The sequence below is a fragment of the Bos taurus genome, chromosome 4 (genome assembly GCF_002263795.3).
Source record: "Bos taurus isolate L1 Dominette 01449 registration number 42190680 breed Hereford chromosome 4, ARS-UCD2.0, whole genome shotgun sequence".
NCBI lineage: Eukaryota > Metazoa > Chordata > Mammalia > Artiodactyla > Bovidae > Bos > Bos taurus.
Window position 1 is genome coordinate 33,210,735 of NC_037331.1, and position 140,816 is coordinate 33,351,550.

At 40.6% G+C, this 140,816-nt stretch overlaps 3 protein-coding genes, 1 long non-coding RNA gene and 2 pseudogenes across 12 annotated transcripts; 2 read left to right on the plus strand and 4 right to left on the minus strand.

The window, feature by feature from the left end:
* The first annotated feature begins 1,639 nt into the window (after positions 1–1,639).
* LOC511386 (nucleophosmin) lies at positions 1,640–2,832 on the plus strand. Its single transcript, XM_010804133.4, is given in 2 exon segments — positions 1,640–2,477; positions 2,480–2,832. Coding segments are annotated over 2 exon segments (855 nt in total). The 5' UTR covers positions 1,640–1,654; the 3' UTR covers positions 2,512–2,832.
* Positions 2,833–16,296: 13,464 nt separating this feature from the next.
* Positions 16,297–37,891, plus strand: TMEM243 (transmembrane protein 243). Of its 2 annotated transcripts, none has more exons than XM_005205278.5 (5): positions 16,297–16,483; positions 17,007–17,299; positions 34,894–34,944; positions 35,952–36,056; positions 37,299–37,891. In XM_005205278.5, the coding sequence occupies exons 2-5, from the start codon at positions 17,222–17,224 to the stop codon at positions 37,419–37,421; spliced, it is 357 nt and encodes a 118-aa protein (XP_005205335.1). In that variant the 5' UTR covers positions 16,297–16,483; positions 17,007–17,221; the 3' UTR covers positions 37,422–37,891. The 2 variants fall into 2 exon arrangements, with proteins under 2 accessions (XP_005205335.1, NP_001071512.1); NM_001078044.1 differs by having other exon boundaries at positions 16,325–16,483; positions 17,011–17,299; positions 37,299–37,886.
* DMTF1 (cyclin D binding myb like transcription factor 1) lies at positions 37,715–87,836 on the minus strand. 8 transcript variants are annotated; one of them, XM_005205307.5, is made up of 19 exons: positions 87,716–87,836; positions 85,841–85,980; positions 77,477–77,599; positions 76,015–76,131; positions 74,301–74,423; positions 69,094–69,188; positions 64,666–64,780; positions 62,952–63,028; positions 57,312–57,469; positions 56,137–56,169; positions 55,140–55,249; positions 52,676–52,904; positions 51,051–51,202; positions 49,573–49,782; positions 42,974–43,059; positions 40,475–40,630; positions 39,592–39,966; positions 39,149–39,296; positions 37,715–39,012 (listed from the first exon to the last, which is right to left on the minus strand). In XM_005205307.5, the coding sequence occupies exons 4-19, from the start codon at positions 76,121–76,123 to the stop codon at positions 38,903–38,905; spliced, it is 2,286 nt and encodes a 761-aa protein (XP_005205364.1). In that variant the 5' UTR covers positions 76,124–76,131; positions 77,477–77,599; positions 85,841–85,980; positions 87,716–87,836; the 3' UTR covers positions 37,715–38,902. The 8 variants fall into 8 exon arrangements, with proteins under 8 accessions (XP_005205364.1, XP_059741817.1, XP_059741816.1 ...); XM_059885834.1 differs by lacking the exon at positions 87,716–87,836 and adding an exon at positions 87,474–87,564; XM_059885833.1 differs by lacking the exon at positions 87,716–87,836 and adding an exon at positions 87,331–87,425.
* On the minus strand, positions 43,066–48,710 carry LOC101902991 (U4/U6 small nuclear ribonucleoprotein Prp4-like; annotated as a pseudogene).
* LOC132345076 (uncharacterized) lies at positions 67,669–69,087 on the minus strand. The gene is made up of 2 exons (XR_009494203.1): positions 68,821–69,087; positions 67,669–67,882 (listed from the first exon to the last, which is right to left on the minus strand). It is a non-coding gene; the product is annotated as an uncharacterized lncRNA (long non-coding RNA).
* Positions 87,837–130,512: 42,676 nt separating the features above from the next.
* On the minus strand, positions 130,513–131,513 carry LOC781303 (methylosome protein WDR77-like; annotated as a pseudogene).
* Positions 131,514–140,816: the final 9,303 nt, after the last annotated feature.

Consider the following 140,816-nt stretch of genomic DNA (forward strand, 5'->3'; position numbering starts at 1 on the left):
GGACAGTTGTGTCATGAGCACGTATCCAAATCACTTAGGGCCTCTCTTAGTGGTGGGGCTGTTTCATATTCCTTGGGATTAGAGAGGAGATGGAAAAAGGGAGAGGGCCACTAGGTTGCATGAACTATAGCACATCTGTACAAATAGGATGATCATTAAAATTCTGATATATAACTATACTGAGTCCTAGAACAGTGTCTTTCAAGTTCTTTTGATGTGACCGATATCAATAAATAAGCATGTTTATCACATCCATGCCCATCCATAATAGGTTGAGGAGCAGCTGTCTCTCACCAGTTCAACTGTACTAGTTATTTATGATGAATGTTTATTCCTATGTCATGCCAGTTTTCAGAGTTTTTGAATATCACATACATTGTTTTACACACACACACACACACACACATGAAATAAGTTTTCATGAAACAGTACTCAGTCATAGGAAGTGTGATACACTCATTTATCCTGTTCTGTTCTTTTCTGTGCTACACCATTCTGTTTTGTTCCATTCTGTTCAGTTCCAGTCTATTCTGTTCCATTTCCTTCCACTCTATTCCATTCTTAAAATTCTAGTTGTCAGTCTCTAGTTGATTTTATGACCCTAAATTCATGTACCCATAATTTGAAAACAATTTTAGAAGAAAATGATGGTACTTTTAATACCTAAAAGCTTCCCTGGTGGCCCAGATGGTAAAGAATCTGCCTGCAATGTGGGAGAACTGTGGGTTCGATTCCTGGGTCACGAAGATCCCCTGGAGAAGGGAATGGCAATGTACTCCAGTATCCTTGCCTGGAGAATTCCATGGACAAAGGAGCCTGGGGTTGCAGAGTTGGACAAGAATGAGTGAATACTTTCTTTCACTTAATACCTAGAGCTTCCACAAGAGGGCACCACAACTCTAGCCAGACACATTTTCTAGGCAAGAATAAAGGAGGGGCATGGGGGCAGGGGAAGGACACGACCAAGGAGACCAGCAGTGACCACCTGGCTCGAGGACAGCCAGTCTCTTGACCACTGACTCACCTCAAGTCCTGAGACGGAAGTCCTGCCCCTAAGGAGACTGTCAGGGTCTATCAGAATCTGAGTCTTGTGAGCCTGAAATAGAAACTGCCGAGAGATTTAGGTGATTGGCAGAGTGAGGCTAAAGGTGAAACTCCACAAGATAAAGAGATACTAAAAGGGTAATAATGGGTCACAAAAAAGCCAAAGGTTTCAATAAGTTGAAGTCACGAGAAAGAAGAAATTGAAAAAGCAGAAGCTTTAAGGACCTAAAAAAATAATACCTAGGGCAAGAAAGCCTGTCAATACAGAGAAGAGAACGCCCGGATACACAGCGACATGTAATCATTTTAATGGTGGAGCCCTAGAGGGGCTTCTCAAACTCCTGCTGCCTTTCATACGTGCATTTCCTTCTAGGGTCTCGTGGATCCTGTGTTCCTTAGCGCCAGGCATCCTTACAGTAAACTCTGCCTCTTTTCTGTTGACTAAGCAGCCGTTGAATCTCTTCTGTTTATTCCTGCAATGAAATCTTCTCAAAAAAAAAAAAAAATCACACAGCCCTGGTGTGATTCCATCCTGTGCGGCTGCTGGTTCGAATAGTAGTTGTTTAATTCCGTCCGGCTTCTCTCCCATGTTAGTGCGTGCCGCCAACCCATGGAGGAGTCAATGGACATGGACATGAGCCCCTTGAGGCCCCAGAACTATCTTTTCAGTTGTGAACTAAAGGCTGACAAAGATTATCACTTCAAGGTGGATAATGATGAAAATGAGCACCAGTTATATTTAAGAACGGTCAGTTTAGGGGCTGGAGCAAAGGATGAGTTATACATTGTTGAAGCAGAGGCCATGAATTATGAAGGCAGTCCAATTAAAGTAACACTGGCAACTTTGAAAATGTCTGTACAGCCAACAGTTTCTCTTGGGGACTTTGAAATTACAGCACCTGTGGTCTTACGGTTCAAGTGTGGTTCAGGGCCTGTGCATATCAGTGGACAGCACTTAGTAGCTGTGGAGGAAGATGCAGAGTCAGAAGAAGAAGAGGAGGAGGAGGTGAAACTCCTAAGTATATCTGGAAAGGGTTCTGCCCCTGGGAGTGGTAGCAAGTTTCCCCAGAAAAAAGTAAAGCTTGCTGCTGATGAAGATGAAGATGATGACGATGACGATGCTGAGGAGGAAGTTGAAGAAAAAGCTCCAGTAAAGAAATCTGTATGAGATACTCCAGCCAAAAATGCCCCAAAATCGAACCAAAATGGAAAAGACTCAAAACCGTCAACACCAAGATCAAAAGGTCAAGAATCCTTCAAAAAACAGGAAAAAACACCTGAAACACCGAAAGGACCTAGCTCTGTAGAAGACACTAAAGCAAAAATGCAAGCAAGTATAGAAAAAGGTGGTTCCCTTCCCAAAGTGGAAGCCAAGTTTATCAATTATGTGAAGAATTGTTTCCGGATGACTGACCAGGAGGCTATTCAAGATCTCTGGCAGTGGAGGAAGTCTCTTTAAGAAAATAGTTTAAACAGTTTGTTAAAAAATTTCCGTCTTATTTCATTTCTGTAACAGTTGATATCTGGCTGTCCTTTTTATAATGCAGAGTGAGAACTTTCCCTACCGTGTCTGATAAATGTTGTCCATGTTCCATTGCCAAGAATGTGTTGTCCAAAATGCCTGTTTAGTTTTTAACGATGGAACTCCACCCTTTGCTTGGTTTTAAGTATGTATGGAATATTATGATAGGAATAGTAGTATTGGTGGTCAGACAGATGGAAATGGTGGGGAGACAAAAATATACATGTGAAATAAACTCAGTATTTTAATTAAAAAAAAAAGATGTTTCCAGTATATTAAGTTTTAAAAGGATATCATTTAGTAGCACTACTTTATAATGTAATTTTGTTTTTAAATGTATAATAGAATATAAAGTCCTGAAGGACAGACATCAGGATATTAACAGTGGTTATAGGTGAGTGATGATATTGTGAAAATACCGTTTTCTTTTTTTGCACAAGTATCTTTTTTCTAAAGTAAGCATATGTGTGCATGTGTGTGTGCTGAGTTGCTTCAGTCGTGTCCAACTCTTTGCAACCCCATGAACCATAGCCCGCCAGGCTGCTCTGTCCATGGGATTCTCCAGGCAAGAGTACTGGAGTGGGTTGCCATGCCCTCCTCCAGGGGATCTTCCCAACCCAGGGATCAAACCCAGGTCTCCTGCATTGCAGGCAGATTCTTTACCATCTGAGCCACCAGGGAAGCCCAAAGTAAACATATACTAATTGTTAAATATTTTAAGTGCGATGCTCATTCAAAAGGATAGAATTTTTAAAGTTAAGATATGTTTAAAGATAACAGTACAAGGTTGCTGAGAAACTCCAGGAGGATCATGTGATGTGGGCTGGGCCCAGGGCCTCACAGGGTACAGGTGTCTGGGAAAGTCTCCTGAAAGGGGCCACTCAGGCAAAGTCCGAAAGGTCACTACCTCCAGGGAACGCTTGGAAAGTGGGGAAGGGGCAACCTTAGCTGAAACAGTACCGTGAGATCATAAGAGACACAAATTTGAATATATTTGGAGATTACTTTTTCACCTTTAAAAAATTATGCACTATTTGATAGATATTTTAAAAGACAGTTTACATGTAAGTTATAAAGTGTAATAAAACAACAAAAATATATCCATTACCCAACTTAAAAAAACAGAACTTAACTAGCACCTTTGAGACCCCCATATACCCAGCTCTGAACCTATCAAACTCCTTGCTTTGAAAAGTTACAATGCTTCTGAATATTGTGTTTAAAATTTCCCTTATGGTTTTATTGCAAATGCAGTAGTAATAGCTTGGACTCTTAAGACAGTATTCTAAATTTGTTACGTATTTTAAGTCTAGTCCTCACAACAATCATAAAGGTAAATATCGTTACCATCCCCATTCAGCAGATGGGGAAACTGAGGCACAGAAAGGTTTAGAGATTTGCTCAGAGGCACACAGCTAGTAAGTGGCAGATGCTTCAAACCCAGGCAGTCCACTCTAGCTTCTTTACCCTTAACTACATGCTGCACCTCTTCTTAACAACAGATTGTTATTCTACTTATTTTTGAATCACATACAAATAGAGCCCTACTGCCTTGGTTTTGTTTGCCCAGAAGCACTCTCTGAGATATGAATTCTAATACAAGTAGTTTATCTGAGAGGCGAGCCACTGTATTAGTCAGGGTTATCCAGAGAAATAAAACCAATAGGATATGTATAGATGCATATAAGAGGAGATTTGTATTTATTATAGGAGTTGACTCATGTGGTTGTAGAGGCTTAGAAGTATTGCCATCTGCTGTCTCCAGGCTGGACAACCAGGAAAGCAGGTGGTGTTATTCAGCCCCGAGTCTGACGGCCTGAGAATCAGGGCCCGAGAGTGTAAGTCTGGTCTAAGTCTGACAGCCCACAAACCAGGAGCGCCAGTGTCCAAAGGCAGAGAAGACAGGTGTCTCAGCTCAGCAGAGAAAGCAAATTCACCCTTTATCAGCTTTCTTGTTCTGTTCAGGTCCCCAGTGAGTTGGGTGGTGACCACCTGCATTGGTGGGGGCCACCATCTTTAGTCTTCCCATTCAAATGCTAATGTCTTTCCAAGGCGTGCCCCCCCAAAACACACCCAGAGAGGTTTTACCAGCCATCTGGGCATTGCATAGCTCAACCGACATGTAAAAGTAGCCATCACAGTCACAAAGCCCCAGCAAGGGAGTGGGGACCTGAGACAAGGAAGAAAAAGCAGCCAAGAAAGAAGTTACTACCCCTGTGGACATCTATACCTTAATCGCATGGAGGAGACAGAGTAGAAGATACACGGTGGAACTATTCCTCCCAAGGATTTCTACCCAAGCCCTGTGGATCACTGGTTGAGGGCTGGCTCTTGGATGCTGTGAACTTCCTGGCATTCCCGCTTGCCCCGTGTGCAGCCAGAGTGGGCTTTGCAAACAGAGCAACCCCCCGGCAAAGGGTTTAAGTTACTGACAGTTAAGGGTTAGACTGGCCTGTGCTGCGATGATAAGGCCTAAGGGTTTATGAGCAGGGCACTTCCAGTGTTTGCTATGTACTCATGAGCATTCTTGGAGAAGGCAATGGCACCCCACTCCAGTATTCTTGCCTGGAAAATCCCATGGATGGAGGAGCCTGGCGGGCTACAGTCCATGGGGTCGCTAAGAGTCAGACACAACTGAGCGACTTCACTTTCACTTTTCACTTTCCTGCATTGGAGAAGGAAATGGCAGCCCACTCCAGTGTTCTTGCCTGGAGAATCCCAGGGACGGGGGAGCCTGGTGGGCTGCCGTCTATGGGGTCGCACAGAGTCGGACACGACTGAAGCGACTTAGCAGCAGCAGCAGCATCATGAGCATTCTGCAACTTACTTTTTTCGGTTACTGTTCATCCTTACGGTTGTGAGATTCGTCCATGTTGGCATGTTGAAACGTTCACTCACTTTCCTTGTTGTATGCCACCATATAGATCTGGTCCACTGACTTCATCGGTTCTTTTGTTGATGGACATTTGTGCTGCTTCCACTCTTTTGTTATCTCAAGTAATGTTACCTTGAAACTCCCAAGTCTCTTACTGTGTTGGTTTAGAGCTGCCTCTACAATCCTAGGTTTAGAATTACTGGGGTGAGAAGTATTGTCTCCTGCACCTTTATGACCTAACAAGTATAGCAGTTCTTCTGACAGAAATGCCAGCAGTAGAGGTGGAGATATCCTAATATTTTACATCTTTGCTTAAAAGTGCTGTTGTCGGACTTCACTGGAGGTCCAGGGGCTAAGGCTTCACACTTCCACTGCAGGGGGTGCCACCTCCATCCCTGGTCATGGAACTAAGATCCTACAGCCCATGTGGTAAAGTAAAAAAAAAACAAACAAAAAAACTGTAAGTGAAGGTAGCAGTTTGAAGCAGGCGTAGCGTGTAAGGATGACATTGTAGGATGATCCTAAAGTTCTGCGTGTCTGTTCAAAACTCAGGTCCTTATTTGATAGGTAAGTGTCATACTCTACGGGCAATAGGTTTCCTTTTCTGTACATCTACTTAATGGTTCTCTTAGGATCCTCTTCACTGTGGAACAAGTGGTTCTTCTAGGGGACTTACCTCAGGAGAAAACTTGGCCAACCTTATTAACTTCTTGCAACATCTCTAGTGAGAGAGGGAGCAACTCCCAGAAGTGCCCAGTATTCATTTTGCAAGACTGTTTAACAAATAACCACAAACCGAGTGGCTGACGACAACACAAATTTATGCTCTCACAACTCTGGAGCCCAGAAGTCCAAAGTCAGGGCGTCAGCAGGGTTATCTGGAGGCTCTGAGGGCGATCTGTTTCTCACCTCTGTCCTAGCTTCGGGCAGCTGCCAGCAACCCTTGGCGCTGCAGCCTCAGGCTGTCTTGCCCTGGCCTTCGTCTCTTGCAAGGACCCTTGTTATTGCATGTAGGGCCATGCTATTCCAGGCTGATCTCATCTCGAGATTCTTACCTTGATTATGCCTGCAAAGATCCTTTTTTCAAATAAGGTTGCAGTCACAGGTGTTTGGTAAACATCTTTCGGGAATCCACAATGCAACCCGCCACAGTGGGGAATGGAAGGCGCTGTTGGTTAATTATATCAGACATTCAGAGGCTCTGCTCAGATCACTCTTTCAGGGGATGGGGTTGAAAAAATACACTGGGTGTTCTAGATGAGATTTCTTCCTATGTGGATTCTGAGTGTTAATATCTTTTCCCAAAATAGAGGCTCAGTATCAGATGTCTGCTCTCACTGTAGGGAGTGTCAGGGAACCCAGCCAAAGGGGAAGTGGTGCTAATATTCTCACGAGGGAGAATATAAATGACTCTTGAAGAAGGAAAAATGCGTGTGTTGTTGGATGGACAGGTTGCATGAGAATTTCTTTACCTTGGTTGTTATTTATTTAATTATTTTATTCTACATCTTAACATGCTTCTTAAAAAAAAAAAAAAAAAAAAACTTCCCCAAATTCTTCCCTGGAAAAGAAATCTGTTATGTAATGTCCTATTTATTTTATTTAACAAGTCAGAAGTAAGAATGATGAATGCTTAGCTTTTTCATTTTTGGAAACTTTTCTGTATTTTTACACTTAAAAAGTTAATTTGATAAATTCCCCATAATTAGCAAGAGACATCATAGTTTGTTAAGTGATACCATTTACTTCTTTAGATGTTTTTCACTATGAATGTGGATTCCTAAGCAATGAAACAGCTGGATTCCTGTCTTGTCTCCCTTAAAATAATTAAAGTGACATTATTCTAAGAAAAGAAGGGTGATTACCCCGTTGTTAGGTCTATGTAGAGGACAACTGAAGCCACAGGGGAAGGACCCCCTCAGCAAGGCGAGCAGGTTAGGGCTTGAGTGTGTGATGCTGTGGTGATGGCTTTAAAAATATCTGTCATAAAGCAAACACCTTTGTGAGAAAGATCTTAAGCCTGCCCTCCCCGCCCCCCAGAACAAGACCCAAAATATCCAGTGCCATTGCACAAATTGCTAGTACAGCTACACTGCATCTGTAAACTACGTATATATTTAGATTTTCCTTTCTTTCTCCTCTTTAACTTCAGTCTTTCCTCTCTTAGGGCCAAAGAGTCACCTGATGTTAGTGCCACAAATCTTTAAAAGGCAATCTCTCCCATTGTTCTCATTTACAATGAGGAAATGAAGCTCTTAGGGTTACATACATAACTAAACGTGACGCAATTAGTGACAAAGCCAAGACCTAGTACACACTACTCCTAAAGCTAAATGCCTGAATTTTAATTAATTTACTCAAAATCATTTTCAGGGATATTCTAAATCTTGAATGACATGGTAACAAAAGATAACTGCCTACTGTCATTCCCATCATTTGTTTCTAAGCTTTCTTAAGAAATGTATTATAGGGACTTCCCTGGTGGTCCAGTGGCTAAGACTCTGGGCTCCCACTGCAGGGGGCCTGGGTTCAATTCCTGGTCTGGGAACTAGATCTCACATGCTAAAACTAAAGATCTGTGTGCTGCAACTAAGACCCAGCAACCAAATAAATAAATAAAATAAAATAAAATAATGTATTATAGTTCAAAACCTAAAAAAATTCTTTACCTTGTCCATGAAACTAATTTCAGATTTCTAAATTAAGAATTAATTAAAAGCAATACACACACACTTTAAAATTCACAATTTATTGTAAGAACTTCAGTGAATTGTTCCTCAGCTAAAAAATCTATTTGATCCTATTCAAGAGGATTGGCTTAAATTAGCATATTTATTTCATTGCTCTAATTTCTCTGTGCAAATTTTGCACTTTCAAATAGAGAACTATGCTCCAGCCATGGGCAATAGACCACTGTTTCATATTTTATCCACTTTAGTAGCAATGCCAAATCAATTATAAAAACATCTAAAAATGACTCTTTATCATTTGTGATTCATTCCAGTGAACAGCACTTTAGAGTATAAAAATCAGCTTCACCTACCATATCTCATTTCATTTTCACATCCTCTGGGGAAATTTATTTTCCTTTAGCTTTTAATGGATATAAAACTGAGCCTCTGACACGTGCTCAGTACCACAGTTCTCTACTACACATCAGCCTTATTTCAAACTAGGAAACTCCAAAATAAAGTGTGTAATTCGATTAATAGTATCAGAGTGACATTATCAGAGTACCACAGTTCTCTACTACACATCAGCCTTATTTCAAACTAGGAAACTCCAAAATAAAGTGTGTAATTCAATTAATAGTATCAGAGTGACATTATCAGAGTACCACAGTTCTCTACTACACATCAGCCTTATTTCAAACTAGGAAACTCCAAAATAAAGTGTGTAATTCGATTAATAGTATCAGAGTGACATTAATTTCTCAGGTTTGATAAATATGCCATAGTTGTGTAACATGACAACATTGGGGAAAGGTGGGTGGTGAAGGGTATGTACTAGAACTCTCTGTGCTACCCTTAGAAGTTTTCTATAAATCTACACGTATTTCAAAATAGAAAAATATTCAAAAAACAGATCCTCCAGTTATTCTCACAGTTTATTAGCATTTTAGACCTGTCAGGGTAAAAATACTCTTTCCTTTTACAGTTGAGGAAACTGGTGCCCAAGTGAGCTTTCTAAAGCTCAGACCAGACTGGTGATTCCTGATTACTGAGCTAGCTCTTTCACAACACCTGCCTGATTTGCAGGGAGTGTGTAGAAATCTCATTCTTCTGTTGGGTAGGTAGAATAGAGAAAAGGAGTCCAAAATGGTGGTGGCTAAAAGACAAGGAAGGTCAAAGGGAGGTCCAAGGACCAGAGTGAAGACTTCAGGCAGAACAACAGCACTCCTGGCTAAGCCCAATTTGCATAGGGCAGGCCCAGGTGGAGGAAAAAAACATATAAAAGGAGGAGCCAAAGCGCTCTCTCAGGGACTCTCTCTCCCGCGTGTGTGCGCTCTTTTCTCTCTCTCTCACTTTCCTGCTATCTTCTAAATAAAATAGAGCTGTAGCATGGTTTGTCCAAGACCCAAGAGCTGTGACGCGCCGAGGGCTTTAATGTCCGTCGCTTCAAATCTTTGTTGTGACGAGACAAGGAACCGAGGAACATACACTCGCATGACACTTCTATGTAAAAAAAGTGTTAGCAGTAAGGCTACATATCTCATCTGCTCCTGGGAGCATGTTCAGACTGATAGGTGCAATCTGTTTCGATGCCTAAATTCAATATATTTGTGAATCATTTTTCCCATCACATGACTACTCAAACTATATGTTCTTTGTTAAACAACAAAAATTAGACTGACTAAATTTAAGGCTCTGCTGCTACTGCTAAATCACTTCAATCGTGTCCAACTCTGTGCGACCCCATAGACAGCAGCCCATCAGGCTCCACCGTCCCTGGGATTCTCCAGGCAAGAGTACTGGAGTGGGTTGCCATTTTCTTCTCCAATGCATGAAAGTGAAAAGTGAAAGAGAAGTTGCTCAGTCGTGTCCAACTCTGTGCGACCCCATAGACGGCAGCCCACCAGGCTCCCCCATCCCTGGGATTCTCCAGGCAAGAATGCTGGAGTGGGTTGCCATTGCCTTCTCCGATGAGGAGACACATGTGCTGACAAAGCAAGAGATTTTATTGGGAAAGAGTGCGTGGGCGGAGAGCAGTAGGGTAGAACCCAGGAGAACTGCTCTGCCACAGTCTTGGGTTTGGTGACTAATCCCATGGTAGTGAGATTAGTTTGTGTTGTCTTTAGTCAATTTTTCTGACTCAGAGTCCTTCCTGGTGGTGCATGCGTGTTCAGCCAAGACAGATGCCAGCGAGAAGGATTCTGGGAGGTGGTTGGACATGTGGTGTCACTTTCTGATCTTTTCTGAACTCTCCAGGTTGGTGGTGGCTTATTAGTTCTGTGTTCCTTACCAGACCTCCTGTTGTAAAACAGCTCATGCAAATGGTTACTATGGTGCCTAGAGGTGGGCAGTTTCCGTCAGTGTGCTTCTCTAACAGAATAAAGATCCACAGTGAAACTCTAGGCCCAGATTTTGAGCCCAATTCTTTGCCCTTTAACCAGTGATTCTCTACTTAGCTGCATATCAGAATTGTCTGGGGAGTTTTGAAAAAATACTGTTGCTGAGTGTTGTCTCCAGAGATTCTGATATTATTGGCCTGGGGTGTGGCCCCAAGCACCCAGGGTATTCAAAAATCCTAAGTATTTAATGTCCAGTTGGAATGGAGAGGCACTGCTCTCCAGGGAAGCTTTACTGTAGAGACAGCGGAAGGGGAGAAGCATGATTCAATTATATCTGAAATAAAGGAGTTATTTAACTTCACAAGTGACTTTCTTCATAAATTATCTCTCTCCTGGCAAATCGTAGAAGTCCATTTATATAGGTTTGGGAGTCCTTAGCATAGAGATAGAAATTGAAGCCATGGCCCTTGCAAAGCATGTAGTAAGAAGAGAAAAGATGAAGGATGGAGCCCTGGGGAATAATATTTAAGAGACGTGCAGAGGAAGAGCAGAAGACCTATAGTAAAGGTTACTTCCCGCATTTTAAAAGGCAAAGTGCCACGGAAAGGCCAGGTGGGAGGAGACCTGAAAGGGGTCCAGTGGATTCAGCAAAAAAGTTCTCATGAGAACCTTCCTGAGAGAACACCCAGGAAGTAGTGCTGCTAAACCAGATTTCAGTGATTGAGGCAAATGTGGGAAGGGAGGAAGAGGATACGATCTCTGTGGAGCTTTTTACAGAAAGTTTGGCTTTAAAAATGCGTCAATACACTTTCAGCTATGAGCATGGGAATACCCAGATAAAAATGATTCAGACCATAGAGTCACTCCCATTCAATACACACACACACACACACACACAGAGACCCGCACACAACATGTAAGAAACACACAACTTAAGACTCCAGTTGGTTTCTCTGGGATATTCTTAAGTCACCCTACATGGTCATAAGATGGTAGAAGCATCTCCAAAGGCCACATCATCACATGACAATGTCTAGAGGGAAAGCTCTCTTCATGTACTTCCCTCCTTTTATCAGGGACAAAACCCTCCTAAAAGTCCCCAGCAGACTTGCCTTAATGACTCAGTGACCCTAACACTCACTTTCCACTCCCCCAGCTACGAATGTACATCTGGCATTTTTTCCCCTTTATAATGGGAGGTAAGCTCTGCTTTCCGGGGAGAAGAGGGGAGGATTAAGCTGGCTACCAAGGCAACCAAGAGTTCCAGAGAGGGTGTGGAGGAGTGTGGTAGCCAGAGGGAGACACCGGTTTAATGCAAGGTTTTTGCTTGTTTGTTTTAACATGGTTGAAACTGAGCATGTTTAAATGCTTTTCACAGAAAAACTATAATCATAGCTGTGAGATGCCTGTGATCATGGGGTGCAGCGGAACATAAAACATGAGAGACAGACAGGCATCTCTTCCATTTCCACTGGAGGGAAGGAGGAGTAGAAGAGGGTGGGCAGAGGTGGGTGTGTAGATGTGCTGGGAAGTGGAGGGAATTCCCATGGAATGGCTTTGGTTTTTTCCCTGTGAAGCAGGCAGCTGAGTCCTCTGCTGAGGGTCAGGGAGCGGAGACAACACACAGCTCAGTTGTCCAGGCAACACAGGACTTCCACATGGTTTTAAGGGCATACTTGAGGTTGGCTGCCTTAAATCTAAAATTACTCTAATTAGGGACATTTATGATTTTTTCCCCCTCCAGCTGCACTAGACACTTGGCCACAGGTGTTGAGAAAGCAGAAGGGTTAGCATTTTAGGGGACTTTCTGCCCAGGTGTGGGATAAGAGAACTGAAGATACTATCACAAGAGTGACTACAGCGAGAGAACACAGAATCTAAGCTGGAAGAAAGTGAAAATGAGAGACTAGATCCACTGAGAAGGAGTCAAGAGACCAAAAAATCGGAGACACTGAAGGGACCAAGGGACTGATGTACTGACCAGGAGTGAAAGATGTAAAGGGATTGGAGGAGAAGGCTTAATAAATGGCCCATCTGGGGCTATTTCAAACACAGTGCCATTCTGGGTTTTGCCAAAGTCCAGAATGTTGCACTGGAATGAGTGGCTGAAGCACAATGAAGATCAAGAAATGAGAAGTGATGGTTACTGGCTGGGTCATCTGTATGGCCAATTTGTAAAATGGAGGTGTATGAAAAAAGCACCTTTCTCACTTCAATGGGCTTTTGAGTCCCCTGGGGATCTTATTAAAATGCAGATTGTGATTCAGTAGATCTAGGGTGAGGACTGAAGCTCTGCATATCTAAGAAGTTAGCAGGTAATGTCCTGCTTGTGGTCCAGGAACCACACTCTGAGCAGCAAGACACTGGAAAATCCTACCATTGACCCGATACAGACATAGTTTCTTCTTTATTTAAACAATCTTCTACCCTCCTCAATGACAAACTCTGTGACAAACCTAGACAGCATATTAAAAAGCAGAGACATTACTTTGCCGACAAAAGTCTGTCTTCTCAAAGCTATGGTTTTTCCAGTAGTCATGTATGGATGTGAGAGTTGGACTATAAAGAAAGCTGAGTGCCGAAGAATTGATGCTTTTGAACTGTGGTGTTGGAGAAGACTCTTGAGAGTCCCTTGGACTGCAAGGAAATCCAACCAGTCAATTTTAAAGGAAATCAGTCCTGAATATTCATGGGAAGGACTGATGCTGAAGCTGAAGCTCCAATACTTTAGTCAACTGATTTGAAGAACTGACTCACTGGAAAAGACCTGATGCTGGGAAAGATTGGAGGTGGGAGGAGAAGGGGACAACAGAGGATGAGATGGTTGGATAGCATCACCACCTTGAAGGACATGAGTTTGAGCAAGCTCCAGGAGTTGGTGATGGACAGGGAAGCCTGGTGTACTGCAGTCCATGGGGTCACAAAGAGTCAGACACGACTGAGTGACTGAACTGAACTGAACCATCCTCAAGGGGGTGGTCCCTAGAAAATGTGTTCTGTGTGGTCCCACCTGTTGACTCTTGGGGATGGAGGACTTTATGTAACTAGAAATCAGTCTATAATCTAGATTGAGCCCATTGAAATTTCTCATGAGAATCTGAACTTAAAGACGAGAGACTGAGCCCCCCAAGCAGTGGTGGGCACTGGAGCTATAAGATCCATTTTCCCTGAGTTTAGCACCAAAACCAAACTAAAGCCATTGGTTTATTGAAGTTTTGGGTGAGTAGCAGTCATGAGGAAACTGGGTTTTAGGAAAAGGAATGGAAGAGAGACACAGAAAATTGAAGAGACAGGAGAATAAGCAGCTAAAGAGTCAGAGGGTCACTATTCCTGACTCAACCTTCCTCCTCAAATATACCCTACATGAATATCTAGTCTCTCTGGCCTGTCTTCTTGGCTCTGCTCTTCACCTTGGTTAATGTACGCTCTTCTTTGGGGGTTTTGATTTAAATGGCTCCTTGGGGAAGCTTTCCTTGCCACCAGAATAGGGGGAGTGCATCTCCACAGTGTGGGGTTTTCCTGATGGCTCAGTGGTTAAGAATCCAAATGCCAATGCAGGAGATGCCAGAGACACGGGTTTGATCCTTGGGTCAGGAAGATCCCCTGGAAAAGGAAATGGCAACCCACTCCAGTATTCTTGCTGGGATAATCCTATAGACAGAGGAGCATGCTGCTGCTACTGCTGCTGCTGCTGCTGCTAAGTCGCTTCAGTCTTGTCCGACTCTGTGAGCCCCATCAGGCTCCCCCGCCCCTGGGATTCTCCAGGCAAGAACACTGGGGTGGGTTGCCATTTCCTTCTCCAATGCGTGAAACTCAAAAGTGAAAGTGAAGTCGCTCAGTCGTGTCTGACTCTTAGCGACCCCATGGACTGCAGCCTACCAGGCTCCTCCATCCATGGGATTTTCCAGGCCAGAGTACTGGAGTGGGGTGCCATTGCCTTCTCCGAGACAGAGGAACATGGTGGGCTACAATCCATGGGACTGCAAATGTTGCAGGGAGGAAGCCAATTCTGACTCCAGGTTGGAAACTGTTTCTTTAACTTGCCTTTATTATTATAATCGTACTCAATGGCTTGTTTAGAGGAACCTGCCCCTCTGCTTTAATGTAAATTAATGTGTCTTTGTTCAGTTCGAGGAGAGATTGTTTGTCCCTGCCCACCTGTGAATAGAAGAGATTAACACACCCCTTCTTCTGAAGGCTGGACATCCCTTTGGAGATGTTTTGCAAGACTGAAGAACCTTTCACTTTGCTTCCCCACTGCCTCTCCCTCTCTAGTCTGCCTTTTGACTTTAGTTCCTCATTGCTTCTTTCTCTCTGATCTATAAAAGAACCTGGCATCCAGACCCCAATAAGATGGCTATTTTGAGGCGCTATTCTGCCATCTTCTCAGTCTGCCGGCTCCTGACTAAAGTCTCTTCCTTGCCCCAGTACTTCCTCTCTCGGATTCACTGGCCTATCAGGCCGTGAGCAGAGCAAGCTGGGACTCGGTAACGGAGTCAGACATGACTAAGGAAGCATTCAAGCAAGCAACCATTTGGAAACTTACTTGCCAGGTGTCTTAAATATTCTCTATTCAATTATTTTTTTTAAAGGTTGATCTAGTTCCATTTACTATTATCATCTTCACTTTTTACATCGGAAGGAGCTCAAGAGAGGTTAGACATTAGATAACTTTCCCAAGATTACAAAGCTTGTAGATGGTGGCATCAAGGTTTGAGGGCAGATATAATCAACCTCAAAGCTTGTGCTATTAGTCACTCCACTGTGTCACGTGTCTCTCTTTGCCACTCCAGCCTCAACACTATGACCATGACTCTCTTGATGACTGTATTACTCTATTTGGTGGTTGCCTGGTACTGAGCAGGTTCTCAGAAGTATTGTTGAATAAATGTGACTGCCTGTGAGTGAATAAAATTACTTATTGGGTCAAACGTCTAATAGAACTGGGTGCAAGATTGTGTGCATTCCTCTTAAAACAAAAAGTCCTGACAAAGAGAAGATCCATAAAATACAGAGCTGGTAGATCGATATGCTCCATACCTGATTCCACTGAAGCTTTGTGGTTCTTAGTCCATCCCTTATCCCAATCCCTTGTCCTAAACTCTAGAAGGACTACGTGGAAATTTGTCTTGGATTCTAAGTGTTACAGGGTTACAGTGTTCCAACATGCGCTCTCCCTGCGAACAAACCTAAGTCACAGCTCTCTTCAGTGTAGGAGCTGTAGTGTCCGGGTTACCTAGCGTGGTTGCATTTGTTCCCTAATACTTTCAAAGGCTCCCAAATGCAGAGTGACGCTGGGTTGCCTATGGTGCCTGTCCACCTCAGGTTCTCCAGCTTCACAAACCCGAAGAGGTTGACATACGATGCATTTTTCCTCTGTGGATACACATATGCTTCTCAGAATCATCACCAGCAGAATGAGTGGACAAATCGAAGAAATACCTAAGCACGGATTACCTCTTGACCGTCTCTGTCCAAGACATAGGTTCTCTATCACAGAACAAACCAGACAAACACACAAACATGATAAACAACTAATTTATCAACCACTCCCTTTCCATCCTAGTGGTGCAAAGACTGGGGTGGTTAAAGCAGGCTGGTTGTTTTTAAGAAGCTTTCAGCCCAATGCGAGGCTATCTTCCCGAGAGTGCTCTGCCCACGTGGGTCGCGCAAGCGCTAATTACTAGGAGCCAGAGAAAGCGGGGAGCCGGGAGATCGGCTGCCTCGCGGGGAATAAACTGGCACCTCTAGAAATAAAGCTCCGTAGCCAATGCGGCGCCCCGGCGTGCGGGATTGGTGGCCTCGGCCGTGACGCGGCCTGGGCGGGCCGAGTCGGTTTGCGACAGTGGCCGCGGGTCCCGGCCGTGGGAGGGGACCGGGGACCCGCCGCACAGCACACTCTCGCCGCCCGCGCGGAAGGTCTCTCTCTCCCCGACTCCTGGCACCGCATCCCCGCACCGGCGTGGATCGGGACCCGCGCTCTCCAGTGCAGCCAGGGCTCCCGAGCGTGCGTGCGGCTGGAGACGCCGAGGTTTGGCCTGCGGGCGCGGGGCGGCTCCGGGAAGATGGCCCGTCGGTGCGGGGCCGAGGCAGGATCCCCTTCTTACGCCGCAAGCGCGCGCCGGCCCACGGGTGCCGGCAACACCTGAGCGGGGACCCGAGCTGCTCCGCGCGGTCGCGACCTGATCCCGCAACGCCGCGGGAGGGGCGGGCGGACCGCTGGGCTTTGCTCCCGCAGCTTCACTACTTCGGCCGCTGGCCGCGGGGGCGAGAGGGGCGGAGCGGTGCGGAGGGCTGGTAATGCCTTCTCCCGGGAAAACTTTTCCCCGCCTTCGAGCGTGGAGGGATCCGTGCTCACCAGAACATTTAGAAAGCTCGGGAATGGTCGTGTCACGGAGCGGAGCGGCGAGGGCGGGGAAGCGGGGAGCCCCGGCCAAGCCGATTTGCATCCCAAGCTGCGGAGACAGCCGGGCGGCCCGGGGCGCTGAGATTGGGGGAAGCGGGAGCGACCGGGCGGGACGGCCGAGCGGTGTTGTTTCCTTTCACTTCCTGAGGCAGCTGCTCACGATGAGGAGGGGAGCGAGGCTCCGGCAGAGCGGCCTCGTCCCGCGGGTCTGAGCGCCCACCCCCGCCGCCGGGACTCCGGCCTCTCTGGGCTTCGGCAATGAGCGCCCTGTGACCGGCGGCGCCGCGAGTCGTAGACCCGGGACTCCGGGAGGCAATGCTGGCTCGGCTTGGAGTGGCTCGGGGACAGTGAAGAAACCCTAAAATGGAGGACTTTTCCACTAGGACGTACGGCACAAGTGGCCTGGACAACAGACCTCTGTTTGGAGAGACATCTGCCAAGGTGAGTGCGGCCCCGGACGCGGGGCCTGAGTGGCGCGTCTGTCCAACTCCCCGCCCCTGGGACCCGGAGCCCTGCTGGGTCCTTCTGCGGCCCCTGGAGGGAACTTGCAGCGAGATCCCCCTTCATCCTTCTCAGGATACTTGCCTTGCCCCTCGGCTCCCTGTCTGGGACAGGGTTGGCCAAGAGCCTTTGAAGATTGAGGGTGGAGAAAAGTTCAGAAAGTTCTGGGCTGTTAGGGGCCCTAAACGGGAGTGCGGAAGCCCGCTCTCTGCCTCGCCTCCCAGCCGGGTGGTCAGGGTGTTTGCACATCCGCTTGTCCACCTGGCGTGCTGACTTTCAAGAGGCTTCTGAGGCTTCCGTAAGGGCCCAAGAGTGGTGCTTGTGATTTGTGTTTATCTAGAGCCCTTAAGGGTTTACTGCTGAGGCAACCAAGCAGGGAAAAAGAGTGGAGGCATGAAATTAGGGTTCCTTTGATGGGGCTCCATTCCAGGAAGTGATCAAAGAGTCTCAGACCCATACACGTTCTAGTGCCCTATTTCAGGCTTTTAAAAAGTATAATGTTCTCTTACAAGCTAATCCTGTGATGTCCTGGGCCAGTAGAAGAGAGTTCTTTTCCTGTCCCCAGCATTAAATTTCTGAGTTGTTTGGGCAAGATTAGCCTGTTTTTGTTTGTTTTTTTTTTTTTTTAGTTAGAAAGTGACATGGTGATCTTTGACCCCTGACAAAGTACTCTCAGGCTCTCATAGAAAGTAGGGCACATATGGAGTCCAGAGCTTCCTGGGTTTCTCTGCTCAGGCAGGGACCTCTTTAGCAGAAAGGACAGAAAGCTTGTCCAGCCGACAACCTGGGGCATGACCCTGAATTTGGAAGCTTCCAGTCTGCCAGGAGACCACTACTTGGTTTTTTTTTTTTTACCTCCCTGTGGATTTTGCTTTCTCTTCTCAAAGTGTCTTTACGAGAAAATGTTTTAAGCTTGATGTATAGGAAGATGCTTCGTTTATTGTGTGGCTTTTGTATAATCCCAGAATCCAGTAGATATTCCTATTTCTGCTAATATTGTTTTTCTTTTCTTTTTGGCCGAATGGCTTGTGGGATCTTAGTTCCCTGACCAGGCATTGAACTCAGGCTCTCTCTCATCACTGAGGAGTCAACCATTGGACTGCCATGGAATTCCTATCTGCTAACAGTATTGTGATAGGCCTGGGGGGTGGCGGGGTGGGGTCCAAGGAACCCAAGTAGATGGGGGAAATATGTAAGCACACGTGAGGCAGCTGGATCTGTGCTATGACAGGGCATAGAGGGGCATACTGGGGGACAGGGGAGAAAGTGGTCCCTCTGTGAAGCTTGGGAAGATCTTAGAGGATAGATTCTCCATTCTGAGCATTTGGTAGCCTTCAGCTTTCAAATATGAAGGCTCCTACATTGGGAGTTGACCGGAAGAGGATTTGGGGCCTGGAGAGTAGAGGCAGCTGACTGCTTGAAGGGATCAGATTACCCCCCGCTCCTTTTTATAGAAATATTTGTTTATTTGGCTGTGCAGGGTCTTAGTTGAAGCTCACAGGATCCTTAGTTGTGGCATGTAACTCTTAGTTGGGGCATGTGGGATCCAGTTTCCTGACGAGGGATCAAACCTAGGCTTCCTGCATTGGGAGCACAGAGTCTTAGCCACAAAACCTAGGTCTCCTGCATTGGGAGCGGCAGAGTTTTAGCCACTGGACTACCCAGTGGCTGCCCAGCTGGCCTGAGAATGAAGAGGTTCAGTCTCTCTTCCGCGTACCTTGGTGCACAAGGGATTGAGGGGTTCTGGTGATGCAGACCTCTGACCTCCTTTAGCCCCTTAATACTGATATACGTGAATCGATAAGGGACGTATTGATTTGTAGGGACACTTAGAAATAGTGATGTTTTCTGACTCACTTGGGCCTAAGTAGTCAATGACTATGTTTCTCTATTGCCTATGATCCATTTGAAATCCATCCAAGAATTTGACTATTCCAAATATATCTCTGTTTATCACAGATGTATTCAATCCAAGAGTGTATACTCCCAGCATTACTTAGGCAGTTTTAGACCTCATAACAGTAGAATCAGCTTCTCAGAGAAAAAAAAAATTATGAATAATATATATTTCCAGATCTCTCAGAATTCCTCCCTTTAGCTTCTTCTGTAGGGCTGACAGGGTGATTGGACATACAGAAATTACACAGAATGGAGAAAGGAGAGAGACTTTGGTCTTAGGATAGGAAGAAACATCATGTTTCATATAAATTGTCGTATCTGAGGAAGAAGAGGCATCTGTCTTTAATGACGGCAAATGATTTATTGGGGACGTGAGTGAGCAGGGCACAGGATGGCCTCAGTAGTGAAAGGACAGGACATGTTACAGTGGAGCCATTCCCATGGATGGTGGTCACTGCTGGAGCCGGGTGGCTTCCTGAGGACCTTGGGAAACTGCTGATGGCTGCTGTGTGAGTTTGCTCCCAGCGATTCCCTGGAAACTGGACGCAACAGCCAGTTCATTAATGAACTGTTGCCTTTGAGTGAAAAATCCAGAAAGGGGAAAGCCCACTTCCTGTCCTAGTCTGACAGATCTTCTGAGCTTTTAGTCCTCTTCATTGCCTTTTACTGACTGACCACAGACAGGCTCTTACTTTTAAGTCTAGAAAGGCCCAGAGGTTGAGGTCCAGTCTCTAACTCTATGGCCAAGATGACTGAAGCCCACAGAGCAGAGTCAGGAGGGAAGTGGTGTTTCCTCCATGCCAGGCAGCATGCTTTGCATCCAGCGTCACCCTGTTTGATCCCCCAGTTCCTTTGTGTGATGGATGTTGTCACTCCTTTCACAAGCAGGGAAGCTGAACTACAAAGCAGGCTATGAGTTCAGTCACACAACTGGTTCTCCTCTGGCAATGTTTCACGAGTTGACTAGGACAGTAAATGTTGAGTTTCGCAGTCTGGGTCACATGCTCCAGGAACCACTGTGGGCATTCACGTACTTGGCCCTTTCACAGGAAATAGGTGGATTTATATGCCCAAAGTCATGGAGTAAGTGAAAGATACTAGAATCTGCCGTATTACAAGAAATACACGACCCAGCAGGTCTGGAGCAGTGCCCGCATGGGCAGTCCCTAAAGGAACTTCTGTCTTTACGTACTGTTTTCAGTTACCAAACCCCGGATTTATTCAGTTGTTAGCATGATGTTTAGCAATAACTTTATAGATACAGCCTTGGAGTGAATGGCAAAGCAAAATAGTTCTCTGTTGTTACATAAATGTCTAAGGGATAATAGACAAAAGCTGCGATAGTCATGCCTTGACACCTTTGGAACTTTATATTGCTAGGTGGGCTGTCTTACCCACCCTGGTCTGAATATCCAGGTGCATTTCTCATCTGTTTTTATTTCATCCCCAGTTCTGGGATGCAGTACATCTCTTTCAGGGAACAAACAAATGTGGCACAAATGATATGATAATATGATGTGTCTGAGGTTTCAGAGCATGTGCTGTTGCTTAGCATTTTCTGAATTTTGAGCACTACCCCAATAGAAATATAAGGTGAAGCATGTATGAGATTTTAAATATCCTAATAGCCATATATTTAAAAGTGCAAACAGATGCAGTTAATTTCAGTAATATACTTTATTTCCATACATCTGAAAGACTGTCATTTCAGTACGTACTCAATATGTAAAGTGGAGAGATTTTTACATCATTTTTTTTGTACTAAGCCTTCGTAATCCAGTGTGCATTTTCACTTAGAGCCCATCTCAGTTTGGACTAGCTTCGTTTCAGGTGCTCAGTAATCACACAGAGCTGGTACGTCAGACAGTGCAGTTCTAAAGCAAGTGAATTTTTAGTCCTAGCAGTTCCATAGTCACGTTTGTGAAACATTTTTCTTTACTGCGGGACTTGTCAGAACCTTTAATGTGCTCATTTTCACTGGGAGTCTGGTTGGAGAAGGGGGATGGTACGTGGTGCTCTTTTGGTGGCTGACCTCTGACCACTGGCACAATCAATGCCTTACTCTGGAGTCTTACCCTGCGTGCCTCCACCCGCAGCAGATTTGAACGGAGTGTCTACAGAACTCCCTTCAGGAAATGTCACTCTAGAAATCTATTCCTTGCTCCTCCCTTCCTCGCGTGAACTATACCCTGGAGATATTTGTCCCTCTCTTGTCCACAGCTGCCTGTAAAAGTTTCCTTTGGGCCATCTTTCTGTCTGGGTAATGAAATGCTTTGAGTTATCCTCAGGGCTTGTGAGTTGATGTTGATTTCCTGATTTGCTAGCTGGCTGCAGAATCATCCGAAATCCATTTTAGCCAGTGGATTGGTGACCCTAGGGGAAGAAGGAGGGTGGTTCTGTCTGGGGTGGAAGGTAAACCCGCCTCCCACAGCCAGTGCAGTGGGCCGGGGTGGGAGGGTGGCAGGGGTTCCACCTCCTGGTGGCAGGGAGGGGTAAGTGAAAATACACACTGGATTACAAAGGCTTAGTACAAAAAAAAGGTGTAAAAATCTCTCCACTTTTCATACTGAGTACGTACTGAAATGACAGTATTTTAAATGTATGGAAGTAAAGTATATTACTGAAATTAGCTGCATTCCCTCCATGGAATGCAATGAAAGCCAGTTCCTGGACCAGCCTCTTCTGTTGTTTTTCACTAATAATAATTGATTCATCCTCTAAGAAGGGTGGTGACCATTCTGTCCCTTTGTTCCTACGTGGATGTGATGTAAGAAGAGTGAGCGACACTGGAGGAAGGCGCATACACTGGACTTATAATATGGAGGGTCTCTCCATGGAGGGAGCAAGTTAGTGGGTCCCGAGGCTCAGATCTTTGGTACCAAAGGCAAAAAGTTTCATGTTCTATTGCATATTCCTGAATCCTTACCTCCCCTCCTTACAAAAGAAGTCAAAAAAACAAAAAGTGAAAAACAGGTCTTTTGATGACCTTTAGTTGAATTCAGCCAGTTCAGACTTGGAGCATTTGACTTTGCAAATAATTGTGTTAAGGTTAGAGTGCTACTTCTTGCCTTTTGCGGGGTGGGGGTGAGGGTTGCTGCTTCCTTAAGGACAAAGCTGTGGTTAGGAGTGTTGGGTCTGCCTGCCGCCCCTTCCCCTGCCCAGAGCCCCAGGGCCTCTCGACTCTTGCCTTTGACACAGCCTCCCTCCGGGTGATTCTCTGAGATTCTCTGAGCGCACCCTGATTCTCCCTCAAAGTGGAGCTAGTCTCTCCCAGGACGGATCCGTTGTCCCTGTGGCTGTCTCCCAGCCTGCCAAACCACTTTAGTTGCCATTGCTTGTGTTAGAGAGATGGTTTCAGATGATAGATACCAGGACTGGGAAGTTTCTGAGCAATGGGCTCAGGAGATTGTATGTTGAGAAAGCTCTTCCAAGGATGCTGGTGCGCAAGGAGGCTGACAGCCCTGGTCTTAACTGTGCTCTGCGATGCCCAGTCTGGGCTGAGCCCTCTCCTTGGGCCTCTTTCTGTGCACGAGCTGCCTTCTTGCTCCCGGTAAATGCTCTTCTACTTTCTGTTGCACACTCTCGTCTCCAAATACCTGAATCCTGGTTAGTCTGATTTCCCACCTTAGAGCCTTCCTTTCTGCCCAGCCTACATCCTACGAGCCTAGTGGTCAGAGATGCCTCCTGGTATTCACTGCTTGTGCTGTGAGGGGTTCATATATGTCTTGCCTTCCCGGCCAGAGTCTACACTCCTTGAGGGTAGCAGCCGATTGCTTTATTTCTCCAGCCTTTTTAGCACTTGGCACAATGCCTTACCTAGTCCTGGATTTTATGTATTTTTTTGCTGTTGATGAAGTATAGTTGATGTGCAATATTATGTGAGTTGCAGGTATGCAATAGAGAGATTTACAATTTTTATTTGTTTTTTTAAAAAATATTAACTTATTTGGCTGTGCAAGGTCTTAGTTGCAGCATACAGGATCTAGTTCTGTGATCAGGGTTTGAGCTCCGGCCCCGCTGCATTGGGTGTGCGGAGTCTTAGCCACTGGACCACCAGGGAAGTCCCGAAATTTAGTTTTAAAGGTTATATTCTATTAATAGTAATTGTAAAATATTTGCTATATTCCCCATGTTTTACACTGCATCCCTTATTTTATACCTAATAGTTTGTGCCTCTTCATCCCCTACTCCTGTCGAGCCCCTCCTTCCTTCCCTTTCCCCACTGGTAAGCGCTAGTTTGTTCTCTGTATCTATGTCTGCTTCTTGTTATGTTCTTAGGTATGTTAAGTTTTAAGTGAGGTGAGCATCTAGCATCACCAAAAAGTAACCTACTTTCTTGGGACCTCCTGAACATCAGCAGAAGGTGGGGGCTGGTGTTCAGAAACCTGGGGTGCTGGGTACCAACAGGCTGTTGTGCAGTTAAGGGCATCACTCTCTCCTCTCCTTGCTGAGCTTGAGCAAAGAGCCCATAAACATAATACAATACTGTGTAAAAACTTAAACTGAGGCCTGGTCTCTCAGAAGCTGGTGGTTTGCTTGTGTTTTTCCTTCTGTAGACAAGGTTTTCGCAGCTCTGTGGTAACAGACTGGGTCTACTAAATTAGTCTTTTTTTTTTTTTCCTTAGGTTCAGGCCATAGTTTGTGTGTAGGTATAATGACCATGGGGCTTCCCTGGTGGCTAAGTGGTAAAGAACCCACCTGCCAATGCAGGAGACACACAAGATGTGGGTTTGATTCCTGGGCCTGGAAGATCCCTTGCAGCAGGAAATGGCAACCCATTACAGTATTCTTGCCTGGAAAATTCCATAGACAGAGGAGCCTGTCAGGCTATAGTCCACGGGGTCACAAAGAGTTGGACATGACTGAATGACTAAGCACCCATAATGACCATATTTTTGGGGCTGCCATGGAGACACTTGGGTTGACAAACTTAAGTGTCCCGGTGGGGATGATGGAATGCATTTGAAATTGGGCTGCTCTTGAAAGGGGGGCCAGGCTCTGTGGCCTACTCAACGCCCACTCATCTCTGAGAACCTAATCCCATTGGTGAATGACAGCCCATTAGACGTGGTGGAAATAATACTAATAGCATGTGAGCAGCCGTTTACTGATGCTTGTAAATGTAACTCTGTTCTAGGGCTTTACTGTAATATATCTGAATCTTTATGGGATTCCCCGCATGTTAGACTGTTGTATAAATACGGAAACTTTGGCTTCAGTGTTCCATGATGTACCTGCGATCATAGGCAGGCATGAGGCAGGGGAAAACACAGATATTGGGTCTGTCATGATCCTGACGTCCTAGCCCTTGTTCTTGGTCTCCCAGTTCTGAAGGTCAGAGCACATAAAGACCTGGCATTTCTGGGACTTCCTTGGCGGTCCAGTGGTTTGGACTCCATGCTTCCAATTCTTGGTGGGGTGGGTACAGGTTCCATCAGTGATCTGGGAAATAAGATCCCACATGCTGTGTGGTGAGGCTAAAAAACAGAAGAAGAAGAAGAAGAAAAGAATGGATCTAGCACTAGATAGATAGGAAGTGCTAGATCCTTTTTTTTTTTTCTTCTTCTGTTTTTTAGCACCGAGTCGGACTCGACTGAAACGACTTAGCAGCAGCAGCAGCAGCACTTCCTATGGTACCAGTGCTAGGGATCATTTTGTCCCCTAAACATGTGGAGTAGGTTTGTTTTCTATTTTTACTGTGATCTCATTTCCCTAAGTGATGCTTCAATGAAAATAATATATTTCAAGTATGCCTCACTGTGAGGAGAATCTGGCAGGAAGGATATCACAGAAATATTCACAAGTGAAAGATGCTTCAGAATGTGAGTCTGTGAAATAGGGGACGTGTTTCAAGGCATCCATAATGTCTGCCTTCTCTAGAAGGGCCTGAGGCAGAAGTGGGCGTTCAGAGCTATAGGCAGCTGCAGAGGCCCTGGTGTGTTTGAGACTGGGCTCAGAGCATGAGAGTTGGCGAGTGTGGGTGTGTGTGAGTCTCGTAAGCTTTCCTCACGTGGCCCTGCCCCTGTGGTTTTCTCTGAAGCCTGGGGACAGCAGCCCCTGTGATCGGAGCTCCCCGTTTCCCAGAGTTATCTGGGGAGGCCGTCTAGCCCCTGGCTTCACCCCAGGGATGCTGGTTGCCTCTGGCCACAGCTTTGGGGGACTCTCCTGTCTCCTTAGGACCACGCAGCTCTGGGGGCTCCGAGGAGACCCACCGGCAGTGCCTGACTTTTCTTGCTTCCCCCAAACCCAAACCTCCTCCCACATGTCAGGTCTCTCAGTGTCTCTGTCCCTGCATGTTTGCCCCTGGGGCTTCTGACTGGGACACTGCTACAGCTTTCCTGACGAGATGGTTTCCACTGCGACTTGGAAGAAGAAAAGGAAAATCATTTCTGAGAATTGGCCTTTTGTTTCTGGTATCAGGACTCTGAGCTGTGATGAGAAATGTAAACCTTTGCACGCGGAATTGCAGGATGCGGCCCACGGGCCTCATCAGTGGGAGGAAGTCTGGGCTCCTGGTGTGTTTAATGCATGGTGACTGGATTACCTTTCTCCTCTCTCCCTCACAAGGAAAGATGATCGCTTTTCCAGGACCTGAGGGTCTTGTGAGCTAGGAGGACTGACGTGGGGTGGAGCCCTGTAATGACAGGAGGCATAGAGTTCCGCGGAGCACGGAAGAAGGGGATATTTATTATACTGGGGGCATCAGGACAAGGGACTTTTGATTTTTAGGCCCAGGAACGTGAGTCAGATTTGACAGGAGGAGGTGACTGGGAATCCCAAGCAGGAGGTCCAGCCGCGTTGAAGGGGTGGGAGCAGTAAAATGCCAGAAAGGGGAGGGAGCAGAGTGTCCCATTGTGAGCAGACTCTAGAACTTGGAGTAGCTATATGACGCACACTTTCCTTCTGGAGGCTGTCAGTGGTCGAGAGTGTGCTGTAATGTGTGCTTTGATACAATAGTTGTGTGCATGCTGTGTCCCAGGGAGTGTGCTGTGTGCTACAGTGTATCTTTCCTTTTTTTTTATTTTATCTTTTTGCTGCACAGGGTCTTGGCTGTGGCGCATAGGCTTAGTAGCTGTGGGACGTGGCCTTAGTTGCCCTACGGCACGTGGGATCTTAGTTCCCTGACTAGGATTGAATCTGCGTCCTCTGCATTGGCAGGCGGCTTCTTAACCACTGGGCCGCCAGGGAAGTCCCGAGAGTGTATCTTTGCTTATGGAGCATGTGTGCACGACATGGAGGAGAGAAAGGCGCTACACAAGTCCTTGTTCTTCCCTCTCTTCTCAGCTTCAGTCATCCTGGCCTTCTTTTCCAGTTTCCAAGCTCACACCTGCCTCCGGGCCCTTGCAAGTGCTATACTGCCTTGTTTGCAGTACCCGTCTCCTAGATCCTTGGGTGTCTTGTTCCTTTTTCTTAAAAAGGTCCCTGCTCAGACAGGAGGATTCCTTGACCTCCTTTTTTAAAAATAGCCCCCCAGCTCCACCCTGATCACTCTTCCCTTACCCTGTTTTAATTCCTTCCTGACTTCCTCACACTTAGCATGTAAAAAGGGTGGAGAATGGATGCTGAACATCAGAATGGTGAGCAGGATGGACAGAAGATTCTTCCGATGTTGGAGGAGTTGAGATTTGGGGGCTAGAGGTGGACTCCACAAGCGAGAGATTCAGCCCAGAGAGAAGGATAGAGGTAACTAACAAGACCAGGATTGGCAGAGGAGCCAGCTGCCCCCCAGTCCTCTTCAGGCTGGAGGAAAGGGGGGTCCTCTTTCTCTTGGCGTCTTTTATAAGGATCTCTGCTGATGGGCAGGCTTCAAGAGTGAGATTGTAAACCTGAGATGAGGTGGAGCTTCAAACCGCTTCCTAGAGAGAGGGACAATCAACCCAAAATGAAAGGCCGTGAAAATCAGCGAAGGCCCAGCTGTAAACATGTGAACTTGTAGTAAACCAGTTAGTTTGTTCTTTCAGCTAATATTTGAATATCTCATATATGCTAGGAGTATATAAAAGGGAAATGACCTGCATCCCTGCCCATGGGTGCACTTTTGTAGGTAGAAGAATGTTCTCTCCACCCTGGGTGATGGCAGTTCCAACAGCCACATGGCTTGCCTTGGTCCGAGTTAGACAGAGCTACTCCTGCCTCTGGGTGGGCACTGGCCCACGGAGGGGTGCACAGTTTGGAGAGGGCACCATGGAGCTGGAGGTCAGCCATGGGTAGTGGCCCAGAGCCTGGCCGTGAACAAGGGGGAAGTGGCCCTCAGCCTCCTAGGCCTTACAGCGTGGAGGAGAAGACAGACGAGTAAACAGTTACAGGTAGGATTGTTGAAAGGCTCCACGGCAAGGCTTAGCCCCGGAGCCTGGAAGTGACTGGCGGGGTCTGGGGGTGACTCAGGACTGGATTGTCAAAGCATCGAGAGCAGAGGGGCTCTGGATGCTCAAACTGCTGATTGCATGGTCTGGTCAGGGCTTTGGTGACACAGATTGGGAGTGATCTAGTTGGTGGATGCAGATGAAGACTAAGCTTAGGGGCAGTGGAGGAGAGGGTTGGAGAAGAGGGATTTGGCAGAGCAGGTGCTGAAATAATTGTGAAGAGGAAGGGAAGAAGTTGGCATGAGACTGCCAGGGACATGCATCTTAAAAATAGAGGATGCTTTTGTCTATCCTGCTTCCCAGATGGCTCAGTGGTAAAGAATCCGCCTGCCAATGCACAAGACACAGGACACAGGAGTTCGATCCCTGGGTCAGGAAGACCCACTGGAGGAGGAAATGGCAACCCATTCCAGCATTCTTGCCTGGAAATCCCATGGACAGAGAGGAGTCTGGCTGGCTACAGTCCACAGGGTCGCAAAGAGTCACACACGACTGAAGCGACTTAGGACGTATGCAGTACCCCATCCACGAAGGCTCAACCCTCATGACTTACGGACCTCACAGAGGCCCTGCCTCCTCCTGTTGTCACATTAGCCATTAGGATTTCAACCTATGAATTTTAGGGGGACACAAACATTCAGAACATAGTAGAGGATATTACTGAAATTGCCTTCTCTCTCCAGCTTGGGAAGCAGGACGTGCCCTGTCCCGCCTTCTTCCTGGCCCAGCCAACCTGGGAGGAGTATGTGGGTGGCACAGGCTCTGTTGGGTAGAAAGTTGAAGGGCAGAGGCTGCAAGGGAGATCCGGGGCTCATGAGAACTTTCTGTGTCCAGGCTGGCTCACATGGAACAGGTTTCGGTGGGTGTGAGGGGTGAAGATGGAGCTGGAGCGCACCTGGGGAGGGATGGCGTCTGTAGGGCCACCTGTGGTGATGTCTGAGGAGGACTCGGGTGGAGTCGCAAAGGGGGAAGTGACACAGAAGTGGGATTCTTAGCCTCCCCCTTCCTCCACCCCCTCCCTCCAGAGCATGTCAGGGAATGTTCTCCTGGCATTGTCCATCCAGGGTTTTCCTTGCCCTCAAGGGGCTTTCTGTGGCTTCTCCCTGGGAGTGCGAGGGAGCATGGCGTGTGGAGCAGTTCCTGAGCAGCAGTTGCTGTCGTGCCGGTGAAACCAGGGCCATGCTGCTCTGGCAGAAAATGAGTGACCAGGCTTTTATCCTTAGGCTTAGGAAGCCTGGACCTGGAGGTGCCCGAGGCTCACTCCTGGCATTTCCACAGGGTTGCCGACATCTGGCCCGGGAGTCAGCATGAGGGTTAGGCCCCCGTATTTGGGGAGAGCCTCACCTCGTGGGCTGCAGGGCCAGCCTGTGGCTTCTATGGTGCGGCTGTGTGTCTGTCCTACAGCAGCGACTGGAAGCTGGGGTTTCTGATAAGTCAGGCCCTGGCTGAGTGACCTCTCCTGGTGAGAGGCTGTAAGGAAAATGCCATCAGCCACTTCTATTGATGATTCTGTTCTTTAAGCATCATTCACAGGGAATTGGCCGGCAGTGCGCCAGGCTCGAGGCTACCTTCTCCATGGTTAATAAACTGCCAGTCCTAATGGAGGAGGTGACAGGCAATAAATACAGAAGTGTCACATGTGGACCATGTGACCCGGGAGACCTGAGGCAGGGACAGCTCCCATCCTCAGCGGTGCCCAAGGAAGCTGTCTGGATGGGAGTTACAGTGGAGGCGATGTTTGAGTTGAGCTGTGAAGGAAGAGCAGTTAAATTGGGTGTGTGGCATTTCAGCCGTCCCACTTCTTACCCCGCAGCTCACTCTTCTGGGGACGTTATGCCTTCAGCTATTTATACGTGTCAATAAGAGAACTGATTATGTGTGAAGATGTGCTTTCTGCATCTGGGTACCCCTGCAACACTCCCCTTAGATCCCGGAGAAGCTTGCCTCTTCTCATCCTGCAGTGCGCTTACCGTCATCAGGGAGAGCTTTGAAATCCTCTGGACTTCTTTCTGGGCTGCTTGGAATCTTAGAACTAACATTTGAACTTAGAAAAGTTTTCTTCACTCAGATATATATATATATTTTGGCTGTGCCACTTGACTTGTGGAATCTTAGATCCCCGACCAGGAATTGAACCTGGGCCCTTGGCAGTGAGAGCTTGGAGTCCTAACCACCGGACCACCAGGGAAGTCCCATAGTCAGATTTTTTTTCTCGTAAATCCTTTTGCTCCTCCTTTCTACTCCCCAAATCGCTTTAGAAATTTTGCCTTACTTTTTTATTGTTGCTCGAATGGATTATGAAACGTTTTGCTAAGATAGCACAGGCTTCAGGTCCATTTTGGAATGAGGCAAAGCATAAATTCCTGTGGCAATGGAAGCATGATTTTACCGGTCAGCATTCTGAGCAGGATGTTTTGGGTTGCTGAGGACAAAGGCCGGCTTTTGGTTATTTGGGATGTTCCCAGAACCTTACCACCTGAGCACTTGAAGGGAATTTGGGGTTCTCTGTTTTGTGTCAGGATGCTGGCTGATGACTGAGCAAGGAATCTGGGGGCTCCTGTGCTTTTTGACTGCTGAGGGATGCCTTCTCCTCTGGCCCGGGTGCTGTCTAAAGCTGATAACCCAGAACCATAAATGGTTAACACTGGAAAGGATCAGATATCAGCCCAGTCCTCTCACTTGATAGACCCAAAGGGGTTAAAGGGTCCTTTTGAAGCCATCTGGCTAGTCAGTGAGATGAGAACGTTGGTCTCAACTCTCATTTCAGGGCCACCACATACATGTCTAAGCATTCTTAGACCTTTTGAATTGCTTGTTAGCCTTGCATTTTGCAGAGAGCTTTGGGGAGGAGACTTTCACCACTACCTGGCAGTATGACCTTGGGCAAACAGGTGTGACTGAACCCAGTTCCCCACTGGTAAATGGAGAGAGCATATTCCTTACTGCTGCACAGAGCTACCTTGTCTCACCCCAGGTACAGACGCTGCAGCCACAGCAATCTTTCTCTCCTACATTATTTCAAAGGAAGATGAGCCTCTTTTGGACTTGGGCTGCTGTCTCCACCTGTGCATCGCAGCCCAGCTTCTTCCCCGTCATGACGTTTGCTCTCCCCAGGTCTCTGTGGAGTCCCTTCATCCTGAGCTACAACATAGAAGACACTTTTTTCCCAGCTTTATTGAGATAACTGAGATAATGTTTAAGTGAATAAATAAATGACTTAAGAGGGAATATGGGTTTCCCTGGCGGCTCAGTGGTAAAGAATCCACTTGCTAATGCAGGAGATGCAGGAGACGTGGGTTCAATACCTGGGTTGGGAAGATTCCCTGGAGGAGGGCATGGTGACCTACTCCATTTATTTTTGCCTGGAGAATTCCTTCGGCAGAGGAGCCTGGTGGGCTACAGTTCTTGGGTCTGCAAAGAGTCTGACACGACTGAGCACACAAGAGGTAATATATGCAGATACGCAGTTGTTGTTTAGTCACTAAACTTCATCCGACTCTGGAGCGACCCCAGAGACTGTAATCTGCCAGGCTCCTCTGTCCATGGAATTCTCCAGGCAAGAATACTGGAGTGGGTTGCCATTTCCTTCTCCAAGGGATCCTCCTGACCCAGAGATCGAACCTGTCTCCTGCATTACCACTGAGACACCAGGGAAGCCCAATATATGCAGAGTCCCAGTCAAAACTATACTATGTATGTTTGTATATTGTTATGTTTATGTGCTCATAAATTCATACATATGAGTTAAGACAGTCTCTTGGCCTGTTGCTGAGTAGATGTCTGAGGAAGGGCTGTGCTGGGCTGTGCTTGGTCGCTCAGTTGTGTCTGACTCTGCCTCATGGACTGTAGCCCACCAGACTCCTCTATCCATGGGAATTCTCTAGGCAAAATACTGCAGTAGGTTGCCATGCCCTCCTCCAGGGGATCTTCCCAACAAAGGGATTGAACCCAGTTCTCTGGCATTGCAGGCAGATTCTTCACTGTCTGAGCCATGAGGGGAGCCCCTGAGGGAAGGGAAGACAACCTGTCCTGTCATCTCTGTGGGTAAAGATCAGGGCTGATTCTGATCCTGCTCAACTTTCTTGGGGAGTGAAAATAAGTAACGGTATAAAGTGTAAAGATCTGGTAGGGAGAATGGTTTTGTTAGATGGAAATACAGCAATAATAAAACTGAGGAAGAGACAGAGCTAGTTTTTGTGAGAAATAGAGTAGCTGAGTTAATAGAAACTAGCTTTTGATATGGAGATAACCTGAATTTCAATTAATTCCATAAACAGCAAATTTAAATGTAATACTCCCTTTTCTCCATGCACTCTGTTCTGACTTGGAACATATTAGCCCTAACACTGCCCTTTGAAATGCTAATTAAGGGCAATTTAATTATTCTCTATTATTCTATCTTTGGAGACTGGGAGGGGTGGGGGGAGCTGCTTAAGTCCTGAAAAATCATCTCTGGGCCTAGGGAGGGTCTCTACCCGAAGATTTGAACTTAGCAATGTTCAAAATGGTTTAGATTCTAAATTTTACAGCTGTGCACACAGATCATGTGAGGCTCTTGTTAAAATGTAGATTCTGTTTCAGTAGGTCTGGGGCAAGGCCTGAGATTCCACATTTCTTACAGGCTCTCAAGTGAGATCAGTGCTGCAGAGCCAGAGCACTCTGCATAGCAAGAGTTTAGACTGAAGTGGGAGGTCTTCCAAAGCTAACTCTGTTGTTTCTTTGGCCTGCATTCAAGGTTACTTCAATAGCTGAAGGCCTGAGGCCAAGACCTTGGCTTGGAGAAAGGAGACTGTGAGAAATAGTTGTGCCATATTCTAAATACTTTGTCCCATCTTGGGAGTCCTAGTTGTTCAGTCGGTTGTGTCCGACTCTTTGCGACACCATGGACTGCAGCACACCAGGTTTCCCTGTCCTTCCCCATCTCCCAAGTTTGCTCAAACTCATGTCCATTGAGTCCCAGATAGACTGTATTTTAATGATTGAATACCTGATATTCATGAAGATGAGTTGGGATTCTAGACAGATTGTCTAGAAGGCAAATAGGGAAGTAGTCATTAAAGTTTAGATGTATTTTCATGAATGACTGAAACCAGTTAGGCTTCTATGGTTAAGTTCACTAGTCTAAAACAATCACTTATGAGGGAGTCATGCCTGAAAGATAAACACTTTACTGTAGTACTGTTGTACTTTGCTAATAGGCTTGTACTTTGCAACTTGCTATCTTTATCTAGGAATTCCCTGGTGGCTCAGATGTAAAGAATCTGCCTGCCAGTGCAGTAGATGTGGGCTGGATCCCTGGGTTGGGAAGATCCCCTGGAGAAGGGAATGGCAACCTACTCCAATATTCTTGTCTGGACAATCCCATGGATAGAGGAAACTGGCAGGCTATAGTCCACGAGGTCACAAAGAGTTGGATACAACTGAGTGACTAACCAACAACAACCTTTGTCTAGACCAGCAGTTACATGCTACGCTGCTGTTTCTGTGAAAAGTAGAAATGGAATCTCCTCTGTTGCATTGAATCCTGTTTCCATTACTTATTGGTACTGAGATTTGGAGCAATCTCTTAATTTCCCTGAGCTTGTGTTTCCACTTGTAAAATAGTCATGCTAGCCTTTCATCCCGGGATTTTTTAGGAGATACACAAAAGCTTCTGGCATAGTTGCCATCTGTTCACCATTAGACCCCCTCTTCTCCCTGTTTTGATCCTGGTTGCCAAACTTGCTGTACCATTTGGAGAATAGGGATTCTTGGTGGCTGCCTCTCACCTGAACCTCTTCAGTGGCTTCTGTTGGCAAAAGCTCTTGTGACATATGTAGACCTTTAGGAATCCCTGGAGTTTATAAGGAGATGGGAGCAAATATTCTTTACTTCTTAGAATAGACCAGAGTTTAGTTCAAACTTTTTCACAAGGCAGAAACAGTGGGGTTCTCATACATGGGTTGTCTGTAAACACATTTTATGCTAAGTACACATCTGCCTGTGCAGGACTACTAGTGCTCAGCGCTTTATCCCTGGGTCACTTTCCTGACAAGAGGCTCTAGTTTCACTCTTGCGTGTGCAGTGTGGTCTTCTCTAGCTGGTAAGATCTGTTCGAGTCCTCAGGTTGGGTCAGGGTCCGGCTGGAGTTCCGTTTCCTTTGTTCTGTGTGACATGAAATTGCAGTGGCCTTGGTCTGGAGTGTGAGGTCAGATGCCCTGGAGAGGACACTTGGCTTTGTTCCACGCTTCCCTCCCAGCTTTGCCTGCCCTACTCTTCTTTGGGTTCTTATCTTTAGAAGCAGACAACTCTGTGCAAGTTCCTGTGCCCTTCCTATCTCGGAGCTTTTGTTTATTGGCTGCTCATATTCCATATCCTGCTGATCTTAAAGTGCTCAGACGTTACCAACACAGTCTTTAAAGACTTCAGCTTTGACTTTTCCAAACTAAGGTTACTTGATATTCTCATTGGTCATAAGGTAGTATTTCCTAATCAGGTCTTAAACCCTTACCACTTGGTTCTGTAAGGTCTGTGAATAAGTGCTATCAACCTAATATACATATTAGTACATACTATTTTTATATATTACTTGACTTTTCAGTTCCTTTAACTGAAACCATCTAACCAGTGACCCTGATTTCGATATCCTGTTTCATGTTGATTCTAACTTGCTGTCTGACTTTAGGAAAATAGTTTAACTGTACTCACTGAACCAAAATTTACCTTAACCAGTAAAATGAGGATTGGATTAGATCAGTTTTTCAAAGCATTCTTTGGAGTTGGTTGGGGCAGGGATGGGTATAACAAGAGATCTCGATAGGTAGAAACCCCAAGCTCCTCATTCAGGTGATTCTTAAGATTAATGAACAAGGATACCATCTGTATCACGAATAGGTTGAAACTCATGATGGGAAGAGACATCATCTAAGTCTGGTTCCTGACTGTTTTCACCAAGGGTCTGGGCTGGCCACCCCATGTTCCTGTCCCTTTTGCTTCTGCTCATACTGTTCCCAGCAGCAAAAGTAGATTATTTGTAAGCCTCCCTTTCCCATCTTCAAAAAGCCCTAATGTAAAAATGCCATGTCCCTTTAAGAAATTTTCTCTACACAGCTGTCCAGCTTCCCCAAACCCCTTTCTTTACCCTGGTGGCTCAGTACACTCTGCTTTTCTGGCAGCTGTTTGTCTGAAGCTCAGAGGGGCAGGGTGCTTTCTCCATTCTCAGTGTCCTGCATTGTGTCTTTCTAAAATGCCATGAGTTTATCATATGGCTAAAAAATTCTCTCTCTTTTTCAGGATCGAATCATCAATTTAGTTGTTGGCAGCTTAACATCTTTATTGATCCTAGTAAGTATCTTTGTGTGTCAGCCAGGGTCTTAGCCAAAGTTTTGAAAACCTTAATACTGCAGTGCAATCAACTCTCAAAAAAAAAAAAACCTTAAAGGGCCAGTACATGAACATATGGAACATTCCAATTGTAGTTAAATTAATGCTTTCAATCTTATTCACACTTGAATAAAACTGCATTTGGTATAAATGGAGTAGCTAGTTGATTTCCACTCTCATCCCCTAGTTGAAGGTGAAATAGCACAAGTTAAATAAACTTGGTTTTCTGGGTTTGCCTAATAAATTTGTAGTATGTGAGTGGCTACTAGTAACTCCCTTCTGTATGTAACCCACAGCTCTGCTAGTATCTTTACATTTATTTTGTTCCTAAAGTATGTTCATTATCCTTTGGCTTTTTAATTTCTCATTCTGTATACTACAGCTTGGTGCTGTCAAAATAAAACAAAGCTACATTTCCCAGTCTGAGAACGACCTTTCTTTGGCACATTTTTATTAAATCTAAGAGAATTTTAGTTAAGTCTCTTTCTATGACTTCTTCATAAAAGAATGGGTAACATTATATTTAAGGTAGAAAGAGAACTACAGGGTATTAGAAACCTATATTTTAGTATTTTTCATGTTAAGCAAAAACAGTTTTGGGTATTTTTTTTTTTTTGCTGGTATACTCAAAATAACAAAAAGGTTAGAACTTTGCCCAGTATAGTCATTTATCCTGGGGAATGATGTTTAAATGCTTTCTAATCTTTGTTGATGAAGAGGTTTATTTTGAGGTTAGCTAGTTTTATTGCTTCATGGTGGTTTGTCTCCTTTCATAAAGGAGGAGGTTGGGAAGATTAAGTGGGAGTAATAGAAGGAATAACACAATTGAAAAGATTTTATTAAACATTAACATTCCAGAAGACAAATTTCACCATTTGGAGCATGTTATAATGTTACTTTGCCTAGATGGTAGTCTAACCAAGTCTTGGAATTACTCCTGAGGCCTGACATACTTTCTTTCCATACAGGTAACGCTGATCAGTGCTTTTGTTTTCCCTCAACTACCTCCAAAACCGTTGAATATATTTTTTGCTGTCTGCATCTCTTTGAGTAGTATCACTGCCTGCATACTTGTGAGTACTATTGAAAATTTAAATTCAGTATCCTTGAGGACTGATGGTTGCAGTGCCTGGAAATCTGTATGAAAAGATGTCTCTAATTATACACCACTCCTCTCCCCCAAAGGATGTCACAATTCTCATTGTTAAAATCCCAGGGTATTTTTTTTTTTTTTTTTTAATTTGTCTCCTTTTCTCCTAAATCCCAAAGTTGTAACCTGGTAACCCTAAAAGGCAACTCTGTTCCCTTGATACCAAAAAAAAAAAAAAAGACTTGGGTCACCAAAGATATGATGTGATTTAATTTAATTCATCTTCCTTCAAGGACTACATACAGAGTCCAACAGTCTTTGGGAAATGTTATTACTCCTCTAATAATTACAGAACTAGTCTATTTTAATCTTTTGAGTATTATCTCCCCAAATGAAAGTAATTAACACCAAAACCTCTTGAGAAACCTAAAGCTACAGTTGTATGTTTTTCACAAGAATGTTCAGTTTTTATAATACTAAGAAGCCTTTCTGTTAGGTAAAGAAACAAAGACAATAGCCAATCCTCAGCTGGGTATTTGCCAAGTCATCATTAATTGGCAGCTGTTTCATTTCCCTTCAAAACCCTTAAACATAATTGTTTTGACTCACATAAGATCTGAGTTAAAATTAAACCTGGGGACATTTCCCAGCTTCAGATTCACTGACTGTTTTGTTCCTTTGGCCTGAGGGAAGGAGTGGCCCCTCAGACTTGGAGAGCCTGGGAACAAAGCTCCCAGAACTGTTCTCCCACTCCCAGCCTAGAGCCGGAAGTGGCTGACAGTGATCTATTAACAGCTTAAACTAGAGGCATGCATGTGCAAAGCTCCGGTTTTGGTGGCGATTTGAATCAGTTAAAGGAATTTAAAAGTTGTCCTCCCTTCCAGTACTTTAAAAAGCTGTACCTTTTACTAACATAATAATTAAAATATCTCTAGAAGATAGATATATATTCTTGAATGACTCGCCAAACAATTGGTGGACTCTTGGTTTAAACATTGATCAAAGTTAACTGAGAAAGCAGGAATAAAGTATGATTTTGGATATAAACTCAGCTGGTACACTTGAATTACAAAGAATAAAATTCTGGCTGCCTTAGCCTCATTTAGGGGGAAAAGTATATATGGATGAACCTGGTCACAGTGGAAAAGAATTAGTTGTATTTAAAATTTTTAATATTCAGCCCAATGCTATTACTTAAACTTCTATTTAATTCTTCTTCTTTTAGATCTACTGGTATCGACAAGGAGATTTAGAACCGAAATTTAGAAACCTTATTTACTATATCTTATTTTCTATCATCATGTTATGTATATGTGCGAATCTGTACTTCCATGATGTGGGAAAGTGAGGCTGCCAAGAGATACACTCACCAGGTCTCTTCAAAGCAATATATTTGGACTCGAATAAGAGCTGGATAAGGTATGCTGAAGAGTCTCCTGCAGAAGTCTGATACATGATTTTCATGTTAATTGTAAATCTAAATTCCCTCTTGCAGGGGAGACATATCCTAAATCACTTTGCTTTTTCTTTAAGGAACCGATGTTGCACATAAACATTACCCCTTAAAGCACAAATCATTTTCACTTTTGAAATTTTTTATATAAAGTAATGGCGTGGTGCAAGGCTATGTAACAAACAATCTTGCATTTTAAGACAAATATTCTTTTATTTCTGTTAAACTGAATATACAATTATTGTTCCCTAGGCAACCAACTTTTGCTTATAACTACAATTTCACGTTAACAAAACACAGACGGTGAAAAGACAACTTTGATTGTGTAGATCTAATTACAATAATAAATAAAATAATTTATACAAGTTTTTTTTTTTTTTTTTTTAACTTTTTCTATAGGGGTCATATTCATTAAAGCCCTAGAGGCTAATTTTGGCTTAACCTTCTCTAGTATAGGAATGACTCTTGGTTTGTTTCAAGAAGCAAATTTTGTGTTTTTAAATTGCCTGAGAGGGAGAAGTTACATCAAACCCCCACCAGTTAATGCACTAAGTGAACGGCAAACTCGGATACTCTGCTATTTCCTGGGTAATTTACATAGCAAAACATGTAATAAAAGGTCATGGTACAGGACAGGCAACTTAGTACTTCCTTTCCCATTTAGTTTTACTTCAAAGTGCTAACTTTGTAAACTGGTGACAGTGGGTTCTGAGGGATGAAAATGCTTAGCTTCTGGTGAATTTTGTTTTACTACTCTCATCCATATTCCCTTTAAAAAGTAATTAACAAAAAAAAAAACCTGTAGTGAATTTTCTAAACCCTTTTAATACTCTTCTCATTACCCAGCCCAAATCAGCTCCCACTGCCAGCAATGGGTAAACCCAAATAACCCCCACACAATCACCTCAAGTCTCAAACTACTTAGACGATGTCTCTGTGCAGAAGGTCACTGGGAAGCTCTAGAGCATGTGACTTCTCTGAAATATAAACAGGCCTACTTGAGACCGGACAGAGTGCCATGTCTGATCTGTAGAGATGAATATTACTGCTTTTAAAACAGTAGTTAAGCTTTGGCGATTTCAAAATTCTCTCTGCTAAAGTGAAATTCCCTGCTGATAAGAAACACTAATAACTGGGATCTCTGCAGTTAAGACCCTAGTGCTCCACTCAACTACATACTGTTGTAAGACTAGACCTCAGATGATATATTTAAAGAGGTAAAAAGTCATAGCAGCAACACTGTATGTGGCTTGAGCACTGTAGCTATTCAAAAGCCAGAGGAATGGTAAATTAAGCCTCTTGGGGGATGCTCCTGTTTCTTTGGAGATATAATGAACAGTGTGGCTTTGCCTGAATGGCTTGTTTCTAAGAATTACCTAATGACAGTGTACCAAATCCTCAACATCTTTTGAGTCTTCTGAGACAGGACTGCCCAGAGATGATCCAATGATGTTTGATTCTTCTCGATGATGCTGGAGTATGGGATCTGTAATGAGATATATCATCTAATCCACATCAAAGAATTTAGAATAAGTGTTCTTCTACCAAAGGGAAAATTTAACAGGACTCACTGCCTGATTACCCCCTTAAGATTTATCAGGCACATGTTGGAGTTACACTACCTGTTAGTGTTGTCAAAGGCAAGACGGATTCAGTATCTATAACATCAGATGTCTGGATAAAGCCATGTGGTGAAGGAACAATAAGTATCGTTTCATCATCAATTGTTGTTTGATGAACTTGCTCTTCTATGGTAGGAGACCCTAAATCCTAAGTAATAACAAACAAACAGAAACAGATTCTGTTTCATATTCCTTGTTTCCCTTAAGTTCCCAAACACATTTAGGCTTGAAAGGACTTTCAAATACTATCCTACTTTAAAGTTAGAATATAAAGAAATCAAAGTTAAGGTCTTAAACAGACAAAAATAATAATAACCTCACACTCGGAAGTTTTACATACTAGCAAAAAAATAATTTAAAAGAACCAATTCAGTGACAGGTCCTGCTCTAGGCTTTTCCCAAACTGCAGGTTTGAGGCTTAAGGCTGTTTAAGTGCAACTTACTTCAGTAACATAAGCCCGGGCTAACGGGGAGGGTTCGTCCTCTTGTTTGAGGTGGGTGACAGAGATTTCTTCTTCTGTTCTGACCATAATACTATTCATCAGTTCTGTGCTATTTTGGTCACTGAATTTGGATATATGAGCATCATTAAATGACGGCTCTACTGTAATCTTAGGCTGATGAATTTCGTCTGGGAAAGTGTCTGCTTCTAGGGCATCTGGAGGCTCAGGAAAATCAGATGAGTGAATATCACTATCCACTGTCAGTTCTGCTTGGGATATGGAAGAGGCGATGTCCTCTGTGGCAACTGTCTGAATGATGACTCTTGGTGCGTGACACTGCACTGTGACGTCACTTGTGTTCAACAAATGTTCTGGCTATAGAACGTTAACAAAAACAATCAGTGGCAAGATGAAAAAGTACGTACCAGCCTAAAGTGACAGACAACAAATGACATTTACACGTGGTACCCTGGTGTCCCCTCCATGCCTCTCACCTCTGGATCTGCAGTGTTCTCACCATGTTCCTCTAGAATTCCTGTTTCTTGACCTACCTGGGCCCCTGTGCTCCTGAGAGCCCCGTTCCCCTAATGTATGTCCATCTCATGTACAGGAATGAGGGAAGTACCCCAGTGAAGGTGTAAAACATGCTCCTGGGACAACAGTGGTAGAAGAATAGTTGAAATCCATGGATTACAGTAGTATTGGCTCTTAGTATTATGTATCAACTAATTCTGGTCCCTAACAGATCCTGAAGTCTCAGAGCTCAAAATTTATCTCCCTCCTCCCCCAAGGTATGAGTTCTATCTCTGGTGACACTTATCAGTTTAGCCAGTCTTTTCTACAGAAATTAGAAAAATCAAGCAATTTATGTAAGATGACATACAGATAAAGCATGAACAATGATCTGTTCGGGAGAAGCAGGAGCAGCAGCTGCCAGGGTGACTGTGGGACTAGCAGTCAGAGTGAGGGGAAGGCCTTGGCTTGAGCTTGTCTGAAGCAGGTAGGTGCCTGGAGTGCCAGTGGGCTGTAAATGGAAAGACTAAAGGAAAAAGAAAAATAAGGTCAACACAGGTGCATCATACCACTCAGTAAGCAGACTTAGTGCTCACTATGTCTAGCTTTACATCCAAAATGGGGACTTTACTAGCCACAAATGTACTTGATACCAATCATGAGGGTACAAATAATAAAAAGCTTAGTATTCTGGACTATTTATGTGTTGTAAGTCATTTCTCAGCCTGCAGGTTTAACAGAGAGGCAAGGCCTTGATTCTCCTCTTCACACCCTGTGTGTCTATGGTCTGGTTTCAGCTCAATTTCAGTCCAAGACACTGCCTCATAAACCACTGTTTCCAGCGCAGTAACCCAGCACACCCTCTTTATCCTTTCTCTGCAGCACATAAAACCTAGCAGTCTCCCCCTTAAAAACATCTTTGAAAAGGCACTATGGCAGTGTTTACTTACTTGAATAGATTTTTTTTCATAGTATAATTTTAGAAAATTTTTATGTTAGGAGAAAATGTACAGAAATAGCAATTAGTCTTCTGCTGAAAGAAAAAATTCCTAATTGAAAACTGCTTAACTGATAGTATATTGAGATGTTTTATGGAAGTGTAACAAAACTACCGAACAGCAACACACGTTTCACAACCATAAGCTTCTCCATGGTAATGTGAGTTTGGTTTACCCTAAAACTCTGAAGGAAGAGGATGTGCAGGTCGAGCTGGAGATGAAGGTCCTAAATCCTGGTCTCTAGTCCGACGCGGTCTTGTGGACTTCCTTCACAGCAGCTCTACTGGCTCCTGACTCACTGAGTCTAGGTTTCTTAAACACGAAAGCAGGGATAATAACTACTTCTCACAGAAAGGTTTGTTGAGGATTAGAAATGATTGTGATGGTGCCTGGCACACACAGGGGATTAACTCACTTCTCTCTCTCCCTCTTCATAAAAGTGAAAGCTGACTTTTTCTAAAGGTTGTATTTATTCATATCATCAGGTGGTATAGTAAATACTTTATATGTACATGTATATCATATATGCATATTTTAATATACTTAAATACATTTAATGCTTATACATTTTCAGAGCTGAGGCACTATTATGCTTTATTAATAAATTAGGATAGAAGTCTCTAAATCTTTGAATGTGACCTCATAAGTTAAAACCTGAACACGTACCCCAAATATATGTGTATACATTATTTATTTGGCCAGGGGGAAGGTGGCAAAAAAAGGTAAAACAAATTTCTGTTTTGTACCTGTGACAAATGACTTTCAGCGGAGACCACTGAATTAGGAAACCGAGGCTTAGGTTACGCAAGCAGCCTAGTAGAAGTTCCAAAAGAGAATCTTTTGCTCTGTGGGCCGTTATGAGATTTGGCTGTGTATAGGATATAAATAAACTCATGCACTAATACTCCTTATATTTTTCACAGCAAAGAAATCTTGACATAATTTAAATAAAATATTTTCTTCACGAAAACTGAGCCAATAATTTTGGGTTTACCTATTTTAGAAATCAGGCAAAGAACTGGGGCTGTTTTTAAATTTAACCCCCGCCACAAAGAAATTACTTTTAAATTAGCACACATATCCCCATCTCTTAGTATAGTTAACATCTAATCTATGTTCTGTCTCTACAGGTTTGCCTACTTTTGACGTATCAAATGGGAGCCCTGAACTATATATTTTGTGTCCCATTTCTTTCACTTTGCATAAGGTTCAAGGTTCATCCTGATGGTAGCATATTTTTTACTGCCAAATAATCATTTGTATGTCTCTAGCACATTTTATTTACCCATTTATCAGTGGATGGACATTTGGATTATTTCTACTTTTTAGTTATGAACATTCACGTACATGGATGTAATGTTTTCATTTCTCTTAGGTATACCTGGGGTTAGAATTGGTGGGTCATATGGTAACTATATGTTTAACCTTTTAAGGGACTGCAAGATTCTTTGCCTAAGAGGCTACATCATTTATGACCAGGACTTTCAAATCCTGTATCCTCAATGGCTAGTGCAGTGTTACTCTGTAAAATAATTCATTCCATAAACTTTTCCTCAACCAATATGAACTTGTTTATAACTCGATAAAAATACGTAGTATGTACCCTACGTGTTAGCCTTGTCATTTTCATCTATATAAGAAAAAGATGTTATTAGTTTATATCAGATTGAAAAAGAAAGACTAAAATTAATTATAAAAAGTAGAAGTCTGATTTATGTTGTCTTCTAACCATCTGGCTTCCAAAATCATGGATATAGTTACACTTACTGACAATCAGGTTAATTTTTATATTTCATTTGCTTATGTAATATTTCTAAAACCGATACCAACTGATCTTATACATCATATGGCTTTTTAAAGTAGTTACTCACTGGAAGAATCTCAAATGTCTGTAGTGTTCCACTGTTTAGTGTTATTGTTTCCGAGTCAACAGTAGCAGCAGCGGAGTCTGCTGAAGCTGTGGTAACAACAAGGACAATAGAACACTTTTTAAATTTCAATTTCCTCAGTATATTCAATTAATTAGGAGGGCAATTTCATATTGAATAATTGGCCTGGAAACCCACAATCATTTAATAAGAGATAAGAAATCTAATGGATCTCTCTGGGATGGCATAGATAAGGGTCAGCAAACCATGACTCACGGCCAGATCCAGCTCACTACCAGTTTTTATAAATGAAGTATTATAGGAGCACAGTCAAGCCTACTTGGTTATGCATTTTCTGTAGTTGCTTTTGCACTACAAGGGCAGTTGAGTAGCTATGACAGAGACAAAATTTGCTAACCCTGGCATAGATCATAAGATATTTCTAATGTTAGTAAGAAAGAGGAATACACTAAGGCTAACCTGCAAAGATACAGGAACTTGATAAAATGCCAAGTGTTCCTGTATCTTTTGGTAAGATGGTATAGATGTCTGAAATATAGAGATGTCCGAGAACACTAGGTTTTAGTTCTAGTGACATCACTTCTGGCAGTGTAAATCCAAGCAAGTAACTTACTTTAATCCAAACTAATGTTCAGAGACTTTACTTGCCCTCTCTATCTCATACAGTAGTTGTAAGAATCAAAAACATGAAATACATACAGTATTGTTTCAGATGACTGTACTGGGCGATTGAACAGCACTTTAGAGATCAGACAGGTGTGTCAACTGAAGCTCAGACTAGATCGTGTCTGCTCAAGGTTATACAGAACTACAGCAAACTAGAAGAAATGTGAGCTCTTTTGGTGCTTTGAGTCCCACTTGTAGGTACATCCATGTGGAAAATGATTTGAAATTGACTTCTAATGTATAACATTTATTGTTTATTACATTCTGACTATAATACTTCTCAGTTTAAGAGAAATGCACTTAGTTTCTGTTTTCTTACTAGTTCATGGATTTTTAAGATCATACTTAGAATAATTTGATTTAAAATAAATAACCTAAATCAAAGGTAAGCAAATTATGGCTGTGGACAAATGTGGCTCAAGGCTAAGAATGGTTTTTACATTTTTAGAGGATTGTGTAAAAACAAAAATAGAAAATTCCATAGAGATCTATCTGGCCTTGGCCTGCAAAGCCTAACATATATGTACTGTTCTGAACCTAAATAGTCTGCATCCCTGACCTCCAATAAAGAAAGAAACAATCATGAGATTTTAGCTCAAATGCCAAGAATAATGGGTGTCTTGTAAAACTCTTACCCGTATTTCTTACTGGATGAAATAAAATTATTCTAATACTTAAAAAAGTATGCTGTGAATGAATATTAAAGCACCATTTATAAAATGTTTGCTATTTTCCCAATAAGTATTATCAACCTAGTAGCCAAGGAAAATTATAACTTTCTCCATGCATAAATAATTTTTAGCCAACAGAATCTCTCATATTTATGGTGGATTAGTAATTTCAGTTGCTTTGCAATTCTCAAGACTATAAAATAAAACAAAACAAGCAGGGTTAAAGAAAACAAATTCTTCATGTTTTAAAGCTAAAGCTAATATGCACATTTAAATTAGAACTTTAATAAGCATAATTAATTTAAACATCTGCCATGGAATTCCCAGAAATACAGTGTTAATAATGCCAATTAAGTGGTCCAGAGATTCTCAAATGGGACCATAGAGTACATATGAAAACATGTAAGTTGCCTGTATCTGTCATACTGACTGGAAAGCACTGTTTGGCATTTTATGGCTGACGTCAGGGGACCCTACACATCTTGCAGTGTGTAGGAGGACATCCTGCCAACAGAGAACTGTCCCACTCAAAATGCCAATAATCCCCGGACTGAGAATAACACCCAGTGATTGAAAAACTCTTAGCAATGGCCTTTCCATAGGCAAATAACATTGTGTAGGGGGAAAAAGTGAGATAAAAATGAAATAATAATATGGTTCTGAGATTTTTATCCTCATTCTTTCCTTTTCTGTCCCTCTATAATAGAAAGAAAGGTAGATCAACTTGGCTTAGATCTTAGAAAATAAACTTCTCTCCCTATAACTCACTCATCTCATTAAGCACAAGATGTCAGAGGCTAAGGAAAAGAGAAAGTTGAAAGTCAGTTGTGTCCTACTCTTTGTGACCCCATGACTGTAGCCTGCCAGGCTCCTCGATTCATCGAATTCTCCAGGCCAGAGTACTGGAGTGGGTAGCCATTCCCTTCTCCAGGGGATCTTCCCAACCCAGGAATCAAACCCAGGTCTCCCGAATCGCAGGCAGATTGTTTACCAACTGAGCCACCAGGGAAGCCTCTCTGTTTACACCAAAGAGGTAAACAAAACAATCCCTGTAGGAAACTGGGTCTTTACTCCCTTAAGAGAATCTCTTTTGACCTCACCAAAACCCATTTCTTCTACATTTCACCGCAAATCCATTCCTCATTTGTATGTCTTCTGGAGAATTACTACAAATGATGTGCCATCGTAGGGACTCTATGTTCTTGCTTCAGTTCAGTTCAGTTCAGTTGCTCAGTCATGTCCGACTGTTTGCGACCCCATGAATCGCAGCACGCCAGGCCTCCCTGTCCATCACCAACTCCTGGAATTCACTCAAACTCATGTCCATTGAATCGGTGATGCCATCCAGCCAGCCATCTCATCCTTTGTTGTCCCCTTCTCTTCCTGCCCCCAATCCCTTCCAGCATCAGGGTCTTTTCCAGTGAGTCAACTCTTTGCATGAGGTGGCCAAAGTATTGGAGTTTCAGCTTTAGCATCAGTCCTTCCAATGAACACCCAGGACTGATCTCCTTTAGGATAGACTGGTTGGACCTCCTTGCAGTTCAAGGGACTCTCAAGAGTCCTCTCCAACACCACAGTTCAAAAGCATCAATTCTTTGGTGCTCAGCTTTCTGCACAGTCCAACTCTCACATCCACACATGACCACTGGAAAAACCATCCCCTTGACTAGATGGACCTTTGTTGGCAAAGTAACGTCTCTGCTTTTGAATATGCTATCTAGATTGGTCATAACTTTCCTTCCAAGGAGTAAGCATCTTTTAATTTCATGGCTGCAGTCACCATCTGCAGTGATTTTGGAGCCTCCCAAAATAAAGTCTGACATTGTTTCCCATTTCCCCATCTATTTCCCATGAAGTGATGGGACCAGATGCCATGATCTTAGTTTTCTGAATGTTGAGCTTTAGGCCAACTTTTTCACTCTCCTCTTTTACTTTCATCAAGAGGCTTTTGAGTTCCTCTTCACTTTCTGCCATAAGGGTGGTGTCATCTGCATATCTGAGGCTATTAATATTTCTCCCAGCAATCTTGATTCCAGCTTGTGCTTCCTCCAGCCCAGCGTTTCTAGTGATGTACTCTGCATACAAGTTAAATAAGCAGCGTGACAATATACAGCCTTGACGTACTCCTTTTCCTATTTGGAACCAGTCTGTTGTTCAATGTCCAGTTCTTTTTTTTTTTTTTTTGCTTTCTAAAAATTTCATTGAATCTTGACACAATGGCCTAGCTTTGGGGTAACACAAAGGATACCAAACTTCAAAGCAAAAATGGAAGACATTTTCTGAAGAGGCAGATGCTCAGTTCTGAACTTCCCGATGCAGTTATCGTTCCAAGTGAACTCAACAGAATGAGGTAAAATGTCTACTGAGTCACCCAGGACACAGCTGTGGTCCACGTCTTCGCCTTCCGTTCTCAGGGTTCTCGCTCTGTCAGGTACTGTTCAGCCAGCGCACAGTGAGATGTGTTTCTCTACTTGAGGGCTTCCTGCACAGAGCACGGCCATCTTGCTCTCTGGGTCACATGGAGTTCTGAAACACGTACCAGGTAATGGAAAGCCAGGTTTCAAGAAGTAAAAGTCCTGAGTGCTTTGAGGGAAGCAAGAGGGCATTCAAACAAAAGATTAATAAAAACAATGTCTATAACATTCATGGAGGGGCTTGAAGATGAAAACTAAAATTTTTCAACCATGGAAGGGGTTGACCAACACCCAGGGATTGGGCTGCTTGCCTGAAGTGGGAGCTGAGACAGAAATTCAATTCTTTTGAGGATCTATACACATGGTAATTGGCAAAATACATGACAGAACAAAACACATCAGTTCCTTTCTTTTGAAAATGGCTCTAAAGGGAGAGTGAGGCTTGAATCCTTCCTTCAATGGTCCTGCCTGTTCAGCCATCCAGAGCTTGAAGGTCCTGTCATAGGAACAAGTGGCTATGAGCTGCCCAGCGGAAGAAATGTCTAGGCCCGTCACTCTGCCTTTGTGGCCAGCCAGAGTCTTCAGAGGGGACCAGCCTGGGTGAGTCCAGATCTTGGCTGTGTTATCATAGGCACCAGTGAGTGAGAAATTCCCATGGATAGGCTCAAACTTGACACCTGTCACTAAGTTCTGATGGGCAGGAATGGTATAGACACAACGTCTCTGTTGAAGGCCCTGCACTTTGCAGGTGTTGTCACCACTGACAGTTGCAATGTGGTAGCCATTGGGGGAGAAACTTATTCCATATATTTCCTTCAGCTGACCTTCTAGGAACATGATACGTCCTGTGCGCAGGTCCCAAACTCGGCCAAATGCATCCAGTCTCCCAGTGCCAGCCAAAGAGCCATTTTGATGGAAGGCAATGTCATACGTGTGACACCCATGCTGTGGCCCTCCTAATGCAGGATTTCCTCTTGAGCTTCCAAATCCCATAAGTGCCATGATCGGTCATAGCAGGTGGTACCTAAGAAACGTCCTGATGGATGCCACATTACATGAGCCACATGCATTGTGTGGCCTTCAATATCTGCCACCTTTCATCACTGTCAAGGCTCCACAGCTTCACAGAACTGTCAGCAGCACAAGAGGCCAGATTGACATCTTTTTGGTCCAAGGAGACCGTGGATTTGGGATGGAATATGATCGCTCCCACGTTTGTGTTATGGCCTCGAAGAGTGTGAAGGAGGTTGCAATCAGGAACAGACCAGAGCTTGCAAAGCCCACTCAAACAAGCTGTGGCCAGCATTTTGGAATTGGGACTAAAGTGACAGTAGGAGATAGGCCAATCATCCCCAATCTGACCACAGAAATTATTCAAAGATCAGAGAGATTTGTGCAGCTCTTGCATCTGGGAGGTTCTAGTTGTCTCAGGAACCTCTTTATGAAGATGGGCCTCTTCTAAGTATTTCATTGCCCTGGGCAGTGAATAATTAGCAATCTGCAGTCTAGCAACCTTCAGGCTGTTTGGTCCTTCATGGTACCAGGTCTGCTGATACTCTTCTTTGAACTTCTTTGATTTTTCATAATCTTTTTTGGTCTTTTTTAAGGCATTGGTACCGACCACTGAGAGGATACGTCTTAACCTTTCTCTTCGTTCAGCAGGACCTTCTCCAAAAAGTGTGATGGGTTCCCCCAAAGCTCTAAGGCAAGCCTTGACCTCTGAGTCATCTGTGGAAATGTTGATTTGCCGGGATCGCTTCCTTCTCTCAAACTCTGCTAACACTTCAGCCTGTCTCTCACTGATGTGCTCTTCAATTTCAAACACTTCTCCAGAGGTTATGTTAATGTTTCCTGCTTTGAGTCCTTCTTTTCCCAAAAGCCCAGATTCTCCTTTGGCCAGATGCTCCCTCTCCTTCTCTTCCAAACTTCCATAATAGATGTGTGGTTTCTTCACAACTGCTACTGCTAAGTCACTTCAGTCGTGTCCGACTCTGCGAGACCCCATAGACAGCACCCACCAGGCTCCCCCATCCCTGGGATTCTCCAGGCAAGAACACTGGAGTGGGTTGCCATTTCCTTCTCCAATGGAGGAGCCACTAAGTCATCTGGTGCCTTAGTTTTGGTTGCCGTGGAGGAGGATCGTGAGGAAGCCATGCTGGGCTCCGGAGCCGTGAAGCCCCAGCGAAAGCTGTGCTCTATGTTTCAGACCGTCCACTGCGTGCCCAGCCCATGTCCAGTTCTAACTGTTGCTTCTTGACCTGCATACAGGTTTCTCAAGAGGCAGGTCAGGTGGTCTGGTATTCCCATCTCTTGAAGAATTTTCCAGAGTTTATTGTGATCCACACAAAGGCTTTGGCATAGTCAATAAAGCAGGAATAGATGTTTTTCTGGAACTCTCTTGCTTTTTCCATGATCCAGCGGAGAATGTTGGCAATTTGATCTCTGGTTCCTCTGCCTTTTCTAAAACCAGCTTGAACATTTGGAAGTTCACAGTTCACGTATTGCTGAAGCCTGGCTTGGAGAATTTTGAGCACTACTTTCCTGACAGTACTTTAAGTAGTTTTCTATTAACCATTAATTCTTTATAACATCTAGAAAGTAAGATGATTTAAAATGGTTTATAATGGCTGGGCTGTTGGTTATCAGTCTTTCGTGTTACACATTCATCCTTTGCAAATATTTATCAAGCTAATAAACATAAAATGCCATAGATCTCCTTTAATTCGTCAACTTGGATAAATTTCTGTCAAAATTCTAGAAGACTGAAAGGTGTCAGAGCCATTCACTAAATCGCACAGGTCAAATAGCAAGGAGTCCTGAGGTTACTTACAGACGTGGGTGATCTGGACGGGAATCTGTAGGGCTGTCATGGGGCTTGGAGAGATGGCACCATTGTCTTCCAAGCGGGCAACTCTGATCTGAACATGCTGTACACTGGAATTGGAATTACTGTTTGGAACTCCAGGTCCTGATTTATTCTCCAAAAGCGTTGGGTTGTTTTTTTGATTTTCATGTAACTGTTTAAGACCTTTTATCAAGACTGAAGGGAGATGGGTAGACAAAAAGAACATTGATTCTCCGACAGACCACCATCTAAGCAGCAAGGGAGGTGGGGGGTAAGGAGGGAAAGTATTTGGAATAAATAATTGTATATAGGATGACATCCTACCAAAATAATAATAAAAATATTTAAAAACCACAACCTGTCTGGAAATTTTTGGAAACGTTATCAAAACAGATTTTTAAAAAAATTCACAACCGAATATTGTTCTGCCATCAAAGCCACATTAATAGCCATTGTAAGGAACATGGAAATACAATATTTTCTATGTCTTAGGCCTTCTTGATAAAATTCTTATTTGGGAAGAAAACTAACTAGCTTATTTTTATTCAGTAATGAATCGTGTACCCACCCCCTGCCCTGACTCAAATGGCACTTGACTGCTTTAGCCACTGCAGGCTGTCATCTAACTTACAACCCCAGAGTGGCAGCTGAGCTTTTCCCAACAGCAGTATGCAAACAACCTGAGCTCCTGTAAAGCCAGCTCCTCTACTAATCACGATAAACTACATCAGTCATCCCAGGTGATGCTGGGTTCCTGTTACATTAGTATTCCTTCACTCTCCTGGTTATACTAATTTTTTAAAATGCAAAATAAATTTGTAACTGGGTATTTAGGGGAAAAAAACCACATTTTCATCAAGCCAAATTCCTCAGCATTTAATTTTCCTTTGCAAAAATGAAGCTGGAGCACTATATCAGTGAGAGTGAATTTGATTACCTAAATCGAAGACAGTACTACCTGGTTCAGTGTCTAAGTACAGAATAGACAGTGAAATGGAAAAGTAAGCTATACTTCACCTTTAAGCAAACCTAAGATCTCTGGATTTATACAATAAATGAAATTAGAAACTTACCAGCCTTTGTTCTACAAAATAAATCTCCATAGAATTTCTCTAAATAATGCAGTTAAGTAATTAGAAATTACTCAGTTCATAAAAGTTGATTTAAACGTAATTTCTTACATCTTTGTATGCAGTGAAAACACATGTGAAATTTATTTCCTCTTCACAGTTTATGTGAGAAGAATGTGTATAAATATGTGTAATTCCACCCTTGGTGCTTTGAGAATTACAAATCATATTAACTCTGCTCAAGGAAAGTTTGTTACCCAAAGAAACAGGACAGAGGTTGAAGTAAAATCTACCATGATTCATCTCTCTTCAGCCGAGGCAAAGAACTTCTAACTGCTAATTCCTTGAGTACTTAAGATAAGGTAAGGACTTAAGGAGCAAATAATACATTACCAGGGAATGAAACATCCTTATGGTTTGCGATTTGCCTTTTGATGGTCCACCATTTACTTCGAAGCCACTGTGGTGAACGGACACTGCTCCATCCCTCAGCTAACAGATCCCAGTTTATGTCATTTTCATCAGCTACATCAAGCTCTGCTATCCTACAAAATAAGGTTACAAAATAAGCATCTGTTAGATGTTTGTTTCTCCACAAGGATCCTCCTCTGACTACAGGTGATGGCACCAGCAATAAAGGGAATGGCAGGGTGTGTCACTGAGATGCTAGGTACGGGAAAGGATGGACTGCGGGTGTGCAGGCCTGCTTCCTGAGCTAAGAGCTAAGACGTAGCACAGTGATAGCCTTTCGTTAATGGTACTACCAATGTGCTGAACCATAACTATGGTCAGAACCAGAACTGTGAAGGAAAGGGAAGAGCTAAAGGTTAGAACAGAATAAGGACAGGTTTAGTTGTATAGTGTTCTATAATGTTTTGTAGTGTGTTATATAATGCTATTTTCTAGATCTGAGCTCTTCCACTTGTAAAATAAAATTACTTAGAAAAGAATGGGGCTTCTCTCATAGCTAAACTGGTAAAGAATCTGCCTGCAATGCAGGAGAACCTGGTTTAATTCCTGGGTCGGGAAGATCTGCTGGAGAAGGGATAGGCTACACATTCCAGGTGGCTTGGGTTTCCCTGATGGCTTAGGCTGAAGTAAAAAATCATCCTGCAATGTGGGAGACCTGTGTTTGATCCCTGGATTGGGAAGATCCCGAAGGGAACGGCTACCCACTCCAGTATTCTGGCCTGCAAAATTCTATGGGGTCACAAAGAGTTGGACACGACTGAGCAACTTTCACTTTCAGAAAAGAACTATTTATAAAGATGACTAGCTGGGGAAAAGCTATATTAAAAATAAAACTCAAAAGAAAATGATAAAAAGTTAAAACAGTGCTTGAGCAGCAACCCCAAACCCCACAATTAACACAAAATAGTACAGCTAAATTTGGGGTTTTAATGGTCTATATGTTTTCTAGTTAACTGTCAGGATTTTGATTTTCAGTTGGGAGTAGCCACAAAAATTCTAGCTGGTATTTTTGGCCACTGAGTCTTAAACCAACTAATTTAAAACAATAAGCTTAGGATTATTACCTAAAAGCCATCTTTGGATATGTATGAAATGGAAGCATCTAATTTGGTCCAATTTGAAGGTGGGAGATAACTAACGTGGGTTATCTTATTCGCACAGTAGCCAAAGATTGAAGGGCATGGAGACTGACAGCCCTCTTACCCTCAACATGGCCCCTCTCAGCCAGGACTGAGGCACGGGGCGGGGCACAGTGGGAAGCTGCACTGCCGCGGCCTGTGCCACACCTGATCTGTGGATAGAGAGAGGACTTCAGTCTCCACGCCTTCAATCTGGTACTGTGCACGAGCACTAAATCCACTAAAAGAGGAACAAACACAAACCAAAGAAGAGCTCGATATGAAATAGTTAGGATTTTAAACAGTGGCTCTCTGTGGAAAAGATGCTTTCCCGACATCAGGCATCTATGGAAACCAAAAGAGGACAGTTAATCTAGACAGCCACAGCAGTTCTGCAGCTTTTGTCATGAGAAGATTTAGGACACAAACCTGAGGATGAGATTGATTTCATCTTCCTTGGTCCACTCAGTACCTCCACTCTGCTTCCAGTTCAGGTAGTTGAGCCATTTAGAACGACACTGCTTTTCTGAGCGAGTACCCACTCGTTCTGCCACAGCTGCCCAAGACACACCCTGTGTGACTATGTCACCTGGCTCAGTGCTTGTCAATTCATGCACCACCTCTGCAAGTCTCTTTTCTTCTTCTTCTGTCCACTTCCCTGAAAGGAGAGCATCCAGATGACCACTGCTACCTTTTTCTTATTTTGCAAATCAGACTCAGCACTGTATTTCAAAGGACTGATCGGAAGTATGCAGTAGTTGTCAGAATTATTTCTGAATGACATATGGAAAACCTGTACGTAACTACTAATACAGTTACTAGCCCAGTAAGGTCCTTAGTGGGCTTCCAGGTGGCTCAGCGGTAAAGAGTCTGCCTGCAACACAGGAGATGCGGGGTTGATCCCTGGGTCGGAAAGATCCCCTAGAGTAGAAAATGGCAACCCACTCCAGTATTCTTGGCTGGGAAATCCCAGGGACAGAGGAGACTGGCAGGCTACAGTTCATGGGGTCACAAAGAGTTGGATACGGCTTGGCGACTAAACAACAAAGGTTCTCAGTACTACAAATGGAAATATAGAATCCTAACAGAAAGCACCAACTGACTCTTTAAGGAAAGAAAAACTATCTAAAACATAGCTAGAAAGAATTATATTCTCTCAAGTTATACTGAGTCCTAATTGGGAAGTGTTCCATTGATGGCCTGATGGACACAGAACCTCATACTTTTTTCTTAGTCCCACCAAAGATTCCCTGCTGTGCAGAAGTGAAGTAGTAAGCTCAACAGAGACCTTTACTTACAGGAATGAATGAGGATGGACAAGTAGAACACCACCTATAGCTTCCCATCCATTTCAATAAAAACAAAAACTTGATTTATACCATTTCCTTTCCCAACTCCAAGCTGCTGTGATAAAATAGAAGTCTGAGACTGGTATTCACACATATTATTTCTATTTCAGTATTTTTGAATCCATAAACCCACTAACAATATCACATGTTCTCTTTGGTCTTTTTCTTTTTAGAAAAAAAAACTTAAGCAGAAAAACAGGGCAAAAAAAAAAAAGAGCAAACCTTTAAAAAATGTCTTCCACTCTGTTTCTATTTTCTTACTACTAGTAGCTGCAAATTTCAAAAAGGCTATGTGCTTGCCTTTCCGGGATTCATTCATTCAACTGCTAAGCACATTACTGGATATCAGAGATTCAAGACAAAGTTCCTGCTCTCCTATTTTAGCATGGCAAAAAAGTAAGGGGAAACTCAGACTGTTGTCTCATGGTGTGATCAAAAGACAAAATTCCTGATCCAAAACAATAAATAGCAACAAGGAAAGGTAACAGGCAGAGCATTCCTTCAGGCTGGCAATCAGGGAATGCCATAATGTTTTTCCATTATGCTCATAAAAAGGCTTCTATGCTCAACATCTTACATGAACCTCTGGGGTCCCACTGTAAACCTAAAGCTCCCATTTCTGCTTCATTCACTACACAATAAGAGCTGGTGAAATTTATGTTTTCACTGCCTTAGAGGTAATAGTGCTGGTGGAGTGGTTAAGCAGGAAACATTCCTGATTCCACTTTAGGGGGCGAGGTCAAAAATATATTCCCTGGAAGCCCAAGCCTAGCTTGAGAACTAATTGAACTTATTTCTAATTGAAAGACTGAGCACAGGCTGCGGATCCTTCAGATAATTTGAGGGCTAAAAAGGGAACTATGAGATCATTTATTCTACCCTCATCATTTTACAGAGGAAACAGGTTCAGAGAGGTAAGTGAGAGTTGGTAGTAGAGCCTAAATACTACTGTTGGTCACAAAGGTTAAGTTTAACAGTATCATCAATCAGTAATTTGTATACATGAACTGGGTATCTGTGGTCTGGCCTGGGGACTGAAACACCAATCACAATTTTTTTCTATGTAAAAAGTTCTTCAAGTTTGAAATAGGCAAAATATGTACAGCCTTCAGAACACAGCTTCTTCCTAAGTTGGGACATGCCTGAACTAAAGGTTTTCATAAATATGAGTTGATAAGCTGTTGCCAACATCAGTTCAAGAGTCAGATGGACTTAAAATTACTTCCTGCACATATGCTTTAAAAGTACCTGTATAGGACAAAAATACTTTCCTACCTGCAGCAGTTTTGAATTGCTACAAAACGGAAACATGCGAGACCTAAATAAAACCTTGGAAGCTGAGATGTGTCCCTATGAAAATATCACCTTACTACACAAAGCTCAAAAATAAAGGATTAGTTGGGTCTAGTTGAAAAGAAAGGGCACTAGAAGAAAAAATCTAAACTTTAATGAGTAGTAAAGCTCTTTCCACAACAGAAGAGAAGGAAGTATGTGAAGGGGCAGGAGGGCTGAATGGTGACAAAGAACAGCGGCGCTCACAGTACCTGTGTTGCAAGTGTCCTTCATCAGTCGGCACCGATCTTTGACGGAAGAGGCACTCCTTCCTAGCGCCGCCCCTATTGTTGCCCAGTCATTGCCATGCTTTATCCGGAGCCTAAAACAAGAGTCTGCCAATCAGCATTTGGTTCAACTGTTTTCTCCCTTTTAATTTCATCATTTATTCTTCATTCTTCTTCTTCCCATTTGACTGGTTTGGAAGTGGTGGGCAGCAATACTTTGAGAGCCAAAGTTTGAAAGTGTGGCCTTTTTTGGGGTCCACAGTTGTCTGTGGGTGAAAAAAAACAGGCAGCAATTGCCTTTTTCCTGGGTCAGAGAAGAAATAAGTAACTTGGATATGTGTTCAAAAAAGACCAAATTTCCCCTCAGGTTACTGACACAATATCCCAGGCAATCCCCAGATTTTTCCCTTTTGAGTACTCCTAACAAGCTCTTCTCAGACACCTAAAAAATTTCACAAGTTCTTATTATCACAAATTGGATCAGCCTTTTTTTTTTCCTTTCATGATCAACACAATCAGTTAACCCATACTTATGGTCCCCAAATTATGTGTCCTACAAAATAAGACTGTATAAAGTAGTCAGTCCAGATAGTCGGTGAAAGATCTGCCAACTCTAAATCATTCTAAACTAAGCCATTAGCACAACCTTGGTGTTGGTCCTGGTTATGTAAGTTCCCCAGATTTAGTCTTCAGGTTACCAAGAATGGCCATCTAATCTCTTTTGTAACCCCTTAGTGGTCTAAGGACACAATCAGTGGTCTAAGGAGAACAAGAGAAGACTGAATTTATGGACATGGCTACTCTATGGATTTGACAAGGTCTTTATATGGTCAACTTTGCTTAATAGCAGGATTAAGTTATACCAGTCTATCAATAATCTCTTGACATTTTCAAAGTAAAATTTTAGAAAACACAAAATATTTAAAAAAGAAAATTAAAACTCAACTATAAGAATTAATGGGAAAAAAAAAGTCAAACTTACTCCTTGAGCTTTTCAATTTCTTCAGGGGTATATCTAGAAATTTAAAGAAATTTTTAAAAGATCAATTAAAGAATGCTAAAAGCCTTAATATAAATCAGAATTTCACTTAGGGAGCCAAATGTTAATCACTTGGCATATTCATAATATTTTTAAAGTAATCAATTTCTAAGTAGATTAATACAAACTCATGCTTTTTTTTCCTTAAAAAAAAAACACACACACACAAATATTTTAAGCTATTAGTAAAAGTTAGCACTGTAACAATTTTCTCTAGGAAAATTTAACATTTAAAACGTATTTTCTCCTATGCTGCCTAACACTTGTGTTATTTCCAGTTAGATTCAGATACTCTAATACCATGGCTATTCTGAAAGATGACGACATGGTAAACTGGAGCTAAAAAGAAAATCTATGGTCAACTCTTACAAGTCACTGAAAAATTCAAGTTCTCTTTCTCTACCCACGCATGGACAACTGATATATTCTTGCTCCAAAGTCAAGACTTTTTTTTAGTAGGAAGTACTCAACATAACCAATGCAATGTTCTTTTTAAAAGCAGTATCTAATACGCCACACTACTACCATCTAAAATTCCCAATGAGAAATTTAAAATATGTCAATAACACCATTATTATCATTGCATTGAAGATATGAAGGCTTCCTCTGGATATTATCTATGACAGAAATCCATGCATTATATCCAGAAATTTAGTTATTTTCTGTTCTGCTTTTATTTAAAAAAAAAAAAAAAAAAAGATCACTGACTGCCCTAGGAAATGTTATACTATAAACATGAATAGGAAAAACATTACCAATGAATTTGAGTTTTACATCTCCTAAATCTTTAACTACTTTTATACTACTTTCTTTAATACTACTTTACTCAAAAGCAGATTTTGATGTCTTAATATTAACTGAGCTAAGTCTCAAATCAAACCTATATAAGGTATTTCAGATTCTAATTTCTACAAGAGAAATTACATTCTTATTGTAATGAGATTTCACCATATTTACAACATGCACTTGAAGAATAAAAATACTAACCCATCGCTCAATAGTAATTTGTAACTGTCTCCAATTAGGCTTTGATCATAATTTTAGTTAAAAAATGATAGTTCCTTAAATATTTCCCATCTAAGTTACATGAAAACATGCAGTATTACAAGTTTTCATACTTTCCCACATGGTTTCTGTCATCGTACATGCGAAGCACTCTTCTATAAACTGCAAACAAAGGCCGGTTCAGACCCCATGCTATAGTCCTGTAGAAATCTTTTCTTTCGTCTTTTGACATCTCAAAGATGATTTCTGTAGCATCTTTTATTCCGCGTGCCTAAGTGGGTACATTTCTTTGATTTAGGGATTTCTGATAGAATACATATGGATATACTATACTTTTTAAAAGATTTTTTAATATTAAAACCAATGGCATTCAGAAAAATAACACTGCTAATTTATTAAGTCAAATAAGAAATAATGATACTTAAATACTCCAAAAATAAGTTGTATATAATTCAATAAAGTCCTGCAAACCACTTTTAAAATTATAAAAAATTATATCTAAATAAAGTAGAAAAGGAAGAAGTCTTAAGAACAAAATTAATATAATCAAAAATAGAAAAGATAAGCAATGCTAAAAACTGTTTCTTTGAAAAGATGCACAAGACTAAATAAAAGACAAAAAAAGATAAACTTAACAACAAACCTTAAAAAAAAGAGCCTAGAGCCTAGAGATTGAACCTCATGAAAATTTTATGGCAATAAATCTGAAAACTTACATAAAATTTATAAATTTCTAGAAAAAGTCAACTTACCAACTGACTCAGGAAGAGAAAGAAAATCTAATAAGCACAGACCATGAAGAAAATTTAACCAGTTATTAATAATTTTCCCACAATGAAAACAGTAGGCCAAGATGACTTCACAAGTAAATCCTACTATACAATTAGGAGAAACATAATTCTGATTTTAAACTATCCTATATATAAAAAGGATAGTTTATTAGACTCATTTTATTAGACTGGCATAATCTTAAAAGCAAAACCAGACAGGGAGAATTTCAGAAAAGATTTTTCAGGCCAAGTTCAATCATCAAAATATATCACCTGAATCCTCAAAATCTTTTAGCACACTGAACCCAGTAATATATAAAAAGGTTAATACTCAATGCAAAAAGTAAGCTTACTCTAGGAATGAGTTTGTATTAATGTCACAAAAAGTAGTAATTAATTACACAAGTAGACTTACAGGGAAAGAAGTAAAATCTCAGCACGTATGGAAAGAGCAATCATAAAATCCAACATTCAAAAAGCATAAAGACTGTAATAATCACAAATGGAGTATAACCCTTAAATATTATAAATCGCTATGTATACCTGAAACTTATATAATATTGTACACCAACTACACCCCACTTTTACAAAAAGCATAAAGATTAGAAAAGAATCATTTACAGATGTTATACACGTAGAAACCCAAAAATCCATGAAAAAATTATTTAAGAATACTTGCAAGAATGCTGGTTACAAAATTAACAAAGTCATTTGTATTTCTAGACAAAGCTGATAAAAATCTTTAAAACTGTTCACTAATAATAGCATCAAAATTAGGACTAAATCTTAGTAAATTATGCAATTCCTTTATGAAGGAAACATAAAACTATTAAGTGAAATTAAAGAGGAACTAACTAAAACAAAGAGCTATAAAATGTTCTTCAGTAGGCAGGCAGAATATTAAAAAGATGTTACTTCCTTTCAAACTGATTCAGATTCAATGTTGTATCTGACTCTTTTTGACCCCATGGACTGAATTCTCCAGGCCAGAATATTGGAGTGCATAGTAGCCTTTCTCTTCTAAAAGGGATCTTCCCAACTCAGGGATCGAACCCAGGTCTCCTGTACTGCAAGCAGATTCTCTACCAGCTGAAGAGCCTATCCCTTCTCCAGTGGATCTTCCCGACCCAGGAATCAAACTGGGGTCTCCTGCATTGCCGGTGGATTCTTTACCAACTGAGCTATCAGGGAAGCCCAACTAATAGAGAGAGCTATAAAATGTTCTTCAATATGAAGTCAGAATATTAAAAAAAAGTGTTAATTCCTATTAAACTGATTCAGATTCAATGTAATCCCAATAAAAATTACAGCAGTTTTTCATTCTTTGCAAGCTGAATCTAAATTTATAATGGGAGAGCAAATGGCCAAGAACAGCCAAGACACTGACGAAGAGACCTGCCTCATCAGATAGATACTAAGGCTTCTGAGACAGTGCTGTACTGGTCTAGGTATCAAACAGAACCTAGGAACAAATTAGAAAAGCTAGAAACACATCTTTGTAAGTTTGAGTTAAGACAGAATGGGTACTGTAGACTGGGAAAGGACAGACATTCCCTAATAATGCTGGAACAAGTGTCATCTATACACAAAGAAAGCAAAAACAACCACAATGCAGTAACACTGAAACTCTATCTCATAACCACAGTAAAAAAAACAACATGAAAGGCAAAACTATATGAGAATATCTTTATGCCCCTGAAACAGAGGAGGATTTCTTTAAAAAGCACACAAAAACACAAAAGTAAAAAGATGATAATTTTGACACTGAAATGAATATTTTTTCATCAAATGATACCTAGAGAGAATGAAAAGACAGGTCACTAACTTGGGACAAGATATCTGTAACACAACCAAAAAAACATTAGTATCCAGCATATGATAAGACATCAAGAAAATTATAAAGATGAACAACCCCATAGAAAAAACTGATAAAAGACACAAATAGGAATTTCAGAGGAAACACAAATGGCCAACAAGCATATAACAATACATAATCAGATAAACACAATTTAAACCCATAATAAATACCTTTTACACCCACCCTATTAAACAAATTAACAGAAAAAAACTAAAAAGAACCCAAATGACCATTAACTGTGGAATGGATAACTTATATATTCACATGATGAAACACAGGTTTCAATTAAAAAAAAAACCCAATAGGGGACGAATCTCAAAAATCACAATACTGAACAAAAGAAGCCAGTTACAGAATACCCAGAGAATAAACCTACTGATGTAAATTTTAAAACAGGTAAAATAACACTGAAATGCATTATGTATACTCTTTTGACTGTATTAAACTTTACAGTAAAAAGTTTCTAAATTTTAGAATCTTTTTCAAAATTATTTTATTCAATTTCAAGTCTGGAAACAAGTAAACCTAAATATTTACAAGTACCTAGATGTAAGGCACTGTGATGCAGGATGATAATACAGAGAGATGAAAAGACTTTTCTTTTTCTCAGTTCCTTGTGACAGTATCTTATCTTTTTACCCAAAATATAGATATATGACATCTAATTAATTGCTTTAAAAACAGCTCCATAATGTTCTTGCAAGAGCACCACATAAAAATCATAGTCAAAAATCAAAATCAAACAAATTATCTCTTCCTAAGATCAGTGTATCTTTTTTAGACATTTCTTACTTCTGAAAATTCTATCATCCTCCTCATAAACATCCTCAATTAAAATAAAAAAAACTCTTAAATTATTCCATCTCCTCACTTGCTTTCTTAGCCAATATTCAGTCACCAGGCTTCCTCAGAAGACTACTTGCTTATCTGTCTTTTCTTTGCCAATTCTATTTCAACTACTGTAGTTTAAAGTTTTTACTACTCACAACCTGGTCAAATGAAACGGTCATCTAAAAGGTCTTAATCATAAAGCTGCCCTTTAACCATCAAGTTGGAAGAGTCCTTGGAAATCATCTACTCTGATTTCTTACATAAGAAATCAGCTTCTTTATTTCCCAAATTCAGTGGTTTTTTTTTTTTTTACCAACTGGTTACTAAACCTGTAGCATTTCCCCAATTTTAACTAAAGTGTGTGTGATCAGTGGACAACTTTTAATACACTTTTGGATATACTTCAATAGTCACTGAAGTTCTGTTTCTCTTAAAACAATTAATTAGCTTGGTGGGAAGGATCTTCCTTTTTCTCTTTATAATTTATAAAGTGTAGTTTGGAAGGAGTGTAGCTTAAAATTAAGCTTAAGAATGTGGATGTACTAGGCAGCAATGTATTTAAAATAGTGAAAAATTACACATAAACTATCAAATAATAGGAGAATAATTAAACTTCAAAGCTCAAGTTCTAGCAGCCAATTGTCTTCGGTTCAGGTTAAAGGGGTTATGTTAATGTACTCTGGGTTTGAACTCTAAATCCTCAACACACATCATTAACTCATAATGTTCCCTCCAGCCCTCAGTTCAGTTCAGTCCCACAGTCGTGTCCGACTCTTTGCGACCCCATGGACTGCAGCACGCCAGACCTCCCTGTCTATCACCAACTCCTGGAGTTTGTACTCAAACTCACGTCCATTGAGTTGGTGATACCATCCAGCCATCTCATCCTCTGTCGTCCCCTTCTCCTGCCCTCAATCCCTCCCAGCATCAGGGTCTTTTCCAATGAATCAGCTCTTCGCATCAGGTGGCCAAAGTATTGGAGTTTCACCTTCAACATCAGTCCTTCCAATGAATACTTAGGACTGATCTCCTTTAGGATGGACTGGTTGGATCTTCTTGCAGTCCAAGGGACTCTCAAAAGTCTTCTCTAACACCACAGTTGAAAAGTATCAATTCTTCAGCACTCAGCTTTCTTTTTAGTTCAACTCTCACATCCATACATGACTACTGGAAAAACCACAGCCTTGACTAAGATGGACCTTTGTTGGCAAAATAATGTCTCTGCTTTTTAATATGCTGTCTAGGTTGGCCATAACTTTCCTTCCAAGGAGCAAGCGTCTTTTAATTTCATGGCTGCAGTCACCATCTGCAGTGATTCTGGAGCCCCCAAAATAAAGTCTGACACTGTTGCCCCATCTATTTGCCATGAAGTGATGGGACCAGATGCCATGATCTTGTTTTCTGAATGTTGAGCTTTAAGCCAACTTTTTCACTTTCCTCTTTCACTTTCATCACTTTTTCACTTTTCTTCACTTTCTGCTCTAAGGGTGGTGTCATCTGTATATCTGAGGTTATTGATATTTCTCCCGGCAGTCCTGATTCCAGCTTGTGCTTCCTCCAGCCCAGCATTTCTCATGATGTACTCTGCCCTACTCTACTCCTAAGTCTTACCCCTTTCTTTGAAACTCAGCTCAAATCCTTACTCTTGTAAATATTTTCTGTACCTGTCCTAACCCTGAGAATAAGCTTCTCCTTCTCTGTTCTCATGCATAATTCACAATATGTTATCCCTCACATGGTACAAACAAAGCCTTGTATCATTCTTCACATGTTTTCAGAATTACCACATGGACTGTTGGCATTTGAAAGGCCAACACTATATATTAAGGCAATTTCTATCTCTAGTGCTTTGAAAGTTGTTTTCATCAGTCTTTTAATGAAGAGGATGACTAAGCCTGAATATGAAACAGGATATAAGACTGAATATGAAAATTAACTAATATTTTTTAAGGGAAAGGACTAGTGCAATGTCATAAATTCAAAGAAAACGCATCTCTTAGGCTTTACACAGCATAAACTTAAACTCTAATTTATAGGCTGCTTGAAAAGATAGAGCTTTAAGATTCTGAGAGGCTATTAAAATTCTGTCTTAACTTTGGGGTGTTACCTAAAGCAATAAAGCTATTTTAAACTGAGAATTCAAAATGTATAAATATACTATAATACAACTGAAATTATTAAGATACAACATGTTAGCCAATTCTCCATTACATAATTACTGAAATGTGCTACTTTGGTATTTTTGCAACTGGCAATCAAAAAATTCGTGAAACAAAAAATATGCCATAAGATACCTTCAAATAGCGTTCAATATTGTTCATCAAAATATCAATTTCTTCCTTGGACCACATCCCCTGCTTCCATTTATGTCCTTTAAAAGAAAACAAGTAATGCTATTGATAATGTTATTCTTGAGAAGAAAAGAATATAGCTAATTTAATGTCTTATTCATCTGAAATCTGAAAAATCCCTATGTAAAGTTGCTTCTGTGACCCCTGGTTTTTAAGAAAGAATACAAATGACCCTAGTAAACATGGGTAGTAAGTGTAAGAGTCATAAAAAATACTTTGTCTTAATTACATCTCTTACCCTTTCAGCAGGATAGGACTTACAGAAAGTGTGAAAGCCAAATCACACGATCCAAAAGTCTACAAATAATAAATGCTGGAGAGGGTGTGGAGAAAAGGGAACCCTCTTACACTGTTGGTGGGAATGCAAACTAGTACAGCCACTATGGAGAACAGTGTGGAGATTCCTTAAAAAACTGGAAATAGAACTGCCTTATGATCCAGCAATCCCACTGCTGGGCATACACACTGAGGAAACCAGAAGGGAAAGAGACACGTGTACCCCAATGTTCATCGCAGCACTGTTTATAATAGCCAGGACATGGAAGCAACCTAGATGTCCATCAGCAGATGAATGGATAAGCAAACTGTGGTACATATACACAGTGGAGTATCACTCAGCCATTAAAAAGAATACATTTGAATCAGTTCTAATGAGGTGGATGAAACTGGAGCCTATTATACAGAGTGAAGTAAGCCAGAAGGAAAAACATAAATACAGTATACTAACGCATATATATGAAATTTAGAAAGATGGTAACGATAACCCTGTATACGAGACAGCAAAAGAGACACTGATGTATAGAGTGTATGGACTCTGTGGGAGAGGGAGAGGGTGGGAAGATTTGGGAGAATGGCATTGAAACATGTGAAATGTCATGTATGAAACGAGATGCCAGTCCAGGTTCAGTGCACGATGCTGGATGCTTGGGGCTGGTGCGCCTGGACGGCCCAGGGGGATGGTATGGGGAGGGGGGAGGGAGGAGGGTTCAGGATGGGGAGCACGTGTATACCTGAAATTTTAAAAAAAAAAAAAAATTAAAAAATTAAAAAAAAAAAAAACTTTCTGAAAAATTTCTGCAGTGAAAAATAAGTTTTATGGGAAAAAAAATACATATAAAAGATTCTAGGACAAGGTAAACATAACATTGGAATACCGAGTGAGTAATTCATTCTTAATGAGTAGTTACTGTACCAGGGTTGAAAACAATCTATTTACTTATTTTTTGTTTCCTTTCCTTACTTCAGAGTGGCATATACACAACCCCCACTTTCTTGAAGTAGCTTCCTAGTAATCCTTACAAGTGCGGTAGCACTATAAACACTTACTTTAAACCTCTAAACAACTTATCAGGTCAAAGTTAGTAGTAGAACTTTGAAAAGGTTTGACTTCCTTCTCCCATAAGCAATAACTGTATTGACTTAAACAGTAACACTGTGCATTTGTTTATAACCTACTTCATATGGGACAAGTGATCAATTATTGTAAAATGAATATTGGTTCCCCAGTCCTATTCAGAGCCAAATTTAATTCAATTAGGTTCAAATTACTGTAACTATTCAACCATAATTATGAAGGCCCAAATTAGGATCCTTATGACTACAAGCTTTTTTTGACACTCACTTTTGCCACTGGCCACTGAAATTCAGTATATCTTACCTTTGTTAGTTAGAGAATCCTTATCTTCTTTAGTTGTAAACCATGCTTGGCTAACTGCTGAAACCTCCTCATTACCCAAGGGAGATATTTCATCTAGTTGCTCATTCTGTAGAATCTTCAAAAGGCAAAAAAAAAAAAAAAAAAAAAAGTGGCAGCTTGATTTAACACCCAACCTGATTCATCTTTGTAATGCTAAGCATTATAAAACTCTGCTGTATCTAAAACAAATGAATTTCTAGTAACATGAAATTCATTTGTTTTAGATATAATAAAACTACACTGAATTCATAGAAAGACAAACATTTTCTTGCTTTAAAGACAGCATGAAAACAAAATTATCTTCAACAAGAAAAAAAGCCATTTGAATATTTATATGTATAAAACATGGAGAAGGAAATGGCAACCCACTGCAGTATTCTTGCCTGGAGAATCCCACTGACACAGGAACCTGGAGGGCTGTAGCCCATGCAGTTGCAAGAGCTGGACGTGACTTAGCGACTAAACTACTGCTGCCACTAAATAATGGAAACGCTGGGATCGAGTGTCATGATTATTCATGTTCTCACAGATAGTTTGCTGCCCAAATATTAATACATGGTCATCTGTAATGTAACCTGTTGATCAATCTAAAAGATTAACAGGCTAATTCAAAAAATGTTATTGCAAAATTATAGTCTGCGTGTTGTTTACTGACAACTTTTTACATTTAGGAGGGTAGGTATTTAGAGCTGATACCTACCCTCCTAACGGTATCTTCTTTTCAAAGAACCATATGGTACTAATTTTATTATTATTGCAATAAAATAGCCTGTATTGAGAAATATAGTTAAATAAACTTTATTAAGATACAAGTCACATCATAAAATTCACCCTTTAAAGTATACAATTCAGTGGCTTTCAGTGTATTTATGCAGCTATCAGTAATTAAGGACATATCTAATCTAGAAAATTCTGCAGGAACAAAGCTGTTTTTAAAAGACTTGGCTGTGGGCTAGAGAGAGCTATGGTATAAGTGAGGAAGATATAGCAACAGTGCTACCGTATCAGGTAAGGAGAGCCTGTTATATGCAGACCAGGATAAGAGGAGAGTCATAGGCCTAGACCCACTCCAGTGTTCTTGCCTGGAGAATCCCAGGGATGGGGGAGCCTGGTGGGCTGCCGTCTATGGGGTTGCACAGATTCGGACACGACTGAAGCGACTTAGCAGCAGCAGCAGTATAGGCCTAGTGACCACTCAACCCAGCTGGGTCTTTGGCCTGGATCAACTACTAAGCTATGTCACTTTCTGGAGATAGGTCCTAACAAAGATTGACTGTTTCTTGAGTAGGCAGAAACTGGATTTCTATTTTCAAGAGGAAATGAAACATCTCACTTAGAAAAGAGAGAAGCTGTCAATGAAGAATCAAGGCACAGTGAGGAGAAAAGCCATGCCTATTGTTACCTACTATTTGTATACCTGGTGGTAATATTTTGTATTTATTAAAGTGGTTTTCTTTAAAAAAAAAAAAAAAAAAAAACAACCAAAGACAAAAGCTAGATATCACTCGAACAGACAAGAAAAGGTTTATAACCCGGCATTTATGTGTCATATACTTTAGATTTTTCTTTTAAAGGTTAAGAGAACTTTATAAAGCTGAGAAGTTAAACAGACTAGTCAGACAATATCCAAGGCCTCTTATATTCTGAGGATCACAATTCTGTAAGATTTAATATAGGAGTTACTTATCAAGGACAATATGGAGCGCTATCAAAAGATCTTGATATGTACAATACTTTTAAGAAATGTAGAAAAATCTTCTGAGATGATTTTCTCTTACATTAACTAGTTTGTTGAAAGAATAAAATCACCATTTCCCAAAGTGAGTCTAAATATATATAGCAAAGCCCACTCTGTGAATCTCAGGAATAAACATTTCGTGATTAATTACTGTCTTTGGGTAAATACTTAATGCCTTATGGTGCAAAATTTCCTGAAGACTTACACATTACTTAAACCATGTAATGTTAAACATGACAAAAATCATCAAATGAAGTAAATAACTACTAAATTCTAGCAGTAATATTCAACATTGTCAATCAAATTGAGTATATCAGGAGACTTAGGTACCTAAGAGGCTATCTATCTATACTTAGTTTACAGATAGTGATTAAGTTTTTTGGTATTTTACCCGTTTCTCACTACTTTAGAACTTTCCAGGTTGCACTAGTGGTAAAGAACTCACCTGCCAATGCAGGAGACATGAGACTTGGGTTCATTCCCTGGGTTGGGACGATCCCTAGGGGGAGGGCATGGCAACCTACTCCAGTATTCTTGCCTGGAAAATCCCATGGACAGAAGAGCCTGGTTGGCTATAGTGTATAGTGTTGGACATGGCTGAAGCAACTTAGCACCAGCCACTTTCCTACTTTATATATAAATCTTTTCAAGTTACTCAGGCTTTGTTTAACTTGCTGTTGCTTTTTCTAAATGAAGGCTTTGTGAACTGGTTGTTGGGTTTCTTAATTATCATATATACAGGTTTAAAAATCTGAAAATAAATATTTCACTCACTAAATGCCTCTTGCAACCACAATGTACTACATACATGGGAAGTTTATTTTAGTTCCTAATTGTTTTCCAAGCTAGTCCCACCACTGGAATGGGACAAGGGGGCATTAGCTGCTAAACTAGGTCCAATAACTACACCTAGTTTGCCACAAAGGGTACAGCAAAAAAGCACACTATTTCTGAACTTTAAACTGTGCTTTCACTCCCAACCTAATGTTATTTTAAAAAAACATTAGAAATTAATGGTAATAACAAACCAAGAGGTTAGTATTAGATTGTAACTCATTAACTCTTCAGAAATAATCTAAACAAAACAACCCTAAAACTTGTGTACATTGCTACTGATCAGTCTGATAATAACTAGGCTGTAAACCAAATGAGACATATGTATATAGTTATTTTCAACATGCTAAAAATGGAAGTGAGACAACACTACAAATGAATTTGACAAGAACTGTTTTTAAAATTTTTTATTTCTTTTTGGCTCTCCAGTTGCAGTGCACAGGCTTCTTATTGCAGTGGCTTCTCCTGTTGCAGAGCACAGGCTCAGCAGTTGTGGTGCAATGGCTTATCTGTTCCACTGCATGTGGGATCTTCCTTGACCAGTGATGGAACCCATGTTTACAGCACGGGCAGGTGGATTCTTAACCACTGGGCCACCAGGAAGTCCTGCAAGATCCATTTTGAAGAAAGAATGTGCCCTATTGTTTCTGAGGATTTAGAAAAATTTCTGTCCAAATTCCCCAGCTTGCCTCAAAGACGTCTGAAGCATATTAGAGCATGTCTGAAGCATATTACTTCTCTGGAAATCCTGTTATTCTGGAACTGCTCTCAAGCTCCTCACTGCAATTCACAGTACATCCTCCTGAAACATCCTTAGTCCCTGATATGTATCAACTTGTACGTACTTCGTAATGAAGAAGGGTCATTATGATGCTTCACATAAGAAAAATAATGGTACAATGTCTCTACTGTCTGCTAAAAAAGTATTTTATTAAATGAAGAGACAGAGCAAAAGAACAATCAGCCAGAAATAAACTTACAAGTAAAATAGATTTAAGCTGCTGGCCACTGAAGAGAGCTAAGAATGATGACTACTTTTGGCAGAAATAAACGAGACAATTAAAGAAGTTCATATAGGAAAACAGGCTAATTATTTAACCTCAACACACGGTAAAATCTATCTAGTTGTACAGGTTATCAAAAGGAAATATGACTACCACTGTTATAGTTAAAATGTATTTGAGATGACCAGCTTTCATTCACATTAGGGCAAAGAACACATGGAATCTTTCTAAATCAGTCACTACAGATAACTGCTGGGTAAAGCTTATTTTAAAAAGTTTTATATTCCAATCAATATCTCAAATAACTGGTAGGTAAAATTTAAAGTTATTTAACAGCTCAAAAGAGATCACTCTAGGGAGATAAAGAATGCATATGCATTAGTTCAGCAGATGTGAACCACTCTATAAGGAATCAGCTTTAAAATTCTATCGTTGTTTACAATTCTGAGACTCATATATGTGGGGTCTTACTTCCATCCTGTGATTGCTACTTTTTCAGACTCAGGGCTTCCCAGGTGGAGCTAGAGGAAAAGAACTCACCAGACAACGCTGGAGGCATAAGAGACTGGTTCAATCCCTGGGTCGGGAAGATCCCCTGGAGGAGGGCATGGCAACCTACTCCAGTATTCTTGCCTGCAGAATCCCATGGACAGAAAGCCTGGCAGGTTACAGTCTATGGAACTGCAGTCAGATGTGAATGAAGAGACGTAGCACTCATGCATACTGTCAGACAGAATCTATTCTCATCATTTTATCACCTAAGGTTATGTACAAAGGATAATCTTCTTGCAGCTGTACAAAGGCTTACTATACCTGGATCTGTGTCACAGTTCCCTCCGTAATCTCATCATCTGCCACCTCTGTGGTTGCAGTCATGGTCACCTCAAAGCTCTGATCATTTTCTGAAACTTGAAGAAAAAGAACAGTTCATCTCCAGAGTAATAAAAGCAGGTCCTAATTATTAAAAAAAATACCCAAAGAACTAGGATGTGATCATCTAATTTCTTAACATATTCCTCACCAATATAACCACACACCTAAGTATATGTGATACACATACAAATATATTTGCTTAACAAGTATCCATTGTGCACCTACGGAGAAGGCGATGGCACCCCACTCCAGTATTCTTGCCTGGGAAATCCCATGGACGGAGGAGCCTGGTGGGCTGGAGTCCATGGGGTCACAAAGAGTCGGACACAACTGAGTGACTTCACTTTCACTTCACTTTCCTGCACTGGAGAAGGAAATGGCAACCCACTCCAGTGTTCTTGCCCGGAGAATCCCAGGGACAGGGGAGCCTGGTGGGCTGTTGTCTATGGGGTTTCACAGAGTCGGACACGACTGAAGTGACTTAGCAGCAGCAGCAGCAGCGCACCTAATACATGCGTGGTACTGTTCTGGGCAATGGAGACAACAATAAACGAAAAAACCCCAAAATTCTGCCTTCAAGGCACTTGGAGTCTAGGGGGAAGACAAAATTAACACAGTATTATGTTGGAAAAGTGTTAAGGAGAAAAAATGAAGTATGGGAAATGTGTTGGTAGTAGGGCCAAGTGTTTGAAATTTTAAATAGGATGCCAGGAAAAGTAACCAGAATTTGGAACAAAGCAAGGAAAAGGGCTAGTCATGAAGCTATCTTGAGAGATAGCACTTAAGGCAGATGGAAAGCCAAGTGCAAAAAGGTTCTGAGTGCCTGCTGGAACAGCAAAGACAGTGTGGCCAGAGTAGACCAAACAAGATATTGTTTGGGATTCGAAAGTCACTGTAAATGAAGACTTTGGCTTTAATTCTCTTCCACTAAGGCGACCATAGTAAGATTTAGAGCAGAGGAGTGATATAAACTGAGTTTTTCTTTAACAGGATCTCCCTGGCTGCTAAGGGGAAAATAGCCTGAAGGGCAGCCCTAGCTGGAAGGAGATGAGTGAAGAAACTAAGCCAATAATCTATTACTAGGGAAGAGGTGTTGGTGACTTGGACTAGAGTGAAGGCAAGTGAGGGTGATAAGTAGTTCAAATTGCAGATATATTTTGATGGTAGAGCCAAAAGGGCATGCAGATAAACCAAATAAGAAAGAAAATAAAATGTCAAGAATGGAATTTAAAAAAAAGTTTTTTACCTGAGGTACTGGAACAATGTACCTACCAATAATGAAATGGGGGGAAGGGTTTAGAAAGAAGCAAGTTTAAAAATGTAGCTCAGTTTTAAACATACTAGATGTTTAAACCCACTCAACATTTGGAGTTAAGAGAGGTATGGCCTGGAATAACTCGGGGGATTTAAAAGCATGAATTCTAGAGAGTAAAAACAGAAAACAAAAGCAATTAAGACTGAATCCTGGGTACTCCTCATTTAGAGGCTGGGGAGATATGGACATGTCAGCATAAGAGACTAAGAAGAAATGGACAGAGAGAAAACTAGAGAAATGCATTTCCTGGAAGCCAAGTGACAAGAAGTCTCAGACAGGAGTGATAAAAAATGTGGGGAGATCAAGTAAGACAAAGACTAAAAAAAAAAAATCACCACTGGATTTAGCAACAAGAAAGTCTCTGGAAAAAAAACTTAAAAAAAAAAAGAAGAAAAAAGAAAGTCTCTGGAGACAGCATTTATAGTATAGCATTAAAAGCTGAGAGACTGATTGGAGTAGGCTTATGGAACAAAGGAATTAGAAATGGAGGCAAGTATAGGCAATTCTTTCAAGGTACTTCTGTTCTAAAGGGAAGTAGAGAAACTGAATGGGAGCCCAAAGTGAGCTAACAGGACATTTTATTTTCAAGAAGAAACTGTAGTATTTTCGTAATGCTGATGGGAATGATCCAGAAGACAACAAAAAAAAAAACTGTTGATTCAGAAGAGAAAGGAGAGAATTCCTGCAACTATGTCTTTAGGTAGGCAAAAGGGATGGGATTTGGTATATTGAAGGGTTGGCCTTAGCTGGGTGAAAATACAAGACCACATGGACATAGATACAAGTTGGTTTGTAAATACATTAGTAGTAGTGGAAACTTACAGAAACTATTTTCTGGCCACTTAAATTTCTCAGTAAAGTAGGAAGCAAGGGTATCAGTTAAGAGTTAAAAATGTAGAAGAAATATTGGAGGTTTCAGAATGTATGAAACAGTCATCTTAGAGTGGGAAAAAGAATACCAGATAAGTATGGTATGACTGGGATGCAACATAAGGAACCCATGTAATGATCATAAATTTAAAGCGAGAGCAGTCAGCTTACTTGTGCTTTTTTCCTCCAATCCCTTTCAATTAACTATACTGGTATAGTCATAAATAGGCAGACAAATTGAACCAGGGTTGTGGTTTCATCAAAGAAAGGTGAGGTGAGGGAAAGAAAAAAGGATCTCAGGGTAAATGCAAGACAGAGATTATAATGATTTACCATAAAAACTGAAACTAGGTGAAGGAAACAAGAAAACGAGTAAAGAAGAAATAACTGCAAAGTGCTAAGGTTAATGGGTCCCACTGGGGCAAAGGACTGCAGAAGTATTAGAGAAAGTAAACTGCAAAGACAGGAATTAGTGGCAGGAAAACAAAGTCTGAAGTAGGATACAAACAGACTCCAGTTATATGTACAATAGCAAGAGTGGTATGGGAATGACAAGTAACGCAGCGTGAAGAACAAAAGGAATCAGAGGCGTAAGTAACTCCAACGATCATCTAAATGAATAATCACAAGAGTTGTATTTTTATTTTATTTTTTTAACTTTTTGACCAATTTAATATATAAAGAACTCTTACAATTTAATAAGTCAAATAACATGGCTTTCTAAACAGTCAATGAAAGAATCAAACACTTAATAAGAGATACATAAAAATGGTCAATAAGCACTTGAAGTATGGTCAGCATCATTAGTCATTAGAGAAATGCAAATAAAACTACGATGATGTATTATTTTATATTTACTAGCATGAAGTGAAAGTGAAGTCACTCAGTCGTGTCTGACTCTGTGACCCCATGGACTGTAACCCACCAGGCTCCTCTGCCCATGGGATTCTCCAGGCAAGAATACTGGAGTGGGTTGCCATTTCCTTCTCCAAGGAGTTGTATTTTTAAATAGTTTTATTTATTCATGTATGGCTGAGATGGGACTTCATTGCTGCTCAGGGCTTTTCTCTAGTTGTGGTGTGCAGGCTTCTTATTGCAGTGGTTTCTCCTGTTGGGGAGCACAGACTCCAGGGTACACAGGCTTTAGCAGTTGGTGGCATGTGGGTTCAGTAGTTGTGGTGCACAGGCTTAGATGCTCCATAGTATGTGGGATCTTCCTGGACCAGAGATCAAGCCCGTGTCTCCTGCATTGGCAGGCATGTTACCACTGAGCTACCAGAGAAACTCCAAGAGTTTTAACGATGAATAGGTAATGGAGTAAACGTGTGCAAATGAATGCAAAAAGTAGCAGCAAGTGATCTACACTGATTAACATGAGAGTTAAGAGAACTTTCAAGGCTCAGGCAGATAAATGTTAATCAGTTTTATAAAGTATCTAAAGAAAACCTCAATATTAAAATTAAAGTTAAAATTTTAAAATTAATATTCATCTTCATGAAGTCCAGCATAAATGACTTGCCCATTTAACTGGTCCCAGATGGTGATGGATATAGGACTTCATGCTTTTGGGACTTTTTTAAACGTAAAAACTTTCCTAAGTTGATTTTTATCAACAAAGTTCTTACAAGTCCAGGGAACTTAAAGCCACTCCTCATAAATTCAGTCTTACTATAAATTAGGCTCCAGACTGTCCTCTTTACACAGTGATGCTATGACCCAACATCAAACAGTTCATGGCCTTTCATGTCAACACATTCATATTATTTTATCCAGGTAAGTGAACGAGTGTGTGAAGGATTTAGTCTTACTCCATAAAATAGAACAAAATATCAAGTGCAGATCAAACCTACAATCACATTCAAGGCATTCTAACCAAATCAAGTAACAGGTCAAAATTTACATCAAGATAATCATGCAAAAATTCTGACTTAATTAAATTTATTTTATATCTTGGGGATGTAATGTTCAGCATGGTGACTACAATTAATATGATACTTTTCTGCTCAGTTTAATAAGCAATTAATATCTGCTTATGAAGACATGATTTTTGACAATGAAAACCCAGTCTTAGTTCTCTTCCCCTGGAAGTTCTTGGATATGGCAATACCCTCCTCTGTGCAGAGTGCGTCACCAATAGCCCTGGGCCTCATTATCGGGGACTGAGATATCTACTCCAGCCTTGGAGGGCCACCACGGTTCAACAGATTCCATATTCTTTTCTAAACTAATGAGAAATATACTCTAACATTACAGTTGATGTGCTGTAGTCTTTCACTAACAGTATTTCATCCAAAATACTACACCTGCTTAGAATCCAGTGTATTCTAAATGATCTTGGAATATAAACATTTTAAGAACTTTCTTAGAATAAACTTATCAGGCTTCTACTTTCCATTTATCCATATAACTCATAAAAAGAACATAAACTACAAGAACCAGAATGCCTGGGTAAGACCTTAGACAAGTTATTAACCTCTCCGTACCTTAGTTTTCTCATTTATAACATAAGGATAAAAATACCTCCTCTAGAGAAAGCCTTCTCAATGAGGGTGAATATGCTTCTTAGGAGAGGAGATGAAAAAACCTTACTCTCTTTATTAAGAAAGCAAGGACATACATACATACACACAGTACATTAAAAACAAAACAACAATGATACTGAAATTATAATTTCATGTGGGAGAGCATGATTATGAAAAAAATGCCTAAAAAGACTCTTAGATGGGGGGGTCAATTAAAATAAAAGCTTGAGAGATTAAACTTGGCAATATAGCAAAAGTATGTAGAGCCATGCCTGGCACATAAATAAGCACTCATTAAGAGCCGATTAAAGGAGGTTTTTTGATTAAACGAGGAGAAAAATAATGGGTCCAACTGATGGGTTAAACTGAAATGCAGTTTAATCTCTTGCAATGTGAATTCTGATTCAGAAGGGAAGCTCTATGTTAATACAGTGACTTACGTGGAAGTGCAACAACGGATATGCAAGGAGTGGAATCATCAATACTTTGATCATCCTCAGAAGACAGGCAAAGCCTTTTATGTGGAGGTTCAGTACTATCTTCTGAGTCTATTTCATCAGCTTCTAATGAAATAAAACAAGAACAAAAAATCTCAGAAATCTTCAAATCAAAAAGGAGGAAACAAAATCTTCCACAAGTAATGAATGTAAAATACTCTTATTAATTTGCTAAGTCAGAAAAAGACAGCTGTGCAATGAGACTCACTGCCCTTAACACGCCTACCTCAGTTCCACTTCTTATGACAAGGAACCAGGAACCAAGGTGGCACTTTCTAAAACACCACACTTTTGTGCTGTGATTACCTGGCTTTCCAAATTATTTCACACATAAAGATAAAGACTGGTTATTTAATTACTCACAAATATTTACTGAATACCTACCATCAGAAGTTCTGCTTCTCGAACTGCCTCTCAAGTTCAAGAAGCAGAACAATGAGAGACACCCTGACTGTCAAGGAGCTCGTAGTACAGTGGAGATTAATATAATTTCAAAATAGTTTAATAAGAACGATGAAGGTGGAATGAAGAGGCTGTTATATGAGCAGAGAAGCATTTAATTTCTGGAGGTTAAGGACGGTTTCTAGAAAAGGTGTCTTGAATTTCAAAAAGAAACAGAAGCCAGGGGAAAATGATTATCACTGGCAGTAGGATTATATGTGGAGTGATACTGAGGTATGAAAAGCTTACAGGAAGTTAGGAAAATAACAGTTGTGAACTGCTGGAACACAGATATATGAAATGTGGCAGGAAATGAAGCTGGAAAGAAAGCTGAGATGATGGGAGGCCTATGTGCCAAATTAAAGAACCTGAATTATATTCTAAAAATCCCGGGAAGCTTATTTTTTAAAAAAAAGCTTTCATGTACTATTGAATCATGACCACAATCACCAGCAGTTTGAAGGATAAATTAGAGGTTAGAGATAGGCTAAAAGGCTACTCAGGTGAGAAATGAGAACCTGAACAAAGGAAAGGGGACCTGAAACATAAGAGGCATGTGAAATTTAAGGTACCTATGAGAAACAGAATTCAGAATAAAGAGAGGTTTAAATCACTGTAGTAGCTATGCAGAAATTAAAACCACAGATTTGAATGAAATAACCCAGGGATTAAGTACTAAGTGAAAAAGAACACAGAACCTACGCTGAACAAGGATAAACTTAAAAAGCAAAAATAAATATAAATACGGAACAGGTAGAGAAATAACAAAACCACAAGCCTCAAGTCAACTGAATTTTAGTTCATTACAGATGATATTAAGTCCTATTCAGTCATGTAAAATTCTCTAACACAGGCTCTAGACAAAAAAAAAATTCTTCTATGTTCATTGGCAGGATTATTTCTACATTTTCTAATGTACTATATATACTGCTGGTATCAAATGGTGTCAAAGAGGAAGTGTATTATAGTTAATCCATCATTAGAGATTCAACAAATTCTACTTATAAAATAGCTGTAAGATTCATAAAGATCGAAATTTATGGTATATTAAAAAAATATACAAAGTATACTTTAAAAATATAAACATGAATTAAGGTTATCTAAGAAATAACCTCCTTTTCTACTGTTCTAGACTAAACTGTCTGAGTAATAAGGTTTAAAGGTGACATGAAATCCAGAAATCCAAAAAGATTTATGTGTCTGCAGGTTTTCCTACCATTATGAGGGCAATGAAGAATGAGGTTCCCGTCTGTGTCCCGAGTCAAAGTCACAGAGTCCACAGTTTCTACTGTCACTGTGTCAGAATCCTCTTCAACTGTGCTCATACTCAAATCTGTAAAAGAATAGGTTTCAGATTAAGGTTTAAAAAAATTATTTCCATATATGAACATAAAATAGCCCTCTCCAAATATATCTGCCTACAGTACTCTTTGTGTGAAATTGCAATGATGGTTCAAGTTTCAAAATTTGTTTTTAAAAAGTTTATACCAATTACTTAGAATTAGTTATAATAATCTGCAACAATCTAAAATGCAATGATTAATTAAAAACTTAAAGCATTTACTTTTTTTTTTTAAAGAGCTGTTTCTATAACATCCAATGAAAGATAGTCTATTCCAAGCTGACGTATGAGCAAGAACTCTCACCACTTTAATTGGCAGCTCCGTGATATACTCAGATGTTTAATAACTTCTGATTCTTTAGCAGAAGATCCAGCACAATTTTTCTCTTAATCTAAGAATTAGATTAAGAGAAACATTTTTTACAAGTATTTAAGCTTATTATTATCTGAAAAATATGAACACTAAATAATTCTTTTTTAATAATATTGAACAAGTACATATATCTATCATTGACCAAACTGTTTTCCTAATAGACATGGAGCTAGGCCTTCTTTTGAAATAGAGAACTGAGTCTTTACCTATTATTTTATACTTATTTTTTTTGTTTAGACAAACTGAATGATCAGTGCTTTAATTGCAGTATGTCATGGCTGATAGGTGGAAATGCACTGAGTTGTAATCAGTGGCCTAACTGAAGTCTTCGGGCTTACCTGGTAATGTTCAATGAAGTTCTTGTCTCAACACTCAATTTTGGTCTGGTCCACATAGTCTAGTCTAGTAGTCTAGTATTAGTCGCTCAGCTGTATCCGACTCTTTGCGATCCCATGGACTGCAGCCCGCCAGGCTCCTCTGTCCATGGGATTCTCCAGGCAAGAAAATTGGAGTGGGTTGCCATTCCCTTCTCCAGGGGATCTTCCCGACTCAGGGATCGATCCCTGGTCTCCTGCATTGCAGGCAGATTCTTTACCAGCTGAGCCATCTGGGAAGCCTCCAACTAAATAATACAGAGGACATAAGCCTTGATGTGTTTCAAATTAATCATTCAATATTTATTTGGTTCCTATATGTAAGATATTTGTCTATACATATAATTGCCACTTACACAAGTGCATTTTTCCTTGGCAGAAAAACTTAAGAACTATTAACATTTACTTGGTGAAGATCTAGTGATTTATTCAAGTTTTACTATACAAATTACTGTTTTAGAAGGACATCATTCATTTTACAATGTCAAAGATGTCATTTCCAAATTAAAGTTAAATGGAGACCATGATTTAGTTATGACGAAAATTTGCAAATCATGAGGTGAGGTACCCAGAACAAAGGAATGCTTACCTAGAAAACAGATGGATCAGCTATAGCCCTTCCCACAGAATCCAGATGCTTTCCCTTAGCCACCAGCATCACTTTCATGTTATCCAGATTGTTTCTCCCCCATGTTCCTACCTCTGCAACACTCTGAAAAAGTAATAGCATTACACAATAACACTTACTGAGAACAAACAACTGTCTGCTAGCAGTATGCTGATGACAATTTTGCTTCTAGCCTCTGTGATGTCTCAAGTACAAGAAGAAGGACCAACCCAGAATTCTTTAAGTAGAGCTTTTGGAAATCAGCCTCTAAAACTATTCTCCAGTGAAGAACAGAAATGATAGGATCCTATGCCTACTAAGTCGGTTTACATGTGGTTTCTCAACATAAGTTGTCCCTCATTAGGCAGTCAAGCTTTCTTGGAAAAAACAAGTTGAACTATACCAGTGGTTCTATGAACTGTAGACCTGGGTACATGTAACTCGATCCAGGGTGTATACTAACCACCAGTACCACAAGTATTACCAATAACTGTTATTTTTTTCTTTGTAATAGTCAGCACCTCTCTTCATATGTAGTACTATATTTCATCTTAAAGTATTAAAAAACCATACACTATCTGTTAACTCTGCCTAGGGATTTGTGGGAAAAAAAAATCCTAAACAATCAGGCCAGAAGATGTAAATTATAAACAAACTTTTCAATGCAATGTGAAATTTACAAAATTTGAATTGACTGATTTTTAAAGGATTTTTTAATAGGATTCTCATCTTCACCCCAAAGGATCAACCAAAAACTAAAAAACACAGTAAGATTTTAGGTTTAAGGGGATGCAAAACCAGTAATTAAATTTCTCGTTTTTGCAGTATTCTAATTAGAACTGGTATACATAAATGAGTCTGTAGTGCAACAGGTACAGATCCTGCTAGAGAAACATTCAATCAGTTAATATATTTCGTGTTGTTCTCATTTCTGAATCCATTAAAAACTTCTTAAAATCTGGTTTGTACCTACTCCAGAAGATGGAAAAATGAAATGTTAAAAAAAGTTAAAACCATCCATAAACTTTGCAAAATTATAGTTCACTCTCAACACGTTTATGAGACTATACCATAGAAGCACTTTTATATCCTGCATTGAAAACTGTGAAGGAAGCCAAGCTAGGTATTAAACTGAGGTTTTTCTGTACTCTTTAAAAAGTTATTAGATCAAAGAATATGACAAAATAAACTCTTAAATCATACTGCAGTCTATTTTACCGAAAGGATGTGCAAATTTATATTTCAACCATTTAGATGTAAACTCTACTCCTGGTAACCTTGCCAGGTTAAAAAAGAAACAACAAAGTTTCTTTTTTTATTAAAAAAGAAACAACAAAGTAAAAACAAACAAAAAAGCACAATTTTTCATTTGATAAGTGCAAATTTGTTACTGGCTTAGCATTTTAATGAATGTGATCTCAGGACCCAAGTTAATCTAAAACTCTGAGAAAAAGTGACAATGGTACATGGAAAAGGGAGTCTGAAATAGCTAGATAGGAACTTTATCATTCTTGATAATCTGTATTATCAAAATTGAGGTGATCCCAAAGAGTGTACTAGCTTTAAAGCAGGAATCTAGGTTCATTTTTAAAAGTTTGGTAATTCATGTTGGAGATGAGTAAATGGGTCTACACTGCTTTACAAATTAATTAGCTTATCTGTTCAATCAACAAATATATATCACATTCCCAATGTGTGAGATACTCTCTAGGACAGTCGCTACTTTTTTAAAACCCCAAAATATAAGCTCTTGACTCATTTTCCTGGGGTTTCCCCCTTCTTGTAGTTAGAGCTACACGGTCTGCATTTATTAGTATTTAAGAAACTCCTCTAATTTTCTTTTTTAGGTAACAGATTTACATGGTTCAAAATTCAAAGGTAATGGTGAAGCCTCCTTTCCACTCTAGTTCCCCAGTCACCTAGATCCCTTTCATGGAGGTAAAGAAGGCTGTTGATTTCTCATGCCTCCTTCCAGTTACTTTATGTAAGAAAATATATATATCCCTCCCTGGGGCTTCCCTGGTGGTTCAGACAGTAAAAAATCTGCCTGCAATGCATGAGACCTGGGTTTGATTCCTGAGTTGGGAAGATATACTGGAGGAAGAAATGACAACTGACTCTAGTACTCTTGCCTGGAGAATTCCACAGACAGAGGAGCCTGGAGGGCTACAGTCCATGGAGTTACAGAGTTGAACACAACTGAGTGACTAACACACACATCCCTGCCTGTTACATATACTTAACAGAAATACTATCATACTACAGACACTGAACCTTATCTCAGTGGCTACTTTACATTGCCTCAACAGCAAGATGAAGAGATACCATTTCACTATTTCAAGTGCATGACTGCAAGCCAGCCAACAGATTAATAGCCAAGTCTTCAAGGTGGGACCTGACTTGGACGGGTGGGAGTGGAGTACAAAAGAAAGCCACTATGCAGAGGTTTTTGTGCAAGAGGGAGAGTGGCTGAATTTAAGACTGGAAGAAAAGGCAGGGGCACATTTCACAAGGCCTTACATATTCTTGGACTGTTTTAAATTGGGAAACATAATTTACATTTTAAAAAGATCATTCAGATTGCAACATGGAGGACAGATAAGGGAGTAAGTCAGGAGACAAGCAGTTGTCCAAGAAATGAGTCATTCAGAATAGGTGGCAGAAATGAAAGGAAGGAGTCTGGACAGAGGATTTATTTTGAAGGCAGTGTTGACAAGATTTGCTGAAAGGAGATTAAGAAAGGAGATTTGCTGAAAGGAGCTATTTCAAGATGATTCCTAGGCTTCTGGCTTGAATAGCTGAGTTTTGGGGCACTAAAATATCTTTTATTAAGTATTTTATTACTGTTAATACTAACAAATTAAGATATAAGGCACCCAAACAAAGATGTCAAGTTACCAGTTGGAAGCTGTAATTCAACAGGCAAGAATTATATAATGATAAATGAGTTAGTGGCATGCAAACTGTAAAGATAAGATCAACTAGATAAGTTAGAGAGAAGATAGCCCAGTATTACTGGAAAGTCAAGCAATACACAAACAAGAAAAGAAGACTGAGAAGGACCAGCCAGGATATAGGAGGAAAACAGAGAGATTCAAGAAGCACTAAGTAGTCAGTAGACTGTTAAATACTGCTGAGAGGATAAGATGGAGAAGTGACTACTTGACTGGGCAATGCTACTGAGATACAGAGAACTTTAAGTATAGAAGGTAATGCAAAACAGGTCTACAAGGTTTAGCTTTCAAGTTAAGTAGAGGGAGTAGACACTACCAATGGTAGAGTCAAGATAGCTGTTATTTATATGAAGAATACATCCGTATCTTAGTAGGACTATTAGACTAAATGAAAAATACTGGTGAATAAATCAACTTATGAAAGTAAGGTAACAAAAGTAAGTAATTTAGTGCTTTGTAATTCATTATGCATGAAACTATACCTGAATTGAAAACCCATTTTCCACTTGGTTTATCAGGGAAATGTATCAGCAATATATCTAGTATCAAATTTTGTGGGCAAATACACACACACCGTCATCCCATTTAGATCTTCCCTTCTTTCTCTAAAATGGGTTATACTATATGTACTGTTTTACCAACTGTAAGTGAGAACTTGAAAAAAGTTTTAACATCCATTTTTAATTGGTGACATGGCATTTTGGCACACTTCCAGCATTTGGGGGGCATCTGAAACAATACTTCAGTAAAATCAAGAATACCTGAAATGTGGTACAAAACATTTATAATACTTACATGTACTTACGTTAAAATGAGAAATGCATTTGTTTACATTTATAGCTCCCAATGAACATGAACCTACTCAATGTAAAACCAAAAAACCCCACTACTCTTGGATCTGTTATTTAACACACAATTTAAGGAAATGAGTCCTTCATTCTACTCCATTTTTGTATTGATGTCAGGTTTATTCATTGGATTATCTTAAACTAGTATTTCCATCAATTAAACCTACATAATTGTCCTGATTTTCTAGGCAGTTAAGTATCTTATCACTCTCTTGTGGGGACACACTGCTCCCTTCTCCTGGTGCGCACAAGATTTTGTGCCCTCCAACAATCTGTTTCCCCAGTGCTGTGGAAGCTCTGTAATCTAATCCCACTGGCCTCCGAAGTCAAATTCCCTGGGGAGTTCTTGGATCCCCAGGTTGGGAAATATGTTGTGGGTCCTAGAACTTTCTTAAAGAGTGCAAGCATTTCTTTGGTGTAATTGTTCTGCAGCTTGTGGGTCGTCTGCTCAGTGGCTCTATGGTGCAACGGATGGCGACCTCCTGTAAGAGAACTATGCAACAGGCTGTGACTTGCCTGTGAGTGTCCAGGAGTCCGGGTTGACAGTTTGGCCTTAGGCCAAACAACAGGGAGGGAACACAGCCTGCTCATCAACAGAAAACTGGATTAAAGATTTATTGAGCATGGAAAAAGACCCTCATGCTGGGAAAGACTGAAGGCAGGAGGAGACCGGGATGACAGAGGATGAGATAGGTTGGATGGCATCACCAACTCAATGGACGTGAGTTTGAGCAAGCTCCGGCAGTTAGTGATGGACAGGGAAGCCTGGCGTGCTGCAGTTCATGGGATTGCAAAGAGTTGAACACAACTGAGCAACTTAAAACTAAGTATCAAATCTTCTATAAACTAGATCAAACCAAGAAGTGGCATTTCTTCTTAGTTTTGTAGAAAAATGCCATTGATTCCCAAGCACAGTACTCAAGTTTAAGGTGGGAAGGGTATCAAATATTAGTAGAGATGACGAGAAGCAGAGTTAACACTTGGTGACCCTTGAATCTTGAAGTTGTGATTCCACACTGCAAGATGGGATGAGACTACATGGCATGAAAAACATTACAATAGTTTTATAGCAAGAAATCAGGCAAGCTACAGAACATAAAAGCACCAAAATTTTATTGGATGAGGCTGACTGAGAAACATTAGCTGAGACAAAGTTTCTGGCATAATCCAACTAATAAGGCAGTGAGGACACATTCCGTTTTCAAATGTCTTTTTTCCTGTCCCAACATAAGAAAATCACTCATTTTACTCTTCTCTGTGTGATGATCTTCCAAATTTTTGTGTTTATTGTTTTAAATAATACCTGTATCTTTTGTAACTTTTTTGCACTTACTTTCCAATATTACTAGTTAACTCTTTCATAGTGCTTTATTTGTGTGCATAGTACCCAAACTTATTTAAGCATTAACCTATTACTGAACATTTTTTTTTTTCAAGGTCTTGCTCTTATAGACTGTTTTGGCCACTATGAAACCTGGTGATAGATAACTAACACCTTAGGAAATGCTTATATGGGGATTTTCTTAGTAACACATAATAATTTGAAAAATGTTTTAAAATTTTTATTTTGAAAGAATGAAAAATCTGCTAAATAGAAAGTTTTAGTGGAAGAGAATAGGTAACAAATTCCTACATCCTGAACACGGGTACATAGGATGTCGGAAAACAGACACCACCACAGAATAACATCTTAAATAATGATTTTATTAAAAATAGGAATGGGGAACACTTCATGGTTGATGTTGAGTGCTCTGAACTACGGTCCCAGGCCCCTGGGGATTTGTTCTTTATACTTAGCACAAAGTGTGAGAAGCAGAGCTGTACATGAACATAAGGCATATTGAATTATGGTAGCTAACTAATGTTCATTATGGCTTTGTTTTAAGGTAATGACTGTATACCATAAAATGTCAATAAAGATATTACTGGGATTTATTATAATAGGCTTTGTTTAAGATGTTGACTTCAATTACCAACCACTGGAAACAGTGACATTATTAAAGTAAAAGAAAATTACTTGGTAGTAATTACTTGGTGCACCACTTTATACCTCATTTGGGAATATAATCATACCATTTATTAAAAAGCAAAAACGTCTTTCACCCAGTGCATGATTTAAGAGCTAATATAATGTGTATTTGGCAAATTTTAAGATTTCGTCCATTCAAAACTGAGTCCTTTATGTAAAGCATCATGAGAAGCTCTTTAAAGGGAGTACATTAAATTATCACTCTACAGTGTATCTAAATATAAATATCTAACCCTCCAGGTTTCTCTGTCCATGGGGATTCTCCAGGCAAGAATACTAAATATTGTGGCTCAGCTGGTAAAGAATCCACCTGCAATGCAGGAGACCTGGGTTCAATCCCTGGGTTGGGAAGATCTCCTGGAGAAGGCAAAGGTACCCACTCCAGTATTCTGGCCTGGAGAATTCCATGGGGTCGAAAAGAGTTGGACACGACTTGGCAACTTTCAGACTTCCCTGGTGTCTCAGAAGATAAAAGAGTCTGCCTGCAATGAGGGAGACCTGGGTTTAATCCCTGAGTTGGAAAGATCCCCTGGAGGAGGGCATGGCAACCCACTCCAGCATTTTTGCCTGAAGAATCCCCATGAACAGATGAGCCTGGAATATTAGTCCATGGGGTTGCAGAGTCAGTTTTGGGCTTCCCTTGTGGCTCAACTGGTAAAGAATCTGCATGCAATACGGGAGGACCTAGGTTTGATCCCTCGGTTGGGAAGATCTTCTGGAGAAGAAAACGGCAATCCACTCCAGCACTCTTGCCTGGAAAATCCCATGGACTGAGGAGCCTAAAGTCCATGGGGTCGTAAAGAGTCGGACATGACTGAGCAACTTCACTTTGGGAAGATCCCCTGGAGAAGGGAAAGGCTACCCACTGCAGTATTCTGGCCTAGAGAATTCCACAGACTTTCGCTTTCACTTAGATTAAGTATATCAATACACTGAAGCTGATTTTTAAACCACACTTCAACAGATATAAAACAACATGGATAGTAAGTAAGTCTAATAAGCATTTCATTTGCTGCATTAACACCTAATGGTCAAAAAAGATTCTTTTGACAACCAGGTGCTTGAAAGAATGGCACACAACTAAAACAACAGCTTAAAAAAATGGGATAAGGTTAATATCCCTCCCATATACCCACCAAACAAACAAAAACAAGTTAAATTGCTCATAAAGGGCTATCCAGTGTGCTTTCTCATGACAACTTTCTGCTATTCAGTCATGGAATGGGATCTTTACATAAACTTGAAAAAGAAGACATGATAATCAGGCTCCTTCTTTTATTTAAGTTTACCATTTACCTTTCTGAAATCAAAACAAAAACAAAACATATTTTTGACTTCTATTACAAGCATCCTCTTCACAAAAGGCAAAAAAAAAAAAAAAAAAAAAATGAAGGGAGAAAATGATAGGAAAGCAAACAAATACCACATACATTTCATAACTCTGTATGTTATTAATCATACTTTAAGACTCTTGGCAGTAGGTTTTTCATTTTCTCAGGTCATTGCATATCATTTGAGGACAGAAAAGGCTTTGGAACTCAAAGCATTTAGAAGCATACCAATTCCTAAGGAATTCTTTTATATGAGGGGGGGATAAGTGCTAAAAATGATGATGTTAAGAGAAAACTATTAAAAAAGAAAATACCACTTTGAGAAAGCAGGCTAATGCTGCTGCTGCTAAGTCGCTTCAGTTGTGTCCGACTCTGTGCGACCCCATAGACGGCAGCCCACCAGACTCCCCGACCCTGGGATTTTCCAGGCAGGAGTACTGGAGTGGGTTGCCGTTGCCTTCTCCAAACAGATGCTACATATGATATTAAAAAACTGGAACTCTTTCTAATTACTGTTTTAAAGTTTTGATGTTTTTACAAGAAGACACACTTCCCAACCCCCTCAAAATTTTAACAACAATGTACCAGGCACTGGGTTCACATTAACTGATTCACTGTCACAAATGTTAACTTAAGCCAACGTTTTTGATGGAGCATGAAGAAAACAACTTTAAAACAATATTATTTTCAGGAAACACGTTTATTACAACATTAATAAAAATTAGGGTCTACAGTTGTTAAAGTGAGCAGAAAGGTAAACATGCGGGAAAGTAAGGTCTACTTTTGTTGTTTTTACTTCAATATTAACTACTAAGGTCTAGCTAACCTTACAATTATACTTCTCTCTCCTGCTTCGGTGAGGGTGAAACGAAATAACTTTTCTTCATCTTAGAAGCCTGTAAAAAGAAGAAAACTTGGGGTGGGGTGGGGCAAAGACTAGAAAGAGGACAACTACCTTTTTGGGGGAGGGGATAGAACTCTCTACCAGTAACCATTTCCCAGCCATACTCTGCTTTCAAAGCTCAAATTCTAACCCCAATACTCTTTTGTGATTGCTTTCTCTCAAATAATTCTAAAACCTGAACACTCAGAGAAAAATGTTTATATAGCATATATTTATTTATATAATTGCTTAAACTATGGACTTAAAAGTTCTATATAAATATGCAATGCCCAGTACTTACTGATTAACTGTTGATGAAGACAGGGCAATAGCATTTTGGCTCCACCATCTAGCTCAACTGCAATCAATTAAAGAGATTCACGGAGAATATGCTGGTTCTAGATCAGTCCCAAAAAGCATATTTTGGGGTGAGCCTATCAACTAAAATAGTAAAAAAAAAAAAAAAAAAATTAGCTTGTTTGGTGGCACATAAAAGTAACTTAGTATATGGGAGTTAAAATAATAAGATAACAAAACAAGAAATGCATTTTTTCTTCATAACACGTAATTTCAGAAAGGATCAAGATATTTTTTGTCCCTTGTGAATGAAGGGAAAAAAACTTGATTTTCACACCAAATTTTACAGTCTGACAACTTTTGTAACGACAAGGAACGTAAACAATATTTTCCTGAACCTTAACTAGGTCTCTAAATCTTAACCTAATAAATGAATCTTACCACTACAGCAACAGAGAAAAAAGCTAAAAACTGTGGTGATGTTACACCAAAAACTTAAACGTTTAAGTGATGGTAAACTATTCAGTGAGAAACACAAATTTAAGACTACAGCTAAAAGGAAAAAAATCTGAAGTAATGGGAAAAGACGAAAATCCTTCACTAAAACATTTTTGTTTGTAAAACTTTTAACATAATGCCAAGAATGTTTTATACTTCAACTGGAGTTTAAAAGCTATAAATGGTTGTCTTTCGTGAATTCGAAGCAAAGGTAAAATCAGTGAAGATAAAACATTTTCAAATGGTATTATTGTAAGTTTAAAATACTTAATATTAGAAAGCAATCCTACAGAATTCGCATCTTGTCAAAAGTCCCAACGAGTAGCCTCACCTACTGTCAGAAGGTGCACAAAGATGAATAAAGTTACGAGAAAATAGGCATTGGATTCGAATTTCTAAATTCAATCAGGGAAACGGAGTCCTTTTACATTTCATTGACTTACCACCTCTCCTTATTTACACCAAATTATTTTTATTCTAAAAACATATGCTGTATCATTCAACTGCATAGAACAGCATTTCGTCACTTCTACCCTCAAATCTACGCCGCAGATTCACTTAAGACTCTCAAAGTCTATTTCAAAGGACGAAGATTTCAAATTTTAAGAACTTCCTCGAATTTCGGCAAAACACGATTTCCATTTTGCAGGCGCATATTCCTGCTCTCCGTCGGTTTAGGGTTGTCTCCCCGCAGTCCAGGTCCCATCTTTCCCTTTTCTAAAAGACTCAGGCTGACAACCTGAGTTGTACGGCCAGCAACCCCGATTCCCTCCGCCTTGGGCCATCTCCCAAAAGATGGGAGATGTGAAGACACAAAAAGGTACGAGGAAAAAAAGAGGTGCGGTGGGGTGGGGCGAGACCCGCCCCAATCCTCTCAATCTCATCCAAGCCCACCTCTCCTTCACTGGACCAAAAAACCCCGAAAAGATAACAAAAACATAAGAAAGGAACCCCCACTCCCCATCGCCCCCCAGAAAGCTAGGAAAGCTTCTTTACTTTCCGTGTTCCCGGGCCCGATTCTCTAGCCAAGCTCTCGGCCCACCCCACCCCCAGGGGTCCCGGCGCCATTTAGCTCCTCCGAAGCCGCCATTTTCCGCCCCCGCCGGATCGCTAGCTGTGCCTCGGCGGCAACTCGCTACCCTGTTCTGCAGCCCACGCCACCACCGCAAGCCCGGCCCCGAAAAGGAGGCCCTGGCCTGAGCTTGCGGGAACGGCAGCTTCGGCGTCACGAAGGCCCAGCTCCGACCCCGCCCGCGGTGCCAGAGCGCCTGCAGCTGGCGCCGGCCGGCGGGAGCAGGCGGGCAACAAGGGGGCCGGACAGACTCCACTGGGCGGAGCGGCCCTGGCGGCGGTTGGGACCTGAAGGTTCTATCGCACTTACTTCCTGTTTTGGGTCCGGGCACTTTGGAAGAACCAGGATGGAGGCTCCAAAAAATACCAGGATGGAGGAAGCAGCCACGGGCAAGAGTGGCTGCAGCTGGAGTGAGCGAGCGCTACGAGCCACCGGAAACGGAGCTACGGCCGCACCCCGCCCCCAGTCCCCGCACGCTCCCCCGCCCGGCCTCCTCTCCCTGGGGTTGGCCCTGCGCGCCGGCTGTTGCGTCACTTCCGGCCATGTCGGCGCGCCAAAAAGGGTCTCTGGATATTGGAGGTTCGGTCTTTCTCAGAGTAGGGGTTGTTGTTTGCTGTTTTCCTTACCTCACACTAGGAAATTTAAGTACTGACTTCCCCGTTACTGGTATTGTGTAGGAGGACCGTCTTTTTTCGGCGCAGCTGTGATCCTTTTGGCCCGGGGACCGTTGGCCCTCGCGAGCCGTCTTTCGTAATTACCTAGGGCCACAGAACGGAGGGAGCCGCCGTGTGGAACGGCTTGAAAGCGGGGTCTGGATGCAGAGGAAGGCCGGAAATTGTGTGTGTGGCTCTTCTGACTGGGTCCGCCCTGCTGTAGGCGCGTAGACGTGTTACCTGTTGAGCATGTGATGCAATTCTTGGTGAAATGTATGGTCTGTGAGTGTAGGAAGATGGTAGTCTGCAATACACAGTACGCCTTACAAAGCCCGGCCCTGGCACGCTGGTTGCTCGTTACCCGGGGAGCTCTCAGGAAGGGAAATGCTCGACCCCGCTCCCAAAGTCATCAGCCTGCCAGAGAACCGCCCCGGCAGAAATTTTTGTTTTGAAAGCGTTTCGAAGATGAGTGGTCGGAACCCTGTTACAACTCTTGTGATTCTGACCTCATTTTATCTGTTTATAAAACTGGTTTATTGTGCACTGCTTTTCTCTCACTAGGGGGATGAGAGGAGTTCAGAAATGAGATTTGAGAAATTTCTTGAGTCCAATGAGTATGTGTAGACTCACACTACATGGTCACAGAGGGAATGTGGTCAGCATCAGTTGTAAAGGTCAAACGAAGGCTGTCAAGATGGGAATATATACGTCTTGAACTTAACTAATCAAGTCAATAATGCTTTTCCTCTATATTTTGCTTTACAAAAGTTGTTTTATATAACTGGTTTGAATACAAAATATAGTTGAAAGACTTCGTGGAAGTGACACTAATTCTTTGAAGAAAGGGGAAGAAACTATACACAGAAATGAGTTTGGATAGATAAATATTTACTTAGATTTTAAGCCAAAGGTGCAAAAGTTTTACCAGTAGTCCACATTATTTATTCTTTGGGATAACTTTCTCACTCATAAATGTCGCATTTCATAAAAATGGAAAACGAGATACCGTCACACACCGATTAGAAGTGCTAAAGTCCAGAACACCAAGTGCTGATGAGACTTTGAAACACTACGGAACTCTCATTTATTGATTGAATGCAAAAATGGTACAGCCACTATGGAAATCTTTTTGGTGGCTTCTTACAGAACAAAGCATATTCTTACCCTGTGATCATTAATTACTTCTTGATATTTACCCGGGATAGTTGAAACTTTATGTCCACATAATAACCTGCATATGAATATTTATACTAACTTTGTTGTAATTGCCAAACTTAAAAGCAACCAGGGTATGCTTCAGTAAGTAAGTGGATAAACTGGTACATCCTGTACAATAGAGTATTATTTAGTGCTAGAAAGAAATTAGCTATCCATGAAAAGACAGGAATGAAGAGACATGGGGGAATCGTAAATGTATACCACTAAGTGAAAAAAGTCTTATCTGAAAAAGGCTACATATTGAATGAAACCGACTATCTGATGTTCTGGAAAGGGGGAAACTGTGGAGTTAATAAAAGGATCAGTAGTTGCCAGGATTTGAGGCCAGAGGAAGTGAAATAGGCAGAGCACAAGAGAATTTTTTTAAGGCAGCAAAATTATTCTGTTTAATGCTATCAGATCAGATCAGTCACTCAAGTCGTGTCCGACTCTTTGCGACCCCATGAATCGCAGCACGCCAGGCCTCCCTGTCCCTCACCAACTCCCGGAGTTCACTCAGACTCACGTCCATCGAGTCAGTGATGCCATCCAGCCATCTCATCCTCTGTCGTCCCCTTCTCCTCCTGCCCCCAACCCTTCCCAGCATCAGAGTCTTTTCCAATGAGTCAACTCTTCACATGAGGTGGCCAAAGTACTGGAGTTTCAGCTTTAGCATCATTCCTTCCAAAGAAATCCCAGGGCTGATCTCCTTCAGAATGGACTGGTTGGATCTCCTTGCAGTCCAAGGGACTCTCAAGAGTCTTCTCCAACACCACAGTTCAAAAGCATCAATTCTTCGGCGCTCAGCCTTCTTCACAGTCCAACTCTCACATCCATACATGACCACAGGAAAAACCATAGCCTTGACTAGACGAACCTTTGTTGGCAAAGTAATGTCTCTGCTTTTGAATATGCTATCTAGGTTGGTCGTAACTTTCCTTCCAAGGAGTAAGCATCTTTTAATTTCATGGCTGCAGTCACCATCTGTAGTGATTTTGGAGCCCCCAAAAATAAAGTCTGACACTGTTTCCACTGTTTCCCCATCTATTTCCCATGAAGTGGTGGGACCGGATGCCATGATCTTAGTTTTCTGAATGTTGAGCTTTAAGCCAACTTTTTCATTCTCCACTTTCACTTTCATCAAGAGGCTTTTGAGTTCCTCTTCACCTTCTGCCATAAGGGTGGTGTCATCTGCATATCTGAGGTTATTGATATTTCTCCCGTCAGTCTTGATTCCAGTTTGTGTTTCTTCCAGTCCAGCGTTTCTCATGATGTACTCTGCATATAAGTTAAATAAGCAGGGTGACAATATACAGCCTTGACGAACTCCTTTTCCTATTTGGAACCAGTCTGTTGTTCCATGTCCAGGTCTAACTGTTGCTTCCTGACCTACATACAAATTTCTCAAGAGGCAGATCAGGTGGTCTGGTATTCTCATCTCTTGAAGAATTTTCCACAGTTTATTGTGATCCACACAGTCAAAGGCTTTGGCATAGCTATAGCAATAGATATATTGTGTTATGCATCTATCAAAACCCATAAAATGTATAACACTTAGAATGTAGCAGTAGATACATCGTGTTATACATTTATCAAAACCCATAGAACATAACCTGTGGACTTCGGTTGTTAATGATATGTCAGTGTTGGTTCATCCTTTGCAATAAATGTACCACTCCCTTGGGGGATGTTCATAATGGGGGAGACTATTCATGTATAGGGTAAAGACTATATGGAAAGTGTCTGTACCTTCCCCTCAATTTTGCTTTGAATCTTAAATGGTACCCCACAAAAATAAGGTCTAGTTAAAAATACAAACTGAGTTTGGACAAGGTTAGATAACATTTTTTGAGTGCTTATGTATCATTTAAATGATTTCCATATATTAAATGCATTTAACATTCACAAGTGCCAAAGCTTCTGTATAGTTATTGTAAATGATTCCCATTTTGGACAAGGATCAAATAAGTGAAGGAATGTGTCCAAGGACACACAGCAGATAAGTGGCAGAGTCAGAATAGAAGCCTCAGCTCCAAGCCCATGCTCTGAACTACCCTCTTGCAGCTCATAAAGTAGATTTTGAAAGTCTTTTTATAATGAAAAATTATTACAACCAGTTTCCAGATTCTTTACTAAACTGGAAGAAGGATATGTTTGACCATATTTCAAAAATAAGTGTCAGGAGCAGCATTTTATTGCCTCTAACATTATTACCAATTTGTGGTAATCTCTGCATCCCCTGTGGTTATGGCAGGTATCAGTTTTAAATGAGTACATAATTGTAGATAACCACCACCATGAGGCAGGGTCTTGTGGTACAGATGTTGAAGTCAGACCAAAGTGTGAATCTTGACTATATTGCTTAGCAATGGATATCGTACTACACATCTCTAAGCTTCACTTGCTTTTGAAAAGTGGAGATACTAAAATCTACCAGAATGATGTATGTAGAATGCTTTGCACAGAGCCTATGATATGTTTTAAGCACTTAAAAATGGAAAATAATAAACCTCTGAACCAGAAAAGCAATTAAATTACTAAAAGTAGAGTTCTAATAATTATGTGTATAAAATTGTTAACATTATCATTTAGGAATTGGTTCTTAATTGGCTACATTTTCCACAAAGCATGACCATATCGGATTCTTCTTAGCTGAGGCATAAGACAGTGGTATCTAAATTATAATTGCTGCCCATTCTCTCCTGAAAAATGTTAGGTTAGTCTGCATTCGGCTGTTAAGTCCCTAAAAAAGTCAAGTTCATCCTGGTAATTTTTCCTTTCTGGGCGAGTTTCCTTCATAACTACTTTTCCTCAAGGTCAGTTGGTATTTACTCTGGGAAAACAAGTGTATTTTAGTATCAGTTTAACGCATAACTTTAAAAGTAAATCTGTAGTAGTAACATCTCTTTAACTTGCCTAATCAGTGTAAAATTATCCATAACATAATTTTAAACCTGGAGAAACTTTCTGCAATTAGAATTCTAGGTATTTCATACCTCACTATTTAGTAGTACCTGGAGAATGCATGGGAGAAGGAAATGGCAACCCACTCCAGTGTTCTTGCTTGGAGAATCCCAGGGACGGGGGAGCCTGGTGGGCTGCCATCTATGGGGTCGCACAGAGTTGGACACGACTGAAGCGACTTAGCAGCAGCAGAGAATACATGAGAGTTTTACTATTATCCTAGTATTTACCTAATTAGGAATGAAGTGTTTTGTAGAAAAATCTGGAGAAATAGTTTTTTCACAAACAGATGGTATTATAAAAGTATAGGACACTTACGGTATTTACCGCATTTGCTAGTTATGATTAACTCTGTTGGACCCCAGATTTTTTATAACACTTTCATGAACCTCATCAGCAATAGAATATTGATGAAATGACCTTTCCTTTTTGAAAGGTTGATAGGCTGGTATGTTAATATAAAAGTGGTTCAAATACTGAGAGGCAAATTCTATTGTTTCATGATTATCTTGTGTTCTGGATGTCATGATTCAGGAAAGAGATGTTTGCAATAACTTTTATTTAAAGTAATGAAAAATATTATTACTGAGTAGCCCATCTTCTTTCTACCCAGTCTCTTGAGTTCTGCTAATACAACTGATATGTATACATTGGAAGGCCTTCCAGAATTTCTGGTGAGCTGATGGGAATTCCTATGCTAACAGAGAAATGAGCAAACTGTCACTAGCTAGGCCCACCCATCAGACCCTTCCAAGTCCTCTTGTGTCTCAGATTTTGTCGTCTAGGTCTTTCTGTGGGGCTTAGGGCACTCCGTCTCATAACTCCTTCCTACCCTCCTTGTGTCAGTGTCTCATCTCTATAATTCTTTTAATCTCTCAGCCTGGTTACCACCACTCCATATCCTCTTCACTTCATTTTCTTTTGCAGTAGGTCTTTACTGAGGCCTTTTAATGGAACATTAGCAAAAATTCATTCCTCTTCCACTTAGGAGAATGGAGAACTTCAGATCCTCCCAGGAAATGAGAATAAAAGTTTTCATTCTGTCCTTGAAAATTCTGTGGGCAAAACGAAACAGAAACAGTTAAATTACTTTACTAAAACTAGGAGAGTGTTTGTACCCAGATTCAAATATCTGTTCCTTTATAGTCTGGCTTTGAAGGGAGAGGGACAATATATTGGCAAACCAATCAGCAATTGCCAGTTTGGTAAATTCTAAAAAGGATACAAATGGAGTTCTCTGAAGGTGAACTTCATGTAGGGAGTTCCAGGTTGGCCTTTCTCAGGAGACACTTCAGCAGGGACTGGAAAAGTGAGAAGGGGACAGGAGGGAGGAAGGCATCTGTCCAGTTAGTGTAGGAAAGAATGTATTTGTAAGGAAGCCGCCACCGCCGCCAAGTTGCTTCAGTCATGTCCGACTCTGTGCGACCCCACGGACTGCAGCCTACCAGGCTTCTCCATCCATGGGATTCTCCAATCCCATTTCCTTCCCCAATGCATGAAAGTGGAAAGTGAAAGTGAAGTCACTCAGTCGTGTCTGACTCTTAGGGACCCCATGGACTGCAGCCTACCAGGCTCCTCTGTCCATAGGATTTTCCAGGCAAGAGTACTGGAGTGGGGTGCCATTGCCTTCTCCTGTAAGGAAGCAGCTAGCCTATAATGTATATAATATGGTAAGAGCACAGTGCTGGTAATAGATTCGGTTTCTCACAGATGTTAACTGAGTTTAACCCCCCTTCCTCTGAGGTTCAGACTTCCCTGGTGGCTCAGATGGTAAAGCATCGGTCTACGATGAGGGAGACCCGGGTTCAATCCCTGGGTTGGGAAGATCCTTCGAGAAGGAAATGGCAATCCACTCCAGTACTATTGCCTGGAAAATCCCATGGACAGAGGAGCCTGGTAGGCTACAGTCCATGGACTCACAAAGAGTCGGACGCGACTGAGTGACTTCATGTTCACGTTCACGTTCCTCTGAGGCTGGAACTGGGCATGTGTCCAGAGGTGGCTGGACCATCTGCTGCCTCTGCTTTGTCTTACAGCTTTAGTTTTCCAACACCTGGGACAGTACCTTAACTTAGCAGACACTTAAAATGTTTGATGAGTTCAGAGATATTTCTGTCTTAAACCTGAAGATCAGAAATCAGATCAGAAATCTAGCCATTTCTGTTCTTTGGCACATACTAGCCATGTTATGCTCAAACTTCTTCAAACGAGGCTTCAGTATGTGAACCAAGAACTTCTAGATGTACAAGCTAGATTTAGAAAAGGCAGAGGAATCAGGATCAAATTGCCAACATTTGTTGGTTCATAGGGGCAATGGCAACCCACTCCAGTATTTTTGCCTGGAAAATCCCATGGATGGAGGAACCTAGTAGCCTGTAGTCCATGGGGTCGCTAAGAGTCGGACACAACTGAGCGACTTCACTTTCACTTTTCACTTTCCTGCATTGGAGAAGGAAAGGGCAACCCACTCCCGTGTTCTTGCCTGGAGAATCCCAGGGACGGGGGAGCCTGGTGGGCTGCCGTCTATGGGGTTGCACAGAGTTGGACACGACTAAAGCAACTTAGCAGCAGCAGCAGGGAAAGCAAGGGAAATCCAGAAAAACATTGGGTTCATTGTGCTAAAGCCGTTGACTGTGTGGATCACAACAAACTGGAAAATTCTTAAAGAGATGGGAATACCAGACCATCTCACCTGTATCCTGAGAAACCTGTATGCAGGTCAAGAAGCAATAGTGAGAACCAGGCATAGAACAACAGACTGGTTCCAAATTGGGAAAGAAGTACCATAGGGCTGTATGTTAAGTGAGAGTCACTCAGTTGTATCTGACTCTTTGTGACCCCATGGACTGTACAGTCCACCAAATTCTCCAGGCCACAATACTGGAGTAGATAGCCATTCTCTTCTCCAGGGGATCTTCCCAACCCAGGGTTCAAACCCAGGTCTTCCGCATTGCAGGAAGATTCTTTACCAGCTGAGCCACAAGAGAAACCCAAGAATACTAGAGTGGGTAGCCTATCCCTTCTCCAGCGAATCTTCCCGACCCAGGAATTGAACCAAGGTTTCCTGCATTGCAGACAGATTCTTTACCAACTGAGCTATCAGGGAAGCCTGTCACCCTGCTTATTTAACTTATACGCAGAGTACATCATGTGAAATGGAGGGCTGGATGAATCACAAGCTGGAATCAAGATTGCCTGGAGAAGTAACAACTTCAGTTATGCAGATGATATCACTTTAATGGCAGAAAGTGAAGAACTAAAGAACCTCTTGAGGGTGAAAGGGGAGAGTGAAAAAGCTGGCTTACTCAACATTCAAACAACTAAGATCATGACATCTGGATAGCAAGTAGGTGGGGAAATAGTGGAAGCAGTAACAGATTTTATTTTCTTGGGCTCCAAAATCACTGGCTGGTGACTGCAGCCATGAAGTGAAAAGACACTTTCTCCTTGAAAGGAAAGCTATGATAAACTTAGCACATTAAAAAGCAAAGACATCACTTTGCCAACAAAGGCCTGTATAGTCAAAGCTATGGTTTTTCCAGTAGTCATGTACAGATGTGAGAATTGGACCATGAAGTTCAGTTCAGTTCAGTTGCTCAGTCATGTCCGACTGACTCTTTGCCACCCCGTGGACTACAGCATGCCAGGCTTTCCTGTCCACCACCAACTCCTGGAGTTTACTCAAACTCATGTCCACTGAGTTGGTAATGCTGTCCAGCCATCTCTTCCTCTGTCACCCCCTACTCCTCCTACCTTCAGTCTTTCCCAGCATCAGGGTCTTTTCCAGTGAGTCAGTTCTTCACATCAGGTGGCCAAAGTATTGGAGTTTCAGTTTCAGCATCAATCCTTCCAATGAATATTCAGGACTGATTTCCTTTAGGATGGACTGATTGGATCTCCTTGCTATCCAAGAGACCCTGAAGAGTCTTCTCCAACACCACAGTTCAAAAGCAATAATTCTTCGGCGCTCAGCTTTCTTAATAGTCGAATTCTCAATCCATACATGATGACTAGAAAAACCATAGCTTTGACTAGATGGACTTTTGTTGGCAAAGTAATGTCTCTGCTCTTTAATATTCTGTCTAGGTTGGTCATAACTTTTCTTCCAAGGAGCAAGCGTCTTTTAATTTCATGGCTGTAGTCACCATCTGCAGTGATTTTGGAGCCCAAAAAGATAAAGTCAGTCACTGTTTCCACTGTTTCTCTATTTCCCATAAAGTGATAGGACTGGATGCCATGCTCTTAGCTTTCTGAATGTTGAGCTTTAAGCCAACTTTTTCACTCTCCTCTTTCACTTTCATCAAGAGGCTCTTCAGTTCTTCTTTGCTTTCTGCCTTAAGTGTGGTGTCATCTGCATATCTGAGGTTATTGATATTTCTCCCAGCAATCTTGATTCCAGCTTGTGCTTCCTCCAGCCCAGCGTTTCTAGTGATGTACTCTGCATACAAGTTAAATAAGCAGCGTGACAATATACAGCCTGACATGCTCCTTTCCTGATTTGGAACCAGTCTGTTGTTCCATGTCCAGTTCTAACTGTTGCTTCCTGACCTGCATATAGGTTTCTCAAGAGGCAGGTCAGGTGGTCTGGTATTTCCATCTCTCAGAATTTTCCAGTTTATTGTGATCCACACAGTCAAAGGCTTTGGCGTAGTCAATAAAGCAAAAGTAGATGTTTTTCTGGAATTCTCTTGCTTTTTCAATGATCCATCGGATGTTGGCAATTTGATCTCTGGTTCCTCTGCCTTTTCTAAATCTAGCTTGACCGTGAAGGCTGAGTGCTAAAGAAATGATGCTTTCAAGTTGTGGTGCTGAAGAAGACTCTTGAGAACCCCTTGTACTATAAGGACATCAAACCAGTCAATACTAAAGGAAATCAACCCTGAATATTCACTGAAAGGATTCAGCTGAAGCTGAATCTCCAGTACTTTGGCCATCTGATGCAAAGAGCCCACTTATTGGAAATAAGACCCTAATACTGGGAAAGACTGAAGGCAAAAGAAGGGGGCAGCAGAGGGTGAGATGGTTAGATAGCATCACCATCTCAATGGGCATTAATTTGAGCAAACTCCAGGAGATAGCAAAGGACAGGGAAGCCTGGTGTACTACATTCCAAGGGATCACAGAGTCAGACACTTAGTGACTGAACAACAACAACAATTCTTTGGCGGGAGAGCTCAGTCTTTTTTCACATAGTGTCCCTACTTGGACAACTCTGGAATAAAACAAACAAATGTTACTTTTATAATTACTCTACTTAGAAGGAGGTTATTTGAACAAGATATCACATGTTCGGCATTATTCTAAACTTTATTACCCAAATCTTGTCCATCTAGTTGCAGCATTTCAAGGATAAAGTTCCATTTTAACCAGCAGATGTCCTTATTGTTCAGCAAGATTTTTTTTTCCTTTCCAGACCAGTAGCTACAAGAGTAGATGGGAATTCTGTGGCTTGAATTTGTTAGTGATAAGCTGTGCTAGACAGTTGACAAGCCTCAAGAATATTGAAACCAAAGGGATTATGCTTTGAAATTCAATTGTGAAAGGCCCTCTAGGATTTAATGACTAACTGATTAATTCTTTTCTCTTTTATTCGATGTATATCTAATTCCCTTGCACAGAATGTGCAATGACAGAAAGAAACAGGGAACTTGCGTAACCTTTATAGCTTTCAAGAGTGTGCAGGTTTGTGATACACCCATTCCTTCCTTTCATTGAGCAGACCTTCATGAGCCTGTCCTTTGAGTTGAGCCCTATCCAAGGCATAGGGAACAGGGACGTGGCAGAGATTGAGAGACAAAGTATTAAAGAGCTTACAAAATGCTAGTTTTTTTTTTTTTTTTCAATGTGTCTGTACAAAACAAATTTACTAAATTATTTCAGTTGCTCATGGAACTTGCTCATAATTATCAACTTAATGAAAGATTGAGACAAAATATGAATCAAATCACTTGGTATCCTCAGATTGCTCTCAGTTGCTGCTGCTGCTGCTAAGTCGCTTCAGTCGTGTCCGACTCTGTGCGACCCCATAGATGGCAGCCTGCCAGGCTCCCCCGTCCCTGGGATTCTCCAGGCAAGAACACTGGAGTGGGTTGCCATTTCCTTCTCCAATGCATGAAAGTGAAAAGTGAAAGTGAAGTTGCTCAGTCATGTCCGACTCCTAGTGACCCCATGGACTGCAGCGTACCAGGGTCCTCCGTCCATGGGATTTTCCAGGCAAGAGTACTGGAGTGGGGTGCCATTTGCCTTCTCCTGCTCTAAATGGCAGATATTAGGAAAGATGGACCGTTCTTCATTGGTCTTGCTTAGTCAAAGCACTCTGAAAAATATCTGACCAATAGTAGATTTTCAGAAGTGTCAGATATTATTATTTGTATTTACCCATCATAACAGCCAAGGATAAAAAGCAGGAAAAGAGAACTTTTGCCTTATTTGAATGTTGAGTAGGATTTGTTAGGACAGCAATTCTATTTCAATGAATACCTTTTAAAATTTTGTGTTTCATAATGGCAGTCTATTGCTGAAAGGTATGAAAAGGGATATTTTAAGTTCCATTGTTCTAAGTCTTTTGTTTTTTTAAAATTCCTTGGAAATTGGTCTGTTTTCATGTTTCTGGGCAAAGTGTTTCAAACACTAGAAAAAGTGATATGGCTTCTTACTTAAGGGTTCACTGGATACCCTTAATATACATGTAACAGAAATATATAGATACATGCAAGCTAAAGGTTTTCCTTGACCTGAAATTGTTACAGGCAAAGTCTAAACCCAATAGGAAATACTATTTCTTAAGCCATTTCTTTCCCCAATTACTTGAACTATCAGCCTAGTCTTATAATACATACTTAAAAAAATCTACATTATATATATATTTAAATTTTACTTTATTGAAATACAGTTGATTTACAATGTTGTATTATTTCTGCTGTATTTCTGTTGTGTATTTCAGCAAAATGATTCACACATACTTTTTCATTTTCTTTTCCATTATGGTTTATTGCAAGATGTTGAATATAGTTTCCTGTGTTATATAGTGTCCTACTCTTTGCGACCCTATGGACTGTAGGCTGCCAGGCTCCTCTGTCCATGCTGTACAGTAGAACTTTGTTTATTCATTCAATTAATAATAGTTTGCATTTGCTAATCCCCAAATCTCAATCCTTTCCCCACTTCCCCTGTCCCCTTTGGTGAACTCAAGTCTGTTCTCTATGTCTGTGAATCTGTTTCTGTTTCATAAAGAATGTCTACCTTATATTAAATAAACCATAGTAAATTAAATTCCAGAGCATAATAATGTTTATTATAACAACTGCACCTTAAGAGGACAGACCTGATGAAGACATGTAATATATAATAGTTAATTTAATGAAATTGAGAATAACAGGATTATGTGTTCAGACTTGAGAATATTATTATCATATATAATCATATAGTTGTAGCCTCTACAGCCGTATTATATTTATTTTAGCAAACCTAGGGTAAGAAAGATATGTGGCTGCAGCAGGAGAGTATCACTAAAATCTTTTTCCTGTGTCTATGTTTCTTACCAGAAGTTTACATTTATGCTGAATTTTGGTCTGTGTTGGTTCAACCTGGTGTAGCAAGACATAAGGTTCTTACAGCCATTGTCCAGAGGTAAAAATCCTTTCTCTATTTCCATTGTAATTGGATAAGCTCATTTTTGTTGAACAGGAGCTCATTTTCAGATACTGCAAAAGATACTGCAGTCTTTTTTTTTCCTTTGCCAAAGAGCCATATGCTGTGGAGTCATTCTCTATTGAGAACTCTCTTGATCATGAGTCTGTAATAAATTTTCACATGAGTCTCGGCTGAGAAGGAACCCATGCTGCTTTGCCATTGTAGAACAACTGCAGGAGGAATATATGATATAACAGTGTCTCATATATAATCTTATAAATAGCTATGTTATTTGAAAAGATCATAGTAGCTATAGTATAAGCAGTATGTCTCTTGCAATGGGTAAAAAGGAAAATAAACCTGTAATTTCCTGCTTTTAGACCTTATGTCTCTCCTTACTGCAACTACACTTTTATAAAGTAATAAATCAAATGAAGCATTTAGAAATTTCCCTAGCATAGGAGGCTTATATATGAAGGTAGAATAAAATAAGTGACCAGGGTTTTCCTACCATTTTCATATTCACTTGGTAGGAAAATCTGATATTATATAGATATTTTATTTTTATTAAATTTTAAGTAGAAATCACATAGTTTATTTAACTTCTCTTTATTGTTATTTAAACAAAAAGTTAAATTCAAGTCAATGAACTTTTTTAAAGTCATAGATTATACACTATAGGTTTGCAGTGAGTAAATCTGTCATTTCCTTGGCAACAGGCCTTCAGAGACCTTCTCAGACTCTTAAGAGCTATTCTTTCTACCTCGTCTTCAACAAATGACCTTTTACAAGAGACTTTTAAGCATTAACTTCCTTGATAGCCTGCTGCCCCTACCCTGCCCCTGCTTATGTGCTCATCCAAGCTCATCCTAAACTCCTTTCCTCCAATCCTACAGATGTTCCTTCTCTTATTTAAGGCTAATCCATTCTTTTGTGCTTTATGATCTCATCTCCCTCCTGGGACTATGCTTATTCCTTCTTTTATGTTTTCAATCATTTTAGTCTTGCTTATGCCTCCAACGTGCCCCTGAAAATCATTAACAACCTCCACATTGCTAAATCTCATGAAAATATTCTATCATTTAACTTAATTTTCAGCAGCATTTGCTCCTGAAATGACTGCATTGTTCTTTGAGTACTCCTCTTTTATTGACTTTGACATAAAATACTCTGAAATTCCTGCTACCTCTCCATTTGCTTCTTAGCTGGCCTGGCTCTTAAATTTCAGAGTTCTTCATGGTTACCTCTAAGGCCTACATTTCTTCCTCACACTATCCTCTCTCTAGGTGATATTATCCATTCCCAGTGGCTACAGTTGCTCTCTGTACACTGATGACTCCTAAATTTATGACTCTGCTAATCTGTTATTCAAATGCCTTTTTTTTTGGATATGGTACTTGGCTTAAAATGTGGAAGGCTTACAATGTGGAAAACTGCATTTTCTGAAGATGGCTGTAATAGTATTTCCTATCCAAAGTGTTCTTCATACAATACAACTTGCCACTCCTTTCATTAAGAGATGGAGGTGCGTGACTCCTCCCTTTGACACTGGACAGGTTTTGTGGCTGCTTTTTTGTGTGTGTTAAGACATAGCTTTTATTTCATCATACATTTTATGCTTTGTCCTTAGTCTCTAATTGGCCTCCCACTGTTGTGTGACTACTTTAACCGATAAAGTATGCAGAAAGTGGTGCTATGTTGACTTCTAAAGATAGATTATAAAAGGCCTATCAGCCAACAAGTATTCAGCCATTATATATGCAGTCCAGTTGCTACAGAGTGGTAAAGCCCAAACTAGCCCAGATAAACCACATTAGAGAAGTACTGAGAACATAAAAAATGAAGGATGATTGGAGAGCCCCCAGCTGCTCCAGCTTCCCCTCCTAACTAGTTATCTATTGCTGTGTAACAAATTAATTACCCCAAAATGTAGTGTCTTAAAACAGCAAGCATTTACTCTCTCCCAGTTTCTATGGGTCCGGAATTCAAGAGTGGCTTAGATGGGTGATTTTCTTAGGGATTCTCATGGGGTTGCTATCAAGATGTTGACTGGGGCTTCAGTCCTCTGAAGACTTGACTGAGACTAAAAGATCTAGTTCCAAGCAAAAGACTTCATTCCTGGATGTTGGCTGGAGGCTTCAATTCCTACCATATGGACATTTCCATAGAGCTCCTAAAGTGTCCTCAAGCACAGGCCAACTGGCTTCCTGAAGAGCAAGTGACCCAAGAGTGAGGAAGCTGCAAAGCTTTTAATGACCTAATTTCAGAGGTTACACACTGTCACTTCTATTTTGTTCCACTTATTAGAAGTGAGACACTAAGGTAAACCCACACTTAACGGGATAAGGATTGGGCTCTACCTTTTGAAGGAATTTGTGGGCACCTGCCCACCATTATCTGACTGCAAAGGCATGCAACACCCGCAAGATGGAGCTGCATATCCCAACCTTTCCTAGAATTCTGATCTATAGAAGCTATAAGTAATAATAAAATGATTGCTGTTGTTTGAAGCCTCAAAATCCTTTTTTTTCCCTTCATATTCTTGGCTCTTAAAGATTGAAAATTCTGGATTTCAGTATTGTCTCATGTAAATTTATAAAAATCCATTCAAAAACTTAATTGACTTCTTTGTTCTCACCTGTATGCATATTCTTCCTCTGAATCAGAGCATGGAAAACTATCAAAGCTGCCTTTATGGTAAGGGAAGGATTAACAGGTGCAAGAAAGTACAGGAAGGAACAGCAACCCACTAATAGTGCAAAGATATGATTATACTGAGGGATGATTAACACTGATTTATATATTGATAGTAAGTGGTATTTGATTTTACCTATTAATAAAAGTTTGCACAAAGTATGTGTATATGTTATAGTTAATTGTCTTTTTATCTATTTATTTGTGATAGATTTTGAAGTTTGGGGGATGTGGAATGGATACCCAGGACTGGAATTCCAATTTACACAGTTGTACCATAGGAAATAGAGACTGAAGGAAAAATGTACCTGGGAATTACCAGTATTTTCAGGAGACAGGCAACTCAACAGAGTGCATTCCAAAGACTACAGAGATGCCTCTGGGTTTTAAAAGGCTGGAAGTAGAGTATCCACCTGACTCCTTTCCAGTGACAGGAAGATAAGATAGTGGCATGAGGGCATGGAAGTGTTGGTAGAGCACAATTCAGAGATATTGAGTCCTTTCACAGCAGATTAAGGATTAAAAAGATTAGGATTTTGAAAATTCTATAGGTTAGAAACTAAAAAAATGTTATATGTTACTTTCAACATATTTTAAAATATAGCCATTGCAAGCCATGGTGGTGTAGATAAGGAATGTTGATGCAATAGATATTCCCATATTTGTTATATTACTAATAATATGAATATTCATAGAACTTACCTGAATTCTACGTGTCATTAATCAATAACAAAGAGGTTACCTGGATCTTAAATCCCACCAGTAGCTCATAGAGGGCAGAGTCATGTTTTGCGTTTCCTGGTTGGCCAGACATTTGAACAGCTGTTCTCCCACAGCTTACATCAGAAGGGCGAGAGTAACTTGTTACAGGAATTTTTTTTCTGAGAGAGCCTTCTTATATTGTACCTGGTTAACATCTGGAAAATGACACGTGGAAGCTCACATAATGCTTCCTGATGACTCTTGCTTTATGTTTATTTGGTTCTAAAGAAACTTTCTCCATGAGAACTTCTGCTGGTGATGAGGCCTATTCAGCAACGAATTATTTTGTAATCAGGCATGTTGCAATCTGTCATAAGTGCAGTTGTCCATCTGCTGTGTCATTTCCACTGACATTATAAACTATAGTCCATTTGGACTCATTTGGAAAGACAGAAATTGGCTAGTTCATCCGGTTTACTGATGTCTCAGTTTCAGTATGCAAAATGCAGCTAAGAAGAAATTTAGGTGAAATTCTTAAAGTCTGTGATGGATACATTTAGCCTACATTTCTCTTAAGAAAGTGATTCATACTTCATATCTATTTCCAGTAGCTAAAACTAACACTATGTTATGCCTAATTAAAAGCTCTCTCAAATTGCTAACTTTATAGTTGCTATAAGTAGCACAATTAGGAAGTCTATACTGATTTTTTTTTTTTTTTTAAAGAAACCATGTTTTTTTAACCATGCTTTATCCTGTTCCTAGCACCCTTGTTTTCTAAAAAGTTACGGACTTTAAAAGGAGCTGTGATACTTGCAGCTTTGTTGTTCTTTCTCAAGATTGCATTGGTTATTCAGGATTTTGTGCAACCATACAAATTTTAGGTTTATTTGTTCTAGCTCTGTGAAAAATGCCATGAGTATTTTGGTAGGAATTGCATTAAATCTGTAGATTGCTCTGTGTAGTATGGAAATTTTAACTATTAACTGTTCGAATCTATGAGCACAGTGTCTTTTCCCATTTGTGTCATCTTTAATTTTATCAATTGCCTTGTAGTTTTCAGAGTGTAAGTCTTTCACCTCGTTGATTAAATTTATTCTTTTTGATGCAACTACAGATGGGTTTTCTTAATTTCTCTATCAGATAGTATTTTTAAAGTTCCTCATCCTTCTTGTTTCTTTTTTTGTCTTCCATCATGGAGATGTTCTTAAAACACCTGGCCTTTTCAATTTTGCTTTCCTTGGGTATATGCCTAGGAGTGGGATTGCTGGGTCACATGGTGGTTTTATCTCCATACCATCTTCCACAGTGGCTGTATCAATTTACATTCCCACCAACAGCTCAGGAGGGTTCCCTTTTCTCCACACCCTCTCCAGCATTTATTGTTCGTTAACTTTTTGATGATGGCCATTCTGACTGGAGTGAGGTGATATCTCATTGTAGTTTTGATTTGGATTTCTCTAATAAGGAGCAATATTGAGCACATTACCATGTGTAAAATAGATAACCAATGGGAATTTGCTGTATGTTTCAGGGAATTCAAACAGGGGCTCTGGTATCACCCTAGAGGGGTGGGATGGGAAGGGAGATGGGAGGGAGGTTCAAGAGGGAGGGGACATATGTATACCTAGCAGATTCATGTTGATATTTGACAGAAAAAAACAAAAGTCTGTGAAGTAATTATCCTTCAATTAAAAAATAAATAAATTTAAAAAGAAAAAAAAAAAAAACAACCTGATCTTCCTTGGTTGTCTGTCTCACGAGAGTGAGACACTGAAAACCTATGTTTAGAAGCTATGGAGAGGAAGTGGAGGGAGAGATTGTTGACTAATAGATTTTACTATAGATCTTAGGGTTAATCTGTCCAGGCTTGGTCAGTTTTTTAAATTTAATTTTTATTGTATATTGGAGTATGGTTGACTTACAATGTTGTATTAGTTTCCAGTGTATAGCAAAGTGAGTCATTTATACATATACAGAGATCAACCCTGGGATTTCTTTGGAAGGAATGATGCTAAAGCTGAAACTCCAGTACTTTGGCCACCTCATGTGAAGAGTTGACTCATTGGAAAAGACTCTGATGCTGGGAGGGATTGGGGGCAGGAGGAGAAGGGGACAACAGAGGATGAGATGGCTGGATGGCATCACTGACTCGATGGACGTGAGTCTGGTTAAACTCCAGGAGCTGGTGGTGGACAGGGAGGCCTGGTGTGGTGCGATTCATGGGGTCGCAAAGAGTCAGACACAACTGAGCGACTGAACTGAACTGAACTGAACTGATGTTTATATATAAGTATATATGCTTTATATATGTAAAATATTACTTAACCATAAAAGAGAATGAAATCTTGCCATCTGTCACAACATGAATGGACCTAGAGGGTATTATGCTAAGTGAAATAAGTCAGACATTGAAAGATAAATAAATACCTTATGACCTTTCATATGCAAAATCTGAAAAACAAACAAGCAAACATAATAAAATAGAAACAGATTTACCGATACAGAGAGAAAACTAGTAGTTGCCAGAATGGAGGAGGTGGGAGGATGGGTGAAATAAGTAAAAGGGGAATAAGAAGTACAAAATTCCAGTTATAAGTGAATCATCATAATGTACAACACAGGAAATATGGTCAATAATAGTGTAATAGCTTTGCATGGTGACAACTTGTAACTAGACTTATAGTGGTGGCCATTTCATAAGGTATAAAAATATTGAATCACTATTTTATACACCTGAAACTAATAAATATTGTAAGGCAATTATACTTTACTAAGGAAAAGAAAAAATGCTGGAATGTATTTTAACTTGCATTGCACATCTCCAAATAAATAGTGTTTCTATATTTCAGAAATAAATAATAAAAAGGAGCTTTGGTAATCCTCACATGTCAGGTAGGGTCTTCTGTTTCCTGTATCACGAAGTCAGTGTTATATTGCCTCAAATGCCCAATTCCAAAATCTGGTTACATTCAAAGCTTTCCCTAGTCTTCTACAGGTTCTCAGTTTTATGCTATCATGGTTCGCTCTTCCTCTAATTCTTGAATTTATTTTACCTTGAAGAATCTAGTCTCTTTACCAGTTGTCACAGGGCTTGTCAATACAAGAATTTAGAGGTTTTAAGAGAGGATTCATAGCCTTCCAACATTTGCCTGGCTTTTTCTCTTCTCCTACTCTCTCTTACCTCAGAACAGAGGCAGCTCTTCTTCTTGCCTCAGACATTAGATACAGCATTTGGCAGGCTAATATTCTTGATCTTACTTGTGATGAAATCTACTACTGATCCCCATATTTGTTCTTCCCTTGTTCAGTAATAGTAAAATATTTGAGTGCCAAGATAATAATTTCTGGTGGTAATTTCCTAACCTGTGCATCCAGGTTTAATTGTATGACTGTCACTCTGGCCAAGTATTATATGTAACTGATGTGTACTGTATCTGGATATTTTCCCTAAAGGAATGAGAGTGCCCTCTTTTTTGCTTTCTTCTTTTACTTCTGCCTGGAATGTGGGTGTAATGGTAATGAGTCATTTTAAACTACATAGATAAAGGCTATAGGAAAAGTGGAGCAACAAGATAGACGGACAGGATTTAATTTCCCACATCTGATTTTTCTCACACCTGTCCTTGAGTGATTATGCCCTGTTACATGAGAGAGAGGTAAACCTCTGTTTTCTTAATCTATGTGTATTTTGAATTCCTGTTTCTGCAGTTGAGTCTATGTACTAATCCATACAATGTCTTCAAGCTCTTACCTTTCACACCAAGATATTTCTTAGACTCAAACAAGAACTCTGATGAACCAAATTTCCTCCCCTCTTAGTATTTCTATCTTAAACTTTCTGTAGAAATGTAAAATGAGTGACATTTCCTTAGACAGAGATGTGAGAGTATCTGTCTAAGGAAATGTCACTCTACTTTAGGTAGAGGGGGATAAGGTTTTACGAGCTAATATTCAGAAAAGTATAAAGAATTTACAAGAAATAAACCCCCAGCAATTTGAGTGGAACATAGAAGAATTCTGGAAAACAAAGTTGGACTGACTTCAGTGAGGTAAGGTAAGTAATGAAGCAGTGTATCAGTGAGCTTTGGTTAATTTGCTGTGTAACAAAACACCAATTTTATAGTGTCAAACAAAAACAATCATTAGTTCACTATGAATGGGTTGGCAGTTGGGGCTGTGGCAGCTGGGGCTGGCAGCAGTTGGCCAGTTTCACCTGGGCTTACTCATGCAGGTGAAGTCAGCTGGAAGATCAACTGGGATTGGGTGGCCTCATCTACATGTCTAGTTTATAGGTTGATGGCTGGTACGGCTTAGTCCTCCTCCATGTCGTCACTTCAGGGATCTATCTGGCTTCAGATTGTCTATATGGCAGCAATATTCCAAGAGTAGCAAAGAAAGCAAACTTCAATGCTCAAACACTTCCTAAGCCTCTAGTTGTTTCATATTAGCAAGTCACCGTCCAAGCCCATGTGTATAGATAATACTTCACCTCTTGGTAGGAAGATTTGCAAATAATCAGAGGACAGTATTTTGTAATCTTCTAGGTCCTTGAATACTAAACTAAGAAATTTGGAATTTTAATTGGTGGACAGAAAGGAAGGGCACAGATTTGGTGACTAGCCTTAAATGTAGCCAGAAAACTGTCTTTTTAGAAGAGTTTTAGATTTATAGAAAAATGGAAAAGATGGTACAGAATCCTCATACACCATACATTTTGTATTCCCTTGTTATTAAGATCTTACATTATGGTATATTTGTTACAAGTAAGGAACCAATGCTGATATAGTATAATTAATATCCATGCTTTATTTAGATTTCTTTAGTGTTTACTAATGTCCTTTTTCTGTTCCAGGATCCCAGAATACCATATTACGTGTAGTTGTAATGTCTTCTCTTGGTTGTGATAGTTTCTAGACTTTCCTTGTTTTTGGCGACCTTGACAGTTTTGAGGATCACTGACCAGATAGTCCGTAGGATGTACCTCTATTGGAATTTGACTATTTTTCTCATAGTTAGATTTGGGTTATGAGGTTTTGGAAGGAAGACCCGGAGGCAGAGTGCCAGTTTCAACATATCAAAGGTACGTGCTGTCCTCATGACTTCCCACTGTTAATGTGAGTCTTGATCACCTGGCTGTGGTAGTTTTCTCAGGTTCCTCCATTGGAAAGCCACCCTCCTGCCAATGCCCCTGCCCCCAGCCATGTGCTCTTTGGAAAGAAGTCACTACGCTCAGCCCACACTTAAGCAGTGGGGTGTCATTCTCCCTTTTCTTAAGGATGGAATATCTACACAAATTATTTGGAATTGCTCTACATGGGAGATTTATTTCTTCTTCTCTGTTTGTTAATTTACTCAGTGATTTATTTATATCAGTATGAACTGGGCACTTAATATGCTTTGGGTTATAACCTGATCCTAATTTTTATTTTATTGCTCAAATTGTTCCATATTTAGGTTGGCTCCTGTGCCCCTTTGACATCCCCTTGTCAATCAGAGGCCAGTGTAGCCTAGAAAGTCAGGCTGTACAAGTATAGGGAGAAGGTGGCATAAGGCATGAAAAGCAGAGAAGGGAAATTGGATGAAGACAACTAAAGGGCAGTGGGAATTGAGAAAAGGATTAACTTTTTTTCCCTATAAATTGGAGAAAAAAAGAATAGCTATCCCACTATAACCGATTTTAAGGTTAAAAATATCATTAGGGAAAAGCCAGATGTTCACTGTGTGAAAGAAAAAATACTTCTGGAAGAATATGAGGGTGCAGAAAGCTTTGACAATTGGACATAGATGCCATAGAATGGAGTGAAAGGAACTAGTAAAGTGCTCAGCTGATGTGGGAGACTGGAAGAGGGAGGGGAAGAGGTGGAGATTTAGCTTCATGAATCAAAAGGGTACTTATAAGATAAGATGTTATAGTATGTCAGTATAAGCCCCAGACTAGGGATTTGGTAGTTAAATACATGAATAAAAATATCTCTGACAAATGGCAAATTAGTGACTGATAATTGTTTGCTCAAATAATTATTTGAGATAAGAATGATTGAAGAGCATATGCTGCTTGTTTGAGCTGTCATTACTTAGATGAACTGTTGAAAAAAATGGAAGAATATTAGAACCACGGTTTCATGGAAACACTGGCACTTTAAATATTCACATGAAAATTTTGTGATGCAAATGACTTTTTACAGCATGTGGAAAAGTAATAGAATGATATATGGACTATGTCATTATACTTTTTTAGATTAGGGAGATGGAAAGATAATGGTTCTTTCTCCCACAATATTCTACATTCCGAAAACATTTTGGTACACAGCCCTCATTTGGGGTTTTCATTTGGGAAGAAATGGAAGGTGGAAAGAATGCTCTGAAAAAGCAGAGATAGAATTAAATTGAAGAAAAAGCATACCTCTCCTTACTTCTTATCTCTTACGTCCCTATCCCCACCCCCAACCTTACCATCACTGGAGAACTGGTGGGATGACCCTAACCCAAAGACATCTCCATGTGCCTGCTTCGAGCAACACAAAGAGAACAGAATCAGAAGCCAGATTTAAACTGAACTTTGAAGACAGAAATATCTGAAATTTTTGATACGAAGAACTGGACAATTTAAAATGACCCAAAATAACATAACAGAATTGTCTCCAGCAGGGAAAAATCTTTTTAAATCTAGGCCAAAAGTTTGTATCTGTTATTTCATCTTATCTTCAGTCATTGACCAGTTACCCGTCCTTGAGCAAGTTAATTCATTCTAGAAAGTTTCTTTATAAACAACAAGGACTTACTGTAGAGCACAGGCAACTATGGTCAGTATCTTATAATAACCTATAGTGAAAAGGAATCTAAAAAAGGATATATATATATATATACACACACACACACACATATGCACATGTGTGTGTAGGATGGCGGTTTAGTTGCTCAGTTGTGTCCAATTCTGCGACCCCACAGACTGTAGCCCAACAGGCTCCTCTGTCCATGGGATTTTACAAGAAAGAATACTGGAGTCAGTTGCCATTCCCTTCTCCAGAGGATCTTCCCAACACAGGAATCAAACCTGGGTCTCCTGCATTGCAGGCAGATTCTGTATGTATGAACTACAGAGAAGTCTTTATGTGTGTATATGTACACATATATAACTGATCACTTTCAGTATACCTGAAACATTGTAAATCAACTGTACCTTAATGAAAAAATCTCCTCCTCCTTTAAAAAAAAGTTTCTTTATTCATAGGATTCTGAACATTTAATCTATTGGTAAAGATATTTCTCCATAGTTTTGTTTTAGTTTCTATTTGAAAGTCAATCTCAAACTTACAGGAAAGTTGCATGTGCAGTATAATTAATTTTTTTTCCTAAGCCATTTGAGAGTAAACTGCTGTCATAATGCACTGTCACCCATGAATACTTTTGTGTGTGTATCCTATAGTGACATTTCCCCCTGAATAATCATAATAAATGTGCTGTGCTACCCTGGAGAAGGAAATGGCAACCCACTCCAGTGTTACTGCCTGGAGAATCCCATGGACAGAGGAACCTGGCAGGCTGCAGTCCATGTGGTCACATGGAGTCAGACAGGACTGAAGTGACTTAGCACAATCATGATAAATAGATTACTACCATCTAATCCTCAAACTTCACCTACTGTCTTAATATATCCCTTATAGAAAAAAGAATCCAGTTCAAACAATGTGTTGCATTTATTGTCTTTGTTCTTTACTCTCCATCAGTATGGAAGAATTCTTTGGTCTTTCCTTCATTTTCTTGACCTTGACATTTATGAAGTTTGCAGACCAGTTTTTAAAAAATATTTTTAAATTTTATTAAAGTATAGTTGACTTGCAGTGTTGTGTTGATTTCTGCTGTAGAGCAAAGTGAGTCAGTTATATGTATATATTCTTTTTTATATTCTTTTCCACTATGGTTTGTCACAGGATATTGAGTGTAGTTCCCTGTGCTGTACAATAGGACATGATCATCTCAATAGATGCAGAAAAAGCATTTGATAAGATTCAGCATTCATTCAGGATAAAATCCCTTGTAAAAGTGAGTATAGAGGGAACATCTCAACATCATAAAAGCGGTTTATGACAAACCTACAGCTCAGATAATATTCAGTGGTGAGAAGCTGAAAGCTGTCCTGCTAAAATCTGGAACAGGACAAGAATGCTCACTCTGGCCACTTCTATTCAATATTGTATTGGAAGTCCTAAACACAGCAATCAGACCAGTTATTTTATAAAATATCTCACCACTTGTATTTTTCTAATGTGTCCTCACCACTAAATTTAGGTTCTGTGCCTTTCTCAGAAGTATCACAGAAGTAATGCCAGGTTCCTCCCATTGCATCCTATCAGGTGGCACAAAACTTTGATTTGTCCCATTGCATTCATTTCCTTTGTTGCTGTATCAACATATTACAGCACAAATTTGGTGGATTGAAACCACACAGATTTATTTTATACTTCTAGAAATCAGAAACCTGAAATGGGTTCACTGGTCTAAAACGGATGTATCAGCAGGGCTGAATTTGTCCTGGAGGCTCTGGGGAAAATTTCCCTTTTTTAGCTTCTAGAGGCTGCCTGCATTCCTTAGCTTGTGGCTCCCTTCCATCTTCAAAGATAATAATCACATCACACTGAACTCTGCTTTCATCATATCTTCTTCTCTGACTTCATCTCCTGCCCTACTTTTCCACTTTTAAGGATCATTTTATTACATTGGATTCACCAGCATAATCTGGAATATTCTTCCCACCTCAATGTCCTTAACCTTAATCTGCAAAGTTCTGTTTGCTATCTAGAGGAATATAATCACAGGTCTGGAAATTAGGATGTGGAGTTTTATGTGGGGGTACATTATTCTACCTACCTGACTTATTTTTGATAATGTTCACTTTTATCACTAGATAAAAGTGGTGACTGCCAGTTTTCTCACTGTTTATTTCCTTCTTCCTCCTTCCCTCTTCTTTCCTCATGGGTTTTTATGGATTATAAACTAAAATTTAAAATTGTAATTTTAAAAATTATAAAGTCAGTAAACAAGCAAACTGACCTCGTTTCCAGACTCATTTTGTACTTCCCATTCCCCGCCTTATGAATTAGCAATTTCTACAAGAGGCTCTAGTTCTCTGTTAGTGGAGGGCAGTATTTAGAAATCAAGAAATGGGCACTAAGTATGGTCATTACTATTCGAACATTGCTGTTCCCAGGCCTTTCAGTGGACAGAAATGTATAAGGTCATCACAAAGAGACTATAAAAATAGCTATGGAGCTTTATTCATAAAAGCTCAAAGCTGGAAGCAGCACAGATACATACCAACAGGGGAGTGCATGAGAATTGTGGTATATTCATACAGTGGAATATTGCTTAGCAAAAATTTTTTAAAAATGAACAAATGATACATGCTATCACATGGATAAATTTCAGAATAATTATGTTGAGTGAAAGAACCCAGACACAGATAAAAACACTCTGGATGAATCTATTTATATGAATTTCAAAAGCAGGCAAAAATAAAGTATGAAAAAATAGACCAGAACCGTGGCTTGCTGTGAGGACCATAGTTATCTTTTGAGTGGAAGATGAGCACCACTCATCTTCCTGAGTAGAAGATGACACAAAGTAATTTACTACTGTTATGAAAATATTTTCTCCTAATTGGGATGCTTGTTATATGGTACATCCATTGAATTGTGCATGTAAGATTTGTGTATTTCACTGTATGTAAAACAAGCGGTGGGCTGACTCAGCTCTGCAGAGAGCCTTTTATACCTTGTCTTGCCCTTTCTTCCTGACAACAATTATGTAACTTTGATGTGGAACTTGACATTAGGTTGGCAGAATAAAAAGATGGAGTGTAAGTTCCTCATAGCTTTGTAGGACCATATAGCATACATTTGTGTGTATATGTGTGTGTGTGACAGAGAGACTGAGAGACAGTGAAACACAGAGACAGAGAAAAGAGAAAGAGATTGAGATCCTAATGAGTTTTAACCATTATAATTGAGCCTCAGTTCTAGCAGCCCAAACCATTTCCCCAGTGGATACACCTCCCATGATCTCTTCTTTCATCTTGTTTGTTCAGGAGTACAGTATTTCTAAACGTAAATGTACTGTAAATATTAAGGGAGAATTAAGCAGTTATCTCACATGTCAGTAATTGCCTGCTCCTAAAGCGTCATCCACAGAATGTTAATGTTACCCAGAAAAAAAGATATTTCATATTCAAATAAACTAGATTGGCCTTTTATGTATGAGTCATTATAAATTATTGAGAGTTGTAAATTCCCATTAGGGAAATACATTCTACTCATTTCTGAAATGTTTCTTGGCTATCGAAGCCTTTTTTCAGTGGTGCATTGAACTGGATCAGAATATATGTTTGGAAAAACCATCCTAGATCCAGGGTGAAACACAGAATAAAATGCTAGCTGTAAACAACATTTCTTGGGATTAGCCGTCTTCCCCACCTCCCCCTCCTCACTTCAATAGGTTACGTAGCTGGCTTTAATTTGCTGTCCTGCTGCTGCTGCTGCTAAGTCGCTTCAGTCGTGTCTGACTCTGTGCAACCCCATAGACGGCAGCCCACCAGGATGCCCCATCCCTGGGATTCTCCAGGCAAGAACACTGGAGTGGGTTGCCATTTCCTTCTCCAATGCATGAAAGTGAAAAGTGAAAGTGAAGTTGCTCAGTCGTGTCTGACTCTGAGTGACCCCATGGACTTCAGCCTACCAGGTTCCTCTGTCCATGGGATTTTCCAGGCAAGAGTACTGAAGTGGGGTACCATTGCCTTCTCCGAATTTGCTGTCATAGATCAGTCATATTTAAAGAATGTGTTTCTTTCCTTAGCAGAACTATAGGAAAGCTCTCCAAGACCGAGAATATTTAAAAATTTTAAATCATCTGAGTGTGACGGACTCATATCTTCTGCCTGTTTTGCCCTTCCCTTTCAGTTCCTTATTCCTGTGGATCTGGACTTCTGATTTTATCCTTATATCCAGGGCCTCTGTAAACAGTGAGCATGCACATGACAAAACTCTAGCAAGCACTGTTCATGTAGATGGTGATGTGAAAGGCACCCCCTGGAATCTGTTCATATAGATGGTGATGTGAAAGGCACCCCCTGGAATCTGTTCATATAGATGGTGATGTGAAAGGCACCCCCTGGAATCTGTTCATATAGATGGTGATGTGAAAGGCACCCCCTGGAATCTGTTCATATAGATGGTGATGTGAAAGGCACCCCCTGGAATCTGTTCATATAGATGGTGATGTGAAAGGCACCCCCTGGAATCTGTTCATGTAGATGGTGATGTGAAAGGCACCCCCTGGAATCTGTTCATATAGATGGTGATGTGAAAGGCACCCCCTGGAATCTGTTCATGTAGATGGTGATGTGAAAGGCACCCCCTGGAATGTCAAGTGGGATAGCCCCAGCCCCTGACTCTTGGTTCCTCTGTGCACTATTTTCTGACTCATTCCATGTTTTAGGTTTCCCTGTTCGTGAGGACCTGTTTGCTTGACTTCTGTTTGCTTTTCTAGTTTCTCACTCGTTTTGGTTTTCTTATCCTTACTTTCATTTTGTATATATTTTTGAGCTTCTGATATATTCATCTGGGAACAGACAATGGCTAAGTTTTATCCCATATCCAGGTACTAACCTTTCTCCATCATTTCCCTTTTTCTTACAAATTCTCTTCTGTTTAAAATGGTATTTTGCCCAGATGACAGTTTAGAGATGTATGCAGGAAGGCTAGAGGAGGAGGAATATTTGAAATTCAAGATTCCTATATGTTGTGAATACTTAGCAGGGAGGTGAGCTCCCTTCCTTCTCCATGAGGCTTTAGATTGTTTGTTGGGAATTAAAGTTTTAAAAGGATCATAGGATAGAATAGCAAACTCTTCTCTAAAAAGGAAGAATGGTTGCCCACCAGGTGACATTGAACTGTGTAACCTAATGGACTATATTTAGCAGCTAAAGGAAAACAGATGACAATCAGATGGTGTGGGGGCTTGGTCAGCCCTGACATTTCAGAAAAAAGGCAGATTGACTGTGTGTAGGGACAGAAGACTTGGCCCAGAGACAGCATAGAACTGACACCACTCATTCCAAGGTTATGGTCACCAAGAAACATTTTGACTATAATTTGACTTTTTGTGTAGTGTTCCTATAGGTAAAGAATGTGTAGGCCATACCAACCAGAGGCAGTAAACATTTTCCTTTGCAAATTAGTAACTTGAAATTGAGTTTATGTGTCAGTCTTTGTGAGCTGGATTAGTGAGATGCTGTGCGGTGTATTGGCAGATCAGTTTTTTTTTTTTTTTTAATTGAAATCTAGTTGATCTATAATGTGTTAATTTCTGCTGTACAGCAAAGCAATTCAGTTGTGTATATATATATGTGTGTGTGTGTGAGTGTGTATATATACATATATATATGTACACATTAGTTTTATATTCTTTTCCACTTTGATCTATCTCAAGTTATTGAATATGGTTCCCTGTGTTATACAGTAAAATCTTGTTGTTTATTCATTCTGTAAGTCATAGTTTTCATGTGGCTAGCTCCAACCTCCCACTCCATCTTTTCTCCAGTCCCATCCCCCTTGGCAATCGCAAGGCTGTTCTGTCTGTCTGTGAATCTGTTTCTGCTTTGTAGATAGGTTCATTTGTGTTGTGTTTTAGATTCCACAGATAAGTGGTATATGGTACTTGTCTTTCTCTTTGTGACTTACTTCACTTCATATGATAATCTCTAGGTCCATCATGTTGATGTCAATAGCATCATTTCATTCTTTTTTATGACTGGGTGGTATTTCTTTGTATATATATGTACCACATTTCCTTATCCATTCATCCATCGATGGACATTTAGGTTGTTTCCATGTCTTGGCAATTGTGAATAGTGCTGGGGTAAACATAGATGTACATGTATCTTTTTGAATTATAGTTTTGTCTGTCAACTTGCCACATTCTTTATAGCTGAGCGGCCAATGACTTTTTGAAGGAAATGGGGTTTGAACAGTATTTTCAGGGTCTGCCACAATCAGGCAGTAGGAACACTGAGTCCAGGGCTCAGATGGCTTCTCTGGGCCAAGGATACAGCTTTGGCCTGCATTGTGACCTGCATTGCTAGGGCTGGCACAGCAGACTGTTATCAAACCACTGTGTGTATGTGAGATTTCCTGGGAAAAAAGTGAGGAGTGAGATGAAGACAGCAACTAAGAGTCATATTGAGGGACTCCAACATTTAATGGCCACGTAGAAGAGAATAAGCCTGCAATGGGGACACAAGAGGGGTGATTGGAAAGGTAGGAGGCTCCTAGGAGAGGACAGATTCAAAAAATCCAAGAGAGGAGAGTGTAATTGGCCCAACTGTTGAAGACTTTGAAAGATCAAGTAACGTAGTCCACGAGCTGAAAAATATCAGTTGAAATGAGTGACATGGAGCCTATTGGTAATGATAATGATGGGGCAGAAGCCAAATTCCAGGGGTTTGGAAAATGTAGGGGGGAGGTGAGAAGGTGGAGATGGGAAGCATAGATAAACTTCTTGAGAAATATATGCTTTAAAGATTTATTTTAATATTTTTTAAAAGTCCAAATATATTTGTAGCTCTAGGCAACCAGTCAAAAATATGAACAGGGATACAAGTTATAATACTACTTTAAAAGGAATTGCATTTCTTTCAAATTCTATCCTATATTATCATGGTTACTTGAAAACTATTTCAGAACTTTTAACTGAATTTTAATTGAAGTATTTACCTGATAGATGAAAATAAGTTGGAAAAATAAATGCATAATGTAAATGATAAAAACAACAAAGAAAAAGCATTCTGTTTCAGCATTTTTTAACATAGCAGTAAATGTAGAATTATCTGTATGTAGCCTTTACCTTTCAGAGCAAAATAACAATTAATTAAATGGGACATTGCTGAAACTATGCATGCGTGCTCAGTCACTTCAGTCGTGTCCGACTCTTTATGACCCTATGGACCATAGCCCTCCAGGATCCTCTGTCCATGGGATTTTCCCAGCAAGAATACTGGAGTGGTTGCCATGCCCTTCTCCAGGGGATCTTCCTGACTCAGGGATCAAACCCATGTCTCCTGCATTGCAGGTGGATTTTTTTCTGCTGACCTACCAAGGAAGCCTCATTCTAGAATTATAGATAAGTCAATTTGTAGCTATTTAATAGTTCAATATCAGTTGAGACAATTAGATTGAAGTTAGAGCATTTAGTACATTAGAAGGGTTCTATCTATTAGAAGGGTAAGACAAATGACCAATCTATGTATCCCATCCTTCTGATCACAGTGATTGTTTCAGGCATGGGTGCATAATCAGATCAAAACAATGATATTTTGTGTGACAATTGCTATCATGTTAAAAGGAAGGTAAATAAAAATTCACATGTGAGAAATGGTAGAGGAGACATCTTTTTGGTACTGGATGTTGGGGTATAACAAATGTAAAGTTGGTTGTATTGTAGCATATTACCACCACCAGCAGGGAAACTGTGAAGCTTCTCAGGAAGGCCAGTCTAAAGATATATTATGTAAGGCAGAATGGAGACGAGTGTGAAACTGAGCCTTTGATGTCATATATTCCTTTATTGTTAAAATCAGTTTGAGTTGATTTTTCTCTCAAACATAATGATTGGCAGTGGATCCCACATTTTATTTATTTTTAATGAACTTTTTCATAAATGAACTTATTTACAAAACAGGATAGTCACAGATATAGAAAACACACTTATGGTTACCAAGGGTAAAAGGGGTGGAGGGGTGAATTGGGAGATTGGGATTGACATATACACATTACTAAATATAAAATAGATAACTAATAAGAACCTACTGTATAGCACAGGGAACTCTACTTAGTACTCTGTAATGACCAATATGGGAAAAGAGTCTAAAAAAGAGTGGATATATGTATATATATATATAACTAATTCACTTTACATCTAAAATTAACACAACATCTGAAACTAATGCAACATTGAAAATCAACTATACTTCAATAAAAATTAATCAAAAAAGAGTGCATGTAATGTAATTTTACTTGATTTCATCTGTATATAAATGTTGATAGTGGAAGGAACCCCACAAAATGATTCCTTAACCTCCATAAGTAGTTCTGCTCTCATTTCTCCCTAACTTGTATCTCTTCCTCCAGTTAGTTTTGAAGGACTTCCTGAGATTATTGTGTCCTTACATGTAATTTATTCTTGTATGAGGCCTACCATACTTCTTTCACATAGGGAACAATGCAAAAATTTGGTTAATAAAATGTTGAATAATGATTATTATTTTAAATAGATCTTATATTTTTACAATTATAGAAAGAGATGACTTCTTGTATTTACTTCTTGAGAATCCATAACTTGGAAATCTGTCATCCCTAGATTCTAACTGTATTAACAGAGAACATGAAAGGTGATTTCTGCTGAGCAGCATGAAAGTCATTAATAGTTTTGGCTTGTCTCCATGTTTCATTCAACACTTCCATAACCTCCCTCATTCTATTTCCAGTATGTTCATGTTTTCCCAGAATAGTTATGAAATCACATAATTAGTCTCCGAATCAGTAATGCTGACACAGCCATTGGCATTAAGTACAAAATAATTGATCAACTTATTTTAAAGAATATATTCCAAAGGAGTCAGGTCTATTTCAAAGACCAGAGAGAGCCTGAACATTACTACAATGTTTCTGTCCTTAGAACATGAAATGGCTCGTGAGAACTGTCCCCACACTGCCTCTAAGAATGCATACTCCTAGATGCAGTAAACACCTGCTTTGGTCCAGATTTCTGCACAAATACCATGGTGTGACTATCTATCATGAGATCAAAGGACCCAGATTCAGGGAGGTCAGGAAAAGTCTATAAAATAACATATTTAAAAGGGAAAATAATCAACAGTAAGGTAGGTGGTATATGGAGGCAACAGTGTGTTGCCACCCAAGAAATTTTAAAATAAGAGAAATGGGATTTTCCTTTGAGATTTAATCTATAAAATAAATATATAGTGGATATATAAGGTATATAAAAATTACTCAGGAAGACAGAAAACTCACAAATAAAAGTAAAAAATAATGATATGTGTGTCTTTGTGTGTACAGAAATAAAGTGAGTTAATCCAATTTTTTTTCATCTAAAAAATGCAGATTAAATTGAAAGTGTTAGTTGCTCAGTCATGTCTGACTCTTTACAACCCCATAGACTGTAGCCTGCTAGGCTCCTCTGTCCATGGCAAGTATCCTGGCAAGAATACTGGAGTGGGTTGCCATGCCTTTCTTCAGGGGATCTTCCCAACCCAGGGATCAAACCTGGGTCTCTTGCATGGCAGGCAGATTCTTTACCATTTGAGCCACCATCCTATTTAACAGTGGCATTGTGCAGATTAAATGGAATAAAGCATGTAAAACATTTAGTACGGTGCCTGCTACATAATAAGAGCTTAGAAGGGGTGGAGGAGGAAGGAGCAGGCACATAGGGCACACAAGAAATGCTATCCATTTGCTTTCTGCACAAAAATCTCCCCAGGAACTACTCCAAGTGCTTTATATGTTTTAACCCTATAAATCCTCACAAATACTTTTAAGTACCTTCAAGGCAAGTGCCATTATGTCCATTTTGCTAATTAAGAAACTGGCACTAAGAAGTTACTGCAATGTAGCTTTGTCAAGGTTTCAGAGTTAGCAAATGTGCTGAAGACAGGCTGGACCTGTCAGTTTGTACCGTTGGCGTCTATGGAGGGTGAGTGTAGCCAGAGCCCAATTTGAGGTTCTGATGATTTCTAGGGGTTCCTACCGTATCCTCTGAAGCTTCCTTATTCAAGATTAGTCTTCTCGTGGCTAAAGTCTTTCTTAGTTTGTGAAACTGCTCATATAGTCAAGTATATTTGCATAATTATAGATTTATCAGATCAGATCAGATCAGATCAGTCGCTCAGTCGTGTCCGACTCTTTGCGACCCCATGAATCACAGCACACCAGGCCTCCCTGTCCATCACCAACTCCCGGAGTTCACTCAGACGCACATCCATCGAGTCAGTGATGCCATCCAGCCATCTCATCCTCTGTCGTCCCCTTCTCCTCCTGCCCCCAATCCTTCCCAGCATTAGAGTCTTTGCCAATGAGTCAACTCTTCGCATGAGGTGGCCAAAGTACTGGAGTTTCAGCTTTAGCATCATTCCTTCCAAAGAAATCCCAGGGCTGATCTTCAGAATGGACTGGTTGGATCTCCTTGCAGTCCAAGGGACTCTCAAGAGTCTTCTCCAACACCACAGTTCAAAAGCATCAATTCTTCGGCGCTCAGCCTTCTTCACAGTCCAACTCTCACATCCATACATGACCACAGGAAAAACCATAGCCTTGACTAGATGAACCTTTGTTGGCAAAGTAATGTCTCTGCTTTTGAATATGCTATCTAGGTTGGTCATAACTTTCCTTCCAAGGAGTAAGCATCTTTTATTTTCATGGCTGCAGTCACCATCTGCAGTGATTTTGGAGCCCCAAAAAATAAAGTCTGACACTGTTTCCACTGTTTCCCCATCTATTTCCCATGAAGTGGTGGGACCGGATGCCATGATCTTTGTTTTCTGAATGTTGAGCTTTAAGCCAACTTTTTCACTCTCCACTTTCACTTTCATCAAGAGGCTTTTGAGTTCCTCTTCACTTTCTGCCATAAGGGTGGTGTCATCTGCATATCTGAGGTTATTGATATTTCTCCCAGCAATCGTGATTCCAGCTTGTGTTTCTTCCAGTCCAGCATTTCTCATGATGTACTCTGCATGTAAGTTAAGTAAACAGGGTGACAATATACAGCCTTGACGAACTCCTTTTCCTATTTGGAACCAGTCTGTTGTTCCATATCCAGTTCTAACTGTTGCTTCCTGACCTGCATACAAATTTCTCAAGAGGCAGATCAGGTGGTCTGGTATTCCCACCTCTTGAAGAATTTTCCACAGTTTACTGTGATCCACACAGTCAAAGGCTTTGGCATAGTCAATGAAGCAGAAATAGATGTTTTTCTGGAACTCTCTTGCTTTTTCTATGATCCAGTGGATGTTGGCAATTTGATCTCTGGTTCCTCTGTCTTTTCTAAAACCAGCTTGAACATAAGGAAGTTCACGGTTCACATATTGCTAAAGCCTGGCTTGGAGAATTTTGAGCATTACTTTACTAGCGTGTGAGATGAGTACAATTGTGCAGTAGTTTGAGCATTCTTTGGCATTGCCTTTCTTTGGGATTGGAATGAAAACTGACCTTTTCCAGTCCTGTGGCCATTGCTGAGTTTTCCAAATTTGCTGGCATATTGAGTTCAGCACTTTCACAGCATCATCTTTCAGGATTTGGAATAGCTCAACTGGAATTCCATCACTGCACTAGCTTTGTTCGTAGTGATGCTTTCTAAGGCCCACTTGACTTCACATTCCAGGATGTCTGGCTCTAGGTCAGTGATCACACCATCGTGATTATCTGGGTCGTGAAGATCTTTTTTGTACAGTTCTTCTGTGTATTCTTGCCATCTCTTCTTAATATCTTCTGCTTCTGTTAGATCCATACCATTTCTATCTTTTATCGAGCTCATCTTTGCATGAAATGTTCCTTTGGTATCTCTGATTTTCTTGAAGAGATCCCTAGTCTTTCCCATTCTGTTGTTTCCCTCTATTTCTTTGCATTGATCACTGAAGAAGGCTTTCTTATCTCTTCTTGCTATTCTTTGGAACTCTGCATTCAGATGCTTATATCTTTCCTTTTCTCCTTTGCTTTTCACTTCTCTTCTTTTCACAGCTATTTGTAAGGCCTCCCCAGACAGCCATTTTGCTTTTTTGCATTTCTTTTCCATGGGGATGGTCTTGATCCCTGTCTCCTGTACAATGTCATGAACCTCATTCCATAGTTCATCAGGCACTCTATCTATCAGATCTAGGCCCTTAAATCTATTTCTCACTTCCACTGTTTAATCATAAGGGATTTGATTTAGGTCATACCTGAATGGCCTAGTGGTTTTCCCTACTTTCTTCAATTTCAGTCTGAATTTGGCAATAAGGAGTTCATGGTCTGAGCCACAGTCAGCTCCTGGTCTTGTTTTTGCTGACTGTATAGAGCTTCTCCATCTTTGGCTGCAAAGAATATAATCAATCTGATTTTGGTGTTGACCATCTGGTGATGTGCATGTATAGAGTCTTCTCTTGTGTTGTTGGAAGAGGGTGTTTGTTATGACCAGTGCATTGTCTTGGCAAAACTCTATTAGTCTTTGCCCTGCTTCATTCCGTATTCCAAGGCCAAATTTGCCTGTTACTCCAGGTGTTTCTTGACTTCCTACTTTTGCATTCCAGTCCCCTATAATGAAAAGGACATCTTTTTTGGGTGTTAGTTCTAAAAGGTCTTGTAGGTCTTCATAGAACCGTTCAACTTCAGCTTCTTCAGTGTTACTGGTTGGGGCATAGACTTGGATTACTGTGATATTGAATGGTTTGCCTTGGAAACGAACAGAGATCATTCTGTCATTTTTGAGATTGCATCCAAGTACTGCATTTCAGACTCTTTTGTTGACCATTATGGCCACTCCATTTCTTCTGAGGGATTCCTGCCCGCAGTAGTAGATATAATGGTCATCTGAGTTAAATTCACCCATTCCAGTCCATTTCAGTTCGCTGATTCCTAGAATGTCGACATTCACTCTTGCCATCTCTTGTTTGACCACTTCCAATTTGCCTTGATTCATGGAGGACCTGACATTCCAGGTTCCTATGCAATATTGCTCTTTATAGCATCGGACCTTGCTTCTATCACCAGTCACATCCACAGCTGGGTATTCTTTTTGCTTTGGCTCCATCCCTTCATTCTTTCTGGAGTTATTTCTCCACTGATCTCCAGTAGCATATTGGGCACCTACTGACCTGGGGAATTTCTCTTTTAGTATCCTATCATTTTGCCTTTTCATACTGTTCATGGGGTTCTCAAGGCAAGAATACGGAAGTGGTTTGCCATTCCCTTCTCCAGCGGACCACATTCTGTCAGATCTCTCCACCATTACCCGCCCATCTTGGGTTGCCCCACGGGCATGGCTTAGTTTCATTGAGTTAGTGAAGGCTGTGGCCCTAGTGTGATTAGATTGACTAGTTTTCTGTGAGTATGGTTTCAGTGTGTTTGCCCTCTGATGCCCTCTTGCAACACCTACCGTCTTACTTGGGTTTCTCTTATCTTGGGCATGGGGTCTCTCTTCATGGCTGCTCCAGCATAGGAGACCTCTATATTCTTTAACATTTCTACCTGCTTCCAGGGATCTGGTGATTGCACTCTCTCTTAAGAGCTGTTTAGATTGTCTTGGTTCTTTGTATGCCTAGTAATGTTGGATTTTATCCTGAACATTTTGAACATTATGCTGTGAACGTCTGGGTTGTGTAAAAATCATCTGGAAATTGTTGATTTTGTTGTTGTTGTTTTAGCAGCAGTCATCCTAGTTAGGTTCAGACTACAAATTCTGACTGTCTTCTGTGGTAAGTGGTTCGGTCTTTAAAGTCTTTCCAGCTTCTGGGATCCCATCTTATGTGTATACCACTAGATGTGAGTCTGAGACCTGGGTGGAGTCTACAGTATAGTTCAGTTCTAAAGCCTTCGTTATGTTGTTTTGGGTCTATTTTGTGCATTCACATCTTGGAGGTGAGCCTAGGACTTGTGTGGGTTCATATGGGGATACCCAGACTGAGAGAGGGATACCCAGGTTGAGAGAGTCTCCTTGAGCTCCTCTCCTATTATTTCCCCAGTGTCTGAGGTTCATTATCCCAGTCCCCTGACTGGAAAATTGCAGTTTCACTCAGAGTTTAGCTTCTTCACACTGTTGGGCATTTCCCATACCTGGGGCATAGAGGACGGAGGAAAAAGAAAGAAATATCCTGGGTTTCCCCCATACATTTTTGAGGGTGGGGAGCAAGCTCTTTCCTGGACCTTCTGACTGAAGGTAAAAGCTTTCTCTCAGAGTTTTAGGAGCCCATCCAACCATAATTGTCACTGCCCTCATACTGCTTTGGGGAAGGCTGGAATACAGGAAAATAAAACTAAGCAGAGAGATTTCACCAAAGCACACAGGCACGTCACTACCCCATCCTCTGATCAGAAAAAGCATTTCTTGTGGAGATTTTCACGTCCACACTTGCTGCACAGTTCCAGGATTTGGGTTGCCGTTGGTCCAGGCTGGGAAACTGCTATTCAGGTTGTTCTTTGAGTTTTGGTTGCCTTCTTCAATGTGCTTGCTCTTATTTATTTTCAAAATCCTCAGATAGTTGCTTTTTTGTATTCTGTTGCAGGGGTTTTATTTGTAATTACCAGGAGAGTTAGGGTGTATTGGGCTTCAGTTCAGTTCAGTTCAGTCGCTCAGTCGTGTCCAACTCTTTGCGACCCCATAAGTCGCAGCACACCAGGCCTCCCTGTCCATCACCAACTCCCGGAGTTCACTGAGACTCACGTCCATCTAGTCAGTGATGCCATCGAGCCATCTCATCCTCTGTCGTCCCTTTCTCCTCCTGCCCCCAATCCTTCCCAGCATCAAAGTCTTTTCCAATGAGTCAACTCTTCGCATGAGGTGGCCAAAGTACTGGAGTTTCAGCTTTAGCATCATTCCTTCCAAAGAAATCCCAGGGCTGATCTTCAGAATGGACTGGTTGGATCTCCTTGCAGTCTAAGGGACTCTCAAGAGTCTTCTCCAACACCACAGTTCAAAAGCATCAATTCTTCGGCGCTCAGCCTTCTTCACAGTCCAACTCTCACATCTGTACATGACCACAGGAAAAACCATAGCCTTGACTAGACGGACCTTTGTTGGCAAAGTAATGTCTCTGCTTTTGAATATGCTATCTAGGTTGGTCATAACTTTCCTTCCAAGGAGTAAGCGTCTTTTCATTTCATGGCTGCAGTCACCATCTGTAGTGATTTTGGAGCCCCCCAAAATAAAGTCTGACACTGTTTCCACTGTTTCCACTTTTTCCCCATCTATTTCCCATGAAGTGGTGGGACCGGATGCCACGATCTTTGTTTTCTGAATGTTGAGCTTTAAGCCAACTTTTTCACTCTCCACTTTCACTTTCATCAAGAGGCTTTTGAGTTCCTCTTCACTTTCTGCCATAAGGATGGTGTCATCTGCATATCTGAGTTATTGATATTTCTCCCGGCAATCTTGATTCCAGCTTACACCACCTTAAATGGAAACAGAAATTCCTTGGTTAGCTCTTAAACTGAGCTGATATGTATGTGATCTGATACGTTCACTGTGTATTGCGATATAAAGATCTTTAATCCCCTAGAGTTACTTATTTGTTGATCTACTTATTCACTAAATATTTGAATACCTACTGTGTTCTACACCTTAAAAATGTGTTAGAATATATTTATAAATAAGTCCCAGTTTCTACCCAAGTTTATCATTGTCTGGTACAGAAGACAGATATACCAGAAATTGCAGTACAGAATAAGTGCTATCGTGGATCTTGGATTTTCCTTTATGGGAGTGAGTAGAAACCCCAAGAAGTGAACTTTTTCAAAGCTAAGCTCTTTGGAACAGACGTCCCCTTGGTCTTTCTTTTCTTCTGGTAGCTCCCCATTGCTCTCTCTGCTTTTTATTAATAGTCCAGAATAGTTCATTCCAAGGTCCAACTAGATGTTTCTATTTTACAAAGAGATTTAATGACATATATTTTAAGCAAAATTAAAAGTAAATTCTTACCTAACTGGGTTAGTTGAGACGAATTTATTTAGAAACCAGGAATCTTTTCCAATTTCCTCTGCCATCATTACACCTTGGTCTCAGGATCTTATCTCTTGACCAAGAATCAATCCCCTCCATTGCACATTTTGAAAATACATTCTTTTTACCATGGAGCCAGTTCCAAGCTGTAGATATGAGTTGTATTTTAGCTTCTTTGCAGGGCTTCAAACCACCCCTGATTTTAGTTATCTATCACTGCTTAAAAAATTATCCCTAAAACTTAGTAGCTTAAAATAGCAAATATCTATTATCTCACATTTTCTGTGAGCCAGATGTTAGATGCCTCTGGTCCTTAATCCCGCGAGGTTTCAGTTAAGCTATCGGATGAGACCACAGTCTCATGTGAGGCTCAACTGGGGAAACAAGCACTTCTGAGTTTGTTTAGTTCCTCTTAGGGTGTTGGACTGAGGGCGTCTGTTCTTTGCTAGCTGTTAATGAGTTCTGTGCCATGTATATACAGTTCCTTGCTATGTCTCTTCAGAGGGCTGCTCTTCACATGACAGCTGACTTCTCTCAGAACAAATGTGTGAGGGAGTGAGAGAGGACATCAAAGACAGAAGCCATGGTCTTTATGGAATCTAACCTCCGTAATAAGCCATCACTTTTTGTCATATTCTGTTTGTTAAGAGGAAGCCACTAATCCAGCCCGCACTCAAAATTAAAAGATTGCAAACCTTGACTGCTTGGATCAGTGCATTTCTTATTTGCTCTGCCCAGGACTTCTCTATTTTAAGTCATGGGCTAATACAACCTTCAAATGCTGACTCAAAGCATCTCAAATTTCATAGATATTTGTTTCTGTCCTTTCATTTTGTTTATTCATTTTACCTTTGAACTATTTCTTTTCTAGTTTGGATTCAAACAAATTAGATCCCCCTTTAAAATATCCTATAAGAAGTCCTGTGCGGGGAGCCGGCGTGAGGACCTCCAGCCATGGCAAAGGTCATGAGGAAGGAGGCTCGACATACGCAAAGGCGGGATCGAGCCTCAGGAATCCCCCTGGAAATTTTCGAGCATCTACCCCCATAACCAGAGCCTGCCTACTTTACTACTTTGTGCTCTCACCTACACCTCTGACTTTACGGGGGGCTGTCCCCCACCACCTCTTTCGAAGAAGGAGTTAACTTAGAGCTCCAGTTAATAAAAACTCCTGGGCGTGACAAGAGTGTTTTAACCTACAAACTCCTCTGAAGGTTCTCTAGCCTGCCTGACAGGCTTGTCCGGCCACATGTGATTGCTCACAGCCTCCAAACCGTGAGAGAGGCATGAGATGCTTTAAACCTTCTAAAAACAGGTTCCTTAGAAAAGTTAGAAAACCATCAGTATAAGTATAGTGGGCTGATTAGAAATTGTATTGGTGAAGGGTTTTTCACTTGTTGAGCCAATGTTTGTTGCTAAGTCTCCACATCCCCTGCCCTTACACACATTAATGAATATATAGAAGAAATAAGTATTAACCTTTGATATTAATCACGTTAGACCTTAGGCTAAGTAAATTCTTTCCTTAATTAAAACCCACTACACCCTCATCCTATAGGAATGTAACTTTATCTGGTACCTTCAGAAGGTGGAGTCTTTTTTAAGAATAATCACCCCTGGAGAAATAAGTGTCCTGGTTGACTGACTGCTGTCACAAGGAGAGGGTCATAAATTGTCAGCAGGCCCCCTGGCCAGAAGATGATGTAACACCCCTAAGACCTCTGTATACATTTGTATGAAGCACCTGACTTTGATAAAAGTCAGGACTGATGACCCTGCATGACTTTTGCATAACATCTCAGTGTATAAAAGTAGACCATGGAAAATAAAGAGTTGGGATCAGTTTCTCGAAATACTGGTCTCCCCATGTCGCTCTTTCTTTCAAACTCTGGCTGAGTCTCCATCTGGAGTGCGGAACCCACCAAGCTTACTAATTTTGCCTGGGCTTCTAAGATCCTAATGGGGAGGCCTCAGTGTCTCCTCTCCTTCGGGAGAACGGAAGGACGCCTGCGGCCTACGTAAGTGGTGCAAACTTCTTGTCTTGAAGTTTTATTGGTCTCCCGCGTAAACCAAGCTACTCAGCCTCTTTTCTCCACTGAATTTTCCTACTGAGCTATCCTCATTCCATTACTCTTTATATCTCTAATTAATATTTAATTGAAGCTATTGTATCCTGATCCTCGCCGACACCGTCCCCGCTTCAAACTCCCTGGATCAGCGGGGGCTGGACCTCGGCAGTCATGGGCTTCCCAGGTGTTGCTGGTGGTAAAGAACCTGCCTGCCAGTGAAGGAGACATAAGAGACACAGGTTTGATCCCTAATTCAGGAAGATCCCCTGCAGAAGGGCATGGCAACCCACTCCAGTATTCTTGCTGGGAGAATCCCATGGACAAAGGAGCTGGCAGGTTATGGGGTTGCCAAGAGTCAGGACTGAAGTGACTTAGCATGCATGCATAAGTCATGATGCATATTTATATGTTAATTAAAAAAATCATCTTCCTAAAGAAGTCTCTTCTGACTTTCAAAAGGTATGTAAAATATTTAAGACAACATATTTACATTTGGTTTAGACATGCCTTGTCTGCCTTCTGTTCGATTGTTACCGTTCATTCCCCAGTTACTTTGGAGAGAGGGAGGAAATTCTTTCACAGTGGAAAAAATCTATTTTCATTAGGGTCACTTTGAATATAATTTTTTAGGACATGTGATTTTTTTAGAGGAGCTCTATAAATTCAAAATTGTATTATTATTTATGTATTAATGCGTAACTAAAGATGCACTTATCAAAATCACAGAAAGTGCATTACCGCTATGGAAAATATACATATTCTATCATATTGTCTGCTCCAATAGGACTATAACTCATAGAACTAATAATCCTAACATTTTTGCATCATGTGAATTAGAATGGGAATGCCACTTAGTAAATTTGTGTCTACTTCAGATTTTAATATCTCATGTCCTATGAAATATATTATTTTTCTTTTTCTTGTGATTTAAATTTTCCCCAATTCTTAAAAGTTTTTAGTTTAACAAAATTAATTCTGGACTGCCCTCTTTCATCTTCTCCAACAATAATTCACTTGCTGCTAAAGCTAATTGAGCATTAATTACCATATTATTATCACAGTGTTACAGCAGCACATGATATTATGTTGGGAGCCATGTGAAATGAGGTCATGAATATTTTGTGCTGAGGGGTTTATGGGTCCCGAGATAGACTCTAAAGACCAGAAAATTGAAGTATAATCACTGGACATAGGTAATGCAGAAGTGCAAAAGTCAATTTCACTTACACCTTAGAACAAGATGTATATTTCATTATCTTTTGTCAAAAGCTTTATTCATTGGATCCACCTGCAATGCAGGAGACCCCGTTTCAATTCCTGGGTTGGGAAGATCCCCTGGAGAAGGGAGAGGTTACTTACTCCAATATTCTTGGGCCTTCCTGGCAGCTTGGACAGTAAAGAATCTGCTTGCAATGTGGGAGACCTGAGTTTGATCCCTGGGTCAGGAAAATCCCCTGGAGGAATGCATGGCAACCCACTCCAGTATTCTTGTCTGGAGAATCCCATGGACAGAGGAGCCTGGCGGACTATAGTTCATGGGGTCGCAAAGAGTTGGACACGACTGAACAACTAAGCGCAGCAGCAGCAGCGCCCATTTATGTCAGTTCTGAGCTGAAAATAGTCACTTTCTTCAGAGCTTACAGTATGATAGAAAAAAACAGTAGTAAATGTTAAAAATCTCCTTTTTTAAAAACTTAAAAATTAAGAGCTTTTTTTTTTTTTTTTTTAGTTTAAATATTTGCTTGCAGTTTATTTTGGTTTTTCTAAATAGACATTCACATCTGTAAACAATAGGATGTTGGTTTCAGCCCCAACCCCCGATTCCTTACAAGTCTTTGTTCTCACACATTGGCGAGAACTGCCATTTGCTGTTGTTAGTCGCTAAGCCGTGTCCGGCCCTGTTGTACTCCATGGACCGTTGCACACTAGACTCCCCATGGGATTTCCCAAGCAAGGGTACTGGAGTGGGTTGCCATTTGCTTCTCCAAATTAAGAGCTTTTTAAGAAAAAGGTTTTAGTATGAAATATTTTATATGGGGTTTCCCTCGTGGCTCAGACGGGAAAGAATCTGCCTGCAATGCAGGAGACCTAGGTTCGAGACCTGGGTTGGGAAGATTCCTTGGAGCAGCGAATGGCTACCCACTCTAGTATGCTTTCCTGAAGAATTCCATAAACTTTTGTCCAAAAAGCATTCACCATCCTCTAGCTGATGTAGAAAATATTTCTTTTTTTCCTGTTCAAGGAAATTGTTCTTCCGTGACTATAGGACTTCAGAATCCAGCCTCCCCCAGCCTGAGAGACAATGCCTACTAACTGCACAGGTCTGGTGTACTGACACACTGTATAAGGCTCCTTGTGTGTTGTCTCACACAACGAGAGGGCAGGAGCAAAGGGAGTGGATACTCTCGGGGGATTTGCTTTTTGTCTGAAATCTAATCTACTTGGCAACACTCTTAGGTCCAGGCTCTGGGAGAGGTTCTGTGGGCCTGAAATGGTGGAGGACTTCACGGTCCCAGCCCACTGTGGTAAGAAGGGAGTGATTCAGTGCAGACCAAGCAGCCTCTCTCACAAAGTTTCTGTGGGTCTGGCTTCTAAACCTCCGAAAGGTCTAAGTCCAGTACAGCAAGTGAGTAGTTGTGGCTGACAGAGGCCAGGAAGGGAGCACTGTGTGGAGAGAACACCGGCCCAGAGATGCACTAGGACTGCACCACCGAGCTGAGGGCACAGCTTGCACTCTTGGTGTCCACAGGGGGGACAGTCCCATTCTCATCACCAAAGACAAAGACTTCAGTCTGCTGAGGATGCAAAGCCAGGGAGGCAAGAAGGTAGCCAGAGGCACCATGGCCCATCTGTGAGGCTGGCTTGGGACAGCAGATATCCTCCAATACGATTCTATTGTCCTCGCCACATGAAAGAAACACAGGATCCTTGTGGAGAAAGGCAGCAACACAGGTGGCCTGCCCAGAATGAGCTCGGTAGGAATTTTGAACCATCTGCCGAGCAAGGTCTCAAACCTTGATCCAGAAGTCTTTGCTACCAGCTCACAGCTTGTGTGCCAGAGCTCAGGACACTGACTGTAGACACAATGTCATTGTGCTTATATTTGCAGAACTTGTTGTCAATGAGTGTCTCATTCTCATCCAGCTCCCACAATTCAACAGCACCTGGATCAGAAGCCACTACGATACCTCTGTCTCCTATCCAAGTGAGGTTAGCCACTCGCCTCTGTCTGGACTCCAGCGAAGCAGAAACCTTCCTTGGGGGCGGCACAAAGCGGCCTTGAAAAGCCTGAGGGGGCCAGCCCAGCAGTGGTCACTCAGGTTAGAAGCCTGGAGCAGGAACATCCCATCAAACAGGTACAGTGCAGCCTCCAATACCTGCTACATAGGCAGGCGTGTTAGGGGGAGGGTTCCACTTTTGGCCACAGGGTGTGGGCATCTCCACGATTCTAACTCCAGCCTAGACACAAACTGGACGCCCGCCTGAGATTCAGCTCAGTGAGCCCCCATCTGGTTCCTTTCTGGGCCTCTGGTCTTTAAAACAGGCTACAGCTTCTATATCTCCTGAAGAAGAAAATATTGAGTGTTAATGGTTTATCTATGTAGCTGTCCTTTAAAATCCTCTCCCCAAAGAAGGACATTGAGCAATCATTTTAATTCTTTCTAAACAGCATTATCCACAAATCTTAGTGCTCTTAAGCTGTTATTTCTAGATCAAAGACCTTTGATATTTCCTCTTTGTTTACAGGATATACTCCAAACTTTTAAGTTGAAAGTATGACACCCTGTGAGGCTTCCCTGGTGGCTCAGATGGTAAACAATCTGCCTGCTATGTGAGTGACCCAGGTTCAATCCCTGAGTCAAGAAGATCCACTGGAGAAGGGAATGGCTACCCACTCCAGTATTCTTGCCTGGAAAATTCCTTAGACAGAGGAGCCTGACAGGCTACTGTCCATGGGGTCACAAAGAATTGGACTCAACTGAGCGACTAACACTTCCACTTTTCATGAAAACTTGTGGTCCCAGAAGACTTTTCTAGCCCCACCATTCATTACTTTATTACACTCCAGCTTTGACTTTCATAATGAATAGTTTTTACAACACTGTATTTTAACTGAACGATTCTCGTGCTTTGTGTTTTTGTCTCCTTGCCTTTCCAACTGCTGTTCCTTTCACCTAGCTCTTTATCTGGTTCTTAAGCACTCGTGACATTGCTCTTTCCTTCCTCTTATTGCCAGGGATATTTGGCAGTATCTGGAGACTTTCTGGTTGGCCCAACTGGAGGATGCCACTGGTGTCTGGTGGATAGAGGCTAGGGATGCTGTTAAACATTCTACAATGCACAAGACAGACACCATGACAAAGAATGATCTCTTCCAAAACATTCCTAGTGCCAAGGTTGAGAATCTCAAGATAGAAAGTCCTGTCCTTTGCTCTTTGTTCAAATTCTAACTGTTCTTTATAGCTTCTTTTAATGATTACCTCCTGCATGAAAGCTGGTCTTGGTCTTTCCACCCACATAATTACTCTTCTGACTTTCAACCTTCCCAGACAAAGTACTTTTTTTCTATTTAGTATTTTATTTTTTATTTATTTAAGGCAATTTTTAAAGAAGTAGTTTTAGATCCACAGCAAAATTGAGAGGAGGGTATGGGGATTTCCCATATGCTTTCTGCTCCCATATGTGCATAATTTCTACCATATCAACATCCTTCACCAGAGTGGTACATTTGTTACAATTGCTAAACCTCCCTTGGCACATCGTAACCATCCAAAGCCCATAGTTTACACTAGGGTTCACTCTTGATGTTATATGTTATATGAGTTTGGAAAATGCCTAATGACATGTATCCACCATTATATTATCATACAAAGTATTTTCACTGCCCTAAAAATCTCTCTGCTCCATCTCTCAGAGTCCCCATTCCCTGGCATCCACTGATCTTTTTACTGCCTCCAGGGTTTTGCATTTTCCAGAATGTCATATATAGTTGGAGTCATCTATTACAAATAAGTAGACTTTTCAGATTGGTTTCTTTTGCCTATTAATATGCATCTAAATTTCCTCTACTGTACAATTGAATGTTCAAACTACTGTACAATTGTACTCATTTCACATGCTAGCAAGGTTATTCTCAAAATCCTTCAAGCTAGGCTTCACCAGCACGTGAACTGAGAAATTCTGCATGTACAAGCTGGGTTTCAAAGAGTCAGAGGAACAGAGATCAAATTGCCAATATTCAATGGATTATGGAGAAAGCAAGGGAGTTCCAGAAAAGCATTTACTTCTGCTTCATTGACTATGCTGAAGCCTTTGACTGTATGGATCACAACAAACTGTGGAAAATTCTTCAAGAGATGGGAGCACCAAACCACCTTACCTGTCTCCTGAGAGATCTGTATGTGGGTCAAAAAGCAACAGAACTGGACATGGAACAATTCACTGGTTCCAAATTGGGAAAGAAGTACTATAAGGCTGTACATTGTTACCCTATTTATTTAACTAACATGCAGAGTACATTATGTGATATGCTGGGCTGGATGAATCACAGGCTGGAATCAAGATTACAGGGAGAAATATCAACAACCTCAGATATGCAGAAGATACCACTCTAATGACAGAAAGTGAAGAGGAACTAAAGAGCCTCTTGATGAGAGTGAAAGAGGAGAGTGAAAAAAAAAAAAAAACAGCTTGAAATTCAGCATTAAAAAATACTAAAGTCATGGCATCTGGTCCCATCACTTTATGGCAAAAAGAAGGGTAAAAAGTGGAAGCAGTGACAGACTTTGCTTTTTGGGGCTCCAAAATCACTGCAGATGGTGACTGCAGCCACGAAATTAAAAGACACTTGCTCCTTGGAAGGAAAGCCCTGACAAACCTAGACAGCTTATTAAAAAGCAGAGACATCACTTTGTGGACAAAGGTTCATATAGTTAAAGCTATGATTTTTCCAGTAGTCATGTACGGATATGAGAGTTGGACCATAAAGAAGGTTGAGCATTGAAGAATTGATGTCTTTGAATTGTAGTGCTGGAGAAGACTCTTGAAAGTCCCTTGGACTGCAAGGAGGTCAAACCAGTCAACCTTAAAGGAAATCAATCCTGAATATTCATTGGAAGTACGGATGCTGAAGCAGAAACTCTAAGACTTTGGCCACCTGATGCAAAGAGCCGACTTGTTGAAATAAACCTTCATGCTGGGAAAGACTGAAGGCAAAAAGAGAAGGGGGATCAGAGGATGCAATGGTTAGATGGCATCACTGACTCAATGGACATGAATTTGAGCAAACTCTGGGAGATAGTGGAGGACAGAGGAACATGGCATGCTGCAGTCCATGGAGTCACAAAGAGTTGCATGTGACTTAGCGACTGACTGAACAACAAGAGCAGATTTCCTCAATTTTTTTAATGACTTAATAGCTCACTTCTTTTTTTGCACTGAATAACATTCCACTGTGTAGATATACCCACAGTTTATTTATCCATTCATCTACTATAGGACATCTTGGTTGCTTCCAAGATTTTGCAATTCTGGATAAACCTGCTGTAAATATCCATGTGCTACATTTTGTATGCACATAAGTTTTCAACTGCTTTGGGTAAATAACGAAGGGTGCAATTACTGGGTCATTTGGTTGAAAGTGAAAGTGAAGTCGCTCAGTCATGTCCGACTCTTTGTGACCCCATGGACTGTAGCCTACCAGGCTGCTCTGTCCATGGGATTTTCCAGGCAAAAGTATTGGAGTGGGTTGCCATTTCCTTCTCCAGGGTATCTTCCCGACCGAGGAATTGAACCCAGGTCTCCTGCATTGCAGGCAGACACTTTACCATCTGAGCCATCAGGGAAGTCCATTTGGTTAGAGTATGTTTAATTTTTGCCATCTCCTTTTTATACCTACTTTCATTCTCTACATCCTCTAAAGCTCAGCTTAGGGTCTTCAGGAAGACTTTCAGATCATTTCTGCTCACAGAATTTATTCCTGCCTTTAAAACTATTTTGTAGAGGTAGTATGGTCTAAGGCAGTGGTTCTGAAACTTAAGCGGGCATCAAAATCCTGGTGAGGAGAGCTTGTTAAAATGTGGACGTCTTGTCCCTTTCTCAGAGTTTCTGATTCTGTAGGTCTGGGTAGGACCCAAGAATTTCTAAGTTCCCAGGTGGTGCTGATGGCCCACACTTTGAGAACCATTGCTATAGACTATTCTGGGAGCCAGACAGGTCTGATTTTGTATCCCAGTTCTGCTTCCCTGCTATATGACAATGAACTGGTTATTTTACTGGTTATTTTACTTCTCTAAACCTCAGTTTCCTCACCTGTAAAAAGAAAATAAGAATACTAACTACTTCATAGATTAATTTATTAGGATTTAACAAAATGACATATATATGTTAAATATAGGGTATTCTTTGGTATTATTTTTTTGCTTGGTAAATACTAAAATATACCAGCTATTATTTTGTTGTTGGAAAATAAAAGGTTAGAAAGTACAGATTTGTTGACATTCATAGGCTAAACCCCAGAGAATAGCCAGCACTTCCTAAACTGGCATGGACGCAAACTATGTGGAGTAGGGAGCAAACGTTTATCACTCAATGGTATCCTCACCCTTTTCTGTGTACACATTACTTCATCCTTAGCAAGAGGAATGGAGTCTGTTGATTTGTTACCATTTGATACAGGGTATCCCTATTGGGCAGAGTTTTATTCTAAGCTTCTCAAAGGATTAGCTCTTCCTAATGTTCAGGTAACTATATATGCTTTCAGCATAGATAAGAATAACTGGTCCAATCTTCTGTGGTCAAAATGGCAGTCTTGGTTGTATTTGATGTGCATAGTATAAGTCATTGCAGAGATAGCAAGGGCACAATGGGAATGACAAATAGGATCTTGGCATGGACCACCCTGACAGGTATTTTCACCCATATTTCTTGTCTGAACTTGTCTGACTGGCTTTGCTTTAAGGTCTGTCTCTAAGTTGAAGGGGCAGTGGTTATAGAGAAAAAGCTATAGAAAGCTCTTTTCATGGCTATGGGAAAGGTGCAAGAGAACAAACAGGAATATGCAAGGCATATTGAGACCTAGGCTTGAAACTAGCATTCTGTCACTTCTGCCCCTTTCTTTAGGCCAAAGCAAGTTATATGAGGTGGGGTAAGATAGTTGCCTCTACAATGTCACTACTCAGGAGTAGACAAATTGTTCATTCAGACATACAGGGAACATCAAAATTTAACACATGAAGAGAATATTTTAATTCATGGAGAAAACAATTTATTTAACAATTGGTGCTGGTACAACTTGTTGTTCATCTATAAGAAAATAAAATTGGATTCCTACGTTTCACATATACAAAAGTAAATTTCAGTTCAAAGACTTAACTATAAAAATTAAAATGTTAAAATTTTAGAAAAAAAATCTAAGAGACAAGGCATACAGTCTATGGGGAAAGAAAGACCTTAATGGTGATGATAAAATAATAAGCCTAGAATCTATTAAACATTTTTTTATGATAAATTTTTTTCTAGCATCAATTTAAAAATTGATATATCTGAGCACATAAATACTAAAATTTTTATGTAAAATAAAGTATAAGCAATGCTTGTAGACAGTCATTAAATTTGGAACAAACATTTGCAAAGCAGATGATGGATTTAGCAAGGGTTAATAACTATAATACACAGAGAGCTCTTACAATTTGACAAAGAAGACAACTCAACAGAAAAACAAACAAGGGTATGATTATGCAATTCACAAGAGCAAATCCAAACAACCAATAAATATATCACAAGATGCTCCAGTGTGCTAGTAGTCATAAAAATGCAAACTATATTAACATCAACGTACCACTTTACACCTGTCAGACTAGAAAATGCTAAAGGAAAAAAAAAAAGAAAAGATATAAAAGGCAATAATAGCTATTGAAAGCAGGGATGCAGAAGCCAAGGGTATACTCATCATGCTAGTAGAAGTGAATTTTCGTAGTCCATCTCTTTGGTACTCAATATCACATTTTTCTTTGCACTTATATATCCCTTTTTATAGTTATATAAAGTCTTCTTTAAAGTCTATGGTCTCTGAGTGATGTTCATTCCTTTCCATCTGGTCTCCTTGTGTTTCCCCAGTGTCAAATGATGTAAAAACTTAAATATAAGTTATTGGTTTTCAACACAAGCATATGCAGTAATTAAACTTTAGCAGGAAAAATTGCAAAAGAAATTTCCATTTTAAAAGGGACAGAGTGAAAATGTCTGGCTGTCATTGGTGCACAGCATGCCTTCAGACTCTGGTGGATGGGAGTGGCAAGGACTCTGTGCTGTCGTGACAGTTCTGTCAATCTAGTGGACAATGTTTCTGTTTTCTGGGAAATTCCTCTGTCCTCCCATTCATACCTCTGGTTCTTCCTGAGGTGGGAGTAGGGGGTCCTCCTTGTCCATCATATTTTATGAAGAGGAGTGAGGTCAGCTGCCTAGTTTTAACATCTCACTTTTAGTTGCTATGTGTTTGGGGGCCTGATGATGGCCTTTGGGACTGATTCATGGAAGTATCAATTTGATATGGGGATAGAGCTTGGGGAATAGGGGTACAACATGGATAGGAGAGTAGGGAGAGGACCCAGAAGAGCAAGTCTCCTTTATCTGCTGCCTTCTTTTTCTGTCTCATCTCTCAGAAGAAGTAACCTCCTCCATACTCTTGAGTTGCGTTTCTCTGGCCCCTCCACTGGGAGACCCGGAGTTCATGCAGCTCTTCAGAGGTGAGATTGTGGGAAGAGTCAGAGTCTCAGGGTACTTCAGTACCCCCAGGAACTTCAGTGGCTCCAATTATGGTGGGCACAGCTGCAGCCTTGTCAGTGCCTGACCTTTACTTCCAGGGAGGCTGAGTCAGTCAGTGGTGTCTGGAGATATTACCAACAGTGTGGATGAGTCTGAATGCAAATGAATCACTCTCTCATGTTGGGGAGGCTCAGGGGGCTGGAGCAAATCATTACCATCGATTCTCACTCTTTGAGAGGGACAGGTCCCACACTACTCCCACCCATCTCATGCATATGCAAATTCTTTAAAGTGGCCAAAAAAGTGTCTGTAATTGCAGGGCACATAAAACTTAACATTTGCACACAGGACTTGTATTATTTGTGCAGAATAGTACAAAATCACTGCAGACAGTGGCTACAGACATGAAATTAAAAGATGCTTGCTCCCCAGAAGGAAAGCTATGACAAACTTAGACAGTATATTAAAAAGCAGATGTTACTTTGTCAACAAAGGTCCTTCTAGTCAAATCTATGATTTTTCCAGTAGTCATGTACAGATATGAGAGCTGGACCATAAAGGAGGCTAAGAACTGAATAATCGACGCTTTCAAATTGTGCTGGAGAAGATTCATGAGAGTCCCTTGGATTGCAAGATCAAACTAGTCAACCCTAAAGGAAATCAACCCTGAATATTCATTGGAAAGACTGATGCTGAAGCTGAAGCTCCAGTACTTTGGCCACCTGATGCGAAGAGCTGACTCACTGGAAAATACCCTGATGCTGGGAAAGATTGAAGTCAAAGGAGAAGGGGGAGCAGGGGATGAGATGGTTAGATAGCATATCAATTCAATGGACATGAATCTGAGCAAACTCTGGGAGACAGTGAAAGACATGGGAGCTTGGCATGCTGCAGTCCATGGGTTGCAAATAGACACGACGTAACAACTAAACAAGGGTCATACATTTTATCTCTCTTAGTTTTCATTTTGTTAGTTTCACTGAAGAGTTGGTGAGACAGATGATAGAAGGGAAACCAGCTACTCTGTAGTTCAGACAGAAGAAGGAAGAGTGAGGAGCAAACATTTTTTTATTAGGGTTTGCTATGCCAGGAATGACACTAGATTAGGCACATATGTTAACTTGCTGGTTCTCAAGCTTGGGTGCATATCAATCACCTGGAAACTTTGAATAAAATGCAGATATTCAGATCTTATCCTATGGCAGTGATCCTCTGGAACCTGTACTAACTTTCTGGGTAGTACCAATATGCACCTAACTTTAACTAACTTTAACTAACCTAACTTCCTGCATTAACTCATTAAATCTGAGTTAGACATCATTTCTCTCTTTAAAGAAGCCCAAGCTAGGATGTGAAGAATTGGTTTGAACTGGCTAGAAGAGAGGATGAACTTAAAAAGTAATACTTTTTTTTCCTTAATTGGTGGGGAGTTCAGAAGTTTGGAGGTCTTAGTTAATGCAAGTATGACATTGTCCTTGCTCACAGTCTGGTGAAGACTGATGCTTAGAAAAAAGTATTGCACATTAAACCAAAAAACCAGAAAACATTCTCAGCGTTGGTTTGCCACCTTACATTATTAACCCATTTTTTCATTAAACATTTCAAATATTATTTGTACATAGTTAAAAAAACAGTGGAGAAAAAGTTTCTGCCTACATTTTGGATGCCTCTAATGCATCCTAAGGACTGGCATGGGGAGTGCTTATGCATTTTTTAAGGTTTGTAATTCATCTTGGGTCATCTCCCTCATCACTCAAGCCCAGCTCAATCCCAGCTTCCTTGGTTTCCTACTGCATATAGAATAAGATGTAAATTCCTTTAAATGAGCTAGAAGATTCTTCTTGATCTGGCTTTGCCTGCTTCTTCAATTATTTCTACCATCTTCTTTAGCCCTGTTTTACCTCACTGGCTTTGTTCTATCTGAGGGTCTTGCATCAGAAGGTTTTTCTGCCTGAAAGACTCCCCTGATCTATTCTGGCTTTCAGGTGTTACCTCAGCCTATCTTACGCAGTTTGTCATTAGTCAGTTTTATTTCTTCATAGTGTTGGTCACTGTCTAAAAGAATCTGATTTATTTATTTACTTCTTTACTGTTTTTCTGCTCCATTCACAAATAAGCTTCTTAACAATAAGGACTTTGTCTTGTTCTTCTTTGTTTCTGTAATATCTTTAAAAAAAAAAATCCCAGTGCCTGGTCCATAACAGGGCATAATACATATTTTATTGAATGAATGACTCTACCTTTCATACAGAGGAACAGACACAGACACACACATGCACACACTCTAAGAAAGTTACACCAATGGGATCACTCTATCATTAAAGAAAATTATGTGTCTCAGAGATTTTCTCAGGAAAACACACACAAATTTACCTAGTTCCTTCTTATGGCTTAAAGACCTCCAGATATAAATTTCATTAAAAATAAAAAAGCCAATGGCACAATGTACTACTATTTTGTGGATGTACTATGATTCATTTATTTAGATCCCCATCAATAGATATTTTTGTCCATTCCAGGAGTTTGCCATTTCAAAAATTCAACAATGAATATAATTATACTAGTATCTTGATGTACTTTTGTTTATCGCTCACTTTAAAAATTTTAATACTTCAGATTCATACATACTTAAATGATATTTTATCAGAATCAAATGTGACATTATTGTTGGGAGGGAAATATTAAATACAGTTAATACCTAAAGATTTTCAAAGATTGATAGGATGATTAGGGAGAAAAGTTCTTTTTACTTTAGCTTCAGACTTATTGTAAGTGATATTATTATGTGTGAGATGCCAATTTTAAAATGAATTTCTTGGAAATGAAAGAAGTATGTTCCCTATTACTCTGACCTTTGAAATAAAATCAAGAATTGGTTAATTTCTCAAGTGTAAAATTCAGCAGGGCCCATGCCTGCTGACCCAAGAGGAATTTCAAAAGACTGGCTAATGCATTATTGATTGTACTTTTTCTAAT

What these genes read in the sequence shown, in the direction of transcription:
- TMEM243 (XM_005205278.5), top strand. Translation starts at nt 17,222, where the DNA reads ATGGAGGACTTTTCCACTAGGACGTACGGCACAAGTGGCCTGGACAAC. An exon ending in TAACATCTTTATTGATCCTA is followed by an intron (nt 34,945 to 35,951) that starts GTAAGTATCTTT and finishes CTTTCCATACAG; the next exon opens with GTAACGCTGATCAGTGCTTT. An exon ending in GTATCACTGCCTGCATACTT is followed by an intron (nt 36,057 to 37,298) that starts GTGAGTACTATT and finishes TTCTTCTTTTAG; the next exon opens with ATCTACTGGTATCGACAAGG.
- DMTF1 (XM_002686719.7), bottom strand. Translation starts at nt 76,123, where the DNA reads ATGAGCACAGTTGAAGAGGATTCTGACACAGTGACAGTAGAAACTGTG. An exon ending in ATCCGTTGTTGCACTTCCAC is followed by an intron (nt 69,189 to 74,300) that starts GTAAGTCACTGT and finishes TTTTTCTTCAAG; the next exon opens with TTTCAGAAAATGATCAGAGC. An exon ending in CCCGGGCTTATGTTACTGAA is followed by an intron (nt 39,297 to 39,591) that starts GTAAGTTGCACT and finishes GTTATTACTTAG; the next exon opens with GATTTAGGGTCTCCTACCAT.